Source organism: Populus nigra, chromosome 1 (genome assembly GCF_951802175.1).
Source record: "Populus nigra chromosome 1, ddPopNigr1.1, whole genome shotgun sequence".
NCBI classification, from domain to species: Eukaryota; Viridiplantae; Streptophyta; class Magnoliopsida; order Malpighiales; family Salicaceae; genus Populus; species Populus nigra.
The window spans coordinates 44,524,180-44,644,657 of record NC_084852.1 but is presented as its reverse complement, the minus strand read 5'-3'; the positions used below and the strand labels follow the sequence as shown (position 1 = coordinate 44,644,657).

General features: G+C 33.6%; 12 protein-coding genes across 22 annotated transcripts; 7 read left to right on the top strand and 5 right to left on the bottom strand.

Moving 5' to 3' along the window:
- The first annotated feature begins 22,802 nt into the window (after positions 1 to 22,802).
- LOC133701853 (ethylene-responsive transcription factor ERF113-like) lies at positions 22,803 to 25,980 on the top strand. The gene is made up of 2 exons (XM_062125994.1): positions 22,803 to 23,272; positions 25,171 to 25,980. Exons 1-2 carry the CDS (start codon positions 23,131 to 23,133, stop codon positions 25,734 to 25,736), a joined length of 708 nt encoding a protein of 235 aa, XP_061981978.1. The 5' UTR covers positions 22,803 to 23,130; the 3' UTR covers positions 25,737 to 25,980.
- Positions 25,981 to 42,608: 16,628 nt separating this feature from the next.
- Positions 42,609 to 47,251, bottom strand: LOC133695522 (E3 ubiquitin-protein ligase ORTHRUS 2-like). The gene is made up of 9 exons (XM_062117511.1): positions 46,736 to 47,251; positions 45,414 to 45,946; positions 44,965 to 45,090; positions 44,179 to 44,278; positions 44,019 to 44,080; positions 43,824 to 43,926; positions 43,586 to 43,733; positions 43,246 to 43,460; positions 42,609 to 43,094 (listed from the first exon to the last, which is right to left on the bottom strand). Exons 1-9 carry the CDS (start codon positions 47,174 to 47,176, stop codon positions 42,909 to 42,911), a joined length of 1,914 nt encoding a protein of 637 aa, XP_061973495.1. The 5' UTR covers positions 47,177 to 47,251; the 3' UTR covers positions 42,609 to 42,908.
- Positions 47,252 to 54,604: 7,353 nt separating this feature from the next.
- On the top strand, positions 54,605 to 59,238 carry LOC133680643 (glycine--tRNA ligase, mitochondrial 1-like). Its single transcript, XM_062103678.1, has 9 exons — positions 54,605 to 55,173; positions 55,437 to 55,819; positions 55,978 to 56,095; positions 56,342 to 56,536; positions 56,620 to 56,844; positions 57,179 to 57,238; positions 57,369 to 57,449; positions 57,532 to 57,937; positions 58,674 to 59,238. Exons 1-9 carry the CDS (start codon positions 54,802 to 54,804, stop codon positions 58,904 to 58,906), a joined length of 2,073 nt encoding a protein of 690 aa, XP_061959662.1. The 5' UTR covers positions 54,605 to 54,801; the 3' UTR covers positions 58,907 to 59,238.
- Positions 59,239 to 59,689: 451 nt separating this feature from the next.
- LOC133680652 (cytochrome b-c1 complex subunit Rieske-4, mitochondrial-like) lies at positions 59,690 to 62,003 on the top strand. The gene is made up of 2 exons (XM_062103689.1): positions 59,690 to 60,030; positions 61,066 to 62,003. The coding sequence occupies exons 1-2, from the start codon at positions 59,847 to 59,849 to the stop codon at positions 61,707 to 61,709; spliced, it is 828 nt and encodes a 275-aa protein (XP_061959673.1). The 5' UTR covers positions 59,690 to 59,846; the 3' UTR covers positions 61,710 to 62,003.
- A 552-nt stretch (positions 62,004 to 62,555) lies between these two features.
- On the bottom strand, positions 62,556 to 65,365 carry LOC133680661 (uncharacterized). The gene is made up of 6 exons (XM_062103699.1): positions 65,104 to 65,365; positions 64,374 to 64,632; positions 64,140 to 64,176; positions 63,677 to 63,782; positions 63,319 to 63,429; positions 62,556 to 62,876 (listed from the first exon to the last, which is right to left on the bottom strand). The coding sequence occupies exons 1-6, from the start codon at positions 65,239 to 65,241 to the stop codon at positions 62,760 to 62,762; spliced, it is 768 nt and encodes a 255-aa protein (XP_061959683.1). The 5' UTR covers positions 65,242 to 65,365; the 3' UTR covers positions 62,556 to 62,759.
- Positions 65,366 to 76,867: 11,502 nt separating this feature from the next.
- LOC133680636 (probable beta-1,4-xylosyltransferase IRX10) lies at positions 76,868 to 80,879 on the top strand. The gene is made up of 4 exons (XM_062103666.1): positions 76,868 to 77,159; positions 78,060 to 78,448; positions 79,485 to 79,726; positions 80,196 to 80,879. Exons 1-4 carry the CDS (start codon positions 77,066 to 77,068, stop codon positions 80,707 to 80,709), a joined length of 1,239 nt encoding a protein of 412 aa, XP_061959650.1. The 5' UTR covers positions 76,868 to 77,065; the 3' UTR covers positions 80,710 to 80,879.
- A 5,724-nt stretch (positions 80,880 to 86,603) lies between these two features.
- Positions 86,604 to 90,101, top strand: LOC133680792 (uncharacterized). Its single transcript, XM_062103785.1, has 7 exons — positions 86,604 to 86,912; positions 87,765 to 87,936; positions 88,150 to 88,199; positions 88,498 to 88,798; positions 89,027 to 89,215; positions 89,329 to 89,511; positions 89,680 to 90,101. The coding sequence occupies exons 1-7, from the start codon at positions 86,731 to 86,733 to the stop codon at positions 89,923 to 89,925; spliced, it is 1,323 nt and encodes a 440-aa protein (XP_061959769.1). The 5' UTR covers positions 86,604 to 86,730; the 3' UTR covers positions 89,926 to 90,101.
- A 1,557-nt stretch (positions 90,102 to 91,658) lies between these two features.
- LOC133680601 (peptidyl-prolyl cis-trans isomerase FKBP19, chloroplastic) lies at positions 91,659 to 94,677 on the top strand. Of its 3 annotated transcripts, none has more exons than XM_062103638.1 (10): positions 91,659 to 91,848; positions 91,928 to 91,970; positions 92,058 to 92,198; positions 92,828 to 92,913; positions 93,019 to 93,069; positions 93,529 to 93,609; positions 93,690 to 93,734; positions 94,070 to 94,125; positions 94,232 to 94,347; positions 94,427 to 94,677. In XM_062103638.1, exons 1-9 carry the CDS (start codon positions 91,786 to 91,788, stop codon positions 94,302 to 94,304), a joined length of 639 nt encoding a protein of 212 aa, XP_061959622.1. In that variant the 5' UTR covers positions 91,659 to 91,785; the 3' UTR covers positions 94,305 to 94,347; positions 94,427 to 94,677. The 3 variants fall into 3 exon arrangements, 2 of the variants coding, with proteins under 2 accessions (XP_061959622.1, XP_061959614.1); XR_009836350.1 differs by having other exon boundaries at positions 91,660 to 91,848; positions 94,264 to 94,347; XM_062103630.1 differs by having other exon boundaries at positions 91,661 to 91,848; positions 94,272 to 94,347.
- Positions 94,678 to 95,121: 444 nt separating this feature from the next.
- LOC133680593 (sterol 14-demethylase) lies at positions 95,122 to 97,797 on the bottom strand. Its single transcript, XM_062103618.1, has 3 exons — positions 97,553 to 97,797; positions 96,638 to 97,141; positions 95,122 to 96,301 (listed from the first exon to the last, which is right to left on the bottom strand). Exons 2-3 carry the CDS (start codon positions 97,103 to 97,105, stop codon positions 95,303 to 95,305), a joined length of 1,467 nt encoding a protein of 488 aa, XP_061959602.1. The 5' UTR covers positions 97,106 to 97,141; positions 97,553 to 97,797; the 3' UTR covers positions 95,122 to 95,302.
- A 3,896-nt stretch (positions 97,798 to 101,693) lies between these two features.
- LOC133694773 (mediator-associated protein 2) lies at positions 101,694 to 104,915 on the bottom strand. Its single transcript, XM_062116468.1, has 5 exons — positions 104,739 to 104,915; positions 104,369 to 104,512; positions 104,045 to 104,123; positions 103,842 to 103,925; positions 101,694 to 102,425 (listed from the first exon to the last, which is right to left on the bottom strand). Exons 2-5 carry the CDS (start codon positions 104,498 to 104,500, stop codon positions 102,025 to 102,027), a joined length of 696 nt encoding a protein of 231 aa, XP_061972452.1. The 5' UTR covers positions 104,501 to 104,512; positions 104,739 to 104,915; the 3' UTR covers positions 101,694 to 102,024.
- Positions 104,916 to 109,358: 4,443 nt separating this feature from the next.
- Positions 109,359 to 112,896, top strand: LOC133690312 (protein NRT1/ PTR FAMILY 6.1). 4 transcript variants are annotated; one of them, XM_062110586.1, is made up of 6 exons: positions 109,359 to 109,631; positions 109,891 to 109,950; positions 110,241 to 110,494; positions 110,823 to 111,040; positions 111,144 to 111,724; positions 111,961 to 112,896. In XM_062110586.1, the coding sequence occupies exons 3-6, from the start codon at positions 110,257 to 110,259 to the stop codon at positions 112,838 to 112,840; spliced, it is 1,917 nt and encodes a 638-aa protein (XP_061966570.1). In that variant the 5' UTR covers positions 109,359 to 109,631; positions 109,891 to 109,950; positions 110,241 to 110,256; the 3' UTR covers positions 112,841 to 112,896. The 4 variants fall into 4 exon arrangements, with proteins under 4 accessions (XP_061966570.1, XP_061966546.1, XP_061966562.1 ...); XM_062110562.1 differs by having other exon boundaries at positions 109,371 to 109,780; XM_062110578.1 differs by having other exon boundaries at positions 109,371 to 109,784.
- A 2,025-nt stretch (positions 112,897 to 114,921) lies between these two features.
- On the bottom strand, positions 114,922 to 118,047 carry LOC133691456 (E3 ubiquitin-protein ligase At3g02290-like). 6 transcript variants are annotated; one of them, XM_062112006.1, is made up of 5 exons: positions 117,803 to 118,047; positions 116,676 to 117,436; positions 115,579 to 116,061; positions 115,366 to 115,475; positions 114,922 to 115,252 (listed from the first exon to the last, which is right to left on the bottom strand). In XM_062112006.1, exons 3-5 carry the CDS (start codon positions 116,042 to 116,044, stop codon positions 115,226 to 115,228), a joined length of 603 nt encoding a protein of 200 aa, XP_061967990.1. In that variant the 5' UTR covers positions 116,045 to 116,061; positions 116,676 to 117,436; positions 117,803 to 118,047; the 3' UTR covers positions 114,922 to 115,225. The 6 variants fall into 6 exon arrangements, with proteins under 6 accessions (XP_061967990.1, XP_061967955.1, XP_061967975.1 ...); XM_062111971.1 differs by having other exon boundaries at positions 115,579 to 116,011; XM_062111991.1 differs by having other exon boundaries at positions 115,579 to 116,011; positions 116,676 to 117,306.
- Positions 118,048 to 120,478: the final 2,431 nt, after the last annotated feature.

Below are 120,478 nucleotides of genomic sequence, written 5' to 3'. Positions count from 1 at the left end.
CAAATATCTAAAGGACAGATAAAAATCATGTTGTATTTCTCATAAAAATGTAGAACATGTATCTACATATATTTTGGGAACCAATAACTGATTTATCAAAGCCTTAGAATTGGCTAAAATTTTATTTTTAAAAACACATCAAGTCCACGAAGCAGCTTACCTCAGGTAGGGTGCGTTAGGGGTGCTAATACCTTCCCTAGCCACAACCAGTCCCTTTCCTGTGAATCTTTGACAAGACCAGTACATCAGGTTTCCTAGTAGCCCTCAATAAATTACTAGGTGGCGACTCCGATGAACCAATCAAATTCAAGCAAACGCAATGACAAATGAAAAATCGCCAGCCGACGCCGCGCGGATTTTTTGACGTGCGACAGAATGGCGACTCCACTGGGGACGGTATTGTTTTCGACATTATTGGACTAAGCTTTGTGTATTTGATGTGTTTATGTTTTTGCATTTTTGTCTTGTTTTATTCATGCATTTTATAGAATTGTTTCATGCATCACATATTTTGATTTTTTTTAAAGCACACACATGCTCCAGGTTAGGAGGGGGACTAGCAGCTTACCTTACGACTTTTAGTCAAGGTTTAAGTTTGTGTAAACCCCAACTCTTCGTTGAGTGCTTAGACTGGTAATAGTTGGACACGTGCCATCTCATTGCCTACAAGCCCCCATATTGCCTTCAAGAGGGTGATAACTGGGACAACAAGAGACCCTTTTTAGAGACCAAGTAGTAAACCTACATTTTGTCTCACTTAAAAAGATTAGAACCTGCCTTTAGGATGTGTGCTCCGTATACATTGTTTTGCATCAGGGCAAACCCTTCTTGAAGCATCTTGAACTCAAGACTTTTGGGTGACCCAATGGCCGTCACTCAGAAAATTTTCATTGTAGAGTTTGGGCAAGAATCAAGATTCTTGTTTCATCATACAGGAGTTACGACCATATGTCACCCCTCGAAGGGCGAGTTCATCATATAGTTTACATGTTCATACATTTATCATGCATGTACCGGGAGGAAAAATAGGTTCCCCCATCCGAGCTTTGCTACACCTAATTGAACAAAGATGCTGGGAAATGAAGAAAGGGGCCAGAGAGAGGCACATAGTCAAAAGAAAGTTGAGAGCATCAAAGGTGAAGTAGCTAGGCTCAGATCTCCATGAACAAGTGTTGAGCATCAAATAGAAAGAGAATGTCTGCACGATCTTCTGTGGGAACACTGTTTGTCCACATCCGATGGAAGTTGCACCTCTTCTTTTCAGTCAGGAATAACCACAGCAATGCCTTCAGTCATCAACTAATGACAACTTTTATTCTTGGTCAGTTGCCCTGTTAATTGTTCATCACCTCCATATATGCTAAATGGTACCAAATAACTGCTAGCCTTCTGTGCATGGTGTGTTAGCCTTCTTTGACGTTACCCCAAGTATTAGCTCAATTCCAGTTCAGCGGCACAAGGTGTAAAAAAAAAAAAAACAAAAAAACAAAAAAAAAAACCATGATTCGACCCTGAACTTCTACATTGCAGAGCTCTCTCTGTAGAGATTCGTTTGTGGATCAGCCAGTGGGGAATGCAAGAGGGGGTGTAGTAGTTTCATATGCTTTGAAACTTTCTCTCACCAGTGGCACCAGCAAAACATTGTAGTAGGAAAAAGAGTTAGACCTGGTCTGAAAATGTTAGCAGTCATCAAACTTCAATGTGGCAAAGCTCTCTCTACAAAAATCCATTTATGGCTCTGCAAGTTGGGAATGCAAGAGGGGATTTATTAGTTGCATATGCTATAAAAATCTCTCATCAGTTTCAGCACAAAGACACTGTGGTAGGTTGAAGAGCCAAACCTGGTCTGAAAAAACATGAACAGACCTCAAACTTCTATGTTGCAGAGCTCTCTTTGTAGAGATTTGTTTGGAAGATCTGCTATTGGGGCATGCAAGAGGGGATGCAATACTTTCACACGCCACAAAAATTTGTCTCATCATTTTTAGCACCGAAACACTGGAGTAGGCCAAAAAGTCAGACCTAGTCTGAAAACATGAGCAGTCATCGAACTTTGACATGGCAGAGCTCTCTCTATAAAAACTCGTTTGTGGCTCTGCAAGTGGGGAATGCAAGAGGGGATGTGGTAGCTTCAGAAAATGTGAAAATTTACGCCACGAGTTTCAGTACCGAAGCACTGTAGTAGGCAGAAAAGGCCAGACCTGAGCTAGAAAACAGGGGCAAACATCAAACTTCAACATAGCAGAGCTCTCTCGACAAGAATCTGTTTGTGGATCTACAAGTGGAAAATTCAAGAAGGAATGCAGTAGTTTCTGATCATCTATAATGTTCTCTCATCAGTGTTAGCTTGAAAATGCAAAAGTAGGGAAAAGAGATAGACCTCGGCTGAAAAATAGAAAGAAGATTGAAACTTCAACAGAGCAGAGCTCCCTCTACAGGTGTTTGTTTGCTGCACTGTCAGTGAGGGATCGAAGAGGAGACAAAGGAGTTTCAGATTCATCAGTTTCTCCTCCAATAAAAACAATGCATCATTTCACACATTGGCAGTGACAATGCTGCGAGTCTCCGGGTGCTGCCAAGATTACCTAGCTATTGGAAGGTTTCCAACAATCCACAAATGACCACAACAACATGGGAAGATTGACATGATGTTGTGAAGATTGTCGAAAGAATTGAACGAGCCATGAAGAAGTGAAAGATAAGAAGATAACTCTGAAGGCAGAAAACCTTATTCATGTGGTTTAGCCAGGTCTCACTGTAGCATCAACTGCTCAAGTACTTTTGTCAGGATTGACTTCCCTTTGCCATTTGAGTTTATTTACCAGCACCTGTCAGGTTCCAGACTTTTTGCTTGACTCCAACAAATCCCATGCAGCCATCATTTTCTAGGTGGTATAATCCAGACAAGAAATGGGATGTCATGGTGGGGTCCTCGGCCATTTCAGTTGAACAAACCCAAGAGTTTCAAGAATCGAGCTCAGTTTGTGAAAGATGATGTCATCGATCATTTTGTCGCCAGAACATCCTCAGAATGATGAGTGATCAGAAATGCTTGGCCAAGCACAAATATTGCTAGAAAAGCTGATCCAAGAATGGTGTTGAATTGTCAATCATTTTTGTCATGAATTTTGCCATCTTGCATTTTGTTTTGGGGTCACATCTCATCCTTGAACGAAACATGTCTTTCCTTTATCTTCCTGTTGTTTTGAAATCAAGAGATGCTTATTTCAAAGGGTATTTTGACAAAATATGCTTGATCAAACTCCAACATGCAAAGTTTAATCCTGAACATTAAAAGTGTTTTGATTGCAGAAATGACTCGATGCTTGAAAATTACATGAGGTGACCAAACAATTTTGAACTCATACCTCCTGAAACTGAACCACACTTGTAGCTAAATTTTAGCAGTATGCATAATGACATGTAGTGGATTCAATAGTTATGGACTCGTGAATCATGATTCTTACAAGTCCAAATCATTACACTAGACGAGGTCAAAATTTATCGGTTCTAACCGACCTTGCTTGAAATGAGAAAAGGCCATCTTTGTTATCCCTTCACTTTCTAAAAAGATTATATCCCTTGCAGTCCCATTTTGAGCCTGGTAAAATATTTTCTTTCAAAAAGAAACCTTGACTAGGATCACACCCCACACTGGGGGCAAATGAGAGATATTTTGAAGACAGTGATAGAATCAATGATAAAAGAAAGGCTTAGAATAAAAGCCCAATGATTGAGAAAGGGAGAACAAGAAAAGCCATAGATTGAGGGTCATCCAAGAAAACTTTGAGGAATGTTATGTAAAAGCAAAAAAAGAGTGGAATGAAAGGAGAATGCATATCAATTCTAAGAAGGGCAAAATAGGTTTCAATTGAAGAAAGACACAACAAATGCCAAAAGTCAACACAAAAAAATCAAGTTTCATGTCTTTTGGTGTGTCTAGGATAAAGCCTTTAGTGTCTTCAAAGGGATTAGATTGATTATTCATCAAAGAAAAGTTGGATTTACATTATGACCTATGTTAAGAGAATTCTGATATTTGAGATTAACAAGGTTATATGTCACTTTCTCCACAACGACAACAAGAAAAAGAGTTGATGAATAGTTTGATGTTGATCCTAGGTCTTTGAAACCCTCAAACACTTTTTGAGCTTGTGAAATCCCTTTCTTTCATAGCCATGTACCATAACCTGCATTACGTGCTTTTAAAAGCCCTTTTTGATCAAGTAAGCAATTTGAACCGATAAATGGCGATCTCAAAACTTGAAGAGTCTTTTCCGTAAGGGTCGTGACTTCATGAATCAAGCTACGGATTATTATGCATGCTGATAAAATTGGTGCTGAAAAAGAAAACAATCTTTCTTGATGAATCCTCAAGTTTTGACTTGAGCCTTTTGTTTTCCTTGAAATTCACAAAAATGTCACCTCATCACATACCATCAAAAGATATAACCAAAGTCAGAGTCTAAAATGGATACAAAGAACCATGAAAAAAAAAAACCATTTTAGTCTTACAACGGGTCAATTTCTGTTTTCAAAATACAAGACAATCAAAAGACTATATTGAATAGTGTGTGTTGGGTCTTTGACCAAAAAGCTTGATTTTCAAAAGATCTTTTCAAAAAAACTAACATGTCTCTGATTTCATTTCAACAACTAGACTTTGAATAGACATGATCTTTGAAAGTATGAGAGTTGATTCCAGAATAGAAAGATTGTCGAACAAGAAGAATATCGATCGAGTTTGTAAAATCCTTGACAAGAATGACATCAACATTTCTCGACATTCCTTGAAAAGTTGACCACCTGGGGGCAATACAGTGGATCCTGAGTAGGAAAACAAACAGTATTCAGATCAGCTGGGGGCAAAGAAAGATGATTAAATGATGAATCAGTGTACCGAAGACAATGGTGTTCAAAGAAAGATAGTCAATGAACGAGCATATTCATATCATATTGGGGGAAATGTTGTTTAAAGATAGTCCATGATCTAGTGAACCCCGTCAACAATCGGGAAAGCAAAGATACACATGAAGGACATCTTTATATCGTCATGTTTTGAAACATGGCTATCGATGTGGGCATGCAGTTGTATTTGAATGAATATTGAAAAGATGTGCACTCCACCAAGACTGCGGTGGAACAATGCTGCACTTAAAGGACAATCTCATATTGTCATCTTTTGAAACATGGTTATCGACAGATGGTATTGCATAGTTGCATTGGAATGAATGTCAGAAAGATGCACACCACCAAGACTGACTGTGGGACCATCTATTCTGAAGCTCAAATGCGCACTTTGTCGTATGAATATAGGTGATAACATGAACATCATTGATGATGTCTAGACATTTCTTCCCACTATCTGATTTGACAAGCTGAAAGGAATCCATGAGAAAGAACATTGAGCATACAACGATGAGTCTTTCACTGCAAGCTATGAGATGCATGTCTGGATGATCGAATGATTTCCATGAAGACTGATGATAACATATACTTGAAGAGTATTGTTTCAACTGGGGGCAAGTTCATGACTGATTAACAATCTTGATGGGTGTTGGTATGATGCATACAACCAATCAAAAGATAATTTTCAGAAAGATCCAGGAGAGAAAATCCTTCATAATGAATCAAGCAACACCGCACTTGGGGGCAGAGTCAAGCTTGATAAACAACAAGAGCAGTAATCGTTGTGGACAACCCAGGAGGGGCACTGCACTTACCGCTAAGTGGATGGCTAGTGCATGAATGAGCCAAGGCATCAAGAGAACAAAGAAAGCTTTGGAATGCAAACAAAGGCACCCTGTGATGATGGAACATCGAAGAGGGGGGACCTATATTTCAAATCAGGTAAGGATGCATGCATGTCAGCTAACGTTAAAACATTGTACATACTTTTTTATTTTGTTGCAGGAAAAATCCTCAATGTAGTTTAGCAAGATTGGGGACCAAAGAAAAAAAGAAAAAAAAAGGAAGGAGAATCATTGAGTTGATAATAACAGAGAATCATGGTTGTGACCTTGGAACCAGAAGAAGAGGAGATAAACCTTACTGTTAGGAAAATCTCGAAGAAATGAAAAGATCAACTATGCAATCAGGAAGCACTGAGTTTTCGAAGTCCTGCGATCATGAATTATCAAGAAGCACCAAGTTTTTCGACCCTTCTTCTATCATCCCTTTAGGACTTCGCCAGGTAAGTCCCTTTTTTCACACTTATCACATCACATCTTTCATTTGGGTAGGTCACCCGTAACAATGAGACTATTTTTTTTTTAAAAAAAAAACATCATTTTTCTGGGTAGGTCACCCATCACAATGAGACCACCATCTTCCATTTGGGTAGGTCACCCATTATAACGCGACCACTTCACATTTTTTCTATCTTCCACCTGGGTAGGTCACCCATTATAACGAGACCACTTCATATTTTTTCTATCTTCCATCTGGGTAGGTCACCCATTATAACGAGACCACTTCATATTTTTTCTATCTTCCATCTGGGTAGGTCACCCATTATAATGAGACCGCACTTCACATTCTTTCCACCTGGGTAGGTCACCCATTACAATGAGACCACTTCATATTTTTTCTATCTTCCATCTGGGTAGGTCACCCATTATAATGAGACCACACTTCACATTCTTAGCATTTGGGTAGGTCACCCATCATAATGAGACCGCTTTCCATATTCTTTCCACCTGAGTAGGTCACCCATTACAATGAGACCACTTTTTACACATTTTTTTAGTTCCACTTTAATGAGGTCGCCAGATGGGATCTCATGTAGCTTTGGTTAAAGGGAATCGCCAGATGGGATTTCAGGTTGGCCGAGCTACCACACATTTTTTAGTTCCAGTTGAATGAGGTTGCCAGATGGAATCTCATGTAGCTTTGGTTAAAGGGAATCGCCAGATGGGATTTCAGGTTGACCGAGCTACCACACATTTTTCTAAGTTCCAGTTGAATGAGGTCGCCAGATGGGGTCTCATGTAGCTTTGGTTAAAGGGAATCGCCAGATGGGATTTCAGGTTGACTGAGCTACCGCACATTTTTTTAGTTCCACTTTAATGAGGTCGCCAGATGGGATCTCGTGTTTTGCTATTTGAAGGTTGCCAGATGGGACCTTGTATTTCGTTTGAATAAAAGGAATCGCCAGATGGGATTCCAAGTTAAAGGAGATCGCCAGAAGGGATCTCGTGTTTCGCTGTTTGGAGGTCGCCAGATGGGACCTCGTTTTTTCATGTTGGTTATAAAAGGAATCGCCAGATGGGATTCCAAGTTGATTAAAAGAGATCGCCAGAAGGGATCTCGTGTTTCACTGTTTGGAGGTCGCCAGATGGGACCTCGTTTTTTCATGTTGGTTATAAAAGGAATCGCCAGATGGGATTCCAAGTTGATTAAAAGAGATCGCCAGAAGGGATCTCGTGTTTCGCTATTCGGAGGTCGCCAGATGGGACCCCGTATTACATGTTGAATAAAAGGAATCGCCAGATGGGATTCCAAGTTGATTGAAAGAGATCGCCAGAAGGGATCTCGTGTTTCACTATTCGAAGGTCGCCAGATGGGACCCCGTATTACATGTTGAATAAAAGGAATCGCCAGATGGGATTCCAAGTTGATTAAAAGAGATCGCCAGAAAGGATCTCGTGTTTCGCTATTCGGAGGTCGCCAGATGGGACCCTATATTACATGTTGAATAAAAGGAATCGCCAGATGGGATTCCAAGTTGATTGAAGGAGATCGCCGGAAGGGATCTTGTGTTTCGCTATTTGGAGGTCGCCAGATGGGACCTCGTAAAAAGAAGAAAAGGAAAGGAGAAGGAAAAGAGAAAGAAAAAGAAAAAGAAAAAAAAAGAAGTAAGGTCTTTAGATGAGTGGATATTGAGCAAGTTAGGAAGACAAAAAGACAAGTTTTTCTTTACAAAGCTTACTATGCAAAACATTGAGGAGTTTTGCTTCATAAGCATTGTAAAGAGGGGGCATCTGTTGCTACCCAATTTTTGACCCATGTTTTAATAAATTTTCAGAAAAAATCCAAAAATAGTGAAAAGCATTGAAAATCCAAAAAAATACGTTTTTAATACATTTGCATCGTTTTTATTATTTTTAGCATCATCTCAAAAGAATTTAAATTTTCCAAGATATTTGGAACGCGTTCAACTTTTCACGCGTCATTTTTTAAAATCATTGATTTTCCGCATTGAGTCGATGTTGATATTTGCTCGCTTTCAAAAATACAAAAAAATAAGAAAAATCAAAATTTAAAAAAAAAAGAGGAAAAGAGAAGGAAAGGAAAGTTGAGGGACTAGTTTGAAAACCTAGCAAAACTTTTCCTATAAATACTAAGCTACACTGATTTGTTTTAAGGGGGGGCAATTTTGACAACATCAAAACAAATACAAAAAAAACCTAAACCTAAACACCTTTTTTATTTCAAGGAGAGCAGCCGCCCCCCTCCCCTAGATTTTCTTCTCTGCTCCCTCAACTGCAGAGCCTGCCCCCAGCTCTGATTTTTTTTCTTCTCTCTCGGCTGGTTCCACCAGCTGCTCCCTCCTCCCGTTCGTTGGTCCTCCTCCTCCCAGCCGAAAACAAACAAAACAGCCCTTTTATTTTTTTCTCTTCTCCCACAGCAGCCTCTCTCCGTCACCCTCTATTCTGCAGACAAGAGGGACATCGGCCAGCCCCCCATCTTTTGATTTTTCTCTTCTCCCTCAACTGCACAGCAGGGCCCTCCCTTTGAATTTTTTTTTCTTCTCCTGCAACTGGACAGCCAGCCCCCTCCCGCTGACCACATTTTTCTTCTTCTCCCCTGCACCTGAAGGAGAGGAGTGATTTTCCATTTTCTCCTTCTTAGCCGGCTCCCTCTTTTCCTTTGCTTTCCCCCTTCCATAGATCCTCCCTCTCAGCTGCTCCCTCTGCTCATCGCAGCTCCTGAACCTGCCTCCATCAACCCATCTCCTTCCCACAGCAGCTGACCACCACAGACCGAGCCAGGTCTCCTTTCCGTTTTCTTCCTCAAGCCGAACTCAGCGGCAGCCCCGCCGTCTTCTCTCAGTCCCACGGCGACAACAGCAACACCTCTGCGCCCCCGTCAGCTCCAGTGTTGCCAAAGCCATCGACAATAGCCTCCAGCGGTAGCAACCATCAGACAGCCTCCACACCAGCAGCAGCGCCGTCCTGCTTCCCTCTCTCGGCCGATCCAGCCGTTCCTCAGCTCCTCCATCAGATCAGCCATCGGCAGGAGCAGTCACTAGAAGGAGTGGAGCCGATTGCAGATCCAAATATGAAGAGAACTGACCAGAGGAAACAGATCTAAAAAACAAAACCAAATAAAATCGGTTTGTGTTGCGTTTTGTGTTTTTGCAGGTAACGGTGACTCCACCGCCGGCGTGGGGAAGACGGAGGGAAAGAGGACATTGCAGACCCCCTCTTTGTTTGAGCTTCCAGCGGCGGCGCGTGAATCCACGCGCCGCCAGTGGCGGTGGCGCGTGGGAAGACGCGCCGCCACTGTCCCGGCGGTTTCAGAAGGCTTCCTGACACTGTTCTGGGATGTTTTGGGTTATTCTGTAATTTTTAAAGTGTTTGATGTAATTTTTGTTTAGTTATTTTTTTGAATTTGTATAATTTGTATTGTGGATGAAAAGAAAAGAAAAGAAAGAAAGAGAAAATAATAATAGAAAAAAAAGATGTGTGTGTATTTGTGTTTTTTTTATGTATGTTATTGAATCAAAGAAAAAATGAATTTAATATTTTAATTTACATGCACAAATATCTAAAGGACAGATAAAAATCATGTTGTATTTCTCATAAAAATGTAGAACATGTATCTACATATATTTTGGGAACCAATAACTGATTTATCAAAGCCTTAGAATTGGCTAAAATTTTATTTTTAAAAACACATCAAGTCCACGAAGCAGCTTACCTCAGGTAGGGTGCGTTAGGGGTGCTAATACCTTCCCTAGCCACAACCAGTCCCTTTCCTGTGAATCTTTGACAAGACCAGTACATCAGGTTTCCTAGTAGCCCTCAATAAATTACTAGGTGGCGACTCCGATGAACCAATCAAATTCAAGCAAACGCAATGACAAATGAAAAATCGCCAGCCGACGCCGCGCGGATTTTTTGACGTGCGACAAGGTGGACACTAGATCACTTGATGAGCCAGAAATTTATGAAGACTCTGAGTAAGCCTACATTAAGGAACTGATTTTCATTGCTCTTCAATCTCTTCATTGTGATGCCAGCAATATATATTGAAGCTTCTATTAGCTTCTTCTTTAAGGTGCTTTGTTTTTCATGCTTAGTGATGTAGGACAGCTAGTTTAAGGGTTTATGGAATGATTTAAGACAAAGTCTAAATAAATGAATGAACCATAAATTTGTGACAGAGTTGAAATTCCTAGCTATACTGCTTTGAATTTAAAATCGATCACGTGTGTGTTGAGTCGGCTAGGTTGGATAGATTTTTGTTTCGTTATTAACTATTTATGCATACAAGCTGTTCTTGAACGTCACTGAGAAGCTAGCTCAAATTTGCTTGATGTCTCTTGCTGCTGCTTCAAGCTTGGAATTCTGACGCGGGACTGTGGGCGATTTTCTTGGGATCTATCGGTTCTCTCCTTGCAGCAGTGTTAAGACCTCTTTCCAGGGGTCTTCATGAAAGTAAAATATAATACATTGCATCCATTACGTTCAAACATTTGATTTGGTTAAAATATCCTTAAAAGTTTAAGAATCATCATATATATTAAGAAGATTTTATTGATGAATATTAAATGTACTGCAACAACTTAAAAAATCAATGAAATCTAAAGTAGACAACACCCTTAACAAGAAGTTTAAGACTCCATCAACCCTGAAGTTGAGTTTGTTTTCTAGAAGTTACTGGTTCGAATCTTATAAATTTTAGGGCTATTAGAACCTTACATGGTCGTTAATTTCAGGGCCTATAAAATTAATTGAGATACATGCAAATTGACCCAAACATTCATATTAATAATAAAAAAAATTAAGACTACTTCATTAGAATTTAAAACAGTACAAAAAAACGTTATCTTAAGTAGTTGGCATTTAAACCAATACTAAAAGAAAATTGAGTCCGCGTCACTGGAATTCAAACCGGTACAAGAATTTTGATCCTTGTGGCAATAAAATTTAACCTAGTGCTAAGAAGTTTGATCTTGGATTAGAACTCAATTCATACTAAGAATTTTTTTTTTGTTTAATGTGGGTATCCGGGTCAGCTTATGCGCACCTCGACTAATTCTATGGGCCCTGAAATTAACTACCATCTAAGTCTCCAGTGGTCATTATATAAGTAAATACAGGGTTCGAACTTGAGACTATAAAAAAACAAACTTTGTAGTTTCAAACTCTTACCACTGAGCCACTATCTAAATATTTCATATCAAAAATCATGAAACGTATTTTTTAATAAGTTTGATCTTTCATAACCAAAATTCAAACTGGTTCGAAGATTTTGATGTTAGTGCCACTTACTTCAATTCAATGAAGTTTTATCCTGTGTCAAAATTCAACGTGTACTTGGAAGTTGAGTCTTGCATCAAAATTCAACCTACACTAAGAATTTTACTCTCTTTGAAGTTTGATCCTGTATAATTGGAATTCAACCAAATATCAGAAGTTAAGCCTTATATCACTGTCCAACAATAAGGACACCTCTAGCCAAGTCTCATGATGGTCAAGTAAGTCAAATTAAATTTTATGATAAAAAAAAAAATTACTTTCTTGAGTAGTCACTCTATAAAATAACCATGCTTTCAGAAAACACTTTGAGTGAGTTTCTTAAATTTCAAAACTTTATGGGGGGAGGCCATCTCTTGACATGACCACAGAGTGGATCATCTCTCAAAATGAATGAATTTTAAAATTACATGAGAAAGGTCAATGACCAAGGGGTGTGGATCTAAAGTCATGGATTCCAAGTTAATCCTTGCAATTACATTACATGAATCCCAAGTAATATAAATAGCTAAAATCAAAATAATATTTAAAAAAAATTACAGTTATTTTTTAAAATATTTTTTATTTAAAAATACATTAAAATAATATTTTTTTATTATTTTAAAAAATTATTTTTAATATTATTATATCAAAATGATATAAAAATATCAAAAAATTATTAATTTAGAAAAAAAAATAAAAAAAATAAAAATTTTTAAAAACATTTTAAAATGCAAAAAAAAAGGTGATATGCCACCTCTCACACTATGGGAAGAGATAAAAAAAACCAAAGCCTAAAAACTAGCCTCCTTTGGGGAGAACAAAAAAACCATCCCTCCCTCTCCTTTAAAACACCAAAACAAAGAACCACCATATTTTCCTCCATTGTTCATGGCAGACTACCACCGCGAGCTTCATCAGTCACCACCAGCTCCTCCACGCCGCTGCCTCCCTTCATTTTCAACCCAAACACCAGCCTTTCTCTCCTATGTCGACGACCATATTTCCTATGCGCCTCAACAACAGAAATCACCATCATAAAAAGTCCTCCACGCAAGCACCTACAAGTCAAATAACAACAGCTATTGAGAGAAAGAAAGAAGAGAGGAAGAAGAAAAGAGAAGGAAGCCAACATTGTGACAGACACTCCACCAGCAGCTTCGGCCAGCCACCCAACCTCCTCCACTGGTGACATCAGCATTTGTAACCTGTAAAGAGAAGAATCAAAGAGGAAGAAAAATTACAGTAGAGAGAGAAATGAAACAAAAATTTTAACTCAGCTGATCTCCTTTCTCTGGCAGTCGTGAGCCTCGCCATCGGTGTCAGCAGGAAGAGGAAGGACTGGTCTACCACATGAAGGTTCTCACGAGTGCTGCGGGTTAAAAACTGGTAAACCTTGAGGTAAAGCAATGGAGGAGAAAATAAATGGGGACGAAGGGAAGGGAACCGTATTCACGCACTCAGCATGAGCTTAGAGAAAAAAAAGACAGGAAGAGGAAGCCGAGAGAATTAGGGAGAGAATCTTTCATTTCTGTTATATTTTTCTATATCCTCTGTTCCAATCCTCAGGGAATTTAAAGGTAAAATCTATTCTTTCTCTATAGCCAGCGTGGCACTCTACACGTGGACATCGTAGCTTACTCAATTTTATTTAAACAAGACTGCACAAAACGCAGTCGTTGTTATTTAAATCCCGCTTCCCCCTTGCTAGTTTTCATCTTCTTCGTTTCCAGCTGTGACAACGAGCTCCCAGGTCTCGTCGGCGCTTGCAACGACGCGCTAGCAATGGTGATTCTCTTCCAGCACATGCAACATAAGCGCCACCACTGTTCATTCCTCTTCCAGCAGATTCCAGACGTCTATAGTTGTTCCCGAAGGTCAAACTCAAACCTTGAAAATGACTTTTGTGGTTTTATAATTTAAATGAATTTTGTGTGGATTTTTTTGGAAATTATTATGTATGATGATTTTTGTCTGTGTTGGTTGATTATATGAGGGGGTTTGACTTGTTGATTTTTGTTGGTTGATTATCTGTTGATTTGGGAAGTTTTTGATAAACCTTGGATTAATTTGTGTGTTAGGTGAAATATTACGTGTCATCATTTTTATTGAGTTTTAATGTTTGATTGAATTTGTTAAGGATTATTATGAGAATTTGATAAAAAGATTTGATTGTAAAATAATCTTAGATTATGTTGATTGGACTATGAGATTGTTGAATTATGGAATATTTGTGATGGAATTGTCACTGTAAATTTTTTTGAATGATTGATTATTTTTCTAAAAAAATATGAAATAAAAAAAGTATTACAAGAATAATAATGATGATTAATTAACTCTGTAGGCATTGTCTTTTGATGTTGATTAATGAACATCAAAAATAAATAAATAAATAAAAATAATCATTCTATTAATTGTCTCTATTAGTTGATTATTGATCCAAAATAGAATGGTCTATCTTTAGACCATGTTTTATTGATGTTGAATATCGGATAATAGAATCAATCAATATATAGTTCTTGAATTAATTGTTTCTATTAAATACTATTCCATCCAGAATGATATGGTCTAATACTAGAACTTGTTCTTCGGATGTTGATAAATGAAGAATATGATCAATTAATTCATGATTTAATTCATGATCTTTTGGATAATGATTGATTAATAAAACTTTGGTCATCACATAAATATTCATCTTCTTTTTCCGATTAATCCAATACGCCTATCATTTTAAATAACTTTGGATGGAATGGTCTAAAATTAGACCTTGTCTTTCAAATATTATATAGTCAGTTAACCATGATCATGAACATCTCAATCTCATATTAAATGATTATATTATTTGTTAAAAGACATGATGAAATGGTCTCATGAAAGACTCTGTTCTTTGAATGTTAATTAACAGATAATAGAGTTAATTAATATGGTTCATCAAATGACTTAGGATGGTAAGATTCAATATCAAGCTATGTCCTTCAAACGTTGTTTTGTAAATAAAGACAATACCCTGAATACCATACGTATTAGTTTAGGCAAACCATATTAAAATATATTAATTATTAAAAATAAATGACAATCCAACTTACCTTTGACATGATATATAGGGTGATGTTTATTTTTTCTATTACATAATCAACCTTTTACCTAATATCTGAAGATTAGTTAGGATTCTTAGTTAACAAAAAACTATATTACAACTTTTTTTTCTTTCTATTATACCTCCTTTACAAGTGAGCTTACCCTGATATCCACATGCGATAAACTATGTCGGAGGCAAGGATTACATGGCGTGTTTTTGAGTAATGAGTCATAAGCCATCAATGACTTTGACTGTTGATTCTGATTCAAAGACTGGTGTGGTTGCCAAGGATTGGACTAATGTTGCCAAGAAAGGCTTTGTTGATGTAAGTCAACTTGTTTGATTGATTCGTTATTTGCCTTAATTTTAATTTCTGAATTTAAAACTGTTTTTCTTTTATTTTTGTGCAATATTCATAATTTACATATACTATAAGTTAGTATTAGGTATGTTATTATGAAAAGAATAAAGTAGTGGAGTTCAAGACAAGTTTGGGTTTGGTTTTAGTTGATAGATCAGAGGAAATACTCCTATGATAGTTATTATGAAAGTTATTAGATGGAAGGTCATTCCACATTGTAAGATTAGATGATATATATGAATAATAAAATGTTTTTTTAGGCATATAAAGAGCCCAACTTATAGCTATGAAGTTGGAGCCCTAACCTAGTATAAGTAAGAAGTAATAAGCGATAATAGAAAAAATAAGGATTTTCTATAGAACTAAAATATGATGACTGTTTGATTTACATAACCAATCAAAGCATCAAGTGTTTTAAGGAATGTTAAAATGCAACTGAGGTGGAAAGATTTTCTAATTTGTCCAATTAAGATTATGTGTTCTATTCAAATAGAGGGTAAACTTTAATTGATAATGTTAGGTTATTGTCCAACTGACATTACAGGTTCAATTCAAATTTGTTGGAAAAAAATTACTTATGATTTTATGATTTGTTTTTAATATTCAAGTTTACATCATTAAAAATGTATTTTTGACAACTATTCCGGCCTCCTTTTTATCCATCACCAAGGATAGCCCCTTCTCCATTAATCAGCATCAATGTTGACCACTCATTTTGCCCCCAGTCTTTTTCCCCACTAGAAAAGGCCACAAACAATGGCGGCAACATCTAGTAATAGAAGAGAGAGAGATTTGAAAGAGAAAGGAAAATGCCAAAGCTTTCCTAGCCCCAATCTCTCTCATAAAGTGTTGGTTTACCTCTCGCTAACAAGAAAATGAAAAAAGGATTGAGAAGTTCCCAATCCACCAGTTGGCAACCCTTTCTAGTGATGGTGTCCCTTGGGTATAAGTGTCGCCACTATATTCCAGCATTATTTCGAGGCCCCAACAACTTCCACTCATCTAAAAGGTTGATTTTGAACTTTGAAAGTTTTCTTAATTTTTGATATGTTGTTGTGCTAATTGGTTTGATAATTGATTATATAATGTGGTTTGTAATTAGTGAAATAACACCGTGTTTGTAGGTTGTGATTGGTGAAATGATACTACATGTGTGGGTTGTTATTGGTGAAATAACATTGTATAAGTTATAATTCGTGAAATGATTGTGTGGATGACTAATTTTTTTTAAGTATGTGTTAGATAAATTGATAAAAAAAAAAAGTGCCATAAAAAATAATATTTTTTTTTTAATTTGCATTATGGATAAGTTCCTCTAACAAATTATTTTTGTATATTTTATTATTGTAATAAAAAAGAGCATGTCTTTCTTGTTTGTTTTTTTACAAAACAAGAAAAAAAGGCCAAAAATATTTTTTACATTTTAGCATTTGATATAAATACTTGTTTTAGCATATTCATAAAAAATACAAAATAAAAAAAATATTTTGCATGCGTTTAATAGGATTTGGGCCTGATTAAAAGGTATGTTATATTTGACATTCCAAAAATCTTAAAAGTTTAACCTTGGTTTTCTAAAAATCCAATAAAAAAAGGTTTTGTTATTTACTTTTAATGTTTGAAGTAAATGGAATTATAGAGAATCGTTACCTCGAATGACAAGAGAAGTAACATGTTTCCTAAATTAAAAAAAATTAATGCAATATTATTAAGATATCATATGTTACGTGAACTTTATCAAGTATATTTTCATGGACTTTCTTTAGATTTTAGGTTAGATTCTATTAATCCAACATAGGCTTATGGTTATATTTTTTTAACATAACTTGAGTTGTGACTTGAGATGACCAACTTAGAATTGTTAATTTACCAAGTAATTAGGAATGATAAAAACAAATCATAATAAACTAGGGTTTAACCCATCCTAGTAAAACTCACATGCACCCAATAGATACACCACCAGTAATTTGAATACAACAAACCTTAGTAATTTAGGACAAGACTAACAATGCAGTTTATCTCAAGTAATATATTTTAGGGGTGATATTATCTTCTTTTAGCATAACTAGCCTTTTTATTTTAGATCTTTGATGATCAATTATGGTTTTGTGGTGATCATAATACTAAGTGATAATTTTATTTTATAAAATTAGACCTTTTCCCATCAAATAATTAGGTAATCAATTTTTCCTTCCAAGGTCGCCTAGACTTCTAGTAGCGACATAGAAGACCCATAGTTGTTTTTTCTAATATTATCTATGAAATGATGTATATTTCTTGTCAAGCTCTAGAGATATTTAGTCAAAAGACATAATTTATTTGTGTCTAAAATTTTAATATTTACCTCACTTGTATTAAAAAAAGTCTTTAAAATAAAAATATTACTAAAAACTATAATATCAATGTAATTATGTTAAAATTTAGTGAAGCCTTCACTAAAATTATATTTATGTTTGTATTTGATGTACTGTTGTGTTATACCTACATGGTTTTTTTCAAATCTTGTTTCCACATGGTATTTTATACTTTTTTATTTGAATTTTTTAAAATTAATTTAATATTTTTATAAAAAAAATATTATTGATACACATGAGACCACGTGCTAAGATGTGTGTGTGACCTTTGAAAATGGCATGGAGCGTCCGGAAGGTCGCTTAGGCTTATGTCATCCAGTATGTAATTGCTGGTCGTAGTCAAATGGGAATATGGCTAAGGAAGTCAGCGACAACCCTGAGCAAATGGCCGGCTGAAGGTCAGTCCACCTACCTAATATCTATCATCATAATTATTTGACAAAATTGCATAGTGTGACATTTTGAATTCTCCCCCCTCCAATCCAATTCGGTTGTCTCATTCTGAAGATAAATTCAAATTGATGTATGCAATATCAATTTGAATTTCTACTTCGTATATGGTTAAACTCACATCTACAAGTATATCTCGGTGTAGTCTCTTTGCCTCTGATCAAACTAACCTTAAACGGCCTTACTTCAGGATAGAAGGAAGGCTGTGTGTCCATGTTAGGCTAATCATCAGGCCACTAACTAGCTAGTTGATGTGAGATTATCGAACCCTTAATTTTTTATGTCATAGTTAGTTAGATTTCAAGCGGGAAAAAGTCAAACTTACCTGATATTGTGTTTTTTAAGATATTTTTTATTTGAAAATATATTAAAAATTTTTTTAAAGATTTTTTTATTTTAATAATTAAATAATAATTTAATATTTTTTAAAATAACCATCCACACCTAGTCATCATAATTAACCAGCTTCAAGTTAGAATTTGTCTTTCTTCAAGATCTTGACAGAAAGCAAGTATTCAAACACTATAACGTTTCGTGCGGAAGAAATCAAGCAAATAGCAGTACAAGACAAACCACCGAATCCAAAAGGAAGCAACATTGCTCCAAACATGCTTATTAATACCCGGTGCAATGGATACAAGACTGAATATGTCAACAACTAAAGAATTGAGTTATAGTCGTAAAGATTCGTATTCGTCTTTATATATATATATATATATATATATATATATATATATATATATATATATAAAAGTGCTTTTAAAAAATATTTTGGAAGGCCTAGAATAAAGAGCTATTTGAAATTGTAACAGTGGTTGTAATTTAAAGTGCTTTTTGCTTAGAAATATATTAAAATAAATTTTTTTTTTATTTTTTAAAAATTATTTTTAATATCAGCACATCAAAATAATCTAAATATATATATAAAAAAATTTATTTTGAGCAAAAATAATCAAAAATTTTAAGAACGCGGTTGCACTATGTTCCCACACATGCTCTAAAAGTGTTTGGCATTGTATTATAGTTTTATTGTTACAGTTTAAAAAATATACTTTTTAAAAAAATATTTTTAGTTACAGATTTAGAAAAATAGGTTTAAAAAAATATATATTTGATTAAAACTATCATAAAATTAATTTTTATATGCAAAATAAATAAAAAATATTTTTTTATAAATGAAAAGCAGATTGTTTTATTTTCTATAAAATTAATGTTTGAAACACATTTATATATAGTACAAATTAAAAGTAACCATCTAGGTGGTAACCCAGTGATAAGAGCTTGAGACCAAGAGGTTTGATCCCTCTGTGGTCTCAGGTTCGAGCCGTGTGGTTGTTCATATGATGGCTACTAGAGGCTTTACATGGTCGTTAATTTCAGGATCCATGGGATTAGTCGATGTGTGCATAAGCTGGCCCGAATATCCATGTTAAACTAAAAAAAAATCAAAAGTTATTTGGTTAACTAAATCTTTTTATGTAATATGATTAAAAAAAAAAACAGAAGCTAACGATATCTAATTTTGAGAAAATATTACGTGGATCTTAATAGACAAAATCCATGCCATCTAGTGTAGCTTACACGTCAAATCTTTTCTTTTTTTTATTAATAGTTTTTAGGGCAATTCACGTGTATTTCAATTTATTTTATGGGTTTTAAAATTTATGGAATTTAGACTAGTAATTTCTAAAAAGAATAGATTTATAATTTAATCAGTTAAGCTATACTTTTTAGAATTCACCTCAAATCTTCTTTAATTTTATAGGTGGTGGACTGAACTAAACACCTAATAATATAAATTTTGAGGTTATTTTTAATATTATATTAGTTAATTTTTAAAGTGTTTTTTTAATATCTAAAAATAAAAAAATTAATTTTTTAAAAATCAATTTTATAACATAAAATCAAATGGGTTTTACGGAAAATATTCAAAAGAAACGTTATTGATCATGAATTAGTTTTTCAAATAAAATCAATAACAGAGAGGTGGACTAGTCAATCGATAACTTTTACTAATAAAAAAATTAATTTAGTTTTATAAAAAAATAAAACAAGATAGATATTTTATGATAGATAGATAGATAGCATTATTCATACAACAGTCTTTAATACCATTTTAAAGAGTTCATCTTAGGAATAAAGAAGTCAAATATTATGGATTCCTTAACACATAGTTTCTCGCCTGAATATCCTTACTTTATTGCCGAGCGGAATATACAATGGATTCGATAGGAGGCGTGTGCATACACAAGTCCTTTGTCTTTAGAGGAAATACCCTAACAAGGTCACATGAAATAGTTGATACAAATGAATGTGTTCATATATATATATATATATATATATAAACACACACACCCATGATCAGTGCACATCTGACTTATCTCGCATGTGCTGAGCAAGGGCAGATGCACGTAACATAGAGGCAAGCATACATGTACTCAAGAAATTCTGTCTCTGACTTTTTTTTTCCTTCTGATGAATCATGTGTTCGATCGTTTGATAAATAGAAAGGCGAGAGGTTATCGAATGAGTGTAAGACTAGAAACTTCGGAAGCTGAGTCTTAATGACATTTTATCAATGTGTAGTGTTGAATGGAGTTGCTTGCATGTTTCTGTCTTTACAGCTCGATCCCACATCCGACATGCATAATCAAGGGAAGAAAATGGCTACCTATATATAGAAGTCGATCCCTACATAAAGAAAGCAGAACCTAAGCTTCATGGTGAAGTGCACGTTTAGAGACTAGGTTTAAACCATGTTCCATGGAATTTATTTTTATTTTATGTTTAGAGATTATATCGATGGGTTAATGTTAAAAAATATTTTTTAAAATAAAAAAATATTATTTAAATAAAAAATATTTTCAAAATAATTAATATCACACTTTCAAACACCTAAAAACTTAGAAACTTCGATCAACCAATTAATATTAAATTGTTGGCTTTTCTCACAGGCTGCAGGCTATGGTCATGCAACTAGTTCTCACACAAATCTTTTGCATTTTCTAATTCAAATTCTTGCGCTCGCCGTTGAACACAAATGGTCTTCAAGTACATGGATGACATTCAAAGTGATGTAATTACTTAAAATAACATAGATAGGTAGATGGTCTAACTCGTAGCTTATTTGACTTTTAGAGGAGTGCTCAGGCATGAATCACTCTACTACTGCTTGAATTCTAATTAATGAGATTTATTAATTGATTCAGTTGCTTCAAGGAAATAATCTCATGGCTACAAAGTGAAACATGATTGATCACATTTAGCTCGCGTTTATGCAATTGCAACCTCCATCCTTTTGAGCTCTTCCGGCAGCAATTCCCTATATTCCGATGCCACGAAATAGGAAATGCTCTCAAAATATATTTTTCAGCTCTGGCATTGTGCAGAACAAGCTGTCTCCATATGCACAGCGTCATATCCCCTCAGAAATTGTTTGCATTCAACCACTAATTACTTCACATTTGGTGAAAACGCTCATCAAATTCAAATATATGGCCAAATTGCAAGGTATCCCTAATATTTCAAGTAATTGGGCATCCTGATGGATTGTAAAGATTCTTGAAATTTCTAAATTCAATTTCATTCAATAAAAAAAATTAAAAATCAAAAGCAAGTTGAAAAGAAAATGCTATAAAGATTATATGAAAACTTGGGTTAAGTTTTTTTAATGGATATGGGATCTATTACTATTCTTATTTAAACTTAATTAATACAAATAAATATAATTATAATAACTACGCCAACATGCAAACAAGATTATGATAACATAGTCAAATTGTTTCAATTGATAATTAATTATTCAAGTATAATTGAATAAACAAATTTGCTTCACCGTCTTTAAAAAAAAATCATCTCTCTCGATCATTCATAAACTTAATTCGTCTCTCTTGTCACCCGCTAACTCAAAAAACTGGAGCTCACCATGAACAATTCTATATATAAAAAAAAAAACATGTTCATGACACATGGTAAATTCGTGAAGTGTTCTTACTGACATGCAACCTTAATTTTTACAAACTTTCAACAAAAAATAAATTTGTTAAATTCTTATCTAGGTTTTTCAGAGCACAAGCATGTTTCTAGATTATATATGTTACATAGCATGATTATTAAACTCAAATCGAACAAAAAAAAATGAATTTTAGTTTTAGATTCAAGATTGTCGTGCCTTAAAACATACAATATATATTTAGTAATGGTGGAGTCGAAAGGCTGATCGCGTGGCAATGAAACATTCCATTCATTTGATGGTGGTCTTGACCCTAGAGGGGATCAGGACCTAGGAAGTGGGTTCTAATCAATATTTTATATAGAACATATATTAAAACTAAAAGAAAGAAATCTATGGGGTATCAGTCAAAAAGATTGATAATTGAAATAATTCTCTGTATGTTTTAGCCTAATTGATTGATTTAGCATGACTAATCCACACAAACATCTTTTAAATTAATAAACCACTTTGATTGATACCACTTTTCCCTATAATAGATTTTTATTTTATTTTTTTTATGACTTCAACCCTTTAATTAATTATTAAACTAATGAGTATTTTAGTTGACAATTGTAATCCATCTAAATTTATGTGGATCGCACATGCTTCCTAATAAAAAGTCAAAAATACATGAAAAATATGATCATATAGTCATTAAGTAACCAGCCTGGTAATGTTAGGATAAATATATCATTATTACAGCACGTACGTATAAATATCAACCTCTAACTCCGTGTGCTTTTGGGTCTTTTTTGGTGGTTTTTTAGGGAGGGAGAGAGACTTGCATGTCATAATCAATGGCTAAGATTAAATGGGTGAAATCTAATAGACCGATTTGTAATGTTATAAGATCGCAATTCGCAAAACACATTTTAGGGCCATTTCTGCAGTTATTCAAAGAAGAGGAGCAATCCCACTATTTTAGGATACTCGGGGGACGTTTAAATGATTGCAGTATTAATTAATTTCCACCAAAATACCACTCGTTTATTTATTTATTTATTTTGAGAAATACGGAAATACTAGTCGTTTTTTTGTAATAAAATAAAAGTCAACTTTTTTATATCGCGCAAGCAGATACAAGAAGATAAACACTGACCCATAAATACCACCTGTCAAAGTACCCTTACTTCTTCCGGTTCTTCCCCCCTCTCTCTCTGCCTGTGCACCCAAGCCCAACACTAACAGTCCTTTGATCTGATTCTTGATGTGTAGGGCTTATTCAGAAGCTGCAAATCTAGCAAAGCAACAGTCATTTCATGCCCTAGTGTCACCGTCCTAAAACCAAAAGATTTAGCATCAACTGTCTTTTTTCAAAGGTGGATCGCAGGTATGGAAAGAGGCCACTTCCACCGGAAGCATCAGAGGAGAAGGAAAAGGAACTTGATGACTTCCCTTCTTATTCTTCCACTTGGTCAGAGACAGACATGTCTTCTATGGTTTCAGCTCTCACTCAAGCCATGGGTACTACCGACAATAACGTCCCAACGGTGCAATCAACCCCATTTGCTCTCCATCAATCCGTCGTCAAAGGCGAACCTGACCAGTCTCAACCAGTGCAAGATCAAGGTGATGGATATTTCTTCCCTTCCTTAATTTGAATCTCTCTTTTCAAAATCCTTTACCTACGCCGGCCTTTAGCTCCACTCAAATAAAGTTTTTGGCATTATCCCAAATGATCTAGACAAATTTAATTTACACAAAAAAAAAAAAACGAAGACACTTGCTTCATATCTGGAAATGGAAAAAACAAGAGAAAAATAGTACTCCTAGAGCAATAAGTTCACTTGGCAAGGTTAATCGTTTTCTTGCTTAAGTTGTCAAAACTTTCTAATTTTGCTGCTTCTTCATCTTGTTTTAATAGATATTTATCTCGTCAAAGTTGTCGCACTGTATCGATACATGTCCTTTCTCTTTATTTTCATTGATAAATTTTATTTTTTTAAAAAAAAAAGGCCAGCCTAATAACCCCTTCATTTTTTTCTCTGCGGAGATGCACATGTTAGTGATGTGAAGGTGGTAACAAATCATTTACCATGTGCTCTAGTTGATTCGGTCAATCTCTTCCTATTGGCTATAACTAGCTTCACTGGTGTGAACTGATCATGATTCACGACATTCCTCGTATTAACTAGAAGGGAAAAGGGAAGGATATGGTCACTTCCGTGAATCACTAGCATTCCTTTTTGTTGGGACATTGACCTTGTGCCTTATCCTTTGATGATCTCTACTTACTTCTTCTCGTTGCTTCACCTTGCCTAATCTTGAAAGTGACAGCACGGTTTGTTGGTACATAAGCCAAATTTTTTTTGTCCTTGATCGATGAACACCGCAATCTATCAATTAATTTCGTGTTTGGGTTTCTTTTAAAGGGATTGAATCCTGATTTTTTGCTTGCATTTCAATGTTAAATGTCTTCTTAACGACTTTGCTCGCATAAAATTATAATTAATAGAATCAAATCAAAAGAAAACTTGAAAAGAAATTATGAATTGCTGGCCTTTATCCAACGCACGTTAAGCTTTCTTGGCATTATAGTACTGCATCTTACTTTACCTATCGAGTTGCATTTATATATAAACATATATAGAGTGCTAGCTCTAAGTTGAGACTTGCTTTTATTTGTCTAAATTACTTGATTACCAAACTATAGCAAGAGGAGTAAAGGAGGAGGAGTTTTGAGCTAGCTGTATTCTGAGACGTGCCAGTGCTACGTACTGTCTTCTATTGTCCCACTCTCTTGAGTTATTACAGGGGATGAGTATCTCTATACGCTCAGTTATAGTAAGGGGTGTGTGTATTTAATGGCCAGGGATATATATATATTTTTTCTTTTTAATAAAAAAAAGGGTTGTAATTCAATATTTCTTGAAAAGAAATGAAAAAATAATATCATTTAAGATGCAAATCGTTAACGATCTAGATATTAATATAAAAAATAAAACCCACTTTGTTTTGACATCTAATTTATTGTCAGTATGAAAAACTAATTTGACCTTCACCTGAAAATTAATTTTTTTAATTAAATTCAATGATTCTTCGATATGATATAATCTCTTAGCTTATTCAAATCTAATAAACATTTGCATGAGAAGTTCATAAAAATATGAAGTTTTATCTTTAGCTTTTACCTATTGGAAAGTGAATAATTATTATGTTATTTATGTGAATATAACCTAGCCATTATACCTGATAATATTAGAATATTACAGTGGAGAGGCTTGCATCGTATACGGTTGCACTCGAACACTATCCCATACACTCATAACCTTTCAATTATGTCATATGGTTGCTGATGATGAAAATTTTGAGACCATTGACTTGCACTCTAATCCCTAGCGTTCATTTAATTATTTTGAGAATCCTTTTGTACTCTCTTTTTTTTACATACATATTTATATGCATGATCATGCATCACTGTTAAAATTCAGTTCCTTACAATCGCTTACACTATTTTGTTTGTGCAGAAAATACAAGGAGAAGGCATTACAGAGGAGTGAGACAAAGACCTTGGGGTAAGTGGGCAGCCGAAATACGTGACCCTAAAAAGGCAGCTCGAGTCTGGCTTGGTACTTTTGATACTGCTGAGGATGCAGCTGTTGCGTATGACAAGGCAGCGCTTAAGTTCAAAGGCAGCAAGGCTAAGCTTAATTTTCCTGAAAGAGTTCACGAGTTCGGCTACTTCATGGGTTCTGGGACTTCAAGCAATGTCATGACTGAACAAAATCCTAGGCCAGTTGCTTCTCCTCCTCCTCCTCCTCCCCCTCCCCCCTCATCATTTGTTCCAGACACTTACCCAGACTTGCTTCAATATGCACAAATCCTTTCTAGCAATGATGCCAATTTCCCGTACTACACTTCAAGCCTCTTTAATCAACAACCTTTCCCCGGCCATTTTTCACAAAGCTTTCTATCACAGCAACAACTAAATCAACAACAAGAAGATCTAATGAGATTCTCGTCAAGGTTTGATGGCTCCCCTAGCTCAGATCAACAGGAACATGGGAAGGGCTCTAGTAATCCTAGCGAGTAATATTATCTTTTGATTTTTCAGTACTAAGAGGCCAACATGGCATTCCTTAGTTAAAGAAATATAAGGCATGTATCAAAGCATTACCATCAAATATCGAGAAGTTCAAAAATCAAGAACTTCCAAGTATTCTTGTGGTGTTTTGGAAGCCCGCCTTTCTTTTCTTTTCTTTTTATAATAATTGAGTGTATTATTTAAAAGGTAATCATTTAGAAAATATCCCTAAAAAGTTGTGATTATTTTTTTTTTTAATGAAGAAATATTGTCTGCGAGTTTTAAAAGCTCTTCTCTTTGAATTCCTTCCAAGTTCAATGCTCTGGGAGTAGGACGCCCTTATTTTAGTCACCCCCAGAATCATCTTTCACTTTGCAATTTGAATGCATGGTTTGTAAGCTATGAAAATATAACCATATTTAAGAAATTTTGATTATGTTATCGTGTTTTTTTTTCAAATACTATTTGCATGTGGTCTTCCACGGTCTTAATCGCTTTTGATTCTTGTACTTGTGCAATAATGTTGAATGTAGCTGTTTCACTTCGTTAATTATTGTTGAGGGTTGATTTTAAAATATATTTTATTTGAAATTATATTAAAATAATATATATTTTTTATTTTTTAAAATTTATTTTGTTATTAACACATCAAAATAAAATAAAAATATTTAAAAAATAATTTAAAATAAAACAAATATTAATTTTTTAAAATATTTTTAAAATATAAAACCAAACATCATCTTAACAAAGTTGGTATTGTGAAATTATGGAAGGTAACTCAATTGGCCAGGTTTTGAATTTGTTTTTTTTTTAATAATCACGAGTTTAGGTCTTTTACAGCTACCGAAGGTTTATATAATTATTAATTTTAAAGTTTGTAAAATTAATCAAATTTATAAACTGATTAGAAGATCTATTTATATATATATATATATATATATATATATATATATATATATATAAAGAGTTGTGTTGTGGGGTTTGTTAACTAAGCGCGTGCCTGTCTATTCATCTATTTATATCTTTCAAATTTGTTCGCCCACATTTTGCCATTTATTCAATGCAACGGTGTTTTTTACTTATTTATTTTCAAGTCTAAAGGCCAACTTTGTTGAAAACTCTTAAGAATTTGTCAAAAGCCATGCATTGCTCGTCAAACTTCTGAGCCAAACTGGTGGGGATCTTCTCGAGGACCCTAAAGATCTAGCCAGGACCTTAGCAACGTCAAAATCACCTTCTGTTGGGTAAACTCGTTGGATGCCATATTTCAAATTTGGTTGATCGAATGTATAATTGATCTTATGCGTATAGTCCAAAGTCGACGTCTACGCTTCCATCCAATACTTTGTCTTTTCATCAATAAGACTACACTTTATTATTATTATTTACATATATAATCACTATGTATATCTTGATTAATTTTATAAATCCTAAAATTATTTTAAAAAACTTAAACTTATAATTATTAAAAAAACAAATTTAAAATTTAACGATATAAGTTATCCCTGTTGATCATCAGAATAAATATTGCAAATAAACCAAAACTGTATCTTCACTCACAATTTAGAATTGAAGAATAGTTGGCTTTAAATAGCCTTACATCACAACTACTTCAGAAAAATAAACTAGATAATAATAACAGAAACCTACTGACTCGATCAACTCAATAGCTTTGATTCACAGCTGTGATTCCTAGTTAATAGGATTTATTAACAGAAAACAAATAAAGTAAATCCTAACAACTTTAACACTCTCCCTTAAACTGTATGCTCATAAGCAATCAGTTTATTTTATCAATGGAACACATGCCAAGTAATGCTCTCAACTTCATGAAAGATTCAGCTTTCAAAGGTTTAGTTAAAATGTCTGCAATTTGCTCAACACTTCTGCAATGAACTAGTTCCACTTTTCCTTCTTTGGTGAGATCACGTAGAAAGTGAAACCTCACATCAATGTGTTTGCTTCTTCCATGCAAGACTGGATTTTTTGACAATTTAATAGTTGAGCTATTGTCACAAAATAACATAATTGGACTTTGCTGTGTATACTTCACCTCTTCCAAAATTCTTCTTAGCCAGATACCTTGACAGGCACATGATGTAGCAGCTATAAACTCTGCTTCGGTTGTAGATAAAGTAACAACAGGTTGCTTCTTTGAGGACCATGAAATTGCAGCTCCACTTAAGAGAAATATATATCCAGATGTGCTTTTACGGTCATCCACATCCCTAGTATAATCACTGTCACTAAAACCAACTAACTCATGTTTTTCACTCTTCCTCTTCTTGTAGAACAAACCATAGTCAAGAGTGCCTTTTAAATAGCGAAGTATCTTTCTAACAGCTTGATAATATAGTTCAGTTGGAGCTTCCATAAATCTGCTAATGAGACTAACAGCATATGTTAAATCTGGTCGAGTGGCTGTCATATACATCAGGCTTCCAATCATTTGCTTGTAATAGATGTTGTCAATCTTTTCTCCTTCATCATCTCAAGTTAGCTTAGTTCCAGGAATTATAGGAACCTGCACCAGATTACAATCATCCATTCTGAACCTTTCCAAGACCTCACGAGCATATTTCTTTTGACAAATAAAGATGCCACCCGCAGATTGAGTCACTTCTATGCCAAGAAAATATTTCATCTTTCCCAAATCAGTCATCTCATATTCTTTCATCATAGACTGTTTAAATGTTCTAAACATGCCTTCATCATTGCCAGTAAATATTAAATCATCCACATATAAGCACACAATCAAAAGATTACCTTTTTCTCCAGTTTTGATGTAGAGTGTGTGCTCATAGGGACACTTGTGAAAGCCAACTTTGCTGAAGTAGGTGTCAATTCGATTATACCAAGCTCTTGGAGCTTGTTTCAATCCATAAAGAGCTTTTTTCAGCTTATAGACCATATGCTTGCTTCCCTTCTTTACATAGCCTGGTGGTTGATCCACAAATACTTGCTCTACAAGTTCTCCATGTAAAAACGCAGATTTGACATCTAGTTGAAAAACAGTCCACTCATTCATAGCAGCTAATGATATAATCATTCTTATTGTGTCATGCCTTGCTACTGGTGCAAACACTTCAGAATAATCAATTCCATACTTTTGAGTATATCCTTTAGCAACTAACCGAGCTTTGAACTTGTCAACTTCCCCTTTTTCATTCAACTTTGTTCTGTAAATCCATTTTACTCCCACTATTTTTTCTCTTTCAGGCAGCTCCACTAACTCCCATGTGTGATTTCTTTCAATAGCTTCAATTTATGCATCCATTGTCTTTCGCCGTTTTGAATCTTTAATTGCCTCATCAAATGCTATAGGATCACTTTCTGCAAATAAAACAAGATGAGCCACTGTGTCTTCATCAGAAAACTCTTCACCGTTTATATAATCATTCATCCAAACTGGTCTTCTCCTCAATCGTTGTATATTTTGCAGTGAAGTTTCAGATGCCTCAGGTAGTGAAGTTTATGCTGCCTTATTCACACAACCAGATTCATTTGATTCTTCCTCGTCACTGTATGCATCCTTTTCAACGTTAGTTGTTTCATTGTCCATGAGTTCAAGAGCCACTGAATTTCCCTTATCTTTGTTTTCCCAATCCCAGCTGTTGTTTTCATCAAACACCACATCTCTAGAAATGTAAATCCTTTTTGTTAAAGGACTGTAAAGACGGTAAGCCTTGGATTCGTCACTCACACCAAGCAGTACACATTTTTCTCCCTTAGCATCAAGTTTCATTCTCTTTGGATCTGGAATATGCACATATGCCATATATCTAAATATCCTGAAGTGATCAACTGTTGGTTTGTGACCTGACCAAGCTTCTTCTGGTGTCATATTCTTCACAGAAAATGTTGAACTTCGATTTAGAATATGCACACTCCAATTAACTGCCTCAGGCCAAAAAGTCTTTGGCATGTTTTTGCTTGCTAGCAGACTTCACACCATATTCATAATGGTTCTGTTTCTCTTTTCTGATGCACCATTTTGATGTGGTGTATATGCTGCAGTCAACTGTCTCTTGATTCCATTGCTTTCACACACATTTACAAACTCATTGGATGTATATTCTCCACCACGATCTGTTCGAAGGCATTGAATATCTTTTTTTGTCTCCTTCTCAACTCTGGCTTTGAATCTCTTAAATGCTTCAATAGCTTCAGATTTTTCTGCTAAAAAATACACCCATGTTTTTCTGCTAAAGTCATCAGTGAAAGTTATAAAGTACCTTTTGTTGTTGTTGGAAGTAGGATTCATAGGACCGCAAATGTCTGAGTGCACTAGTTGTAGAACCTGATTTGCTCTTCAAGTACTCTCTTTAGGAAATGATTCTCTATGTTGCTTTGCAATTACACATTCTTCACATACATAAGATGGAGCTTCGATTTGAGGAAGCCCTTTCACCATTTTCTTTAGCTGTAAAGTTTTGAGTCCACTAAAGTTTAAGTGTCCAAACCTGTAATGCCACAACCAAGAGGAATCTTGAATAGATGACTGGAAACAGGTTTGATCTCCAGAAGTTTCAGTTTTTAGTTGAAACATTCGATTTCTAAATATCTTAATATCAGCAACTAATCCTCCTTCTGGATCATGAATTTGACAGCTTCCTTTCTGGAACATAATTGAACAACTTGTTTCTTGTAGTTGTCCTAGGCTGATGAGATTGTTTTTAAGTTCTGGTATGTAAAACACATCACCTACATTCTGCATCTTCTTGTTCATCAGCATTTTAACACTTTCTTTTCCCATAACACTCATACTAGAATCATTTCCAAGCTTGACCTTTTCCCGAAAATTTTCATTTAAGTCATAGAAAAGACTTTTGTTTCCTGTCATGTGATTGCTGCATCCAAAATCAAGGTCACATTGCTCCATTTCCAGCTAGGTTGTTCTCTATGTAAGCCATCAACAACATCTCTTCTTCTTCTTTTATTTCAGCAAAGTTTGCTTTTTCTGCCCTTTTATAAGGACATTCCCATTGAAAGTGACCCATCTTATGACAATTGTAGCATTCAATAAATGCCTTGTCAAAGTTTCCTTCTCCAGTGCCACGACCACGTCCCTGTCCTCTTCCTCTGAAGCTTCCACGACCTCTGCCTCTTCCAAAGAAATTTCTAGCATGAGTCACATTAAGAGCTTGTTCTTCCTCAATGTGTTTAGACATGCGTTGTTCATGCACTAATAGTGAACTTTGCAGCTCATTTATTGACATAATATCAATGTCATTAGATTTTTCTATTAAACATACCACATAATCAAACTTAGAAGTCATAAAACGTAGGATTTTCTCTATGACTGTCACATCTTTTAGTTTCTCGCCATGCATTTTCATCCAATTTGCAATAGTCAGTGTCCTTGCAAAGTACTCATCAACAGATTCTCTAGTTTTCATGTTTAGCATTTCAAACTCTTTACGAAGAGCTTGCAACTGAGCACGTTTAACTCTATTGGTGCCTTGATACTTCTTCTTTAAGGAGTCTCATATGTCTTTAGCAGTGTCCTTCTTGAGAAGAGTCTCAAGAACAGTCCGATCTATTGCTTGAAATAAGAAATTCTTTGCCTTCAGATCTTTCAGCTTCAAATCTGATATTGCCTTTGACTGTGCCTAAGTCAGATCTGTGCCCTCTCTTGCTTCTGGAATTCCTTCCTCAATGAGTCCCTAATATTCCTTTGATCTTAGAAAGTTCTCCATCAGCATACTCCAATGATTATGATAACCATCAAGCCTTGGAATTGCTGGCTGAACAAATCCACTAGTGTTTCCCTCAAATGCCATTTCAAATGTTTACAGAAGACTGCCGCTTCAAATAATAATAAGACTAACCAGATTGTTAGAAATAAAACAACTTACAGCAATTGTTGATGTTGCACTCTCTCTGTGTTTAAAACTCTCACTCTCTCTCTGTGTTTAACTCTCCTTAAGAAACTGCAGTTTCTTGTCTCTCACGAATAAATCCTATAACCTGCTCTGATACCAATTGTTGATTATCAGAATAAATATTGCAAGTAAACTAAAATTGTATCTTCACTCACAATTTAGAATTGAAGAATAATTGGTTTTAAATAGCCTTACATCACAACTGTTTCAGAAAAATAAGCTAGATAATAATAACAGAAACCTACTGACTCGATCAACTCAATAACTGTGATTCATAGCTGTGATTCCTAGTTAATAGGATTTATTAACAGAAAACAAATAAAGTAAATCCTAACACTTTAACAATCCCTCCCTCCAAGTTTAATAATGCTACACTTGCTGATACAGACGATGCTCCAGGTGCCCCTGGTGATTATGCTCGATTTGAAATCCATCCAATATTCAAAGATACCGTCACTTCATTAATTAAAGATAAGGATAGAATATTATTCGATCCAACTACAAATCTAGCTAGTTTCGCCAATCAATCAACTATTGTAGATAGCCCGGCCAGGCTATGATAAAAAATATTGATGAACATTTCGTTGTTGGTGAAAAATGAAAACGAAATTCGAGATACAAAAGATAATATGATCATTATAGTGTACATAAAGATGATTTTAATTGCCCATATATACACACACTAATTAATTACTTATGAATAGCATTTAATTTTAATATTTCTTATGGAATATGTGGATATTGTGAACGTATTTTTTGTAACCATTAAAAAAACTAATTAAAAATTGGAAAATTGATGTTTACATTCATTAACTTATTCCCGTGTTTCATTTTTCCATTGTTAAGTTATATTATGATATAATTTATATTATTTTTTAATATATTATATTAAGTAATTTTTTAAACTAAAAATTTATATAGGCTTTTATTATCTTGTATGATTAGTTAGATGATCGAATAAAAGCGATGAAATTTGATATTGTGATCGTCTAGTCATCAAAACTTCTATAATATATCAAAAAATCATCTCAATCGAAAAGGTTAAACTATTAAGTAAGATTTCAAGATATAATATAAAATTATTATTGGAACCTCAGTACCTCACTTAATAGTTTAAATTTTTGGGTTGAGATAGTTCTTTGATATTTTTATCCAGAATATTATTTTTTAAATAAAAACTTACCATAATATTAAAAACAAGTTTTCTTAAAAAATAATCATGAATTGATAGTTTTCATGTGGATGTATTTAAAAATAAAAGAAACAATTATATAAAAAATAACAAAATATTTATTTCAATTGTCAATATATAATTATTAAAAATATATTTTTAATATTATAGTAAAAAACAATAATATTAATTGAAAATAATGGCCTATTAGGTTAATATTATTTAAAAAAATATACAATTAAAAAAATTAAGACTAACAGGTTTACATGCCTAATTCAAAAAAAAAACTAAGTGTCTTGGGCCTGGAAGCTCAAGGTTGTGCGTTTTTTTTTTCAAATGACGAATAACATGTCATTTATTTGTAACTTTTTCTAGTCGATAAAGGTGGCTTCAAAGACTGAAAAACTAGGTTTTATATTTTTGGACTCCCAGAAACCTACTTTTAAACCATTTTTTCACCTAATAGCATGAGAGAAAATTCCTGGACCTTTGAAACTCTATTTACAACAACAAAAACATATTGTTATCAGCCTAAAACCTCAAAATAAAATAAAATAAAATTAAGTCTCAATTTATTTATTTCTGACATTGTTTAAAGTGAAAATTATCTTCATTAAGTTCCTCTCTTAAAGTTAAATCATAGACACTAAAATAAAAGATATTGGTGACTAGAATCCAACCACATGATAGATTTTTCCTTCTTCAACTTTTTTTTGGTAATTTTTTATTATATTCTTTTAACATTTATAGACTTGAGTAAAATGAGTTTTAGAACCAAAACATAATAACGTAAAAGAATATGGATTAAATATGTAAAAAAAATAAAACTTAAGGGATCAAATAAAAATTTTTGCATCCTTTTTTGGTGGAAAAGGGCTTGTTTTTTTCCTATAAGCAAACTTTGGTCCTTCATCTCTCAATATATATTTTTTTTACAAAAAAAAATTAGAACTATATATTATAAAATTAATTGTTGATTTAATGTCCGAATATTTAATAAAATATCAAGAAAGATAGGAAAAACATGTCTTTAGCTTTTAAAACTAAGAAAGCATAACTCTAAGATATAAAATTGAGAAAAAAATAAAGTTTAGTGATAAAAATATAATTAACTACACAAAATTATGGGAACCAAAATATAAATAAATAAAATTGCAAAATACATAGTGAATAAACAATAATATATCTGTACTTAGTATGTGTACAGTGTTTCTGTGCAGTGAATTGTGGTTCTCTTTTGGTAGTTGTGTTTTTTTAATGTTAATGTTAATTGTCCTACTTTATCCACACACGAGAAAAATCTTTAAACTGTTACCCATGCACGGGCCTTGTCCACTTGCCAAAGAAAGAAGTGGGCCATACGCAGATCACCCAAAGCCCAAGAATTGCCTAGTCATCCTTTTACTTTTTGAGTTTCAACCACCAAACGACAATGGCTAAAGGAAACGACAAAAGTTAAGGAAACTTCTTTTCAGTTGTTTCTGTCTATTATTGTAATGAAAGGTGATCACCACGTCAGCCGCGTGAAATGTGACGTGGATATCGTCCCAAATCGCAAAGAATAAGCATGAATTAGGGTTCATAAAGATAATGACATTTGGGTTTTGGCGTGGCTGGACCCTGACCATGGTTTTAGATGTTGACATGGGACGCTTTCGGCTTCTCTGTGTCAAATCTTGCAGCTCTACGTACTCCGTGCCCTGTGCTAATATTACTCCTATTCATGGCTAGGTTTAACAGCTAAACTACTGCTTATGATCCTCTTCATGTACAATTATTGAAAACAAATGTGTTTTGTTGTCTAACAACTCTGAAATATAATCTTGTACGCACATGGAGGTTTGGCCTCCATCTCTCTTGATTCTTCCAGCCATTTTCGTGTTCGTAGACGAGTCAAGGAGATAGTCTTCCAGGATTCTTACGAGCTATGAGAACTCGTGGGTCCATCCTTGTTTGTGTACTCTTGGTGTCGGCGTGTGTATTTCTGACTTGAGGTTTCAAAAGTTTAAATCTCACACACACACACACAGTTGAATTAAATAATATTAGGAAAAATTGTGGTATATCGAAAGCAAAATTGATGGTACAAAAGCATTCAAAATCTCCAAATAATATATTAAAAAACCATCTCAATTCAATAATTTAAATTGTTAAAAGAAATTTCAGTATTTGATTTATATTATTCTTTAACACACCTCCTCAAGTGCAAACTCTTTGACCTTGAAACTTGCACAGACTCATACTACATTGTGTTTAATTTTTATCAAATAAATAGGGATAGTGAGATTCAAATTCGTGACCGAACCAATTCAACCCAACAGCTTAAGCTATTGGGTTGAGATGGTTTTTTAACATGGTATCAGAGCCTTAATGACCAAGTGGTCGCGAGTTTGAATCTCACCACCCCCGTTTATTTGATAAAAAGTAATATGGACATGTGCAAGTTTCAAGCCCAAAGAGCTTTCACTTGAAGGGGTGTGTTAGAAAATAATATAAATCATATATTGGGACCTCACTTAATAGCTTAAACTATTGGGTTGAGATGGTTCTTTGACATGGTATTAGAGCCTTGATGACCAAGTGATTATGAGTTCGAATCTCATCACCCCTATTTATTTGATAAAAACCAAGCACAGTGTAATATGATGGGCATGTGCAAGTTTCAAGCTCAAATGACTTTCATTTGAGGGGGTGTGTTAGAGAATAATATAAATCATATATTGGGACCTCACCTAATAGCTTAAGCTATTAGGTGAGGTCTCAATATATGATTTATATTATTCTCTAACACAAAAAAAAAGTGACCGTATCATATTGCATGGTTTAAGACTCGAGTAATACATGAGCATTAGATTTCAACATTAGATAACTAATGAAGCTCTCCTAAGCTTTCTCTCTGATCTCTCAAATTATATAAGTGAAAGGTATATATAGTCTAATGGTTTTGGCTACTTTATGACATCAACCATACGAATAATGGCTTCTCTTACCAACATCGTATGAAGTTTTGATCAATGAGATATATAGATTCAATAGGTTGATCAAGGAGTCACTACTAGAAGATTTTCAAATACATACGGTAAAAATACATCGGTATATTACAGTGACTTTTACCAATAAAATATTTCTTCTCTATTTCTTTCGGTATACACCGACTGAAATTTTTTCATTGGTGTATATCAAGAGAATCGCGGTTGGAAATAAAGTAATGGAAAAAAAATGAAGTGTCATTATCACGGACAACATTACCAAGAAAATATGTATGTCGATAATATTTAAGCTATAATTTGGCAAACAATGACCCTCTCACTCCCCCTCTCACATTTCTTCTCCTTCTTCATTTTTATTCTGAAAAAAATAGCACATAACACCCCATGTTTTGTCACAAATCAAGCTCTCATCATCATAAATTTGGCCACCCCAGCACTAAATATGTCAACTTCCTTGTTCTGATTTATTTTATTTTTTAAGATTTGCCACATCAAGTAAGCAAAACTAGCTATTTTTTCTCGTAACCCATTTTTAAAATGTTAATTTCTTTGGCATTTTGATGTAGTATATGTATTTTGTTTGTATGTTTACTTGTTTCATAGCTTTTTTTCATAGAAATTTGTTGTATGGATGTATGATTGATGCATGTTAGGGTTTGTTTGAAATTTTAAAAAATTATATTTGTTTGTCATTTGATGAAATTAAGTTTGATTTTGTGACTTGAGTGTTTTATAATGAAATAAATAATGACTCATTTATGGGTATGTTTTATATTTTATCAATTTTATTATTAAGTTGAAAATTTCAATAAGTTAAGAGGAATTTGAATATTTTAAGAAAATTGCTAATGAAAGTACTATTCAAATAGATTAAATAAGTTTGAGTTAGATCAATGATAGCTAATTAGTTGGGTATCGATAATTTGCTTAGTTCACATTACTAATTAATACATGTTCTCATCAATATTCTATATAAGTTTCATATAAGTAATGAATGATTGTTCTTGGATGTATCGAGTTTCACCTGAAGGGTTACACAAGATGAATTATTGTAATGAGGTTGAGAGTTTTATTAATTATACACAATCTAGTCTGAAAAATATTAGTGGGGACGATATTAGATGTCCATATAAGAGGTGTAAAAATAAAAAGTTTCTCGATCTAGATATTTTTACAATATATCTTCTATAAAAAGAGTTCATAGAGAAATAGTTGTATTGATTTGTACACGAAGAACCATATGTTCCTTACGAGACCATGGTAGAAAGGATAGTTGGGTCAACATCAAGTTCTAGAAGCATGCATAGAGCTGTAGATGATAATAGTAATTATTATAGGAGTATGGTTATAGATGCAATGAGAATGAATTAGGGTGATGCACGTGAATGTTCAATCATAGATGAAGAACCAAATGTAGACATAACCAGATTTTTTTATCTTTCAAAAGATTATAAGGAACCTTTATAAGATGGGTGCACAAATCACAGTAAATTATTGTCCATCGCATATGTGTTCACTATCAAGTCAGATCATAGGATGAGAAGGGCTAGTTATGATACAATCATCGAATGGGCGAGAAGTATTTTACCTAAAAGGGATAAGCTTAAAGATAACTTTTATGTTGTTAAATCTATTATGAAACTCATGGGCTTAGAATACCAGAAAATTAGCATGTGTCCAAACTTTTACATATTGTACTACACAGAAAATAAAGATTTGACTGTGGGCATACTCGGTATAAACCCTGAACTAGAAGGGGAAGGGAAGGAATCTTGTTGCGCATAGAAAACTAAGATACTTCTAATTCACTCCAAAACTATAAAATCTATTCATGTTTCTAAAAACTGTTGAGCACGTGACATGACATCATTCATATGATGCGGTGAATTGAGTCATGGTACACCCTTTTAATCATAGTTTTTAAACCCGACCCGGTCCAAGGCCCGGGTTCCAGGTTTTGACCGGGTCACCGGGTCACCCGGATCAATTTCTTTTTTTAAAATCAAAATGACATCGTTTTAGTAAAAAAAAAAGTCAACGGATTGCAACCGGGTTTTTGATCGGGTCTTGTTGGGTCAACCCGCTGCGCCGGGTCGAATCGAGTTTCAAAACTATGCTTCTAATGGTAAAGCCTGAAAAATTTTCTCTTATACTTTCATAAAATGATAGATTGAAAAAATTCATCATATATAACATCGTCCATTTTTACTATCTCAAAATTACAATGCACACTGACAAATTCATTTCGTTTGTTTCTTATGCAAAGTGCATCGTAAGATTCTGTTTTATTACATATATTTTTAAAAAAATTATTGATTTATATGAAAATATTTAACTAACAGTAACTTTTTTTTATAGACTATAGTTCTTGGACACGAACCAAAATCGATGGAGCTTTTTGTAGAAACTCACATGCAAGATAAGGATTATCGAAAATGGGTGCAACACCTAGAGGATAGTCGAGCTTAGAAGTTCGTGGTAAGTTGGATTTTAATTTTTTTTCCTTATGCTATTATTTTTTAAAATGTATTGACTGCTTTTTTTCAGAACACTTATAACACCTGATTGCTTGAGAGATACAAGCACAATCCTTCAACCCTCCAGGAACTCGATCTTAATTTGTGGTTGGAGGCTACGATGTCCGGTAGACCCGATAAAAATCGGGTTTATAATATCTCAAACACTACGGTTGAGGATATGCGAATGAGCTATAGTGTATCGACCGTTGATTTCTCACAATCGGGTTCGAGCTCCCAATCTTTGGTTATCCAAACAATTGTACAAAAGTAAGTTGAAGCTCAAACAACCTAGCTTCGTGCCAAGATGGCTCTACTTAGGTTTGAGACGACCAAACTTGGGTGATTGTACGAGGAGATGTTGTCAAACTTTGGTGGTTCGAAACAACCAAACTTAGGCTATTGTACGGGGAGATGTTGTCAAACTTTGGTGGTACATGTAGTTTACCTCGTCACCTACCTAGTCCCGGCGAAGATCCACCCTCGCCTCCTCTTTCTCCTCCAGCTTCTATCTTTTAGATAAGTTGTATTCAAATTGATATTTTTTTAAATTGGTAATAAAAAATAAGTTTTTATTTTAGTTATATTTCTTTTAACTTTAAAATGATTTGTTTTTTTATTTAAAAAAAATATTTAATACATTACTAATAAAATTACCGACGAACTAGTCCCTCTGGAGAGTTAGAAAAAAATCACAGGATGTTGCCATTAAAGTTAAAGATAGAATTACCAACGAATTAAGTTCCTCGAAAAGTTCTAGAGAATTCAAAAAGAATTACAAGGATTGTCACTAACAATATGTAAATCATTAACCGGTTAATTTCGTCGGCAAGATGAATTCAATCACGGATAAAGTTGCAAATGGTTTTTTTATCGATGATATGTCATACTCGCCAATGAAATTACCAAAGAAATAATGCTGGAATTGTTTTTGTTTTGCGTGTTTTTATCATCTGTAAAACTATTAATAATTATATTATCGACATGATAGAAATCACCAATAATAAATTTTTCAATAACGAGTTATTGTCCATGATTCTATCTATAAGTGTTTTTGTAACCGAATCAATGATAAATACCTAGATACTATTCCATCAATATTATATCGGTCGAGTACGAGTGTGGAATTTCTTCTGGAAAGAACAGAAATTAAGTCCCCATCATATGTGACGAAGTTGTTCTTGGCTTCTGAATGATTAGACTTGGAATCAGTTTCCAGCCTGTGCGCTTGCTAATCCTTTGATGATGGGTTTGGTCTTGTTCCACCATCGTTCCCCACTCGCCTTAATTGCATCTCCTTTTATTTTGTCTCTTTAAGTATCCGCCTTTACTGTTTTTTTATTATGCGTCCCTCCTTTTATTTTTTCTATACTTTTACCTCTTTTTTTTAAACTAAAGCTGTTTTTATTTCTTAAAAACTGATTTCTAAAAAATTATTTTTTAAACTTTTTTATATTTATTTATCATTAAAAAAATTGATCAACAAAAAACACTTTCCAATCAAAAAAAATTTGACTTGATTTTCATGAAAATGTTTTCCTTTTATTTTGGACGGAAAACATTTTCTGGAAGTTGTGAAAATTTAGAAATGTCATATTATTTTCTGATTATATCAAATTTAGTCCTCAAACTTTTGATGCTATATATATTTTGTTTTGATTATTTATTTTTCAATTTCATCCCTTAGAATTTAATTTTTATATTAACTTTTGTCCTTATTTTTATAATTGTTATTTGCTTTTTCCTTATATTTTTTAATTGAAATTTTTTATCATTCAAATTTGGTCCTCATTCTTATGATTGTTACTTATTTTATTTGAAATAATTTATGAAATGTTAATTATTATTATTTTAATTTTTTCATCTTTTAATTTTTTTATTTTTTAGATTTGATCTCTATTATTTTGATTATTATTTATTTTATTTGAGATAATTTATAAAATTATAATTTTTTTTCAATTTCATTCTCATTCAACTTTTTAATTTGTAAGATTTGTTTCTCGTTATTTTAATAAACTTGAAAAAAATAAAACATTAACAAGTTATTTTTCAGCTTATTTTCCATGACATAACCAAACACTGGAAAGTGTTTTTCAATTTATTTTTCATTCCATTATTTTCCAGCAAACAAACAGGGCTAAATGTTTTTTTTTTGTTAGAATCTAATAATCTGTTAAATGGATACGTGTCATCCATTGAGAGGCTACTTACTATTCGTGTAGGTGGACATCGGCTGCTTGAAGATGCAGTAAACTCTTAAACTAGATTAGCACATCTAAGGTGTTTTCGGTGAGGATCGATGAGTGGGCCGATCGATATCAAGGCCAATCCTCTTACTATATACGACGATGAACTGGTCCAGTATCAGCTTTGAACATTTTCCCAGACAATCTTCTTTCCTTTTTTTCCTCCCTGCATGTTTGGGCAAAAACCACCGTAGTCAAGATGGAAGTGCCATGTCCGTTCAAAATGTACACAAACAAACCCAAGAATTGCGTGAAGGAATCATCTTTTCTTCTTTCCTTTTTCTCCATGAACATCAATTGTTTTCTTGAGTTTCAAGAGAAGATTTACGATACCTATCCTTTGAGGTCAGCTCTGTAGTGGATTGTTTAGTCACTTAAGCACCAAGAGCCTAGGTGCTTAAGCAAAATAAGACACCATTACCTTGGAAAGTGATTTTTTAAAAAGAATTGTTTTAACCTTCTTATATTTAATTATATTGTAAGAAACTGGTAAATAAAATTCACTTTTTGATTAAAAAAATATAAATTTTAGATGGAAAAAGAAGTTTTTTCGGTTTAAAAGATTGAAAAATACCTCTCATGAAGGATCCGAAAACTAAAGCGATATATATACATATATATAAATACTTTAATTTAGTTAATATTGCTAGAAAATATTTTTGAATAAAAAACATGTTAATAATAATAAAAAATCATACATTTTAAATCATATACATTGTGTTGTAAAATTAAGATACCGTGAAAAAAAAATTACTTTCATTGTTCTCCGAACACTAAAAAATAATTATATGTATGTAATATTATATTTAAAATATTTATATTATATGTCCGTTACATTTTATAAAATAAATTGTGTATAAATATATGGTAATAATTTTTTTCATCATTGTACTTTTTATATCTCATTATTTTATTTTATTGTAAGTTGTCAAATAGTTACATTTAATATTCTATATATGTTAGATAAACTTGAAAAATAAAATAAAAATATTGGTAAATAATTTTTCACCTTATTTTTTATGACATTATCAAACTTTAAAAAATAATCTATTTTCTAAAAATAAAATACTTCTGACAAACAAATGAGGCCAATGTTTATTGTAAAATATATAATTATCTATATTAAGGAACTTATAAAAAAAATTGAGTATATAAAAATATGAAATTATTATACCAAATGGTCTAATATCATGTTATTGCATAATGATTTTACAAATTAAAATTTTGCGAAACTTATCTCGTGTTATCCATTAAGATCTACTAAATTATATAATTTTTAAATTTCTATATGATTTTTAAAGCAATATCGGTTTTAATAATTTGTTAGTTAGGTTTTATCTTATGACTCATTCGAGAAAACAAAAGGAATGTTAACGAATGGGTTTGTAATGAGTTATATTTTCCTCAATTCTCGTCTCCATTAAATATCATAAAAAAATATTTTTTCTAGAAAAAAACAATTATTATAAGAAAAAAAAAAGTATTCCATTTCATATCACACATTTAAACTATATCATTTTTTTTTAGTCTTAGCCGAAAATCTTAGATGTGATAATTTAGAATTTATTTTTGCTTTGCATTTGAGATGATATATGGATTTTCATACTCACGAAAGACATGCAATGTCTGTGCCAAGAAAACTAATGGCGTAAAAAACATTAGTAATTTGAATAAGCTCGAGCATATATTAACAAGGATAATACCACTGAAGTACAAGGATGAAATTCACAGTTATTGGCAAGCCCTTTGTGCCTCCTGAATTCCGAGTACTGACACCGCCTCCGTCAATTTCAAAACTAATCCTCCACTCCTAAAACTTGTAAAAGAAGTCTGATGTATTTGCCACAGTGCCCATCACCTTCAGCATTGCCCATCCTTACCAGCGTACATTCCAATAATGGCAGATGCGAGAACACAGTTACCTCACAAGCTCAATTACCCAGCAAGGGGCAATCATCTTTTGCAAACCCTAATTGTGGGGGCAAGGTAGGGGATGATGACATTATCGTAAACATGCATACAGGATGCAATGATAATTTTGGGAATGTAAGGGATAAGGCTGCGCCTTGCCACTTGACACAAAGGGGTGAGCACCACCATTCACTAAATAATATAAGCTCGGGGGGTCGTCATTGTCATTGAACCCCATACATATAAACAAAAGCTCTGTAACGATACAAAGATTTGTAACAACAGAAGACACAATTACACGCCCACGGCAGCTTTCATCTCTCTCTTGCTTCTGGTCTGAGTTCCAGGCTCCAGCATCCTTTATTGACTGGCTCCATCAATAGTAGTTAATACTTCTTGCTCCTTCCCTGGACAGTCTGGTAGTTCCATATTGTCATCACCATCGGTTTCTTTTCTATGCCTCTATAACTTTTGGGATTCATCCTTTGGCTCTTCGGCGATTGGGTCATTGACTGCATCAGAAACCAGGTCTGGTTGCTCAATAGCATTATCAATTTCTTCACTACAACCTTCTGAATTTTCATCTATCTTTTCCTCCTCCGCTTGCCGTTGTAGTGATTCTATTACACCCATCAACTCCCGGTTCACCTACCAAGAAAATTTACAAAGTTCTCAAAAGGAAACTTTGCATCTCCTGCTAATACTATTAGAAAACAATTTTGACAAATGATGCAAAACAAAGGATCCCACAGTTTTGGCTGTTCCATGTTAAAATGCATGTGATTGATGCATGTGTTACCTGTGGGTTCTGAAGAAAGTCAGCTATGTCAATGATACAAGATGGGCATTTCATAACATTCTTTTGCACTCTTAGTGTCCGTCTGCCCTGACCTCTCTGCCTAGTGAAACTTTGGCCAGCAAAGGCACCCTCTAGACATGCTTTGCAGAAATTATGCGCGCATGGAGTAGTAATTGGATACACCATCACCTTCCGACAGATTTGACAACTAAACTCTGCTTGATGAATAACCCAGAAGCAAGAGAATTTCCATTAATCCATTGGTATTGGTCACAAATCATGGTCAAAAGGCATTTCACAAATTAAAGGCTTCAAGTTGGATTTGATTAGGTAACCACACCTTTCAAAAGTTTTTCTCTCACCGATACATTCTGCCTTTGCCGCTTAATTGTCCTCATCACTTTGCTATCTTCTGGATCTCCACTATCAGCAACTCTTTTTTTACTGACTGGCGGAGGCTTTTTCCACATCCAGCAACTTTTTTCCTCCTGAAAAGCAAAAGTTTATATCTTGTGACATTTTAAAATGAATTAGCTCACTGCTAAAATGGCCCATTGAAGTAAAAGAGTTGAGCTCACATCATAGTCCCAGGATGGGGACCCCTTCCTTTCAGTTATATCAATTGCATTCTTTAGCTCCTTGATGACAGGAAGGGCCCTTGGACGGTCCCCTTGAACATCACTGCAATTTGATTTTCATCGTCAGAGAGAGGAGGGGGTGTGTGTGTGTGTGTGTGTGTGTGTGTGTGGAGGAGGAAAAGAGGCATAACATACCTGGTCCATGGGGCAGGCTCATTGTCACATCTGACAAATAGATACCTACAAACTTTAAAGCCCTACAATGAAAAAGGAGATAGTAAGTAAACACATTTATCAAGTACAAAAGCCAATAAGTTCCCTTAAATGCATTTGAAGATTGTAATTGGGAATTTACCTGTATTCCATTCTTACGCCAACACTTTTCGATTCTATAAACCCCATCATATCGTACACCTGCTTCTGGGGCATAAGATGATCGCTTCTCTTTGTGAGACCTGATAGCAAACAGGGAAAGTGCACATTGACATTCAAATAAAAAAATTAATTAAAAACATCCATTCTCAGATAACCTACACAATTCATGACTGAAAAAAGAAAATTTATCAAAGCATAAAGTAGGGCATCACGTAGCAAAGACCAATTCGTACACAGTCCTGGAAGGGCTGTGAGGGCTACATGTGGAGACCAAACAGACAATACTACCAAATATTACCTATAATAATGACATTTTAACAAAATGAAAGTTTCTCATGTCATGTGGTAGGGTGCGGTGCTCAATACCAATTAAGAAATATGCAACTCCACAACACAACCACTATTAATTCCTTGATTTATGATGATAAAAAAGGAAGTAAACAGCAGCACCAGCTGAACTCTAAGACACCTTTTAGCATTAGGAAAAAAATGCATTTGAAGATTAAAGGCTGCACCAAAAAAAAAACTGATTTCCTATATTCAACTGCAGAGTATCTCTCTTGAATTAGAACAATCGTTAATTACGTACAAGTGTATTGATCTCACATTGAAATGTGAACCTTTTTCCGCACCCATACAGGCTTTATATTTTTAGAAAGCCCTTGACACAACTTAAATAAACAATAGAAAATATAAGGCCACATCAAAGCTGCCAAGGCGCAATCCACACTAATAGATCATCGCATCACTTATTAGTGCAACTCACCTAACGACTCTTACAGGATAGCCCTTTAGGCAGCTTACTCGTAAGGCCTCATTCATCTTGTCAAACTTCTGATCAAAAGATTGATCCTTGTTTGTACGTTTATTGCCGCTCAGGTCCCTTCCTCCACTGCCAATCACAAATTAAAAGGTTAAAACGATCTATTTTGAAAATGAAAAAAAAAAATCAAGCAACCACTCAATTTGACATTATCCATACTATGCCCAACAATTTCAACTCATATCAGTGCTTTAGCATGCCAAATACAACAGACCACCACAATGCATTCCTTCATGTCACACTTTAAGTACATTAGTTGAGTACTATAGCTAGATCAACCCAAATCAAAAAACTTACAGTCTGACATTTTTGTTAAACAAAAATACTCATGACTAGTGAAAAGGACATGATAAAGAACACTAATGCAAAGATACACGCATAAGACAGCATACCTCCCAGTGTAAAGGAACCATTCACCATGATCCTCGTCGTCTAAATAACCTCCAGAGAGAGCCACTGATTGTGAACCATGAGTAGACTGACCAGCAATTCCTGCAACATGGGGGAGATGGGCACCCCATTGCCTACATGCCAGCCTATCCTCCCATATCTCTCCCACCAAAACACCCATATTTCTTTCTGGGTCGTTCTCAGCAGGAATTGGACCAAAGTGATCAGGAGGAACTGTGACAAAGATCTTCCCGCTACAAGCATTAGCCTTGCCAGCTCTCTTAGCACGCTCCGTTGTGTATGCTTTGTCCGGCCTGTTTTGGTTGTGGACAAAATGATATACCTTTGGAGCCCCCCCAGCATTGCTGGATCTTGACATCCTTGCCATACGTATGGCAATAACAAGTGTGGAATTGATGCGAGGTTGGCTTGCCATCTTGGGTGGGATTTGTACACGGCAATATGCACAAGTACGTTTGCCTTGTCCAATCCATCTCTGGAAGCACTTCAGGCAAAAGTTATGACCACATGGTGTCTGAAACAAGAGAAGAAATAAAAGAAACCATAAACATTTGTCAATCCAAGAAAATCAATTAGCAAAATCTTGCTTTATTCACAGTCTTGTATTAGTAGGCACGTTGAGTTATATGACGTTTACTCCAATACATGCTATATAGTTTCTCCATCAGTAAACTAACAATGGATGAAATAAGGGAAAGCGACATGAATAAAAAAACTGAATTAAATAATAACTGCAGAAATTCAATACAAGGATGAGGCATTAAGAATCTAGGCATGTTAAAAAGCATGTTAGATCATCTAAACCAATATACGAATTCAGATTTTCCCATAAAAACAACATAAACTCCATAGTTAGTCAAATGCCACTTCAAATCCACAGAAATAAGAGTCGGTGATTAATCTCTAGAGACTATTCACCGCAAGTGACCTTAATCCAAAGAAAGTCCAAAAATAAAGTCAAAGCTACAGATAGTGAGATGATCATAGCAATCTTTTTTCAGTATTTGGTCGCACCTGCAAACGACTCTTTTTTCACCCTTTAACCCCCCAAAAAAGGTATAGACTTTATTTCAATAACACAAACAGCAGCATCCAAGGACACCACCTTCAACTTTTCAAAAAAAGAAAAACCCTCGAAACCTTTACTACTAAAACAGGCCAGACAAAATACACAGTTCCGAGCAATTTTTTTCTAGATCAATTTTTTTAAAAAGAAAACTAAAATTAGTTCAAAAAAAGAACGCGTCTATAAAAATAAAATTCAAGTTGCGCAATATTAAGATTGTGAATAGATCCCGCATACCGTAACAGGTCTATCCAGCATTTGCATACAGAAAGAGCAAGTTAACTCCTTGTCAAGTATATCAAGCACATCGTTCTTCTCTTTCTTTTCATCTCCGTCCGATGGCGACGGACCTGCGGCGGCGCCACTCAAAAGCTTCTGCCGTTTCTTTGCCTTCTCTTGTTCGGTCAAGGACTTATCGTCCTCGATCTTCCGAATCGAGGCGATGAGTTCTCCGGCCTCCTCCGATCGTCCGGCGGCGACAGCGGAAGTGGAAGGCGGATTTATCATGGAGCAGTCAGGGCACTCCCATTGGAGAGTATCTGCTAACTCCTGAGGTGGAGAGACGAGACACGAGGCGTGCCAGGGGGTGGCACATGTTTTGCAATTGAGGGTTTCTTCATTTGGTGGCTTGTTTTTGCAGGCCATGCAAATGCCCTCTCCGTCGCATGGTAGTTCCATTTTGTTCAAAAGCAACGGCGTCGTAACTGTCTGGTATTGTTTTTCCCTGGATTTTAATACTGTTGACTTTCGAAAGGAAGTAGTTGGGTGGGTATTTATAGGTAAAAAGGTGGGGTCCAACTGGGGAGAGAGAGGTGGGGGGCTCTAGCTTTTGGATTTTGGATTTTCGTGGATTTGTTGGGTTGATTCTTGGGGATTGTGTTTTGAATTTTGGACTTTCCTTTTTTGCTTTTATTTTTCCCGCTCCTCAGGATACCCTTCCATATATAGCTAACACGGATAGCAAATACTGTAAGGAAATTTACAACCGAGATGTAACTTTTTTATAATGAATATGGTTTATTTATTTTTGTGTTTGAAAAGTATTTTAAAAAAAAATTAAAATTTTTTTTATTTTAAATTAATATTTTTAAATATATTTAGATTATTTTAATATATTGATATCAAAAATAATTTTTAAAAAATAAAAAAATATAATTTTAATGTATTTTTTAATAAAAAATATTTTGAAAAGCAACCGCAATCGCACTTCCAAACATAATTTTATGTACTATATGTTTATGTGTTTGAAGTGTATTTTGATGAATTTTAAAAATGTATTTAACTTAAAATAATTTATAGTGTTTTTAATGATTTTGTTGTGTTTATATTAAAATATTAAAAAATTATTTTAATTTATTTTTAATTAAAAAATAATTTTAAAAAATATCATGTATTAAAATACAAAGCGCGCGTGGAGAGTCTTGAAATATTGTTATTGACAAGTAAATCAGTTTAGTATATATATGTTAGTATTTTGTAAGGTGTTTTTTAAAAGTGTTTTTATTTGAAAAATATATTAAAAAAAATTTTAAAATTTTTTTATTTTTATATCAGTACATCAAAATTATCGAAAAATACTAAACAAAATAAATTTAAAATTTTTTCAAGTCAAATATATTTTTAACACATTCAAATATAGTTTTAAATGCAAAAAACAAACATCTTCTTGGGTTGCTTGAAAGTTTTTAAAATAACCGTTGTGATGATTGTAAAAATTTCAATTTCGTTATTTGTAGTTGGATTTTCCATTGCCTAAAAGTTTTCAAAATGACTGAAAATTAAAAATCCCTTATTTATGATCAGATATTTTTCCAAAATCACCATTGTGATGGTTGTGAAATCTTAAAAAAAAAAAAAAAAAAAAAAAAAAAAAAAACTGTTATTTACAGCTGCATATTTTTCGCAGTCTGAAAGCTTTTCAAAATGATTGTAACATATGATGTTTGTGAGATTTTTAAATTCCATTATTTATGACTGGGATTTTTTCGTTGCATCGCAATCTTCAAGATGATAACTGTGGCAAGCGTGAAAATTTTAAAATTCGTTATTTATGGTTAGATATTTTTTTCATTGCCTCGGAGTTTTTCAAGACAAATACTATTGACAACCACGCATGCTACGATTATAGTGTTAAAAGCAAGATTTTGAAAAAAAATGTTGTTGATAGTTGAATATTTACTCATCTTAAATGGACTACATTTTTAAATTTATTAATGTTTAATTATCGAGATGTTTACATCACTGTATGAATTAATGGTTCGCTAATTTCTTGCTTGTCAAGGAGTTTTAAAATAAAATTAGCATATTCATATGTTTCGCAACATGTCAATAAAAAAATATAATTTAATATCAAAACAATATAAAACTATAAAGAATATTTTTAATTGTCTTGAATCTAGAGACAATATCATACCCAATAGTCTTAGATTCAGTCGTTAAACTATACCCGGTAATTTTAGGTCTACTTTGATAGCCAAACCTAGTGAGCATTGGGATAGCTGTCGAGGTAAATTCAATAGTTTTGGATCTAGCTGCAAATCTAAACTCAATAGTATTGGATTTAGCAGTCAAGCTAGACCCATTTGAAGAAAACTTAGATCTAGTTGTCCAGACAGATCCAATGGTGTTGGGTCTAGTTGAGGGTATAGCAAAATTTTTCGATCCCACATAAATAATCCGTTTTATTTGACTGATGGAAACAAAAAAACAATAATTTTAACAAATTAATATATTTTTTTGAAATAATATTAATACTAAATAATAAAAGAAAAGAATTTGGTTTTGCTTTCCTTTCTTCTAGTAAATATCACTTCCTCGTTCGATTAGTTTTGAAATGAGATCAACTTCCCCCTCCTACTAGATTAAATAGTACAACCTTCTCTTAAAGTAAGAATAGGATTCCAGGCTGCTCTGTTGATAAAGAAATTCTATTATCATATAGAGAAAAAAGAACTATCTGGTCGGCTATTGGTAACAAACCTTTTGGGCGGTTAGGTTAAGCAAAACAGGTAACTGTCATTGGGGTTTATTTGTAAAAGTCCGCTCTAAAAGCCAGACCTAACAACTTTGACAAGAAAATTTAGATCCGGTTGCCCACCAAAAACACTGTATATATAGACTCATTGCACCATAAATCATATTGTAGACATAAAATGTTTGCATTATGGATCACACTATAGCACCATTAAAGGGCATTGTATTTTTTATGTTTTCTTTCAAGAGCTACTGGGTCTAGCTAAACTGCCAGACCCAACGCTATTAGGTCCGGCTGCCCAACCAAACCCAATAGCGTTGGGTCCAGCTACCAAGCATGATGCAACAGCTTTTGGAGTTAAAAACGGAAAAGACAGCATCCCATATTATTATAGTGTCATCCACGGTACAAACACTCTATATTTATAATGTAATCCATGTTGCAATAAGTCTATGTATATAGTACATGCATAATGTTTTCCTCATGTGTTTTAAAATATAGTATAATTATTTTCATGTAAATCATATTTAAATTGCCTATAAATCTTTAAATTAATCGTTGTGATGACTGTAAAATTTATTTTTTTATTAGTTATGGTTGGATATTTTTCCTTCACCTCGGAGTTTTTAAAATGACAATTGTAACGGTTGTAAATTTAAAAATCTATTATTTATATTGCGTAGAAGTTTTTAAAATGTTCATTGTGATGATTGTGAAATTTAAAAATATAATATTCATGATTGGTTTCTTTTTTGTTCTCACAATTTTCAAAATATGATTGTTGCGAGGATTATGAATGATTCAAGGTTAATTTATAATGCAAGAAAAGAAGGCAGCAGTGTTATCAACATGTTTTCTGGTATCATAATTTTTTCAAGTCCAGGACAAGAAAAATAAAATTTCCATTTAATAATATAAATTTAAAAAAATACACGAGATGACAGATCATAAAAAAAAATATTAATTAAAGAGTAGAATGAGAAGTTGATGTTCTTCGTAAAAAGTGAAGAAATAGACGTGTATGTAAATATTTGATAATGTGTTACGAGCAACTTTTTTATTTATTTAATCATGTAACAACTAAAATGGACAGCCAACCTGGTTTAGTTTGTTAACTCGTAAAATAAGATTAAAATTAAAAATTAAAAAAATAACTTAAAAAATAAATAAAATAAAATAAATAAATAAAAAATAACACAAGTTGTCAGTTAACTCGATTAATTTGGCTAACTTATGATAACCATGTAAAAAACAAAGGTATAAAAAACTAGAAAGCTTAAGATCCAATTACTTGATGTTAAATGATGATTTTTTTAAAAAATAAAACATTGAAATAAATCCCAAACAATCGGGATTGACTTAACGAACATGCAACTCGAGATAGCCTCATGAAAAAAAAAAAATTAGAAAGCTCAAGAACTAATGTTCAATGTTAAACGATGAAATTGATAAAAAAAACATTTTAAAAAATAAAGTTAAATTGGGCTAATGTTCAAAACTAGTAATTCGAGTTATGAGATCATGTAAAATGTAAAAATAAAATGAACAAATAAAAAAATTCTCAATCATCAAAAGTTTAAATAAAAAATAACATTTAGAATGACGAAAACTAAATTTGATATAAAAATTAATGAAAGAAAATAACGAGGAGCTAAACTAAAAAATAAATTAGAATAAGAAAATGAAACGAGAACCATAATTAGATAAAAAAACAAATGAAATAAAATATCAAGTGATGAAATTAAAGGAAATCAAGAGAATGATAAAAAAAACAACTAAAAGAATGAGAACCAACATTAGATTAAAATAAACAAATAAAATTAAATATTAAAAAAAATTTAAAAAAAACAATAAACAAACGAGCACCATATTCGACATAAAAACTAAATAAAACCAATAAAAATTATGAAACTAAAAAAAATTAATAATCTAAGAACCATTTAGAACAATTGAAGACCAATCAAGAGACAAAGGATCACGATTGAAAAAAAAAAATGGAAGGATATCCTGGAGTGGAGGAAAGAGGTGGAGAAAAAAGATCTCAATTCTAATAATAAAAATATGTTTGGAAATATGATTATGGTTGTTTTTTAAAATGTTTTTTATTTAAAAATATATTAAAATAAAATTTTTTTATTTTTTTAAAATTATTTTTGATATCAGCACATTAAAATGATTTGAAAATATAAAAAAATATTAACATAAAATAAAGAAAAAAATAAAAAGATTTTATTTTTTTTAAAATATTTTTAAAATATATAAATAAATAAGGAATAAGCTGCTTGAATTTCACTACACAGGGGCCCCATCAATTATGTCCTCGCTATGACCGACACAACAATTAGAATTTTTTGGCTATTGCAAACTCTCGCATGCACCACTTATTTATTTTTTTGTTATTTTTATATGTTAAAATCTTAATATGTCCCTAATACAAATAGATTATACAAAAAAAAATAACCATAATAAAAATATCAAAATACATTGACGCCTTTTTTAATATTCATGATTCTTTTTTTTTTTTGATTTACGTGGGGTGTCCGGGTCAGCTTACGCGCACCACGACTATTCTCCAAGGCCCGCTGGACATCCTGCAAGCCCAGGAGCAAGTAAGGCACCGCGGGGGTGACAGGCGTACACATAGAGGGTCAAACCCGGGACGGGAGCGGAACAAGTCACACAAATTGATCACAGCAGTTAAACCCTCATGTACTGGGTACACATGAGAGCTCGAACTAGGGCACTCAGACAGGGCAAAGCCTGCCAGGGCCACTGAGTTCGAAGGGTGAGGACTATTTTTTAAAATGAAATTACTCAAAAAGCCCCTCTTAATCTTTTTTTTTTTTTTTTTGCTTTTTAAAGGCATCTATATTAATCAACCATGCAAAAAACAAGTTGATAGATGATTGCAACCCCGATCAATTTTGCAATGACAAATAAATTCTCTATAAAAAAACCATTTTACCCTTTAATACAGGCCATTTGATTTTTGCAATGAAAAGTAAAGATATCATTGTACCGTAGCAATCTACGGTGGAACGAGTCTAGCCCTGTGGCAAAACACTTGTATACATACATATATATGTATGTATGTATATATGTATTTATTTATTTATTGAAGGCCTACGTAATGTTTAACATGTTAATATAGTAGGATAACTTATTTTGGCTTGTTTTGATATATTATATGATATAGAAAATTCGTGGTAATTGAAATATCTTTGATTTACATGGTAAACCGGTCAAATTAAAACTTCATGCTTGATTGAAATTCTTAAAAGTGCTGGCTTTGTTGGCCTAGATATACCTGGTTTTTAAATATTATTTTTTACTCGTCCTGGATCGACTAGAATTTTAAAATTAATAATTAAGCATCGTTTGATTATTTATCAAAAATGGTCACATCACTGTATAAGTTAATTGGTTACCTCATTTATAGTCTGCGTTGGCAATTTAAAATACCATTATTTATAGGAAAATATTATTTATAAGTAAATTATATTAAAAATCTATTTATTTTTGTATTTCAAAATTATTTTAATTAATTAAAAAAATATTTTTTAAAATAATTATTACAATGATATAAACACCCTCTTAAATTGCCTTAAAGTTCTCAGAATGGCCATTTTGACCATTGTGGAATTTAACAATCTATTATTTATGGTTCAATATTAATGGGTAAAAAAAAACATATCATTGTAATCAATCGCCCTAATATCAACCTCACTTCTGGTCGTACCATACAGACATGTAATCAATGGGTAGAAAAAAATATTAATGGGTAAAAAAAAATATCAACCTAACTTCTGGTCGTACCAAACAGACATGTAATCAACCACTCAAATATCCGGTCACCAAACCTAATATGTGACCATCAATCAAATCTGTCTAGAAAATATTTAAGAGTTTGTAAACTGTTATTTTTTAAAATATTTTTTATTTAAAAATATGTTAAAATAATATATTTTTAAAAAAATTAAAGGCTGACGCGTAACCAATGCAATCCACGTTGCGAGCGTCACCTTACCCTTTAAAGCAAGCCACCCATAGCCCTATCATGACCCCTATATCATTTCTCGATGCAAGTGTCATAGTTTGCCGTCATCAACTTAGGCATCTGCCTCTAGCTTCCACGTCACGAGAGTTATCTTTACGGGTTAAACTGATAAGGAAGATAGCTCTCGTAGTATTAGTTGAGTTATAAATTCAAATATTTATATTAAATTTTAAAAAAATTTACGGTAATAAAAATAATAATTGGCTGTGATTATTTTTTGAAATATTTTTTATTTAAAAATATATTAAAATAATATTTTTTATATTTTTTAAAAATTATTTTTAATATTAGCGAATTAAAATAATTAAAAAAAATTAATTAAAAAAAATTAAAAAAACATATAAACAAGTAAATTTTAAAGAAAACAGCATAGCATAAATAAAGCAAATGGCTTACTTAAGATAGCACCATGCATTGCTTTTCCTTTTCCTGCTCCACGCACACTTATTATATTCTTATTGCTCTTGCTAACTTAAACCTGAGATGATCTCTTGTACCATTCTGTAGCTTATTTTGCATAAAAGCTCATGCCCAGTGATCCAGACACCTCTCTAGCCCGAGATCGTGGCCGTGAAAAATTGGAAAGTTAAAAACTTTATGGTGTATGGCTGGGTAGTTTTATATTTTCCATGGAGTTTTTTTAAGATGGTTACTGTTAGCTGGCCTGGTTCTTTTTTTGCTAACATAAAAAAGGAATGTCTATGTCTTGGTGATGATAACTCGATTAAACTTAAGTTAATTTAATTTGCATGTAATCTATAATATAAATTAAGATAATTCTATAAAAAAATAAAAAAATTTATAAAATTTATAACATATGTTATGTTTTGAGAATTGATTAAATTTCCCATCCACTAAAAAACCTTTTCGGTTCGTTCGTCTGGCCTGGGCTTCGGAGAACACACACCTTTAAAGTCCAACCACGTGTAAAATTGCACCCAGTCCATTAACAAAATCGAAATAGGTTAGCATCAACCAGCATACCAAACACCCCGCTTTAGGAAACCACGGCTAACCAATAAAATATCCCTGTAAAGTGTAAACCCTAGTGAGAAAATTGTGTAAAAAAAAAAAAACCAGTGACAAAAAAAAAAAAAAGGCACTAAAACAAGAATCTCACTCTCGGTCTCTCGCTATCTCGTGTGCGCATTCTCATTTCTCTGGTTTCCTTTCCTCATCAACTTCCACTGGCCACCATTTACTCTCTCTCGCCGCCCACACCCCAAAATATCCCCATCCTCAAACCTAACCCACCACAAACCTCCAGCAGCCATGGCCGCCTCCGAGTATTCCCTCCGCCGCGCTCTCGTCGAGAAACAATCCTCAATCGAATCTCAAGGAAACGCTGTCCGTGCACTCAAAGCCTCTAATGCTGTAAAGGCTGATGTCGATGAGGCAATTGAAAAACTGAACGCCTTGAAATTAGAGAAGTCTTCGATTGAGAAACAACTTCAAGCTGCCGTTAGTGGTAATCCTGATAGTTCTGTTAATAAGGAAGCATTCCGTCAAGCTGTGGTTAATACACTTGAACGGAGGTTGTTTTTTATCCCTTCTTTTAAGATTTATCGTGGTGTTGCCGGGCTTTATGATTATGGGCCTCCTGGTTGCGCCGTCAAGTCCAATGTCCTTGCCTTTTGGCGCCAGGTAAAGATGATTGATCACTTTCTCACTGTTTTACTTTGATTGTTGAAAACTGAATCAATCAATGTTGAATTTAAATTATAGCAAAGAATTGCAATGCAATTAATTACGTTCAGAAGGTCAAATTTTTGAATTGATTTATACTTTACTTTTTCAAGCGAAGAAAAAACTACGCAACTGGATTGAAAGGTCTAAGGAATTAGAAGATTTGGCAGTCCTGTAGCATATTTGTGTACTAATTAGGAAATTTATTGATGTTTTGGCAGCATTTTGTTCTCGAGGAGAATATGTTGGAGGTTGACTGCCCATGTGTGACGCCCGAGGTTGTTCTCAAAGCATCTGGTCATGTGGATAAATTCACGGACCTTATGGTTAAGGATGAGAAAACTGGGACTTGCTATCGGGCGGACCACTTGCTTAAGGACTTCTGTAACGAGAAGATTCAGAAAGATCTTAGCATAAGTGCAGAGAAGGCTGCAGAATTGAAACATGTACTTGCTGTCCTGGATGATCTCTCTGCTGAAGAGCTAGGTGCGAAAATCAAGGAGTATGGTATTACAGCTCCAGACACAAAGAATCCACTTTCTGATCCTTATCCATTCAACCTGATGTTTCAAACATCAATTGGTCCTTCTGGTTTGAGCCCTGGGTGAGTGTTTTACAATAAATTTGATTTCTTATATGTAATTTCTATAACAATGATGTACTGAATCTGTGTTTTGAGTTTGCAGTATTTCAGTGTATATGCAACATTGTATTTCTCCACCTAGGTACTGAAACAATCTCCCATTTTTTTTTATGTTAAAGGTATATGCGCCCTGAAACAGCTCAGGGCATATTTGTTAACTTTAAGGACTTGTACTATTACAATGGGAACAAGCTACCCTTTGCTGCTGCTCAAATTGGCCAGGCTTTCAGAAATGAGGTTTTACTTCTTTTCTTAGTCTTAGAGAATGCACACACAAGTTATTTTTGCAGTGCTTTTTTTAAATCCCAATAGTTATCTGTTTTAAGCTATAATATTTCATAATATAGCCTTGTGTTTGTTGCATTTGTTTGTTCCACTGATATTGACGATGTTGAAAGTCGTCTTATGGTTTTGCATGCTTTCTTGGCTGTTATGATGTTTTTTCCCTCATAGATCTGACTATATGCTCTCTCTCACTTATAGATTTCTCCCCGCCAAGGTCTTTTAAGAGTTCGTGAATTCACATTAGCAGAGATTGAGCACTTTGTTGATCCTGAGGACAAATCTCACCCAAAATACTCTGAAGTTGCAGATCTTGAATTTTTGATGTTCCCAAGAGAACAACAAGTCTCTGGCCAATCTGCAAAGAAAATTCGCCTTTGTGAAGCTGTTTCTAAGGTTAATATGGTGGTAATTTTCAATTATCATTCTGTCTTCTGCATTACCCTCTTTGTCATGATGCTATCATGTGTTTCATCTAGGGAATTGTCAACAATGAAACTCTTGGCTATTTCATTGGGAGAGTGTATCTTTTTCTAACTTGTCTTGGTATAGACAAAGACCGATTGCGATTCCGGCAACATCTTGCAAATGAAATGGCCCACTATGCTGCAGACTGTTGGGATGCTGAGATTGAGTCTTCATATGGTTGGATTGAATGTGTTGGTATTGCAGATAGATCTGCATATGACTTGCGTGCTCACACGGTGAGAATCTCTTTTATATATGCATGTCTAAATTTGACAGCTGCAGTGCTTAACAGCAGGCACATAGGTGGATGTGAATTCTCTCATTCATGTCTTTATCTTATAATCCTGCTAGGGAAGAATTCTGAGGGTGAGCTCATTTTAGCCCTGATCATGTCACTAGTATGTGCTATTGTCATCTTTAACTCAGCATGCATCATATATGAAACTGTATCTGCTTATGCTATCAAGTGGCAGAACAAGTACAGCAAATAAGTGCTAAGAATTTATCTGCTTTAATTTTTTAAAACTAGAAATAGTAAATACATGGGAGTTTTTTTTGTTTCTTTGACAGGACAAAAGTGGAGTTCCTCTTGTGGCCCATGAAAAATTTTCAGAACCTAAGGAAGTGGAGGTAATCACACTCACTGTCATCATTCTATGTTCTTTTCCAAATTTTTGTTTTGCACTAAGTTTAAGTCCTTATATTTCTTCTGTTTATGGTGGACTCCTGCTATATCTAACCTTTAATGTTCTGGTTTCAGAAATTGGTTATAGCACCAGTGAAGAAAGAGCTGGGGCTTTCTTTCAAGGGCAGCCAAAAAAAAGTGGTTGAAGCTTTGGAGGTAAAGCTGAAATTTCTCAGTGGACATAAATATCATAAAACTATTTGTGCCTGTTCTAGGTATGATTTCCCCCCTTTTTTAGGCAATGAATGAAAAGGAAGCTTTGGACATGAAGTCCTCTCTGGAAACCAAAGGGGAGGTAGAATTTTATGTCTGCACTCTTGGGGAAAATGTGACAATTAAAAAGAGCATGGTATCAATTTCAAAGGAGAAGAAGAAGGAACACCAGAGAACTTTCACACCATCAGTAATTGAGCCATCTTTTGGCATTGGCCGTATAATCTACTGTCTCTATGAGCACTCTTTCTACATGAGGTCCAGTAAAGCCGGGGATGAGCAGCAGAATGTTTTCCGTTTCCCTCCTCTTGTGGCACCTATAAAGTGCACTGTTTTTCCGCTCGTCCAGAATCAGCAGTATGAGGATGTTGCCAAAATCATTTCTAAGTCGTTGACTGCTGCTGGAATCTCTCATAAGATTGACATTACAGGTGAGTGTAGATAAATCATCATGTTGTTCAGTTGTAGGCATTTTCGCTCGTTTACTAAGAAATATGTGTAGCTTGTAATCATTGACATGTGATTTAAGTTTAGGCATGTTTTGATGAATGTTTGTGTATATGCTTGGGTTCGTGCATTTTATCTGAAAAATTAAAAGAAGGTTTGAAGTGTGCCTGTTTTGAACTTTCTAAATAAGGAGGGAAAATTTATATAAAAAAGGAAAAAAGACCAGCAACATTTATTTATGATGCTCGTAAAAGGCAAATTTCTTGTCGTTGCCCAGAGTCACAAATAAATACTACATTATTAAATGAAGGCTTGCAAATATTTTTAGATTGGATAAATTTCCATGCCATGCAGAGGCTTGGAGCCTCAGTGATATGATATATCTTCTTGCTCTTTAATTGCAAATAACGGCTTGAGTTTATTTGTGGTTTGTCTTGTATTCTGAGGAGAATAATCTAGAACGGTTTGTAATGATACTAAAATTTCAGGGTGCTTATGTGCATCTTCTTATACCATTTATAGGCGTTTTAATCCCATCTTGTTCTCTGAAGTGTTTGAACCCTTGGTACACCCCCCCCCCCCCCCCCATGTTGTTCTTGGAGACGTTTTTCTCTACATAGAGCATCATTTCCGTTCTTAATTGCATTAAGGAGATTGCTTAAATTTCCGCACTGCATAACTTTGCTCTTTTTAATTGGTTGTGTGAATGCTGTTTCACAGGCACCTCAATTGGTAAACGATATGCAAGAACAGATGAACTGGGTGTCCCCTTTGCAATAACTGTTGATTCAACATCCTCAGTGACAATCAGAGAGAGAGATAGCAAGGATCAAATCCGTGTTAATGTGGAAGAAGCAGCATCAGTTGTGAAGTCGGTAACTGATGGACACACGACGTGGGCTGATGCGTGGGCAAATTTCCCCCACCACTCCTCTGGATCTGTAGAGGATTAGAGTTTGCGGGACAGTGGCCCTAATGTGCAAGGCATACGACAATGCCTTGGATTTTGGCTAGTTTCCCCCACCACTCCTCTCTTACACTACACAATACTGTAATGTCTTGCCCGTCAAATCTGACAATTATCTCTGACAAAACTGATGAATTACAGAAAAATCTACTTGTGATTTGTAAACTGAATCTCTTTATCTATTATAGACTTCTGTCTGTCATTCGGTTCTTAGGACCGATAAACTGAGCTGAGCCTGGCAGGTTCGTTCCTTTTGGTATTCAATTTCAGAGACTATACTCGTAATAAAAACAAAGCTCCATCGTCCAGATTCCCATAGCTTCAGCTGAACATGAATATCATGCATGGAAAATATAATTCACGAGTTTTGATTTTGGAATTGGTGGTAGATTTAGTGCGCGTTTCCATTGATCATGGGAGGCAGCGTTAGATTGAAGTTTGTCTTCGAAGATAGATGGAGTCAGGTTTTTTATTTTTATTTTTTTGTGGTCTGTTTGCTCCACCCTTACGAATGATATATCTAATGAAATAATCGAAATATATGATTTATTTTCCATGTTGGGCTTTAGGTAATTTTGGGCTGATATAAAATTGGATAAAGGGGAAGAGAACTAGTAAAAAAAAGAATTCCCGTGATTATTGGAGAAAAAAAAAAAGCATGCGTAAAGAGAGCCAAGCAACGACGACGTTTAAACGAAATAAGAAAAAAAATGTGAGGGTTGGTTGCGAACCCTTCTAGTTTAGGCCATAGACGACTCCTCACTGTAGCTGTTAATTAACATTTGCCAAAAAAAAATTGAAAGTAAAGGAAAAACAAAAAACAAATCCAACCGATCTCTCTCTCTCTCTGTTTCTAGCTGTAGAGAAAAGTACACGCTACCCTAAGGGTAAAAGCAAAGAGGAAGAGAAGAATATTTAGGAAGAAGATGTTGAGAGTAGCAGGGAGGAGGCTCTCATCTTTACCATGGAGGTCCTCGCAGTCGCAGACAACCTCCGCCTTCGTCTCTCGAAACACTGCTTTCGTTAGCGATGATGGTCGTGATTCTGCTGCCTCTTCCAGACCCATCCTCTCCCCTTATCAATTCTCCTTCCCTTCAGATCTAATCAGAGGTCACCTCTTTCTTTCCTCAGATTTAGGCCTCGCCTCTTCTTTTTTTTAATTCCACGCGCTTTATATATATATCTGGGTTTAGGAGATTTTTATATTGAAAGAATGAATATCGATTGCCGCAAACAACTTTGAAAGTTTTTTTTTTTCGTGTGTTACGATATGTGCTTGATTGTTTGATGTCCCATTTCTTCGCAAGCAGATTTAGGGTTTCGTGTTTGCTACAACTTGTGAATTGAATGAAAAATCTTTCATGGATTTGTCATGAGTTTTTATATTTTTGTTTTATTTTTTTTCGGATTTTTTCAGAATTTTATCAACAATTATTTGTTCAAATCTTCAGTATTTTGAAGTTTTGAGCTTTACTTTTGTTTTCAGTGCCAATCTTTTGTTACTGTTATATTAAATGAAGCATATTCTCAAAGTTCAAGCTGAATTGAATAGCTTAAGTTCTCGGTTGGAAGGAGGCGTGTGCTTCCACTTGCTATGTTTGCTCTTATTATCATTATTGTATCTGTAATTCTTAGTAGCCAGCAACTGCGGTTAATTACTACTGATACATTCTTCAGTTGCGATGAATGTTTTGGTAGCTTTAATGAAGTACAATCAGATATATATATATTTTATGGGAGCTATTATGTCAATGATCCGTGCTGTTCTTGTTATTCTCATAAGACAACAATGGAATGGTAGGCCAGGTATCTGTATCTCCGTGTTGTGTGTGTGTAAGCACTCACTGCTACTAATAATGGATAAGATCATAAAAGTTTCATCTAGAGGAGTAGGAATAGGGTATAGGGGTTTTTGGTAGCTGATTGTCCCTCAGTTAATGTACCATGTTTTTTTTTCTCTCCCCATATTCCCTTCCGAGTCATTTCTTCTCAACTAATAGTTTTTGTCAATGGAAAGATCCTGTCCTCTTTGCATCAATGGCAATGTCTTCACAAGCTTGATGTCCTTTGTGTATTGTTGTTTGATGTTGTTTGTCCAAAATTTGGCTGTGTAATGAATTTGCCAATGGCTGATAATTCTTACAGGGTTTTCTTCTGGAGCCCTTACTTCAGGACATGATATGGGTATCATCTCAGATCTCCCGCCTACTGTAGCAGCTGTGAAGAATCCCACCTCAAAGATTGTCTATGACGAGCACAATCATGAGCGTTATCCACCTGGTGACCCCAGCAAGCGTGCCTTTGCCTATTTTGTCTTGACTGGTGGCCGGTTTGTGTATGCCTCCTTAATCCGTCTTCTGATTCTCAAGTTTGTTCTGAGCATGTCTGCTAGCAAAGATGTCCTTGCCATGGCCTCCCTTGAGGTTGATCTCTCTAGCATCGAGCCTGGCTCAACTGTTACAGTGAAGTGGCGTGGAAAGCCAGTTTTCATCAGGAGACGAACTGAAGACGATATTAAGCTAGCTAACAGTGTTGATCTTGCATCCCTCCGTGACCCGCAGGAGGATGCTGCCAGGGTCAAGAATCCAGAATGGCTTGTGGTTGTTGGGGTCTGCACCCACTTGGGGTGCATTCCATTACCTAATGCTGGTGATTTTGGTGGCTGGTTTTGTCCTTGCCATGGTTCACACTATGACATCTCTGGCAGGATTCGCAAGGGTCCAGCACCCTATAATTTAGAGGTCCCCACTTACAGTTTCATGGAGGAGAACAAGCTACTTGTTGGATGAGAAATCCTGCAGGAACTCGTTTATGGAAGCTCTAGTTTCCCATGGGATGTTATAATAGATATTGTCCTCTACAGCTGCGAAACACTGATGGCATTTTTGCAAATTTGTTTTGTTCAACTGTTGGCATGTTCACATAATGCTCTATCAATTCGCATTGTGTATCTTCCGCTTTTAACTGGCGGGGCTATGTTTTTCTGAATAATACAACTGGATATTTTATTGGGTATTTTCAGTGTAGTTGTACTCAGAATTCATTCCACTAAATAATCAGAACTCGGGATGGTTGCTGTCTTACTAGCTGTCAAGATCCCTTCGGGCATGCAATGTTGATCTTTCATTTACATTTTAAAGTGCGATAAGATGACATTGGGAGACTTCTGGACTTGAATCATGCTAGCTGCAGATACTCAAATGCTAGCTGGATTTGAATTGTGCCTGCTGATCATGCATGAAGCATACTGGCCTTGGAGGAATAAACGCGCAGGGTTACAACTGTTCTCAAAACATATTGGCCCAGAGGGGGAATGTGGCTGCCAGAAAACTACATGAATTCGGATTCTATTTGGAAATTTGGATGCACAATTTAGTATCTTCATGGCGTACTGCGTGGAGAAAGAACTCGCAATGGATACTAATTAGCGGCTGCTTGTCAATGAACAAGATTTGAACTGGTGGCTCGTCTTAAATTCAAGAAAGTTTTATTATATCAAGAGGCTGATGGAGACTTGGTTATGAATGCTTTCTATTCAACATTTTGCTGTTAAATGGATTGAAAAATCATCTGCCAGAATTTTCCATTTATTGTGGGAGATTTATATTTTCTTTTCCTGCTATAAAGGCCATTCATGAGTTCACATAGCATCCAATTCAAGAAAAAAAAGAGAGTTCATATAACATAAAAATAACGCAGATAAAGGTATTGCTGTTGCTCTCGTGTCCAGTTCTCAAATTCACCAAAGAAATAGGTATTGTCGTCTACTTCTCAACGCCTACGAATTGTGGAGCAGATAACCTGAACTTGGTGTGTAATTTAACCAACAAATCAATTAGCTAGTCGTCTTGGATAGGAACTAATGACAGTTTGCCTCCATATACATCTGGGAGCTGGCTCTCATCAATGTCGCCAAGCAGAGTGGATCTCAGTTTTTTGTTCTCGACAAAGATTATCTGCAAAAAAATTCAGTCACAAGGGGTGGATTAAGGCAACGAAAAGACGGGCCAAAACTGCCAACCTGCATACGTGGCTTGTCTCCATGCAGTCTAAATCCAAAGTCTGTATACCATAATAATAATAATAATAATAATAATAATAAAATCTAAAGATTCTGGAATTTCGGGCAATTAGACGTTTTGGCAAAATAAATAAACAAAAACAGGAATCATCTTTTCGAGATGATGTCTGATAAAAAGGTTGTTGGTTTCCTTGAGTACATTTTCGTATACTAACGTTCTTGGCACCATCCAGATCTCTTCATACTCTTCGCTTTTAGATTTGCAGAAGGTTTCGAGAAAATATAAAGCTGGCGGAACTGTTTCCATAATGTTCAGCTGTTGCTGGTCCAATCAAAACGTTGGAAAATGCATATTAGCAAGGAAAGATGTTCCATACCTTCTTTTTGGTTTTGCTGTCAATAAACGGGTAGACAACCTTCCATGCAGTCATAAATATGTAGGGCACATGAACTATGAACAATTTACCTAACCTCTCTGGGAAGCAATCCTGTTAAATAAAACAAAAACAAAAACAAAAACAAAAACATTCAGGCTGCTGATATGAGCATCTTAGCCAGAGCAATTTTTTCGTACAACTATACCACTGCTGGTGTATCTTACGGTCACCTAAATGCTCATTTTAAGATGCACAAGAGCAAGCGAAGCGAGCTATAATCAGCATGGCTCTTTAGTTAAGTAAATGCAACAAATTAGAAATAGCTTTTATGGAAATATTGCATGGCGGGACATCAAACCTGCAATATTGATAATGCTGCTAGATATCCACGAATATCACTATTGGTGTATCCCCACCCTTCAAGATCTGCAATGGACACAAACTTTTCCTGTCCAGCTGGCATTCTGTAAAACCCAAGATGTTGCATAAGCTTGATTGGCTTGCTCAAGACCAACGCTGAATAACAAAATTGACCTGGTTCTATGAGATCAAGAAGGAATTCTTAGATTGGATTCCATTAGAAATTGTTATTTCTAAAGGTAGTGCTTGTACACATACCCAGCTATCTCGCTCAAATACATTGTTAGTTTTGTTTTATTAGGACGAGCCAGATAGAATGAGATTTGATATGATAACATATTGGCATCACTACTACACTGATACTGTAACTCAGATAAATAAGCAATGCCCTCTCCTCCAAAGATCATTTTCCAGGATAGCAAAAGTAGCGCAGAAGAGAATTTTGTGACTGATAGAATTACCTGGCACATATTCTCTCGAGAGTGTAGGCAACAAAACCTGCAAGGAGAAGAAATTTCCAATGTTAGTTGAACACGGGTCTACTTTGCCATGTCAGATCTTTTAAAAAAATAAAAACAAAATTGTTCTCTTATTGTCAATGAGAGAGAACAAGGCTATTTTGAAACTATCGGTTCTCATCTGCGTTACCACAGGATTCAAAAATAAAATATGCAGCTTCCAGGTTTACTACATACGCTTGAACTCCTCTAAACTTCCTTTGTAAGGCTTATGTCTGGCACCGAAAACCACAACTATGGGACGGTTCTGCTTATCAACCCCTTGCATAAACAACTTGTTTTGAGCAAGTTCATTTGGAATCTCTGATAGAGATATGAAGCCATTTGGGATAATCGATCGCCTCCAGCTTAGGTAATTTAGGAATAAGGTCGACGCCTTCTCAATGTCTAGTTCTCGAGCACGCAGAAATCTCCGGATCATCAAATCGTCCACTTCCTGAAAATCACAAGAAACACATAGAACCCAGAACGCAAGTGATGTGGATGACTGGACTCAAACACAAGTTCAATCAAGGAAAAAAAGTTGAGAATCAACCTAAAAAACAATTAGTTGAAACTTTGCTAAAGCTCACACCTTTCTTTTGTGCAATTTGATAATACTGCAACTCTAAGCCTCATACTGCATTTTGCAGCCGCTGCTCTGATGTTATGTGATTGACATCATATTTTCGAAACAATTTTTATTACTAAGCAATTCAGGTTCTAAGTTAACTATCAGTGTGCGCTGTTGTTCAACTAGTATAAAGAATTAAAGCACACTCAGCATGTAATTTAGAAAACATAAACAAAACAAATGGTACATGATCAAGTACAAGACAGCTATATTATCAATAATTAATCCTCATAAAAACAAAAACCCACTAAGCATATTGCTTCGGAAGAAGAAAAAGAGACAAAAAGAAGGAACCTTGACAGAGGGATCTTCTCTTTCAACAAAGGCTCTCATGAGACGCACTTTGCGTTGTTCAATCTCATTGATTTCAGTTCCTTTCTCTTCCTCTTCTGTTATTATCCCATTTGATTCCTCTATGTTACTGAATTCCATTCTCTAAATTTTGTGTAAAGTCTATGGACTTTATTGTTCATCCATAAATAGAGTGATTGATTTCTCTCTGCTCTTGGAAATTGACTTTAATTCAAGGAGGAGAATAAAATGATTTTAAAATGGTTCGTTTTAAGAGTAAGTTTGAGAGTGGATATTAGTCTTTTTTTTTAAATATTTTTTTATTTTAAAATATATTAAAATAATATATTTTTTATAATTATTTTTTATTTATAATATTAATATATATAAAAATAAAAAAATCAATATAATTTTTTTAAAATAAAAATAAAATATTTTAAAAAAAACTTCTCCAACCACAATTTTAATATAAAAATCTAATTAATATTGTGGCAGTGGTTATATTTATAGTAATTTTTGTTTATAAATATATCAAGATATTATTTTTTATTTTTTAAAATTTATTTTTAATTAAAAATAATTTGAAAATTAAAAATAATTCAATTTTTTTAAAAAAAAATATAAAAACTAACATACTCTCATACTGATTCAGGCACCGTTAACCAAGAGGAATCTTCCGTTAACAAACCGTCCTGTAAATAAAAGTTTTAGGTGAAAAACTTTCCCTGTAAATTGAAGTTAACCGGACAATTGCTGTCACGACTCATGACCTGTCGAGGGCACACTCTTGCTTCTTGAGCTGTTGAAAAGTGAGTTGACTATAAAAAGAAATTAAAAAAAAAAAAAAACCGACTCATCACTCTCAAAAAGCTTTATCTATCTGATAATAAAATTATTATATTTCACAAAGACATATATGGTTATGATATATAATATAGTCAAGTGTGTAATAAACCCGGTTATTAGTTAATTACATTATATCATATTTAAAAAGAAAATATAAAGTGATATGGATCCCTTATACAATTTACAATTTATGTCTATAATAAATGAAATAAAACGTTAATAAAATCTTGAAGAATTTCGAGCAATCTTTAATTTATAGGATATGAAAGAAGTATAAAACTTGGAGAGAGAGAGAAAAGAAATTAAGTCATACAAATATTCCATATATATTGACTGTGTTGTTGGTCTGTTTGCATCCATTTTATAAATAAAAAAGTAATCTATGATCCATAATTGGCTTAGACTTATATTTATCGTGGCAACCATCAATATTCAAAACATTTTTATTTTCTTTTGTAAATTTCTACAACACTAACTCCTCAAGGATTATGATGGAAAGCAAGATAAAAATACAGTAAATCGTATGTTAATGCTGTGAAAATTTAGAACTTTATAGTATAATGAATAGTTCTTAATTATTAGAAATTAAGTATAATCAATGATATTATAACAAAATAAATGATTTTAAAAATTCCATCTTGATCGAACTTTAAACAGGCTTTCACGAGCGAATTTACACAAGAAGGTATTTCCAGAGCTTGAAACCTAATCCTGTATCTTCCCAACAACTTCATTGATTTTTACTATTCCAGCCTGTTTTTACTATTCCAACCTAATCCAGAGCGAATTTAAATGCGGGTGGGTTTGATGGAAAAGTCCACCTTTCTCCTCCACAAGATTTCTGGTGCATACACATTTATTCATGACGAAGACAGGTTAGGAGCTGCATTCTATTCCGACCTCTGGATTTCCTTGAGAAAAGCATCAGTATTTTCCTTCCCTTTTCCTTGTGTATAAGTGATTTTTCGATTTCGAGTTGTTGGCTTTGATCTGCGAGTAAAAATGTACGTAATTAACTGTTCTTTTCGAAATAGCCATTAATTACAGACTCAGATTTCTATATTTCAAAGCATTGTTACATTGCTAGGGTTTGCCATCCTCTGTAAGATCCAGGAGTTTAGCATATTGGTTTCACTGTTATTCACTGTTATGTCGAGCCTCTTGTAAATTAGCAATTAGCAGAGTGGCATCGTCATTATCCTTAATTTAATTAGACTTCAGTTTTCTTCTAAATTATATATATATATATATATATATATATATATATATATATATAGTGCCATATTGGTGAAGTAAAACACAACCCTATCTTGTCCTTTTCTTTTCTTTTTTTGAATAAAAATAAAATATTGAGGTGCTAATTAATCACCTTGAAGCCTTGACGTACGAACTTCTTGGTTAGATGCCCTACTGTAAACCATAAAAGAACACGATGTTATATTTTATAGCTACGATTAAAAGATCGCCTTTTGGTCTTAATGATTAAAGTATATCAGAAACAGTTTTGCTCTGCCGACACAAAATTGTTCTTCGGCTGGTTAGATTTAAAATAGATCATCTGGATGGCGGGACTAGAGGAGGCAAGCAGGGCCGGGCCGGGCCTGCAAAACATTTTAAATTTTTATATTATTTAGTATTTAAATATGAAATAATATAATATTTTTATTTAAATAAATAAGCTTTTTAATAATATATTTTATTATATTAATTTGGCCTCCCCTATTCAATATTACCAACTCCGTCCCTGTCTGTATCATAACTAATGTATTTATGGTATATTAGTACTTTTCTTTCAAACTCTTCTAAGATTCAATCCTTGAATAATGAAAAAGGAAAGAAATTAAAACTTACTCCTCAATAGCACTATAAGCGTGTTTGACAGTATGGTTGCGGGTGCTTTTCAAATAACTTTTCGTGTCAAAATACATACCAATGATGTTTTTTCATTTTTTAAAAATCATTTTTGACATCAGCACATTAAAACGATCCAAAACATACAAACCATATTAAATTTTAGCAAAAAAAAATCAAATTTTTTAGAAACGCAGCCGCAACCGCGTTCCCAAACGAACAATATTCATTACTAGTTGGATAGATTTTCCTGTAATGTAAAAAAACGATGTTTAGACGTTGCTAAAAAATGAAAAAAAAATCACAACTCAATTCATAGACCCTATTAGCTAGATTCAATGAGATAGTTTTATTTAATTATATATAATAGAAAAAGCAATAATAATAAATAAACTAATTTTTAAAATAAAAAGTGATAGCGATGAACATGTGAAAAAGAATATCTGTTAAAAGAAAAAAAATTACAATGTTGAATTTCAAGATAACCCAATCTTAAAGGGATAAAATTAAAAAAAATATATAAAAATAAAAAATTTCAACCCGTGTTAACTTTTTAAACTTACAACTATAATCACTTAATCAAAAGTATTATATATGAAAAAATCATGAAATCTAATTCTTAACAAGTCAAATGTTGAGAGATAAAATTTAAAATAAAATCAATTATACGAAAGAATTCAAAATAAAAAATAAGAATTAAAAGAATGAAGATTAAATTTGAAATAAAAAAAAAATTAATAGGACAACCTAGAATTTTGAATAAAAGGGGGAAGTTGAAAAAAAAATCAAATTCATAAAGGATCTAAAAAATAAAAGGAAAATCAAAACAATAAGGACCAAATTAAAAAAAATAACAAATCACAATTATGAATTCAAGGATAAAATTGAAAACAAAAATCAACAAAGGGCCAAGAACAAAAATAAAAAATAAAAAAATAAGGATCAAAGTTGAAACATCAGTAAATGAAATGACAATTCTGAAATTTTAAATAGCCAATATGAGTTTCGAGGGGAGAAGAAAGATATGAGAAAAAAAAAAAAAAGAGGCAATTGTTAACACACTATTACATAAACAACACCACGTGGAATGAGACTGAGACGCCTTGATATTTCCAATGTCATCATAAAAACTATTGTTTGGATGACGAGAGGTGTTGCCCTATCATCTTTGATTTTTAAATTATTTCTCATATTTATTAAAATATTACATTTCATATCAGTCAACCTAATTATAACTTAAAAATGAGGATTAAAATAAAAAAAAAGATGTTAATTAAATAAATTTTGTTTTAAAATGTAATATAGTCATTTCATTGAGGTTTAAAAATATAAAAAGATAAAGTTGTTTGCGACTAACCTATTAATAATTGTTAGACCTTGTGAAAATATTGTATTACCCTTAGTATTCAGTTCATTTTTTTAAAAGAATAAATTGATAATTGGGGCAATTTTGTATTTTAAACCTTAATCACTATTTTTTTAATATAATGCGTGAAACACAATTTCAAGTACAAAATTATTTTGAACCGAGTCCATCCTACAGATCGTATCTTGTATATATAATTCACGTTCATTTTCCTTCATTATGTTTTAGAATTTCTTTATTTTTCCCCGGTCAGGCATGAAGGAAACTTTGCATACAAAACAGGCATGGATGAGACTCAACCGCGTACATTAACAAAAACCTAATTAATTATGGAATTTATAAAACTAATTGAGGTGTGCACCGAGGGATCACCGATTCAAGTTAACTTATAGTTTAATTAGTTATATTATATATTTATTTTTAAAAAATTACTAGTTTAAATTTTATAAATTTTAGAATTGTTAAAAATTTATATAACTAGTAATTTTAAAATCTATAAAATTAGTCGAGATAAATTAACTAAAAAAATACTTAAACAATGTGGAAAAGTACGAGACCTTGGTAAGCCTGGATTATAACAATAAAATGCTGTTTTTGTCCTCTAGAGAAAATCCAATGGACTTGCATCGGGGGCTATTATTGTTTTTTCACGCATTCTATTAGATATTATAAAATTAATTAGGTGAAATTATGTCTTTTGATTTTTTTTGTTTTGCACAATATAATTAGTTGGTTACTTTTAAAAGTAAAAAATTACTTAACTTGGGTCTTAAAACTTTTTTGAATTTTTAATTTTAATAGCATAGTAAAATAATTTTATTACTTTTAAAATCAAAATATCTTTACCCTATCTCTAGAGCTTATTCATATTTTTATTTTTATTTGTTTTTTTATGATTTTACTTGAGTATTTTAATAAATATATATATAAAAGTGATCCACGTATATGTTAAACACACCAACAAGTGGGATGTGCTGTTGTATTTAGATGGTAAAAAATAATCTTCTGTGATGTTTTTTGATGCGTCATGGGCTTACCTCCTTGGAGAGCACTTGCTCATAATTTACTTTGGTTTGGTGTTAGTTGACTTCTGTTTTTTTCCGTCTCCTCCTTTGTCTTCACGCCTCCTTTCAAAATTTCACGTTCATTTCCCTTTCTTATGTGTAGAATTTCTATATTTTTCCCCGTCCAGTAACGACGGCAACTTTCCGTCCATCGAAAACAGGCATGGAGGAGACCCAACCTCAGCTAGTAAAATGACCCTACACCATTTATTAAGCTATCTAACAGCCTGTCCAATTGGCGTAAATCCAAGTAGCTCGACCTCCTAACCTCACATAAACGAGAGGTCCAGTCTTTCTGGAAGCCTTTACCTTTCTATTTGAAAATTTAATTCTAGATATTTTTTAAAATATTTTTTATTTAAAAATATATTAAAATAATATATATTTTTTATTTTTAAAAATTATTTTTGAAATCAACTAATCAAATAAATTAAAAATATTAAAAAAATATTAATTTAAAAAAAAACAAAATTTTTTATTTAAAAAATGATACTTTTTAACCTGTTTTTTAATTCAAAAAGCATAAGCAGCTTTTTAGATTAAAGGGATTTATATACCGTTTGACATTGCGTTTGTAACTGTGTTTCATCAAAATTTGAATTTTTTTTTTTTACTAAAATTGAGTGCGGTTTATACCTTTTGGATTGTTTTGATGTGCTGATGTCAAAAATAATTTTTAAAAAATAAAAAAACATCATTGACATACATTTCAGCATGAAAAGCTATTTGAAAAGCACCCGCAATCACAATGCCAAACAAGAGAAAACCTACCCAAAAAAATCAACTGTACAAGGATTTAATTACTCAATAGCCAATACTACTCTTCTTTTCTTTCTTTCTACTTTTGTATGCAAATAAAACTTTTTAGGCGCTAATTAATCAATAAATAAACACGATATTATATTTTATAGTTATGATTAAAAAACTACCTTTTGCTTTTTAGTTTTAATGATAGAAATATATCAGAACCAGTTCTGGTCTGCCAGTACTATGTTGTTCTCTGGTTTATTAGACTTTAAATGGATTATCGATATTATAACTAATGTATTTACTGTGTTAATCCTTGGTTTATTAGATTTTAAATAGGTCATCGATATCATAACTAATGTACTTGCAGAATGTTAATGGATAGATAGCGTGTGCTTCGCCGCCGCAGGTAGGCCCAATTTAAAAACAGCATTGTTAGCATGGTTCAGGAAAGGAAAAATATTTATGTTAATTCTGATAGAAAAAGCAGCGACAATAAATGGAACAATTATTAAAAAATAATATGATGACATAACCATTAAAAAAATGTTTGCCAAAGAAAAAATAATAAAATTGAATTTCAAGATAACCTAATGACAAAAAAAAAAAACAAAATGATAAAATAAAACACCTCGAGTCAACTCAAGCTAGAATGTGAAGTTTGCAACCTTTATTATGAGACTGGGTCAAGCTCATAAAAAACAAACTAAAAAAAATAATAATGATCAATTTTTAATAATTCAAATATAAAGAGCTGAAATCAAATATGAAATCAGCTAACAAAAAGTCATTTTAAAAAATTAAACAATTATAAAATCGGATAAGATTATCAAACCTCGTGAATCATATTATGTAAATGGGACAACTTAATAGAAGGAAAATGATAAAAATGATGAGGCTTGATCTAAAACAGAATCTAATTTTTAAGGATAAAATCTAAAAATATATATATAATAACCTAGAAAAATACTCAAATTAACCGGCCAAACCCGTTACCAAAATCTTAAGATTAAGATAACCCGGTTAAAATGAAACCAAAGAAAACTGTGAAACCCATTTTTAAAAATAAATAATATCGAATGATGAAATAAAAAAATAAATAAAAAGAAAACCTTGAAAGAAGGCCTCACCTAACGTGGAAGGACATACCAACTATTTTTTGCCTTTTTTTAATTTTTTTTTATTCAAATACTAAATTCTGCCTAATCAAATCCATTTAAAAAAAAACAAGATGAAGAAGTGAAAGTGCTCTTGGATGCCAATTTCAAGTACAAATATATTTTGAATAAGAAAAGAAAAGAAAATTAAAGATGGATCATATTATCTGTAATTTCAATAAAATAGTACAATTTGATTTTGAACCGAGTTCGTCTCACGAATCGTATCTTGTAAAATGAATTATATTACATTGTTTAGAATTTCTTTATTTTCCCTGGTCCGGTCACGAAGGAAACTTTCCGTCCATCGGAAACAGGCATGGATGAGGCTCAACCTCAGTTATGTACTCCTAAAGGTAAAATGACCCTCCACCATTAAAGCTATCTCACAGCCTGCCCAGTCGGCGTTAATGCAATTAGTCCTTCCTACCAAATCGTGGTGGCTACCCGAAGTCCTAACCTCACATCAACGAGAGGTCCAGTTTTAGAGATATCGCTCTCAGAGTTTTAAACAGTTGCGTGGTATTCAGAGGAAACCTGCACAGAAAAATCAACCGTGCGAGGATTTGATTACTCAGTGGCCAATACCGAGTCACCATGAGAAATTCATCCAAAGTTAGAAGAAAAGGTGATAGCAATACGATGATTTTTTTTATAAATAATTATAAAAACTTTTTTTATAATTTGATTTGAATTTATTTTTTTATGTATTTCTATACATTATTCTTTGTATCTTAGATCAAACAAAAAATTCAATGAAAATGTGTTGTTGATGATATAAATTGTAGGATAAAAAATGTAATTTATAAAAGTACTAAGAAGAAAAAGTAAAATTCAAATCAAACTATAAAATAAATATATTAATATGTTTTAATGTTTCATATAAACAGTAAAATATCATAAAAACCCCAGTTCTTTTAAATATATAGTATAATGGTACATGTATTGCCACGTTAAAATTTAAAGAAACTACGTATTTTAAAAAACTAGAAGATTGATATTAGAAACTTTGAACCATAAAATTTGATGCAAAGCATTACAGAATTTTATAAAAAACAATAAACAGTTTATCCTATACTTTTTTCTTAAAAAGAAATTGTACATGAGGTAATATTTGTGGTTCGTAAGTTCAACCTGGGAGGGGTTTTTTTTTCTTTTTTTTTTCCCTTATGGACGGTTGGTAAGAAATCTTAAACTTTATGGTAAGACTTTTTGAATTCATATCACCTTTTATTTTTTTTTATTTTTTTTTATGGACGGTAGGTAAGAAATCTTAAACATTATGGTAGGACCTTTTGAATTCGCACCACCCATTCACACCTGGAGTTTGATATAATCCCGTTGTATCTATTCAAGACTAAACTCAAAGGCACACCTCTATGAATAAGGCTATGGGAATTTTTCATCCAAAAAAACAATTTCTGCCAAAGTATCTGAAACCTCTTATTATAGAAAAATCGCTTAGGAAAGAAAAATACTGTAGACCAAACATTGTGTTTCCTCTCATGTTTTATTGTGTAATTTTATTTTAATTTCTTGTCATCAAGCTTTTATTTTGGACATTTCATCATTTTGTGGTCAAATTAAAGGTAAAGTGTTTCAAATTTGTTAAGAAATTGTAAGATTAAAAGCGAGAGGATCAAAATAAAAAAATAAGAAAATAGGTGACAAATTCAAAGCGGTGTAAAAAATTTTCACTTTGATATTCTTGCTTTTCAAATGATAAGCTTTTGATCCCTCAACATTTCAAAAAATCATTGTTGATTCAAAATTTATTTTTATTATTTTTCAGTCTCTTATTAGAGAGAATATAAAGAGATGCCATAGTTTGGCAAAGGAAAGAGAAAATCTTGGTTGATATCAATTCTAACCATTAAAAATATGATTTTAGTGTCAATGAGTTTCACTTAACAAATAAAATTTCACCTAAATATTATTTGTCTTTTATCTTGCATGAAATGTTAGGTTTGGGCTTGGAAAGTATTTTGATTTTCATGATTTTAGGAGAATGCTTGGGTTATTTAAGGCCATAAATGAGTTTATAATGATATCTAGAGTGTTTTGGGTCAAAATATATTGAAAATTAAGTTGTTTTTTTAAAAAAATTAAAGCTTAATTTTTCAATGATCTTGTGCTTGCTGAAAACTAGACTAACACACATAGTATAATCTTTGTTATTTAAAAAAAAATATTAAAAGGAAGTCCATGCGCCACCTACACTTTAATATAAAAATATATTAAGAAGGGCCTATGACACCCAATTCACCTTCTAATATTGAAAAAAAAAGCCTTGACAAGTGGGTTAGGCTTCTTTTAACGGGTCTAGCACATGAACAAAACCTTTTCTATATGCTAGGCTAAAGGGTAAAATCGCGCGCCTAATCTGTTTAAATTTTTTTTATATGTGTGTGTATAGATATCTTGATATACTTATATTTTTTAATTTTTCTATTTAATTTATAGTTATTGTCACTATTTTTTTTACATTGATTATATTCTCAACTTATTTAATTTAATATATGAATAGAATTTTTAATTTGCCATTATTTGTTTTTATATATCAGTACTTGCATATTTAGACACCGTTTGACATTATGTTTGTAACTGCGTTTCATCAAATTTTGAAAAGTTTTTTTTTTGCTAAAATTGAGTGCGGTTTGTACTTTTTAGATCGTTTTGATGTGCTGATGTCAAAAATGATTTTAAAAAAATGAACAAACATCATTGACATATATTTCGGCACGAAAAGTTATTTGAAAAGCACCCGCAACCACACTACCAAACACACTCTTATTTTATTTGAAAAACCGCGTGTAATTGTTGTTAAAAATCTCCACATATCAACAAGTCTATATACATCAATTGATTATTTACATAAATCATGGAAAAACAACTACAATCACACAATAATATACAATATTTTACATGATTTGACATTAAAACCTTCTCCGTATATAAGAATTTTATAATGGAAAAATAACAGGAGATGGAAAAATCACACAAATGATTTCTCACAAATTTTCCAAACATACTCAAATCGCACTATGTGTTTCACTTAAAAACACATATGATCGAAAACCAACCAGTTGACGACATATTATTGGCCTAGACGAGCATGTCTTTCATAAAAATACATAAATTTTGAGGCGTTTGTTTTGCCATTGCTTTTGCGTTTGCAATCGCGTTTGCAATCAGCACAATTAAATATTGGTAACAAATTAAATTATGTTTTTTTATTGTAGGATATATTTAAAAATTAAGTTTGAAATGTATTTTTTACATGTTTTTTTAATTAAATTTCATAAAATTGTTTTTTTTTGCGTTTTAAAAGTATTTTTTTAAAAAAATTAATTATTTTTTATTTTTTTCTTTACTTAAAATTAATATTTTTTTGTATTTTCAAGTTATTTTTATGCGCTGATATTAAAAATAAATTTTAAAAAATAAAAAATATTTTTAATGCATTTTCAAGTAAAAAACACATTGAAAAGCAACCGCAACGACATTTTCAAACACAACTACCAAACATTTTATACATATTTTTTAATATATATAAATCTCAATTATAATTTTTACTAAATACATAACTAAATTCAATTAATCATATTTTTTAAAAAATTATTTTTTTTAAATCACGATCATAAAAATTATCTTAAAAAACATATGGCAAGGGCCGGCTAACGTGTGTGCTTCAGTTAAAAGAAGCCTAGACGTGTGCAGTAAGCAAGAGCTGTGCCCTAGGCTTGCTTTTGGAGACAACTCTCTGAATACTAACTGTTGTTTTTTATGGACTTATTTGCGGTTGATGATGCATGTATCGAATAAGGAACATTTCTCTCTTCCTCCTACTGGGCCTCTGTAGCCTCTATTGTAACTTTATGCTGTTGGGCTCATGTTAATGAAATGATTCCTTCAAAAAAAAAAAAAAAACAATTCTAAAAATCCTTCTTTGTAAATATAAAAGTGCTTTTCCTTCCTTCTTTCTTCAGTGATTGGATTATTCTCCGATTTTAAAACAATTTATTTTTTATTTTTTATGCTAATAGTATAATTGTAATGTTGTTTTTCATGCCCATTTAATTTTTTATTCTACAAACAAGGAATTAAAATTTAAACGTCAGGGCAGAAAAATCGTGACAAAAGATTTTGTAAAATATATATATATATATATAAAAGGAAAGATTTTTTGAAAAAGCACAAATTTTTATCTCTATTTTTCATATTTATTCTAAAATAACTTCTCTATAAAAAAATGTTAACAACACAACCGATTCAACATCCTTCCTCCGTCGATGGGCACACAAAGAAAACACAACCTGGCTTTGACTGAACACTCTACATTAAACAGTGTGAGTCTTCCGTTAAAATTTTACAAAGACAATGGCTTGTTAGAATTATTTTATAATTTAGTTTTGGTGAAGAAATTAAAAAAAAAATCAAAGGAAAAGAGAGAGAGAGTGGGGCGCTTCAAAACGGTGCCGCATATAGGGTATAACAAACCACCATCCATAGGCTTTAAGAAATTGGAGCCAAAGAGGCGAGAGGTTTTTTGTTAGTTAATAAAAGGGAGTGAGATAGACCTGTCATCAAACCGGCAAAGCAAACAAAGCTTTCGCTTAACCCACACATATAATAAAATTTGTACATGTTGTTGTTCGCTGCATTTCCATGTTAAAAATGCTGTCTTTCTCTGTTTCTTCAAGCAAATTCTTCTCTGCTTCTTTCCCTTTCAATCTCTACATGCAAAAACGACCCTCTTCTTTTTTTGTATGTAGTCCCATAACCCACGCTCTAAGTAAACTCCTCAACTACTCCTCAATATGACATACCAACTACAGACACTTAATAAATATTGCCTTTTACCTCTCCTTTTGGACTCACCCTGAAGCCCCATTTCGGTTTTTAGTCGAAATCTTGGGTTGGGGGCTGGAAATATGAGGACATGCTTGTGGGTTTTTGCCGTGGTTCTTGTTTTCGGTTTTGTTGATGGAAAAAAAATTGAAAGGTTGCGCACGGAGAGGATTTCAGGTGGCATTCTTTTATCTCCTTAATGTTTTACTTATTATTGGATTTTAAGCTGTAGCCTTTTTACAATGCTACTGTTTTAGTTTCATTTTACAACTAGAAGTTTTGCAAGAATACGATATAGAGAATGGGGGCTTTCTGTACTTGAGTTATAGATATGGCCCGGGTTCGAGATTTTTGGCATCTGTAGTAATGAATCAGAATGGCACATGAACTTGAAGAGTAAAAGTTTTAACACATTTTGGTTTTAGTCATGTGCAAATTAATTAATTCTTGGAGTTTTTGGGAATTTTTTTAATATTTAGTTCAGGGCTCTGGGATCTGGATTGTTTCTTATTTGATTTGGATTCGAAGGAAATGTTCATCTGATTCACCAGGACTCTTACTAAGCCTTTTTCATGGACCCGGGTATCTTTTATCTCATTTAATTGATAGAAAAAGAAAAAAAAATTCATGTTAGAATTTACTTCTCATCCTGGAGAACCTTGATGGAAGGGGAAGTCTGCTTGCTAATCTTTCTATTATTTTTTTAGATACTTGCTTTTTTCGTATGAACTATTCTTTATGTACCGTTTAAAATTCGTCGTGTTTGGATGCAAGGGTGTTTATGTGTACTTATGATGATGCGTTTTTATGCTTTATGAACCACAACAACTCTATTATGAACATAGTGCCTGCCAGTGAATGTTTTCTTCTTTGCTTCTGATATTGCAAAGTTGTGGTCACTTTTACAAGAGGCTGATATCCATCCTTCTATGAACTTTTTTTTTTGTTTCTAAGAAAATGGAGTCTTGTTGAATTGTGAGGAAATCTAATTTGTCTAAACTCGCTTGAGCTGTTTGCTTTATTGACTCTGAGGCATGGTATTGATAACAAAATGTGTTTTGGGTTTCAATAACGCAGGAAGCGCTGGGGATGTGTTGGATGATGATCCAGTGGGAAGGTTGAAGGTCTATGTTTATGAGCTTCCGAGTAAATACAACAAGAAACTGCTGCAGAAGGACCCCAGATGTCTCACCCATATGTTTGCTGCTGAAATCTTCATGCATAGATTTCTCTTATCCAGCCCAGTTCGAACCCTTAATCCAGATGAAGCAGATTGGTTTTATTCCCCTATATACCCCACTTGTGATCTCACACCCATGGGCTTGCCGTTGCCCTTCAAATCTCCTAGGATGATGAGAAGTGCGATACAGCTAATCTCCTCCAATTGGCCTTACTGGAATCGTACGGAAGGGGCTGATCACTTTTTTGTTGTGCCCCATGACTTTGGAGCCTGCTTCCACTATCAGGTAGGACTGCTAATGCTGTTGGATCATACTTTCTTAGTAACCATGTCTTGCCCCATTTTGAAAGAAAAAAAATATCTTGATGTCATCAATCTGCACTGTACATGCTTAAGTTCAACTTGTGTTTCATTTTTAGTGTGACTTGCCAGTTTCATTAGGTGCTGATCCTGTAGTCTGTCTGCATTGAGATGTTGCCATTGGTCGCGTAACTAGGTAATGGAGATTTTTATAAGTCTGGCTTTGGTTTCACGGTGATTAGATTTTGACAAGCATGTGAGCTTGAAGGACCCTGGCACAACACGGTTAATGTTAATTTAAACTCAAGAATGTGCATCTAGAGACCCTTTAAAATTTCTGAATTCATTATTGGACCTAGAGAGGGGAAGGGAAAAAAAAAAGAAAATTTATCTTTAAGACAAGTAAACATTCATGTTCTACATATACTGGGTGACTTGTAGTTTCTAATATTTCTATCACAAATATGACCATATTATTAGACATGGTCCTTGCCTTTCCAGGTAGCCCCCCTTGCTTCTCTCAGCTGTTACAAAAAATGGTCTAGCTTGCAGTTTTTTTCAATGCTCTTGCTGCTACACTTTTTTATTTTTTATGGTCTTCTGGGGTGGTGGTGGGAGGAACCTGATTCTCCCTCATGGCCACACAGGTTGGCGAACAATCCACCCAAAGTACCAATCTCCTCAAAGGGGGTAATGGTAACGCTACAACTTTTGAGAGCCAATATAATGTGATCCTACACCCATGGAATTATGATATATGAAGCTTGATGACAGGATCAATTTTGACTGAACATATGAGCAGAATTAAGATTTTATTACTTGGTTAAATCGTTTCTGCTTCCATACATGATAGATATGTCAAAAAGGTTTAATGGAGCTTGTAACTTCTTCTGACTCCCCTCTGGAACCATTTAAAATCAAGATCTCCTCAAGTGTCATGAACCTTTTGATCCTCTTATTTGCGTTAATTGAGCAAACAATTTGTACTATATGTGACTCATTTGTTATCTCAAATAACGTAGGAAGAGAAAGCCATTGAGCGGGGCATTCTTCCGCTACTCCAGCGTTCTACTTTGGTTCAAACTTTTGGGCAACGAAATCATGTGTGCTTGAATGAGGGGTCAATTACAATTCCTCCTTTTGCTCCTCCTCAAAAGATGCAGGCCCACCAGATTCCCCCTGACATTCCACGGTCCATTTTTGTCTATTTCCGTGGATTGTTTTATGATGTAAATAATGATCCAGAAGGTGGTTATTATGCAAGGTATGCTTCTGCTGATCTTCCAAAAAGAGTGAATTGCAATATGTCTAGCCTAATATAGTTTGTTTTTTTTTTTTTTTAGTTTAGACCAAAAGGCTATTCTCATGGAAGATATAAAACCAAACATCCAATCTTACATGTAATGAAGTAGAGATTTAATGAACTTAGGTTATTAAGTAGCCATCAAACCCCCCAGGACCCAAGTAGCATCCATGTTTGCTCATCAGAGAAGGCTATTAGGTTAATGACGCCATGTCTTCAGCCTTCACATCCTCCTGTGAATTTATACGTTTGGTGAATTTCAGATTCACGATCCAGGTCCTCTTTTCTTCTGATAAATATGTGCTTCGAGACTTTATAGTCTGTAGCTAAGAATTTATGGTAGCGAATCTGCTGGTTCAGACATCTTGTATGGCTTCTGTGAGGCTGTTGGGCTTATATTAGTTACTTAACCTTTTTGCTTGACTGGCAGAGGAGCAAGGGCTGCAGTTTGGGAGAATTTCAAGAACAATCCACTCTTCGACATCTCCACTGACCATCCAACAACATATTATGAAGACATGCAGCGAGCTATATTTTGCTTGTGCCCACTCGGTTGGGCCCCGTGGAGTCCTAGATTAGTTGAAGCAGTGGTATTTGGATGCATTCCTGTCATCATTGCAGATGATATTGTTTTGCCATTTGCCGATGCTATCCCATGGGAGGAAATTGGGGTGTTTGTAGCAGAGGAAGATGTCCCTAACCTGGACACAATCCTAACATCTATACCACCAGAAGTGATTTTAAGGAAACAAAGGCTTCTTGCAAATCCTTCTATGAAACGTGCAATGTTATTCCCACAACCTGCACAACCAGGTGATGCTTTCCACCAAATACTAAATGGTCTGGCTCGTAAGTTGCCGCACGACAGGAGTGTTTACTTGAAATCTGGTCAAAATATTTTGAATTGGACAGCAGGGCCAGTTGGGGACCTGAAACCTTGGTAAGAGAAGTGTCATTTCCTCAACAGACATGGCTGTGGTGTATCTACTGTTTCATCTAATCGCAAGGACTGTAAACTTCTCTTTGAAGTTTTGATTTTTGTATAGATTCTTTAATTTCACATGTACATCTGGGACATAGTTCGATGCTTTAAATAACTTCGCATTTTTCTTGATATCGACAATTGCTGTGATTTTTTATGGGACAGATTGCATTTCCCATCATCCTTGCTGCATAATTTCAATCTCTATTTTCCTTGCTTATAGATTATATCCGCCATTTCGTTAACCATCGGCCAAACCCTGGATTACAGTTTCTTGCAGTCCAAACTATTAAGAAAAAAGGCAATTTTTAGCCTGGTCCAAGGACATAACTAAACTTATTTCTCAAACAAGAGGACATAACTGTACATATTGATAATATTTCCCTTGAATTACAAAGTAACACAACTTCACTCCATCCATCATATTTACAAAGATGTGAGATTTTTAAAATCAAAGAGGAGGAATGTTGAAATTAATTAATTTCAACACTCTTATTTTTCGAAATATCTCTTGAGATTTGAGAATATATTGGCCATGCATGCTTGTAAAAGTTCTCCTCGTTGGATGACATTTGGATTCTCAAAATCTTGTTTTCACCCATCATCTCCTGACACTTGCACTTTATCTTGTAAAGTTCATGTATACTTGTATCAACTATCATCTACCATTAATTTAAGCTAGTTAGCGACATCTCATCGCCATTTCTTTGATTTTTTTTTCTTTCAAAAGTAGTACCTGCTTGAAGATGATTACTTTTAGCTATTTTTTCTCTTCCTATAGATGCTGTCAAATTTCTTTGATTAAAAGTCATTATTATCAAGATTTGACTTTTAAGTGACCCTTCAGTTTTATCTTAATTTTAATGATAATCCATGATACTTAATAAAATAACTACATTATACACACACACACACACACACACACACACACACTTGGAAGAACTAGAAGATACTTTGAATTTAAACTTCAAAATTAATCCAACACTTCACCTGCCAAGAATTCAATTCACTTCAATCTTTATATGTTCACAATCATATTCAATTCAGTCTTGACATAGTGATGATCAAGATTGTTAACCTTAGTGTTCCATTTAGTCTTAATATGAGGACCAAGATGATTAACCTACTCACACTCGTCAATCCACTCATCATTATATGTGTTAATTGGTTGGGTCAAATTATTGAGTTCAGCTATGAAGTTAGCTTGGCATATGGAGCACGTCATTTCACCAATTGTCTAAGTTCTTATTAAGACAGCCCATAAGACTTACTTCATGTTGGTATAATGGATAATGAAATATGGTGTTAAGCTTCGGCGTTGACTTCTTTGCAGGAAGATTCAATATTGACGACAACTTTCTTTCCCCCACGATGAATGAAAACAAACCTTCTTTCGGATTTGCGTGGTTGCTTCTGTGTTTTGAAGCAACCACAGCCAAATAATGATGATCAAGATCGTTGATCCCAAAGTTCCATTCATTCTTGATACAAGGACCAGATGATTAATCAGTTTGCACTCGTCAATCAACTCGTTATATATACGTTAATTTGTTGGGTCAAATTGTTGAATTTAGCTATGAAGTTACCTTGACATATAGAGCATGCGATTTCACTAATTGCCTAATTTTTGTTGAAGTAACACCGAAACACTTGCTTCATGTTGGCAAAATGGGCAATGAAAGAAGATGTCAAGCCTTGGAATTGGTTTCTTTGCATGTCGACTCTTTTTTCCTAATAATCAATAAAGACATACTTATTTCTCCATATAGTGAATAAAGAAAGACCTTCCTTTTGGACTATAATATATGAAAATCATGCAAGGATGAAAACAAGATCAGTAGAGTGAGTAGTTTCTAGTTCAAATTCAATTTGAGAACTTATATACAAAAAAATGTTTAGAAAAAGGATCAGATAAATGAGTTATCAAGTCTATTAATGAATTACTAGGTTAACCCGAGTTAATGGTTTTTATTAAAACGATATTACCTCGTTCATTTTTTTTTAGTGTTGACCTGGTTATCTTTGGACCAGGTTTGACTGGGTCAATCGAGCCACTAAAAACTTGTCCGAATTAATTAAATTTTACTTATTATCTAGTTCAATTCAAAATTCAACTTGAATCAAGCTCTAAATCTTAAATTTATTAAGTAAAATTACTAAATAAGATTAAATTTAACAATTATGATTCAACATGTATATTTTAATAGGTTTTTATTATGCGTCACTTATACAATGTGCAATAACATTGGCACATTATTTTGCTTGTATTGGTTAATTGATTGGAGGATTTTTTTTCCCTTTTGACTTTCTTTTTTGGCCCCCTTTCTCTCTCTTTTTTCCCCTCTTCCTGCATATGGAAGACGATAATTTTTGAACAAGTAGTTTACTACGTCTCATGTTTGCTGGGCCTTGATTTACAAAATAACATGGCCTCACTCCATCCTATTATATATATATATATATAAAAAAACTAAGAGGCGTCAGTGTCTTATTGTGGATCAAGATTCATCATGCCGTGTGTTGCTACAATGTAATGATATATTTAACCTCCACAATAAAAGCCAATGAAGTGAAAATTACAGGGTAAAACGGTATTTTAACAAGGTCCATTCAAGGGTTAAATTAGTATTCTCACCTTTTAAAACAGTAAAATAACTTAATTACTCTTTTTGAAAAATATAACCTTACATCCAGGGGCTTTTTAATTTTTGAAACAGTTAAATAACTAAATTATTCTTGAAATCAAAATTTACTAAAACAATTTTCGAGGATTTTTTTGTATTTTTATTGTGGATTTTATGTTATAATAAAAAAAATTGAGGAGTGACTTGGTAATTTAATAAAAACAAATATTGTTAAAAAAAATAAATACACGTAAAATTCACGCGTTAACATGTGGGTGGTGCTTACGCACTTTAAGAGATATTTATGACATCATTTGATTTAAGAGATATTTATGACATCATTTGATGGACAAATGTTAGCTTCATGGGTGTCGTTATAATCTCCTTATGACCCCTTAATGATCGAGTGATGCTTGTCCTTCTCGGTTATCATGCCAAAGCTTGTAATTTTTCAAAGCAACAATTTAATTTGTTTTTTTTTTAGATTTGGTCCATGTTTTTTTTTATTATTGTTTATTTTATTTGAAATAATTTATAAAATTAAAATTCATTTTCAATTTCATCCTGTAATTTTTTTCATCTACCATATTCAATCCTCTTTTTTTATTGTTGTTTTTTTATTTTTTTATTTTTTAATTTCATCATTTATTTTTTATTTCATTTAATTTTTACACCAGATTTAGTTTAGAATATGATTGCTATTGTTTTTTTATTTTTTCAAATTCATCTCTTATTATTATTTCATTTAATTTTTATACCAGATTTAATTCTTACTCTTTAGTGACTCTTAAATATTCACTTATTATTCTAATAGCTAGTGTATTTCTTGTAACTAGCTTTCTTGAAGCTCGCTCTCCATGTATTTTACAAAGATGATAAGTTGTTTTATGTTTTTGCAAATAAATACCTTTATTTATAGAGTAAATCTTTTCCATGTATAAACGCGAATACTTTATCATAATATTTGGTTAATTAGTGATTAAACGAAAGCAGACAAGATAAATTTTTATCCTTCGCTGTCCCTTAAAAATGAAGCTGATTTCGGGTACCTGGTCTACCTATTTTGCCCTCAACAACCCACAAAGCTTGTCTTTCGCGGATCTTGAAGTGGAAAGGGCACCTTCATAATAAATATAAAAATAACTGCTTCTCTTGTGAAATGGAGCTCCCATGTGATGTGACTTTCAATCTAGCACAATGAACAGAGAATTGATTAGCCGATTAATGAACTTTCAGAGGATAATACATCTCGGAGAATTTTATTTTATTTTATTTTTCTTGGCATTTGCTACTGTGAGATTATCTTAAATTTGTTTTTGTATTTTAAAAAATTTAATTTTTTTATTTTAAATTAATAGCTTTTTAGTATTTTCGGGTCATTTTCACGTATTAATGATAAAAATATTTTTTTAAAAATAAAAAAATATTATTTTAATTTATTTTTAAATAAAAAATACTTTAAAATTTAATCAAAATAACCCTTCCAAACGCCAGCCGGGTGAGAGTTGACGGGGCTCCTTTGAGCTATAACAATGGCCAGGTTAAAAGGGCTCTGCGAACCTGAAGAGGACAGGCCAATTTGCAGCGGTTCAAGTCAAAGATAAGATTGCGGCTTTCAAGATCTTCCACGGCTCTCATTTCCCTGAATAATCTCCGATTATAACCACAGCAAAAACAAAGCAAAGAGGAATTGGACTGCTTAAATCGTGAAAATGATAATAATAATAATAATAATCATTCTAGGGACTAGTTTGGAAGGTTTTTGTCTGCATGAAGTTTCCAAATCCAGGGACTAGTTTGTAACAAAAAAAAGTGCCAATTAACCCCTTGGCTGAATTGGTTGACGTGTCCCAAACTTTTCAGCTGCTCTCAAATTTGTTTGTTTTTAATACTCTTTGTTGATAACCGAAGCTGATTAATGAAGAGAATGTTTGATATTATTTTATATATATATATATATATAGAAAATATATTGAAATAGTATTCATTTAAAAAAAATTATTTTTGATATTAATAAATCAAAACAATATAAATACAATAAATAAAATAAATTTTTAAAAAATAAATTCTTACAAAAACATTTTCCAAGCCACAAAAAAATCAAAGCGAGAGGGGCTTTCCACGATTCAGATTCCGAATTCTTCTTTTTAATCTCAACTGTACGGCCAACGATTAAAGAATTGATCTGAGTTAAGTTGGATTAAATAATTTCAACTCGGTCTATACCCACAAACAAGAAAAAAAGTAGTTGAATTCGAATTGTTGTATAATTTAAAATACAGAAGCCTAACCGCAGCTGTCACCTAACAAGCAAAGCCTTTGAATTTGAATTGTCCTTTGATATCCGTGAGATCATTATCTTAAAAAGCCACTTGTAATAATCTTATATTAATTTTAGAATTTATAAGATTAATACGTACAAGCACATCAACATTAATAATAATAATAATAATACAAATAAAAAACCGTCCAAGCAAGCAATTCTAATTATCCGAGCTGAATTTGATTTCTGCACAATAATCACTCGGCAATCCCTCGAACTCCCATATTACCAAAAAATTCGAGCAAAACATTTTTGGCGTAAGAAAAATAAATTAATCTGCAAAGAGATAATATCTCAAATTCAATAGTCAGCACCAAATTTGTTATAAAAAGAAAAGTCAGACTCCGACATTCAAACACAAATTGTAGACTCTCACCTAAAATATGGCAGCAAAATTAGGAATAAGGACGTGGTCACCTTTAAAATATCTGGAGACGCCTAATTGGTAATAATAGCATTCAACTAATATAGTGTTTGCTATTTCAGTTTTATTGTATTTAAAAAATAATTAAAATATTTTTATGTATGTTTTAATTGTTTAGATATATTTATCAAACAACCTTTTTATTCTAATAATTTAAATTATTAAATGAGATTTAAAATATAATTTATATTATTTTTATTTGAAATTTATACAAATTCATACTATCATGTATATAATTTTTTTTATTAAATTAAATAGAAATTATGAGATTCGAACTCGTGATCATATGATCATCAAGTTTCTGATATCATTTTAAATAACTAATTCAACCTAAAAATTTAAACTGTAAAATGAGATTTTAAAATATAATTTATACTTCAATAATATTAATATTAAAAATAAATTTTAATTTAATATATTTTCAAATAAAAAAAATAACATTCACTATTTTCAAACAGCGCTAAAAGCCCCCACCTGTCCCGTTAAATGAGAGGAAAAAAACAAAAAACACTCTGATCAAATTTTGCAATAGCTTCTACTAAAAATTTCACCAAACCGAACACCTTCTCTGCCTCCCTCCCCTCTGTCGCTCGGTTTGTGATCTGAATCACTATGGCTACAATTTCAAAGCTATCAAATCCAAGCCCTGCTGCCTCTCTACCAGCTCCTTCTTCTTCTTCTTCTTTGCCTAGAGTTTTCCTTGGTTTCAATACCAAAACTTCTTTCTCCAAAGTTGCATCATCTTCTTCTAGGTTGTCTTTGACAAACACCCAACCTTGGAGGACCTCCTTTGTGTAAGTATTATTACTTCATTTTTTTGATCTCTCTCTCTTTTCTTTTTATCTGTGTTTATTTGGCGGTGATCATCTTAGCTCTTGCTTGGTGTCGCCTTCTGATCTTTTTATACGTCGATGATCAAGCGTCTTCTTTTTCTATGAATATGTGATACAGTTATTACGCTTTAGACCTTGCTTTAATGTATATTCTCTAGCCTTCTAGGGGCTTGAGGTACCTGTTTATGACAATTATTTAGTATCATTATTGAGGCAATTAGTTTAGGGAGCATGTCTTCTTCATTTTCTATGCCGTAGAAAGTATATCTTAAGAAGTATTAACATGTACAAAGGGATGCTAGTTATTGCTTAATCTTTGCAGCCGCAGGCCTTATAATAAATACATTGTCGATATGTTCTTATATCATGAACTTTTGCTCCAGTTCTTATTCAATCCTTTTGAAATGATTTGCCATCAAGTAAATTGGTCCATCTAATTACAGGCATTTGTTTCGGATTTTTTTTGTGTGAATGAACATGTGTTAATCCTGTTAAACACACAAAAAAATTACAACATGTTTTGATGGTGTTAAAACTGCTGACTAACTGATCTCGACCAGCGCTTTTAATGGATTTTGGAGTTTGTAGCTTTGAGCTAGCATAGAAGATATCAGATTCTGTGATAGTGGATAACAAGGAAGAGTTAATTCCAGATATAGAATTTCTTGGTTTTCGAGCTGTAGCTGAATGAATTAAAAGCAATGATCTATTATCTTTAATTCATGGTTGTTGCTGGTTATTTAATCCTTTCCTCTTTCCCTTTGATAATTGTGGACTTTGTTCAGTTGTTGTTTAACAAGATCTCTATCACAGTGTCAGGTGCTCTCAATCCAGTGGAAATGGTAGTCCGATAAAGAGAACTACCCTTCATGATCTCTATGAACGGGAGGGGCAGAGTCCATGGTATGACAACCTCTGCAGGCCTGTGACGGATCTGATTCCTCTGATCGAGAGTGGAGTCAGAGGTGTAACGAGTAACCCAGCGGTAATAACTATTATCTTTAAAAAAAATAAATTCAAGACTTGTCCAACATGCATAAAAAGATGACTTTCCTTGAATTAAGTTGAAGAAAGTTAAGTGGATGAAATTGAAAAGAAAGGTGGAATTGATAAGGGTGTATCTTCAACACTTCTTTAGTGGCTTTTCTTCATTATCCTCGGTCCTGTATAATGGGCTGTTTAAAACATATGATTGCAGATTTTCCAGAAGGCAATATCATCTTCAAATGCTTACAATGACCAATTCAGGTAAATCCAATCAATTACAATTAACTAGTTTTATCATGTTATTTATTTATTTATTATTATTCAGAATTGATTACTCTATTCTTCTCTGTTACATGATGTATATGAAATTCACTTGTTATGTCAAGAGGGGAAAAACAAAAAGAAGTTCACATATCTCTTCTAAGTCTGCCGAATATTACATACTCTTGGGGTTTGAAAGTTGGGTGTTAATTTCCAAGTCAGAATTTTAAGATTGTCAAGCTGATCACTATAGTGTTCATATATTTCTACTCTGATTTTAGAATGTTGGTACCTTCAGAGAACTTGTGCAAGCGGGAAAAGACATTGAAACTGCTTACTGGGAACTTGTGGTGAAGGACATACAAGACGCATGCAAACTTTTTGAGCCAATATATGATCAAACAGATGGTGGTGATGGCTATGTTTCTGTTGAAGTGTCTCCCAGACTAGCTGATGATACTCAAGGGACTGTTGAGGCTGCAAAGTGGCTTCATAAAGTGGTTGATCGCCCCAACGTGTACATTAAAATTCCAGCTACTGCTCCTTGCATCCCCTCAATCAAGGAAGTTATTTCTCTTGGCATCAGTGTCAATGTGACTGTATGTTCTTTCTGTTCTTTCTTGCTTAGGCATTATTGTTGGCTAATGATTTTGTCACTGTAAATGATGTGCACATAAGTAGTCTTTTTCCATGATCATGATGACCTAATGTATGAAGTCATGGTCAAACCAAGTTTGGGAAAAGCAATCTTGAATGATCATGTAGTTTTAAGAAGTGACTCTTTTATTAAATCAGATTCAGACTGTTCTCCTTTTTTGCCTGTGCAGCTGATATTCTCGCTCACTAGATATGAAGCGGTCATTGATGCCTACTTGGATGGCCTTGAGGCATCTGGACTAAGTGACCTCTCCAGAGTTACAAGTGTTGCTTCCTTCTTTGTCAGTAGGGTGGACACTCTCATTGACAAAATGCTAGAAAAGATCGGAACCCCAGAAGCCCTTGATCTACGAGGAAAGGTAACTAGCTCCGAACTCTTGTTCTTGTATACCATTAATTCTCATTATATTCTAAAGAATCCGTAACCCAGTTGTCAACTTTCATTAATGTGACTGGATGTGTACTGTTTTAGGCTGCTGTGGCTCAAGCAGGCCTAGCATACAAGCTCTACCAAAAGAAATTCTCTGGTCCAAGATGGGAGGCTTTGGTGAAGAAAGGTGCTAAGAAGCAGAGGTTGCTGTGGGCATCAACCAGTGTCAAGAACCCTGCCTACCCAGACACTTTATATGTTGCTCCCCTCATTGGACCTGACACAGTAAGCCATCTTATATCTCAGAACCCTGTCTCCTGTATTTTATGTGCATTGCTGTGTAGATATTTCTGGAAGGAAATGATATCATGGTCAAGAGGGAGTATTCACGTTTTAAACTGTAATTTGTTGTTTAATGTTTCCCCCTGTGTGGTTTGGTTTTTCTTATGATAGGTCTCAACCATGCCTGACCAAGCTCTCCAAGCATTTGTTGATCATGGAAGTGTTGCAAGGACAATCGACTCAAATGTTTCTGAAGCTGAAGGAATTTACAATGCACTTGAGAAGTTGGGAATTGATTGGGGCTACGTGGGAGACCAACTTGAAGTTGAAGGAGTGGATTCTTTCAAGAAGAGCTTCGATAGCCTGCTTGATACCCTGCAAGAGAAGGCAAATTCTCTGAAATTGGTTAGCCCGTAAGCCTTTTATTATTTGCTTATAGTATGAATTCAATGTAATAAAAGAGGGCATCGATCTTGCCGTAGAAAAGAAAACCCATCGGTGAGTGCTGTGTAAGAAGTTAACTGCGTATAATAAGGAATCGTAAAAATCCACTCTGAAATATATTCTAAAGATAGATTTATTTTATGTTTTTATCTTCGTTTCTCCGATCAAACATGTTTTTATCTATTTAGAATAACTTTTTAGGACAAAATAATAAGAGTTCATCAACATTTGGTTAATTCTAACTATTTTCTTTGTATTAAGAGGTTGAATGCTTAAACTATTATATGCCTGATAGGACAGAGTTTCAATTTTGTTACTGTTTTAGAACTGTCTGGTGCCGCAGCATCTAATATCAAATTGCAATGTATATAATTTTCAACCGGTTTAAAACCACAACTCAGCTGCCATTTCCCTTCTTTTATATTTGCGCCAAGCTTCCATTGTTCATGGCATAATCTGGCCTGGAATGCCTACCTAAGGAGAGCGAAGAGACCTCTTGGGTTGAACAGAAGGCCGCAGTCTCCGACCTACATTTGAAGATTAACATTTTAGGAGGTGAAATGGGAGAAAGGGATGGAAAGAAGGACCGTTTTCTGCAGTGCGGGGAGATCTTTAATTAAAAACTAGTCGTGTTATCATCCATGAACACGATAATTTTAAACTTCAACAAATCTTTTTTCTTTCAAGGAAATATAGAGAACCTGCCCACGCTAAGAGGAACTAAAAAAAAAAAACGAAGCACAGAATTTTGTGCCATGGATTTCTCAACAGAAGAAAAACAGTAATGTCATCTTTTACACACGGTATAAGTGAAGATCTCTTTGCCTTGCATGTTTTACTTTACATTAATTGTTCGAAGACTCTTTTTAAGAAGAAAAAAATTGAAGAATTTTGCTCCATGCTCGAGAAATTATTGCATGCATCTCATCCGCATTCACTATCACGCTCTTCCTTTTTGTCTTGTACATGGAATTGAAGACGAGAGGGAAACACCGAGTGTGAGGGGGAGAACAGCAAATTAGTGCAATGCACAGTTATAATTCTGAATTTTGACTTCGACATAGTTGTGAGCTGGATAAACCGTAAGTTAATAGGTTAACTAAAATTTTAATTTAAAAAAAAATTATAACATTTTTCTAATTAAAGTGGTTCGTTTTATTTGAATTCAAATCTTAAGTTTAGCATCTAAGAAAATTATTAAATAAATAATATATTCTTCAAACCATTCGAGAAAAGTAGTTTTAATTAAAGTATAAATTAATCCCAGAAAATGAAAAGGAAAATCAATCCTAACACTTTTGAAAAAAATAAAATAAAAGAGGAATTGTTGTACCTTATATTTTTTTAGAATATCTTATTTAAAAAACATTAAACTAATACTTTTTATAATTTTAATATGTTAATGTAAAATATAAATAAAAAATTATTTTAACTATCAATCACATGTAAAAGCTAAAAATATGGATTTAGCCGTGGTGGGCCGAACAAAATGCAACAACATAAAAAAAAGAATTATGATTTTCATAGATTAATTAGCGATAACTATTAGTTATTTTTTTAGATGTACTTAAATAAAGAAAACATATAAAACTTATTATCCATCGAAAATAATAAAACTATAGGCACCTAGAATGTATATCTTTGTATATTTATTCAAAGTGAATAATATAAAATAATTAACAAGATACTAATAGCCGGTCGACATAAAACTCGCAACACGGTGGTCTCTTCTTCTTCTTTTATACTCGTAGAAAAAACTGAGGCTGTTATCTTCCCGCGACTCATATCACTCTCTCTATCTGTCTCCCTCTCTGACTGGAAACTTGTACATTAATGGCCTCCATTTCAACTCTTGGAATTCCATTCCAGTCCCCTGGAAGAGCTTCAACATCCACAGTACGTCTTCATCCCTCTATTTGTCTGTCTTTTTAATTTCACTTCAATTTTAAAAGTGACGATAAAATTGTTGTTTCAGAGATGTTGCAGACCGATTGCAACTCTAACTTCTCATCATCCAGGTTAATTCTCCTCTCTAATTTAATTTCGATGGAAATCTTGAAAAACCCTCTCCTCACTCTTATCTTTTGATGCAATTTGACTCGTAGATGTTTGTATTAAAAAATGTGCCGGGGTCATCGAGAGAAGACAAGTTATAATGTTATCTGTTGGGTTACTGGCCGGAGCAGCTCTGCAGCATTCTTCTTCAAATAAAGATGCTGCAGCTATGGCAGCCGAATTCACTGACAGTAATCTCATCTCACGATGTCCCTTCCTTTCTTGCATTTATGGGTTTTATTTATGTGTGTTTCTGCTATATTATGGACAAAATTGATCCTTGCTTCGTGCTGATGTTTGTCTAGAAACTTCCGGGGAGTTGTTTGTTAACTGCATCAATAAAGGCTAGTCTCAATGAGTTTGGTTTGTCATCACTGTATTCTGGACAGTTGAGCGTTGCTATTATCAATAAACTGTTCAATGAACTATCCTTTTCTTCGCTATGTTTTAGACTACTGCCTTCCCACTTCCTCCTATAGGAGAGAATCAACTTTTCACATTCTAATCTTTACAACAATTCGCACATCCAAGTTTACACCATACATTTGTGAGGGAGCAAGAATCGCATATATAATGTATTGCTTGTTTCATTACTTGAACCCTTGTTGGTGTAGATAGCTAATAATAAGAGATTGCTATCCAATTTGTTCTCAAGACTTGAACCTGCAATGCTATGGTTGCAATCCCAGTTTTAAAACCATGTAGTGCTACTGTGGATGGCAGAGTAATGTGAAATTGTTCCGGTAAAAAAAAAAAAAACAGAGAGACATATAACAACTGTAATAGAATTACTCTTGACCATGTTTTTCTGGGCATGCAGTGCCAGCTCTCAGGGGGAAGGATTATGGCAAAACAAAAATGCGGTATCCGGACTACACAGAAACAGAATCAGGTCTTCAGTATAAGGTCATTTATTGGACAGTAAATGTTTCTAATTTTATCTTTTATATTTATGAATGCACATGGTTAGTTTAGTTATGCATTCAAATTCTAAAATGAAAAGGTGTGCAGGACTTGCGAGCAGGAAATGGTCCCTTGCCTAAGATGGGAGAGACAGTTGTAGTAAGTTTCTTTGGCGGTGTGCAAGAATTTAAAGCTTGGCATAGTTTTCTTGGCTGGCCTAATTTGAATCCAAGTAATTGGGGCAATAGACTTTTGGATTTTAGATGATTTAGTTTCTTCATAATCTGAATGAAGCACAGGAAATTTATATATTATAATTTATGTAGCTGAAGTTTGGAGTACATGGAGAATTTTCAAAAACAGCAAACAAAGAGGCTCCTATTCTCTGTTAGGAAAGCCTGAGAGATACTTGTAAATGCTCAAGTGATAGTCAAAATAACTAAACTACAATAAATTTAGTTGTTCACAATAATCATGCTTCAAACAGCTATGATGCTCACCAGTTTTAACTATAAGATGAATTACGAGTATCATATGCTGCGAGTTAACAACAAATTTGGTTTTCTTCTTTCTGATCAGTGTAGTTCAAGTAGTTTATGAATCATGAATTCGTTTTAGGTCGATTGGGATGGTTACACCATAGGATACTATGGTCGCATATTTGAAGCTCGAAACAAGACAAAAGGTGGCTCCTTTGAGGTATGAGATGCTTTCTCCTCATTCTGGAGTTCAAGGACTCGATTAGCTTTATCAATGTTCTGTGACCTCTTGATCTGCAGGGAGATGACAAGGACTTCTTCAAATTCAGACTAGGATCCAGAGAGGTAGCATATCCTTTCTCGTTTGTATAAAAAAAATTGATTTTGTAGATCAGACTTAATGGAATTGAGAATGAACATCTTTTCTTCATAACCAATCATTTTCAAATTTAACTTTCCTCCAAGTAGTTATCTCGGTTCGCTTACACACCTGTCTCTAATCCACTTGTTTTCAGAGTATCTGTCAATAGTTTGTCCTTTACATTCATAGGACTGGAATATTTAATTGGGTTGGGTAGTGCATCTGCATAGATGTTTCAAATGGAAAGTTAGGGACTATGTCATCAAATATCAATTCTGATGCCTCGCTGATGAGATTGATTGGGTTCTTGAGCATTCAGGTTATACCTGCTTTTGAAGAAGCTGTTTCAGGAATGGCTCCTGGTGGCATTAGAAGGTGCTGCGTCTGCTTTTCTCAAGGATATAGCCTTTGTTATGTTTGAAGTTCTCTATTACATAAATTTGCCATGAATAAAATATATTAACGTTTCAATCTTTGGAAGTGTGTTTGCAAATTTCACAGTATGCTTCACAGCGATGCAGGATCATTGTGCCCCCAGAATTAGGATATCCTGAGAATGACTACAACAAGAGTGGGCCAAGACCAACAACATTTTCGGTAATGCTCAAGTGAAATTGCTGTCGCTTGTTTGCAGTTTATATATGATTCTAAAATGAAAAATGATTGTATTCGGCAGGGTCAACGAGCCTTGGATTTTGTGTTGAGGAACCAAGGGCTGATAGACAAAACTTTGCTGTTCGATATTGAACTCCTTAAAGTGATCCCAGGCTAACTCCGAGCTGATTCCCCTGTCAGGGTGTACGTATTCCACTATTGCCGTCAAACATTCGGGTTAGATTTTGTTCTTTTGGGTATTGAAATAGAGGTCAATATATATATTACTGTATATCCACATCAAAATCTGAAAGGAAGTTTTGAATTTGACCACCTTGTTCCTCGAGAAGGTTCTTTTTCTATCTGGTTTTTATTTGTGCACCATCATTGCCAAGGTATTTTTGGCGAAAGATAGAATTGCATTGCTAGCTGTGAACATGGATGAGTCTTCATTGTTTGATTTCTGCTGCTTCAATTGGAAATTCCAGGACATAAATAATTGCATAATCACCCTGTATCACAGTCCTCCCATTCTGGTGATTTACACATGTCAAGACTACAAGACTGAATTATTGAATGCTTTACTACTCGACTGTTGGAACATTTGATTTGTCAAATGCTGACACGTTCTTAATGTTGTAATTGAGACTTGAGAGCGTAATTTCCGCTCGCTTTGTGTTGTGGAAGACGATACGGTAGGGCCTTCTGCCAAACTGGCTAAGCAAAGACTAATTATTGGTGTCATTGCGGCAGTGCAAAAACCAAAGACTATCCACATCCAGAGTGATCGCTGACCTATTTCATTGCTTATGAAAAACTCAACCTGGATTACTAGCATAACACAGGTCTAAAACCCAAGTTCGGGCAGTTATAAATCAAACAAAACCTTGCAACAACCACCGGGAACAAATAAAACAAAGCACAGATAGCGAAAAGTCAATCTACAGAAATTGCTCCCCTAATTTACTGAAAGCTCACGCCGCTTGTAACGCACCATTACCTTGTCTTTCACACCAACGACCATTGCATTCCAGTCTATCTCAGGGAAAGGAGATATGAGCTCCAGTTCAAAATTCCTCAGCAAATGACTCCATATTGCTTTTATCTGCAAGTAAGCAAATGGTTCACCGAGACACCCGTGCCTGCCACCTCCAAAAGAAATATATGAAAATGCCCCTGCTGCTTTGTCTTCTTCTCTCCCACAAGCAAATCTGTCGGGATCATAGCTATCTGGGTCCTTGAAGACATGAGGAAGCCGGTTAGCAAATGCAGGAGATGTTGCGACAATGTGGCCCTTTGGGATGTCATATTCTTTCCCATCTCGTGTTGTCACACTGAAGTCACTGTGTGAGCTCCGTAGAAGCATAATTAGTGGAGGATGGAGTCTAAGGGCTTCCTTGATGCACCGATACAGGACATCCATCTCGGATAAAATATCATGATCAACCTTGTTCCCGTGCTTTTTCATCAGGTTCTTCTGCTCCTCCAGTACAGCAGATAGGTATTCATTGTGTCGCAGAAGATAGGCTCCAGTCCATGTAGAGGTGATGGAACTGGTGTGCTGCCCAGCAAAGAGAGCAGCAATGAGCAAGCCTGTGATCTCAGACTCGGTTGTTGGGCGACCATCTTTATACTTTGAATCAATGAAGCACTGCAACATGTCATTCTCTGATTTGCTGGCAAGCTTACGAGAATTTATGATACTTGCAAAGATTTCTGCAAGCTTCTTGCGGGCCCGGTCACGGCGGCGATGAGCCGGGATGGGCAAGTATGGGAATAAAACACTAACTGGGAGCATTCCATTGTCAAGGTCATGGAATAGAGCAGACACATCATCAAAAAGCTTATCACGCACTTCTCGTCCAAGTAGACATCTACTGGCTGTCAAAATGATCAGATGCTCAAGCTCATACTTTAAGTCTACCACCCCACTGTCTCCCCATTTTGAGAAGTAATCCTGCCAGTTTCAAAATGATGATAAAATGATTAGAACCACGAATTCCCACATCATGAGCGCAGCTTGATTGTTCTAGAAACATACATGGGTAAAAATCTAATGTAACATTATGCAAACTGTACTGAACAAGACGAGTATTCAATGATGATTCTCTAGAATGATGGATGGAAGCATGGTCATCAGACTTGAATTTAAAACCCACAGCAACTTTCCGTGTTTAAATAGCCAGCATCAAAGAAATGGGTTGTCAATGAAACTCGGACACACAAGAACTGATAGCGTTGAAAGTAAATAGTAAAAAACAGAAACAGCTGACAGATCAATAAACTTGCTCACCTCTGCTTCTACCACCATCTGGTCCACATATCCCTTGAGTTTGTTCACTCTTAAAGCCTCTGTGAAGAACCGAAACTGCTCTTGCCTAATGGAGTACTCCACATCAAACACGACACCAGGACCAAAAGTAGGCACATTGAACTGATACACCTCCTGCTGGCTCAAGTCGACTTCCGAAGCCTTGAAGAAATGCGCAGACACCTCAGGGCCAATCAAGAAAGTGATCTTCCTATTAACTAAATTCACAGTAAACACACTGCCAAGTTTTGGGTACTCTTCGCGAAGCATCACAATAGGACCTTTAAGGAACCGAATGAGCCCTCCAATCAAAGGCCATCCCTTCATAACAGGAGGCAAGCGCTTTTGAGATCTGGGCATTATAAGTGCAGAGATGAGCTTGGCCACTAGTAGAGTGGCTATAATGAGTAGACCCACATTCAAGAACTTGTTATCCGTATCTCCAGTCATTATAAAGCCAATAGATTTATAATTTGATTTGATTAACTGAAAATCCAAACAAGAAACAGAAATATCAGATAAATAGTACCCACGTCACATGAAACAGCTTAAACCCAACATGAGTTTCTAACAGTTAAGATGAAAGCAGATCTAAAGGTTCCATCTTTAGTTAACATTGAGATCAAATAACTATGAATAAAAAAGCTTAACAAATTTTAAAAATCTGAGAGCCCCAAACTGGAAATATCCAATCAGAAACAACCCAGAATCCAGTTCATGAAAAAGCAAAATTTTCTTTCCTTAAAGGAGCAACAAGAAACTAGTAGCACGTGCATGCAGACGGTGAAAAAAAACCAAGAAAATGCGGTAACAAACTCAGACAGTACACGTTTAACATCTATCAGAAAGTAATGCATTCATGATAGAGTTGAAATCAGAGTGAAGAAGTAGAAGTACCTGAATTCAGATTGAAAAGGGGAGGACAAAGGATCGTGGGGGTTTTAGGATCAGACAGAAGACATAATCACATAAATGAGAGGCAAAGTGAGGTTTCTTTTCACGTTCTCTTCAAGAGTAGAAATAGCAGAAGAGGAGGGAGGGTGGTGTTCTTCTGAAAGGCGTGTGTAGGGTGTGGGTTTAGGATTTTACGAGAGTGTTAATCATGATGGGTTAACTTAAATAAAGGAAAGGAGGTTGAGTTCACACGGATACTGTGGTTAGTTGTTCACTAGCCTTGTTCATAACATCAATATAAATAATTTAAAAGATAAAATTAAAAATTAAAAAAACTTTAATTAAAAAAAATCAAGAAAAACAATAAAAATATAAAGAAGAGGTTCCAAATTAAAATTATTTTTATTGTTGAAAAAACAAAAACTACAAAGAATAAAATTAAAAACCATAAAAACTTAACAAAAAGATAAATGATAAAAATTAAAAATTAAAAGTAGAAGCATCGAATCAAAAGCATTATTTTGTATAAAGTAAGGGTTAAATTGAAAAACAACAAAACTTTAACAAAAAAAAAAGAAAACAATAAAGAAATCAAAACTAAAGGACAATATCTGAAATACAAATAACAATGGGGACCATAGTGTATTTATCGGGTTAAGAGGGAAAATTAAAGAGAGAAAAAAAAAACAAAGAAAGACTCTCAAATGATAAACCAGTAACATTTGGACACCATGTGCCACTTCAAATGGAAGAGAAGACGACAAAGAATAACATGAGACGGTAAAAACTTATTTTTTAGCACATGGAGCCGCTGCACGCGCTATCCAAAATGCTCTGACAGCTCCAAAGCATTGGCGCGTCCACTGCACGTGCCCCCAACTTTTTCAAATTAAAAATATTGTTTTAATGGTCAATTACGTAGTTACCCTTGGCCAAACTAACAAATAAAAAAATCGTTGCTAAAAGACCATAATACCCCTAACTCCAATGAATTAAATTTCTTGGATCTAGGAGTACATGGGTAATTCTACTATAGAACAAAAAAAAAGGGTTACCAGTGATAAACCAGTAACATCTGGACACCACACACTACTCTAAATGGAAGAGGAGACAATGAGGAATAACAAGAGAAGACGAAAGCTCATTTTCTAGCACCTGGAATTGTCACACGCGTCTCCCAAAGTGCGAGGGTAACTCCAACGTGTTGACACATACATTATACATGCTAATAGTTTTTTCAAACTAAAAATATTATTTTAATGATTGATTATATAACTACCCTTTACTGAACTAATAATTAACAAAAAAAAATTGTGATTGAAAGACCATAACACCTGTGACCCCAAGGAATTAAATTTTTTAGATTCAAGAGTATATGTGTAATTCTATTGTATATAAGACATACCCTACCCAAAATCCTTTATTTTTTCACACCCAGGGGTATTTTAATTATAATATTGTTTATAAATATATTGAATCAATTAAAATGCCCTTCAAACAGATCCATATTACCGAAGGCACTATATAAAAAAAATAAAAATAAAAATAAAAATAAAAATAGCATTGGTTTAAAAACAAGTAAATTTTTATGCGAAGAAAAAAAAAAGTCACCTTGAAAAATATAACGGGAGCTACAGTAGAACACCCATCTATTAGTATATTTGTTATTTGGCTCGGATCTGGAAGCAAAACAAAACAGTGGTGTTTTTTATTTATTGGAGGAATTTGGGAAAATTCTCTATTGACATGTGCCAGGTTGGAGACAGACAACGCTAGCGCTTGCCTCTTCTGTGCCTATGTACCACTCTTCTCCACTGGCACTGGGAATAGATTCTGGGAGGTTTTTTTTTTATAATTTATTTTTTAAAATATTTTTCAAACTATTTATTATTTGAAAAAAAAAATGTTTTTTATGTGTTTTTTATAGTCTTGATATGATAATATTAAAAATAAAAAAATCTAAAAAATATTATTTTAATATATTTTCTATTTAAAAATTATTTTTTAAAAACACTCTGTATTACATTACTAAACACACACTTAATAGAAAAAATCACGATGTCCAAATAAGTAAGGGTGTTCTAAATAAATATTCTTAAAAAAAAATGAAATACATTTGAGGTGCAAGGTAGCTTAATAAGGATGTCTTAAAATGTTGAAAAAGAAATTTGCAATTAAATCAATGTTAAACATTTAGCAAAATTTAATTTAATTTTTTTTATTAATATAATAAAAACTTTAAGAATCAAAATTAACACTACAAAAAATTCCTAGCCTCTTATTCTTTTTTTTTCAATTTTATTGGAGACATGTTTTTAACATTTTTAGTCCCTAGAGTTTTTAATTTTCATTTTTAATCCTTATTTTTTGTTATTTTTTATATTTTGATCTATAACTTTATTTTTCTTGCATTTTAATCCTTGGGATAGAGAGAAGAGATAGAAAATCGATGGAAAACGACCCAGTGAGAGAGAAACTAATCATTTGTCCATGACCCAATAACTAAAATTATTGTTCTTAGTGTCAAAAGGTTTGATTTCACGAGAGAAGTCGCACTGGGATGTTTTAAGCCCTCCATCTTGTCAAGAAAAGCATACCAAGGTTGAGAAAAAAAGACGACTTAATTTTGCAATTTTAGAGCACTTTTAAAGTGTTTTGGCTAAGAGCAATTTATCAAGATTCTAAAGGTAAATTTAAGATTAAAATAGATTTAAAATGAGTTTTTGAATTGAAAAACCCATTGCTTTATTTCCAATCACCTCATTTGGTGGTCAAGATCTGGAGATATAGTATGCCCAGGTTATCCCAGTATCATAACTTGGGTCACGGGTTAGGTGGTCTATCTTAGGATGATTCAGGTAAGTGTTTTTGTTATTTTTTTAAATTGATTTTTTTTTCTCAATTTTGTTTTTCAATACTTGATTAGTTAAGGATTGAGTTTCAAATATTTATTTTTTATTTTGTTTTCTATAAAGTTATATATTTCTCATGACTTGAACCACGTGTTTGAAGATATAACACGGGCTAACTCGAGTTGCATTTTCTTTTTTTTTTTTAGAATTGAGTTTTATTATTTTTATTTTATTTTTTGAAAAAATACATTTAACATCCAAAAATTTGGTCTGAATTGCAATTGTTCGCCACAGTTTAAAAATTTATATTTTATATCATGCAGTTTATAAATGCGCTAATACTTAACATCCTTCTTAAAAAAAAATCAACAATAGTTGTCAATTTATTTATAGGAATGCCATTATTTTCAATTAATAACTAAAAAACCCTTGAAGCTTAAAAATAACAAAAATACCACCAAGCTAAATAATATCTTATTAATTACAAAAATGCTATCTATTTTTTTTTCAATTTTATTCTTAAACATTAGATTGATCTAATATGTCACAATCTAAGTATTTATATATAAAAAATATTCAGTATTTAAAAAGAACAAAGTCTAATATACATCGGATTTTTTTCATGATTAAATAGAACACATTAACAATGTCTTTATATATTTTATCTTAAAAAAATAATTAATATGACTTGCTATGCACAAGTAAAAGATCTAGTTTGTACTAGAATAAAAAAGAATAATAAAAATATATTTGGTTGAAAAAATCAAAATAAAAACATAATTAATTTGTTTGTAAAACAATTATTGAATGATCTAATCCCATGAAAGCGAAGATATGAGAAGACATATCTCTACTGATTTCATCTCTTTTATTTCAAATCAGTAATTAAACACCATCTAAAACACCACCACCTCCATCTATCCCTTCTATTTTTTTTCCCGTCTATGGAAAGTATGCACTTCTCCACCAACTTCGAATTTCATGGCAGCGCACTAATAGCCAACGACGGATAAAATATTCGACACCCAACTTAAAAATATATCCAATTTGGTCCATTTCTTGTTTTAGAAAAATATTGCCCTCTCGAGTCTTCATTCCCGGATCCATCATCACCGCTAAGAGCTAACAGCAACAGGCCAGTTAACATATCCTGTGTTCTCTCAAGGAGTGGAACACCATTCACAGACTAATGAATTATTGGCCCAGCACCAAAATAAGAAAGAGAATGAAAGTATCGGTCATGTGAATAGAATACAATGGTGGTGTTTGTGTGCTAGATGCAGATCGCGCAGTTTAAAAAACAGAAAAAAGTATTAATGCATTAAATTATGGTGTCAAGGTTTCCACCAACAAAGCTCTTCTTTTCGGGGGGTGCGGAGCATAAAGGAGAAGAGACTGGAGAGGACCACAAACAAACATGTAAATCTTGGACAAGAAAATGAAACTGCCACCTATGGACTCACTGGGAATTAGAACTTCTTAGTTGCTTCACCAACCAAAGCTTCGAGGCCAAGAGCCAATAAAATCAAAAGCGTACAGTTTCTAAATTACAATCATAATGTTCAGAGGTAAAAGATGCGAACAAAAAAGTACTATGGGGGAAGTACAGCAAGGAGAGGAATCTCACTCATTTGATATCTCCTCCGATTTCCCTTGGTGTGAAAGCCCTGAGGACCCTGAGTAGGCATGACCACTATGACCTCTTCCTGAGTCTAGAGTAGACCGATCTGTAGATCCACTGCGATTATGCATTCGCCTTTGTTTAGAATTTGATTGCTCCCCAGCTTCAGACAATGAACTCTTATGTCTGCTACTATGTGTAGACGCAGCATGTCCCCTTGACAATTGTGAGTTTCGCAGCTTGGAACTTGGGGTTGTAGTTCCAGAATGGAGGGAAGAATTCATCAATGAAGATCCAGCAGAAATCTGATATGAACGTTTTGATTTCTTTTCTGCTTCTTGTTTCTCAAGTTCTTTAGGGTCAGGGTAATGCACAAGCGAAACTTGCCTTGAAATTTTACCAACTATCAGTGCAGATAACCATGTCAGGTAATGCTTAAATAAGATTTTAACACAACAGAATTGGATTCACAGAATTAAATCAACAGTGCACAAAGCTATCACAACAACAACAATGGATGTATATTTTTGGACTATTTTAATAATCAGGGACGAATAATCAATTGCACAGCGTTGATTAAGGACAGTCTATGACAAACAAATGACATCCATGTTAAATTAAGACACCTAAAACACTAGAAATCCAGTGATACACTTGCATGCAACTGATTTGATGAGCAATGGTTCCATGCTCATAGAAGTACCACCTTAATCCAATTAAATCTAGTGAGGAGGACAAGCATGATTCTTCCCCTTGATTGTGCAGCATTATTCTCACAACCATCAAAATATGCTAATGAAATGCAACCCCAGAGCTCTCCTCTTCCCCACCCCTCCAAACTTACAGGAACCTGACTCGACCCCAACAAAACCCAACAGCTTCAAAAACCAATTCTCATAAAGTTCTTCCCCAAGAACAAAAGAGTAAGAGATTCAGCCGTTTTTTATAAAGTATCTATTTACCAACACCTTTTTAACAGTTAAAACATACTCCAAGGCAGCTCCCAAGTAAAAAAAAAACACTACAGAGGGTATTTTGGAATTTTAACCTTTAAGTTCCTCTCTGTGAGAAGTTGCTACCTTGCTATTCACCTCAATGCTTGACCAGAACAATCCTTCCACAAACTCCATAGAAGAATCACATTAAAATGACCATTTTTATTTCATCCCAGAATCACTCTCCATATGCCTAGATAAAGAGTTAACCTCCTTGAATCTGATAAAAAATGAATTCATAGGTTAACTAAAGAGTTCATCAAACTACTAGTTCAATTGCTATCTAATTCATATTCCACCATGAGACAAGATACTGAACATGAGTAGAAATGACCTCCCCTTTTCTTTCTTGTCTATATTTTCCCTTGTTTAAAGTGCTGACTTCATTTGATGCAAATAGCTCTCAACAATTCAACACCGTTATGGAAAAAATCCACATGGAGAATTTATTTGTGATATAGAAACATCTACGACAACCTTCACCACTTCAACTCTTAGTTAACTAAAGACCCTGGTGTCAACATCCAGCTCTATACCTCTTCCTATAGCCATTTTCCCATGTCTCTTGATTCCAGCAGGCACAGGTGCGCAGCCAATATCCGTACTCTCACTCAATGGTCAACAACAGAGAGATTTCCACAAGCATATAAAAAAACAAGTGGTTATATGCAAGTCTATGAAATTGATTGGAACAATCAACAACATAAAATACTAAACAATTGAAAAGAACAGAAAACAGTATCATGTTGGGGATAATGTAATTTCATAAAATACAATTCATTTATAATTCAGGAAGAAAAAGAAAGTAGAAAAGCCAAATTTACCAATCTTCGTTTCCAATTCAGAAGAAAGGAAAACCGTTGCATCTAGCCCTTGAGCAGAGCAGCTGACCAGATCAAATGCTTTCCCTGCCGCAACAAGTAATAATAACCCTTGTTATCTCCAAATTATGCACACAGCAAGATTAGCACACATACAGTAGCTGTATGCTATTTTCAATGACAAAAACTGCATTAGTTGTTGATACCTGGAGATGCCTCGAAACTTCCCAAACATCCATCCTGATCAAGACTGAGCGATAGTTCTTTCCCACTAAAATCAGGAAGCTGAAATACACATACAATTAAGAATGTTAGCAATTAAATCTTATTCTCAATGAATCACGAAACAATGATAGCAATGTTGACAATGACCTTCAAATAACTGGCACCTTATTAAATAATACTGATAAATTTGTTTTCCCATAACAACAATGAACGCAAAACTCAGTAATAAAATAATAATTTACTTAATGAAACTATGAGTCATTTATTTATTAAGATAATAAAAAGAGCATGTAATGCTTACTTACTTCATTAATAGGCCATTGAATGAGCCAGAGCTCAGTCGAATCTGACAAACTAATATCAGCCAATGGTTCCCTCGAATCTTCTTCAAATCCTGGTTCAGGCTTGTAACCCTCCACCTCCTCAACATCATCCATTGCCCAATACCTCTGCGAAAACAAAACAAAAAAATAACATCACTCTTCATTCAAACATTTCATCAAACACCTTCCAAAATTTTTTTATCCCTTTCCTTTTCCTTTATAGGTGTTACAATTACCAATTTTGTTAATTAAAAAAAAACAAAGGAGCTTGCTGCTTGTGCAGAGGGAAACTTTAGAGATTGAATAGAAGTTACGTTAAAGATAACGAGAAGAGAGAGGGAGAGAGAGGTACCTTTACGGATAGTAATAAGAGTAACGGCGAACAAGGAACTTTTTCTTCTTCTTCAGTCGTGGTGCTTGTTGCTTGCAGTTGCAGGGGGGTTTAAGCGAAACCTAAAAACCTCACGGCTTTCCTCTCTGTTTTGTCTGGTAGCAAAAAATTTTTTTGCAGAAGGAAGGTAGTGTGTTAAGAGGCCCGAAGCCTAGTGGGAGAAATTAGAAACAAATGTCCAAAAGATACTAGGCTCGACTAAGGCTCTTATGGGCTCAAAATACTGGAAGAAACCCAGCCCAGTTGTAGACACGTCCCACTTTTTATTTCAGGTGTAATCATTTTATCCATTAAGAAATATCCATCCTGAATAATATTCTTCTTTTCTTTCTTTTTATAATTAAATGATATTATTTCCAGTGAATAATTAATTACTTAAGTACTAATATAATTGAGAAGAGATATCTTTATTCTGTAGCTTAAATTTTATTGGATGAAATATAAAAATACTCTGCAAAAGAGTGATAGATTTCATTGATTTAGTGGTTGAAACTTTTTATAATTTTTATTTTTTTAAGAATGTATAAAATTATTATCATAATACTTAACCATTTTTCCATTATAGAGATGACAATGAGTATTTATAAATTAGATTTCTTGATACTTATATCATATTAGGAATTTAAATATTCATAAACTATCAAATTTTAATTATCCAATATATATATATATAATAAATATTATTCATGTATGTGTTTTATATTAATATTAAGGTATGTATATATCATATTATATTGGAAAAAATATAAATATTCTACAAATATATTTATATAATATAAATATATATTTCAATTTAAATTCATATAAGTTTCAAGTAAGTTTAACAATATACCTATTATTTATCAAGTTTAAAAAAATACTTATTTATTTAGGTAGGATCATTAAATTGTTATCCCTGTTCCATCGATGCCACGTACTACAGGCTCACCTGTGAGATTCATCCATCAGAGGGGGGGAGCTGTAAGGACACGGGAGGGACTACAACAACTCCCCCCAAAGTTTCACATCAGTCCTTATATTTTCATGAATTTTTTCAGTTGTGTCCTTACAGATAAATAAATTGTCCGCTCCAAAATAGCTGTGAGTTTAGAGATTGAGAGAGTAAACAAGAATTTTATATTCATGATCTTCTTAATTTTTATTTTTCGATTATGTCATTTTGTTTTTAATAATTGTAGTTTGGTTTTCTAAAATTGATGCTTAATATACCATAAAATAATATTTAAAATTATAAACACATAAGGCAACATGGGACATAAGAGATGTTAAATAAATGATGGAAATGCAACATGAGATAAAGACGTAAACCACCAAAAGTTGTTATACAAAATGTTTTTTTTAATTACTTGATTTTTTGCATTTTCTATCCGATCTTTTCACATTAAATTAATTTGAGTTTGAATTTAATGTTTTATTTCAATTAAATTTATATAAGATTTTCATTGTATTAAGAATAAGTTTTAACATTAAATTAATGCTCAAATAAATCAAATAAAATTTAGTTTTTTTTTATTCAAACCAATTAAAACCGCAAGGATCCAGTTTTAAATAAAAGCAAACATCCAACTCTTTTTTTTTATAAAAAATAATATTTTTATCTTGGTTTTCCTACTTAATTTTTGGCTTGAATCAACATGCTCTTTATCATCTATAAACATTTATAATTCATGATTTATTTTATTGAACACATGAACTTTGTAATTATACTTTTGTAAAATGATAAAAAAAAGAAGAGAGAGTTAATAACACTCCCAACCTTTTTTAAATGTTGAGAAAAAATATATTTTATCCCGCAAGGGAAACAAACTATTTTCCCATCCAAAAGTTGGTTTTACAAAATGGCTGCCAAACCCACTTTTCATCCCTAATCTTTTCAATCTAATTCTACTCTAACCCCTACTCTTCTCTTTGATGTGAAACCATGCCCATGCCTTTTCTGGTTTCTATCTGGATCTCCAACCTGAAAAATACGCATAATAAATCTAACTCCACCTTACAAGGTCACGTGACGATCACATGCACATCATTTTCTTATAATCACGTACACAATACAATGATACATGGCCGTAACCACAAAAAAAAAAAAAAAAAATTATTTAAATGATGGCCCAGTAGTAAGATCTTAGGATCAAGAGATTTGCTTTCTTTATGATCTCCGGTTCGAGTCCTGTGATTACTCATATGATGGCTACTGGAGACTTACATGGTCGTTAACTTTAGAACCCGTGGGATTAGTTGAAATGCGCGCAAACTGACCCGGATATCCACGTTAAACTAAAAATAAAAGAATAAGGGAGAAACTCATAATTCATTCTTCTTCTTCTTCGTATAATCCCAATTAACGCATGCCTAATCAACCCTGTACCCATCCATCGCCTACCCAATTCCTTCAAAAGGGCCTCCACTCTCTCCACAAATTTTTAGACTTGATCACTGAAGCCTATTATAACCAATTAAAGACGTACCTTTGCTTCATCAAATAAACAACATTGACAGCATTAATAAAAAGGTACTCGCTCGTGTTAAAAGCAATCCCAAGCAGATATCAATTAATGCTAACCGATAAGGATGAGTTTGGGAATGCCGAATTGTTGAACAATTTTGATTTTATTTTGATTTTAAATTAATATTTTTTATTTTAAAAATATTTTAATAAGTTGATATTAAAAATAAAAATAAAAATAATTTTTTTTAATATATTTTTGAGATAAAAACAAACTTAGCTTAACTTTCTAGTTCAAATCAACATCATTAATTAATATCGATAGTACTATATACAGGGGCGGAAGCAAGGTGGGGCAAGCAGGGGCCCGGGCCCCCCTTGTAATATATATATATATATATATATATATATATATATATATATATATATATATATTGGGTAATTAGGTAATTAAATAATAAGAAAGTGTTATATTTTTTTTATTTTAAAGAGGTGGGCCTCTTAAATTAAGTGTGATTTTATTTTTGATTTTCTTTAAATTTACTCTTGACCTACATGGAAAAGAAAAAAATATAAATGCATTACTTTGTAAAATAAAAAACAGAGCCACTAATTTACCCTAATATAAATCTTGCCACCGATCAAAAACACAAATAAAAACATAAATCGCGAGTAAAATTTTTCTGCAAAAACATTGAAGCAGAGCTACTAATTAATTTATCTTTCATCAAACAAAACAAGGTAACTTAAATTTAAAATATATTTTTGTTTTGTTTTGAGATGTTTGTTAATAATTTGATGAGGTTTTTTTTATATAATTCTACCATTTTTTTTTCTCAGATCTGCTGGTTCTATCAAAATTTTTTTGAATTCTTGTTGTAGTGATTTTTTTCTAATTAATTAGATATATTTTATTGGTTTGTTTTGATTATGCTTGGAATTTTTTTATGTTTTGTTTTTAGCAAAGCCACAAAAATTATCAATTTTTTCTTATGATATATGTTTTGATTTTAGGTTGAACCATAAACAAAATAAGAAGAATTGATTCTTTTTTTGAAAAAAAATATATATTGAGAACTCAGTACAGCCTACTGAACGAGTTTTTTCAGCGATAAAGATTGTTAAAACAAGACTTCGCAATCGGATGAAGGATGATTTTTTTGCAAATTATTTGATTGTCTATATAGAAAAAAAAAATTGCTGAAAGATTCACAATTGATATGATAATCGATGATTTCTATTCTATAAAAGAACGACGAGCACAATTAAAATAAATATGCAAGAATCATTCTTTATTATTTTTTGCTTTATTTCAAAGTTTATCAAACATAAATAATGTTTTGTTTTAGCTAATGTTTCTTATATATTTTGTATGTTTATATTTGATAGGTATAAAGATCAACAACATTAAAGTGATGGATATATTATAAAGATGGAATTAACTTCATTGCTTTGACTCAATTTGGTATTGCTCCAAACCTTTTACCTTATATAAAGGTCATTATATGTTTGTAGTAAGTTATTTGAATAAAACTAAATTATGTAGGTTTTGTTTCATAACTCATGTATAATAAATTAAAACAATATTATATCTTATTATAATAATTTTGGCCCCCCTAACAAATAATCCTACCTCCGCCCCTGACTATATAGTATATACCAGTTGGTGGTCAATTTTTTAGTGGACCTTTATTATTAGACAATAATTCTCTTTTTTCAGGCTGCTGTCAATTTATAATTACTATTTTATCTCGTCACAACGCCACCGTTTTATTTGTTAGAATCTAAATTTAGTTGTGATGCTCCTCGCCTTTCAACAATCTATAACATCACCGCTGCAAAAAAAGAAAAACAAGAAGTCGTCGTTTCAGCTCGGGTAAAAAAAAACAGTAGTTATATTATTAATAAAAAACAAAATCTTTATATTATATTTATAATAGAAATTAGATTTATGATACTAATTAAATATGAAGATATATATATAAAAAAATAATCTTAATTTCTTGTATTGCTAAAAATGAAGTACTTGTATTTTAAAAAGAGTGTATTATTAATGTTTTTTTATTTGAAAAATTGTAAATGAATATTGTGAAGAGCTATAACGCAACCCCAACCCTAACTCTTATCGATAGCGTCATTATGACCTCAAAAAAACAAAAAAAGATTGCAAAGCATCAGCTTTCATTGAAGTTTGTAACATCCAAGAAAATCGATGTCCACCCGTTTTTCCCGCAGGATTATCTCCCTGCGATGCATAGTTGGACTAACTGGACCACCATTCATTCCATCAGCACTGCCGACTACCGAGAGCGAGAGGGAGCGGAAAGGTTATCAGTAAAATTACTTATAAGCCGAACAACAATAATGATGATAGGGCGGGCAGGCAGGCAGCAATCAATAATGTTGGGATTGTACGTGCAACTATATACGTCAAAGCATTAATGCAACGTCTCTTTACTCGCTACAGATTACTCTTGCTTCTTTCTTTCTTTCCTAACTTTCACTGGAGGATCATTTATTGCCATTTGTTTTAATCTCTTCCAATGGGGCTTCATCGTGGGTTGGTTGGCCCTCCTTCATTGTTCTTGCCTCTTGGTTTCATTTTATTACTGGCTAGCCAGGCAGCTGCTAACTGTCCCATAATCACGAACCCTTTTCACTTGGATGCAGGATCATTGAAGTTGCGTGTGAAACATAATTCACCCACTTAAGCTCCGGTACTGCAGCTAGGTATCTAAGCTAAGCTCTTCTTATATAGACTGCCTCGATATGTTTTTCAGCTGCTAGTTTAGTTACGTTATTCTCAGGAAGTCATTTTCTGGACTAGCCTTAGAGGTGATGGTGTTAAATTTCCATAGATACAAAGTTCATTAAATCTTCTATTTGTTCTGCATCAGAATGTTAGAGAGTAGAAGCTTAATTGCTATTATATGTATATGAGGACTTACTAGTATGTGTGATGATAGTAGAATGTAGACACAAATTGATGCGTATTATTGTTGGCTTAATTAATCTTACAGGGAATTAGCCAGAGACATGGGTTCCGGTGAAATAAAGTCACCAGAAGGTCTACCAGAGACACCAGCAACATATGATGGAGTTTCAAACCCAATTCATAGCAAGAAGCTTGGAATTTACTTCCTCGAGTCCGACAATAGGAGGATGGCTTTTGGCCGTGGATATACTGGAGGAACTACTCCTGTTAACATCCATGGGAAGCCTATTCCTGACCTCTCAAAGACAGGTGGCTGGATTGCTGCCTTATTCATTTTTGGTAAGCAACTTCTTCATATGAGTTTACATTCCATTTCTCAGAAAACTGTCACATGAAGGTTAATAATTAAGTCGTGTTTTCTGGTGTAATAACTGGGAGATTAAATTAAGGTTACACTACAATTATGATAGACAGGTGAATTGGACTAGATCAGAAAAACAAAAATACTAAGAGTGTTTCTGTAGTCATAGAATATGATATATGCTATATATTCTTTCGCGGAATTAGTTTACAACTTGTGTTCAAGAAGTGCAAGATCATGTGTATGTTTGTGTTCAGTCAAATCATATTCCGGTCCCTTTCTGAGCTTGGATCTTTTTTTGTCCAGGGAATGAAATGGCAGAGAGGATGGCTTACTTTGGCCTCTCTGTTAACATGGTGGCCTTCATGTTCTATATTATGCACCGACCCTTTACCAGTTCATCCAATGCAGTGAACAATTTCTTAGGAATTTCTCAAGTTTCCTCTGTCCTTGGCGGATTTCTTGCAGATGCGTATCTCGGTCGATATTGGACAATTGCAATTTTCACAACAATCTATCTTGCGGTAAGATGTGTTCATGAACACGTAGTCGTCAATCAGTTCCTCAAGTTAAATCCTTGGAGGTTTACTGATGATGCGTTTTCCATTCAATCTTTGTTTCCTGGAGGGCTTGACAGGTATAACCTTGTGTGCAACAATGAATATTTTCATGCCGGACCAGGGTCAATGCGATCAGCTATCCTTGCTTTTGGGTAACTGCGAGCCAGCGAAATCATGGCAGATGCTCTATCTTAACACAGTTCTTTATGTGACTGGATTTGGAGCTGCAGGTATAAGGCCGTGTGTTTCTTCATTCGGAGCCGATCAGTTTGATGAAAGAGGTGAAAATTACAAGTCTCATCTGGATAGGTTTTTCAACTTCTTTTATCTTTCTGTAACTATTGGAGCAATAGTGGCCTTCACTTTAGTAGTCTACATTCAAATGAAACATGGATGGGGATCTGCCTTTGGTTCACTGGCCATAGCTATGGGCATGTCGAACATGTTATTCTTTATCGGTACTCCTTTGTATAGGCATAGATTGCCAGGAGGCAGTCCACTAACAAGAGTGGCCCAAGTTCTGGTCGCGGCCTTTCAGAAGAGAAAAGCCTCGTTTTCCAGCAGCGAGTTAATAGGCCTTTATGAGGTTCCTGGCAAACGTTCTGCTATAAAGGGTAGTGGAAAGATAGCACATACAGATGACTTCAGGTATAATTGCTAATCTCTTACATTTTTAATATTTCATGGATTAATACAGTTTTAGGCTGTGTGAATTTTGGTTCTCAACCTCTGGCTGTTTGTTCAATGGTTTTGGAGGATTTCTCTTACAAGTTACAAGGAAATCTGTTTTGTTCATTCTTTAAAAAAACAAAAAACAAAACAAAAAAGGGAAGGGAAATTATATTTTTCACCATATAATTTCCAAAACTTCTGGGCTTCAACAGATGTCTGGACAAGGCAGCATTGCAATTGAAGGAAGATGGTGTAGATCCAAGTCCTTGGAGGCTTTGTACGGTGACTCAAGTGGAGGAAGTCAAGATACTTATAAAGCTTGTTCCAATACCAGCTTGCACAATAATGCTCAATCTAATCTTAACAGAGTATCTGACTCTATCAGTACAGCAGGCATATACTTTGAATACACATTTGGGTCATCTCAAACTTCCAGTAACAAGCATGCCCGTGTTTCCTTGCCTCAGTATATTCCTGATATTGTCTCTCTATTACTCGGTATTTGTTCCAATATTCCGGCGCATTACCGGCCATCCTCGTGGTGCTTCTCAACTTCAAAGAGTAGGAATCGGTCTGGCATTTTCAATTCTATCTGTTGCCTGGGCAGCCATTTTTGAGAGGTATCGGAGAAAGTACGCTATAGAACATGGCTATGAGTTTAGTTTCTTGACTCCCATGCCTAACCTGAGTGCCTACTGGTTGTTGATCCAGTATTGCCTGATTGGAATAGCTGAAGTCTTTTGCATTGTGGGCTTGCTTGAATTTCTGTATGAGGAAGCTCCTGATGCAATGAAGAGTATAGGATCTGCCTATGCTGCACTAGCAGGTGGAATTGGCTGCTTTGCAGCAAGTATATTGAACAGCATTGTGAAATCAGTGACAGGGAACCCAGACAAGAGGCAGCAATCATGGTTGTCCCAGAATATAAATACTGGTAGATTTGAATATTTCTATTGGCTGCTTACAGTTCTGAGTGCGATAAATTTCTGTGCCTTTCTATATTCAGCCCGTAGGTACAAGTACAGGGCAGAGCAGAAATTTGGGATTCAGGAAGTTGTAACCAACAAACAAAACACCCCAGCCAGGGGCTAGTAAGCCGTATATGAATTCGAAATCTAAGATGGACAAGTACCACATTCACAATTAAATTTCTCTCTTCCAGTGCAAGATTTCCCCTTCATGATGTTTCCCTTCTAAAACATAACTTGGAACAAGATAAAACATGAATCACAGCTGCATTTTCCTGCGTTTAATCGAATTGCTGGCAACATTTGAATTCTGCGCCCTTGTCATTATCTCAACCTAGTCAGGGTGCATTGAAGATCCTGATATTGCATGTGCGCTGTGTGAATGATCATGGTTTTCAAGAATTGGTATATTCCCTAATGATCAAGTTAGGATCCTGTGCCAATGAGTGCCAGGGTCCAATATGTTTGATTGGAAGCTTGAGCCAGCCCCTCTTTATGGCTGGTTGCCCGGATGGAACTGTCCGGTGTCCCCATGCATGTCTATATCTGCTGAGCTTCTTGTCTGTTGTTCACCCATATATATCTGCTGCCTCTAGAGGACAGAGCCATGGAGTCACTCACATGGGGCTAGCTAAATATTAAATGCCATCAAACTAATTGAATCTCGGAGCCCTTCTGATAAAATTAATCTGCATAACCATGACATGGGTCATGGCATGGCCTCAGGATTCGATAAACCATTCAGAGTTGTCCAGAATCCTCCGTAGACTTTAGGTGAACAAAGTTTGTGTTTTCTTCTAAACTAATTGAATTAAAGAAGCTAAAAAAAAGGACCATTAGATAGGCACAGAAAAATTTTTGGCCATAGAACACACATAGGTGGTGATGAGCTATGATTTTATTGTCCAGTGCCTTTGCAAGCCTCGTCAGTACGTGGTAAAAACAGGGGGGGTGGACAGGGCACTTCAATACTTCACCAAATAATAGGAAAAAACAGGGGGGAAAGGCGCCAAAATCTCGATGCCCGTCGAGAAGTCTTTCTGAATATGCTAGCACTTCAATACCTCTAGCATGAAAGTGTTGATTTATCAATCATAATATTGCATTATTATAAAATTTATAAATTAAAGAAAATGTTGATTTTTAGTAAAGTGTTTAAGATTCTTTAATTCATAAACGATAAAATCTTAAAAGTATATTCAAATCTTGACATGTATAATCTTAAAATACATCCAAAATACATCATAACCGTATCTCTCAAGTATCCTAACCGTATCCCTCACCATCTTATTATATTCCTAAGTATTCAAAAGAAATTATTTTTTAATATATAAGAAATTATCGCTACCTAGACGTTAGTCGTTACTGTATAAGCCCAAAACGGACACAGTAGCAGTAGCTTTTATGAAATTTGCTTGCTCGCTTGGGATCCACATAAATCTATCTCATTCTTAATGCGTGTTTATTGTGATGCATTCTTATTTTTTAAAAATATTTTTCATTTACAAATTTATTAAAATATTTTTTTATATTTTTAACATATTAATACATCAAAATTATTAAAAAATATCAATTTAATAATATTAAATATATTTTTGAAACTAAATACAAATACAATGTCAAAGGTGTGTTTACTAGATCAATACAGGTGATTTTTCAAAAATATTTTTTAATTAAAAATATATTAAAAAATACTTTTTTCATATTTTTATTTTATTTTTAGCATTAACTCATCAAAACCATTAAAATACACTTCAAAAAAATAAATAAATTAATACATTTTCAGATGAAAAAATTTTCAAAAGCAAGTTGAAAAACATCACCAAATGCAACGTTGGATCACTGGCATGAGTAGTTTTTAAGTGGTCCAATCTTGCTAGTGAAATCAAATATCTAAAACAACAAATTACTTTCATGGGACTTTAAGTGGTCCAAATATCCTGTTCGAGAAGGCACTTACCGTAGCAGAACCTCAATATTTCACAAGTAGCTTCTTAATCCACTTATAAATCAGCCAACACATACAGATGAACAACAATATAATTACACAAAATGGCAAGCTAGAAAGTGCAGGCGAAGTGCTTCGATTCTTTTATGCTGGAACTGATTACGTTATTCTAGATGCCACACAACGTTGTTTTATTATACGGGCTCAACCAAAGGTGTATCATAGTCAAGCATCATCCTATAGTTTGAAGCATGGGGTAATAATATCAGCAGTACTTAGGCTGTGCCTTGTATGAATCAGCATAATGTTTATGAATCAGTTTATACAAGCTATACACTGATCAGTAGAATATACACCAAAAGCAACGAGCATTTGACAATCAAGTACAGTAGAAAATTACAAGGTAGTGTAAGTAGAGAATGAAAAATTGTTTTATGCAAAAACCTTTTTTTTTTCTTTTGAGAAATCTATGCAAGCCTCTTTTAAATAAAGCTCAGGGAGCCTTTATTTACACTCCAGCCAGCTCTTCCTCCATTGACGGTGAATCTGATGCACACCAACTTAAGGGCTTTCACAAAACTCCATTTCCTAGTATCCCAAATGGAAGTGGTTCACAGGAAGGTTCAGGACTCAGAATTTTTTTTTCTTTTTTTTTTTCAGTATGAAATTGACTATGTAATCTAAGGAGAAATTCAGCATACCTTGCCACATATTGGACAGCTTTCACTTCTTTCCAACCATTCATAAATGCAGCCAAGGTGAAAATGGTGAGAGCATCGAGTTGTGATTTTAGGATTTTCTGGGGTGTACTCTGCAACATGATCGTTCAAAAACACCTTACTGGAGGGAATAAGAAAAACACATAACTTAAAAGCCACAATCTGATGCAGCACAATCTAAACACATTAAATTACCATCAAGACAGGTAGGGCAGGCATCTTCATCTTCAGAAGATGGTTGCACATAAGTTAGCCCGTATGGAACTTTTGTTGCCAAAGATTTGTCTGACAACTCTGAATAGCCAAGTTTATTGTCATCTTCAGAATCAATCCCGTTTCTTCTTCTTCCAGAGCCCAATGATTCCACGGCAGAACTGCTCATATTTCTTCTCAGTGGTTGCGATTCTTCTTGGAAGTGAGTCATTGACTTCCTAGAGACTAAACCATAACGCTGCAAATGAGCATACCTCTGATCAGTATCATAAGGGAGTGGCCTGGATGACGAGAGTTGAGTGTCATTTGCAGAACCATCTGGCAATCCTGTGCCAACTCCAGTTGATGCCAAAGAAGTACCTTCTTGGGTTGGCGAGACAGTCCTACCTTCAAGTCTGTGAAACACTGTACCATACTGCAAGTGCATGGCAGAAGGTAATAAGTGCATCACCTAACTGGAATGAACTAAAACAACAAAAAATATGAGGATGTGTCACAACAGCACCAAAGAACATGCTTTGGAAAGGGAAATCTATTATGACAATCACCTTAGAAATTAGGATCTTTCCATGATCAAGAATATAAGTGATAGTGTAATTTAGTTAATCGGGTTTTTTCAAGCCAGTTTTAAGAAACTAAACCTCAAATCACAAAACATACATAGGAGATAAGTTTCATTAGAAAGCATAAACATGAGAACAACTTTAATCACAAATCGGTTCAAATATTTGATAGAGCGCACCATGACATTGGAATTGCACCCAAGGGAAAGGTACTGTTTAATCATTTATTACTCTGGGGCACCTAAAGGGTTTACTATGACTATTTGCATATACTCCAAATCCTCTGGGTGAAATGTTTATTTCATGCTTTTTTAAAATCTGAGCTCTATGCAATCACAAGAATAATCTTATGCAAACCCCTAAAAGACCTAACCCCCTAGATTTAGCCCAAATGCCTTGGTTGCATGATCTTATGCAAACAATCTCCACAACAAAGAGCCTAGAGTTTAGCAAACATCTGTGAAATGAAAAAATCAACAGTAAAGTGTGTTGAGTTGCCTGTATTTCAATGCTTACCCCACTGCGTAACTGGTGGAAAAAGAATCTTAGGCAAACGCAGTGCCTGTATATTGAATTGCCCGAGTAAGCATGTTCTTCATGTTCGTCACTGCATGGACAGCAGCAGAAGGCACCCATCTTTGTGCTTAAAAAATAAAACCCAAAAAATTGGCTGTTGACAACTAGGAAGCAACAAGCTAGGAATCAAGGATGCTATATCTTCAGCGAACCTGTACAAAACAAACAAACTTGAAGCACTCCATAAGAACAGGTATCACTATCAGCATAATTGGAATGATGAGAAGAAAAGGCGGTGAATGACATAAATCATCAGCCAAAGAGAGAGAATCTAAAGTTCTTAGTAGAGAAACCCTCTTGGGCATTAGGTCCTTCTCAGAAGACCTTTTGGAGTTTTCAAGGCCGAAAATGCTTTATCTACAAACTTTGAAAGGAATAGATACATTGAAATGCCACCACGCTTCTACAAACCAGAATGGCAAATAACACTAGTCAGCAGTGAAGTTAATTCTCAAGAATCTCAAGGGCAGTCGGTTCACATAGTTAGGCGTTTGGAAATGGCAAACAAGTGCAGATGGAGATATGCCTGATAACACCATTTCCAGAAAGTGACAACGGGCATGAAATTCCTCTGAAACCAGGAGCAGTGTCATGGTCATCTAAACTAAAAAAACGAATGCTCTCTTTGTCTATCATTGAAGCTTTGAAAGGGGGGGATTTGATGAAACTCTTGTTTCGTGAGTTGCTATGGACTATAATTCCTTCACAATGGAATAATAAATCAATATATTAGCTACCATAGATTTCTATTTATTTTTGAATATAAATAGCAATGTACCAGCAGTATAATACAATTTTTTTTTTTAAAAAAAAAAACACTTAATCTCACCGTAAAACAACAGCCAGTCTAAACTTAACAAGCAACAGAAAGACACTAATTCCTTTATAATCACTCACCCTACAAATTATAGAAGAAGAAGAAGAATAAATTAAGAATCTGGCAGTATAGAATATTGATGATCGCAGGTTGTGTTGTGAGAACTGAAAGCGTCCTAGGGTTTGGTTAACGCGTGAATGGAAAAGGAAAAGGAAAGGAATGGAGAGAGCGGAAGTTTCCTTCTACTTACCTTCAGTACAAGTGAAGAGAAAGATCTGCAGTAGCAACCCCAAAAGGAAAAGAAAATCTATAAAGTACGCCACAGCCCCAACGACCTCTGCAGTCCACAAGGAGAAAAAGGAGAGGAAAATATGTCTTGTTTCTTTCTTATGATGATCTTGTGTTTTGGGAGCTAATGGCAGGGACAGGGAGGGGAGATTAATTAAGAAAAAAAACTACCGCACAGTGTAAAAGATAACGCTGCATTGACAATTACTCTAAGCAAATATCGTACTAGAATATATCGAATTTAATAAAAAAAAAAAAAAATATTCCCGCCTGCATTTTTCCTATTTTAATTATATTTTTTAATTTTAAAATAAATAAAAAGATATCATTAGATTTTTTTTATTTTTTTTCTATTATTTTATTTTATTTAATAATTAACAAGATATCATTATTTACTTTTAAAAATTGCAGTGAACCAAATTAAAGGGAAAACAAATGGATAGATACTGTTTAAACAGGATTAACAGAGGCTAAATGTCGGTGAGATTAGATTAGTTGAATGAGTAGCTCAATATTTGTTTTCAATATATTAAAAAAAAACTCGCCCTCCATTATAGCGTGGAATTGGGTGCGTTTCCAGGGTCCGGCATGAGAGAGACTGCTCAGCTTGATAATAGTTGAAGAAGTCGAGGAGCCCTCCGTAGCCCAGTGTGACACAGCCGTACAGAGTTTGTTGGAGAAGAAGTAATGCCACTTCACAGATGTCTTCAAAGCATTCATGACCATCCGGAAGACAAGGATAGTTGAGACTTGAGAGTCAAAAGAAGGTAGCTGGATCGATTGTTTTTCTATACTCGTTTCGGTGCTGTCGGTTTCGGACGGCAATGAAGAGAGCAGTTTTGATTGTTTTTTTCTTAAACAAAAACTGTATTTGAAATAATTTTTTTAAAAAAATTATTTTTAACCTAATAAATAATTTAAAAATAATATTAATTTAAAATGAAATAAATAAAAATTTTTAAAATTTTTTTAAATCTATATTTTTCAGTCACATGGCCATCAAATTAAGGTCTGGGTTTCAGACCTTAAACATCAAATCAAAATATAAAACTTTAAAATAACAGAGGACAAACATACACAAATTAATAATTCAAGGATGAAATTAATGTTTTATGCTTCTTTTGAATAGTGAAAATGAAAAGGGCTTTATTTTTTATATTATTTTTAATCCTTATTTTTTTAATTTAATTTTAACTGTAACATAAATTTTTAATCGTAATATTGATCTTGAATTTGAAACCACAATATGCTCCGTATATACTCGGTATACGATAGAACATGTGAAGAGAAAAATAAATCACGGCAAATAAAACGATGCTAATACAACTTGAAAGGATAAAATAGACTATAGTTTTAGAGAGTATCTTGGACTCGATCAGCTTTCACCATGATTGAGTTTCAAGCTTCCATATATTAGATCCATGGCTGTCCAATTCCTTGACCTTTTGGTCATTCTAGAGTATTTTCTCTCTCTCTTTTTTTTATCAGTAGTTGAATAATGAATCATTTGATAATAATTTTATATTAAACTTTTCAAAATTTGTCAAAACTGGTTAACTACAGATTCAATGCATACATGTCAAAGTTTGGTGGGTGATTAATTAGGTGTAAAAATCATATAGTTATCATACCCGGTTCGGGGTTGACCAGGTCAAGAAGCCGAGTTCCGGGTTACACTAGTTGACCCGAGTCGACTCAACCCAAATCAACCTGAAAAAAATTAAAAAAAATTAATTTTTAATATTTTATATGAAAAAATTAAAAAACAATCTATATGAACATAGGCTATACATTTTATAAATAATAAAATTTAAAAAATTATTTCAACAGTTTTTTATCTCACATTAAAAAGATATTATGTTAGTATGTTATCATTTTAAATTGAAGTATTTAAACCAAAAATATTTTTTATCATATATTGAAAAAACATAACTTTTTTCTTGTGAACACGAAATATATATATTAAAGGGCTTCAAATCCCACATTGAAAAAATAAAATTTTCTTATAGTATTTACACAGTGAACTTTGAAAAATATTAATAACCAACTAAAAAATATATAAAAAAAAAATCTCTGATTATGAGGAAAAACACATTTGAAAATAAAAAAAAAAATCTTAACCAGATTTTGTTGAGTCATGAGCCAACTCGATGGGTCAATCAGGTTTTATCAAATTTTTACTTATTCTAATATTTTACTTTATCTAGGTTAGTCTAGCTACCTGATCAATCCAGATTTAATAACTATAATAAAAATAATAACACCTGTAAGAAGTGTTTTTTACTGCTCATATGCGGTTACTTTTGACAGATTTTAATAAAGAAGGATGTATTATAGTTCAACACATCGTTAATTATTATTATTTTATATATATATATATATATATATATATATATATATATATATATATATATAAATTCAAAAGCCATGTTTAATCCAGGGTAGTCAAGCTTTTGACGATGGCAATGTTAGATCCCAATTAACCTGATCTTGGCTTTTGAGTGTGCTGCTATGTTTTTCAATTTTTACCCTTGTTGACCAGTCCCTATATATACAAGTCAAAGAATGATAAAATTGATAGAAATATATAAAAAATTGACATAAAAAATTAAAAATATATATATTTTTAATTCTCACT

What these genes read in the sequence shown, in the direction of transcription:
- LOC133680792 (XM_062103785.1), top strand. Translation starts at nt 86,731, where the DNA reads ATGGCTACAATTTCAAAGCTATCAAATCCAAGCCCTGCTGCCTCTCTA. An exon ending in GTGTAACGAGTAACCCAGCG is followed by an intron (nt 87,937 to 88,149) that starts GTAATAACTATT and finishes ATATGATTGCAG; the next exon opens with ATTTTCCAGAAGGCAATATC. An exon ending in CCCTTGATCTACGAGGAAAG is followed by an intron (nt 89,216 to 89,328) that starts GTAACTAGCTCC and finishes GTACTGTTTTAG; the next exon opens with GCTGCTGTGGCTCAAGCAGG.
- LOC133695522 (XM_062117511.1), bottom strand. Translation starts at nt 47,176, where the DNA reads ATGGAACTACCATGCGACGGAGAGGGCATTTGCATGGCCTGCAAAAAC. An exon ending in TATCCTGTAAGAGTCGTTAG is followed by an intron (nt 44,279 to 44,964) that starts GTGAGTTGCACT and finishes GTTTGCTATCAG; the next exon opens with GTCTCACAAAGAGAAGCGAT. An exon ending in GAGAGAAAAACTTTTGAAAG is followed by an intron (nt 43,461 to 43,585) that starts GTGTGGTTACCT and finishes TTCATCAAGCAG; the next exon opens with AGTTTAGTTGTCAAATCTGT.
- LOC133680661 (XM_062103699.1), bottom strand. Translation starts at nt 65,241, where the DNA reads ATGGAATTCAGTAACATAGAGGAATCAAATGGGATAATAACAGAAGAG. An exon ending in GAGAAGATCCCTCTGTCAAG is followed by an intron (nt 64,633 to 65,103) that starts GTTCCTTCTTTT and finishes TGTGATTTTCAG; the next exon opens with GAAGTGGACGATTTGATGAT. An exon ending in CTCGAGAGAATATGTGCCAG is followed by an intron (nt 63,783 to 64,139) that starts GTAATTCTATCA and finishes TGGGTTTTACAG; the next exon opens with AATGCCAGCTGGACAGGAAA.
- LOC133680643 (XM_062103678.1), top strand. Translation starts at nt 54,802, where the DNA reads ATGGCCGCCTCCGAGTATTCCCTCCGCCGCGCTCTCGTCGAGAAACAA. An exon ending in GCCAGGCTTTCAGAAATGAG is followed by an intron (nt 56,096 to 56,341) that starts GTTTTACTTCTT and finishes TCTCACTTATAG; the next exon opens with ATTTCTCCCCGCCAAGGTCT. An exon ending in TCATAAGATTGACATTACAG is followed by an intron (nt 57,938 to 58,673) that starts GTGAGTGTAGAT and finishes GCTGTTTCACAG; the next exon opens with GCACCTCAATTGGTAAACGA.
- LOC133701853 (XM_062125994.1), top strand. Translation starts at nt 23,131, where the DNA reads ATGTCTTCTATGGTTTCAGCTCTCACTCAAGCCATGGGTACTACCGAC. An exon ending in TCAACCAGTGCAAGATCAAG is followed by an intron (nt 23,273 to 25,170) that starts GTGATGGATATT and finishes TTGTTTGTGCAG; the next exon opens with AAAATACAAGGAGAAGGCAT.
- LOC133691456 (XM_062111971.1), bottom strand. Translation starts at nt 116,795, where the DNA reads ATGGGTGCCTTCTGCTGCTGTCCATGCAGTGACGAACATGAAGAACAT. An exon ending in CTGCCCTACCTGTCTTGATG is followed by an intron (nt 115,476 to 115,578) that starts GTAATTTAATGT and finishes ATCATGTTGCAG; the next exon opens with AGTACACCCCAGAAAATCCT. An exon ending in GCTGTCCAATATGTGGCAAG is followed by an intron (nt 115,253 to 115,365) that starts GTATGCTGAATT and finishes TTGGGATACTAG; the next exon opens with GAAATGGAGTTTTGTGAAAG.
- LOC133694773 (XM_062116468.1), bottom strand. Translation starts at nt 104,500, where the DNA reads ATGGATGATGTTGAGGAGGTGGAGGGTTACAAGCCTGAACCAGGATTT. An exon ending in TTCAATGGCCTATTAATGAA is followed by an intron (nt 104,124 to 104,368) that starts GTAAGTAAGCAT and finishes TGTGTATTTCAG; the next exon opens with CTTCCTGATTTTAGTGGGAA. An exon ending in TGAATTGGAAACGAAGATTG is followed by an intron (nt 102,426 to 103,841) that starts GTAAATTTGGCT and finishes CTGCACTGATAG; the next exon opens with TTGGTAAAATTTCAAGGCAA.
- LOC133680593 (XM_062103618.1), bottom strand. Translation starts at nt 97,105, where the DNA reads ATGACTGGAGATACGGATAACAAGTTCTTGAATGTGGGTCTACTCATT. An exon ending in AGATGGTGGTAGAAGCAGAG is followed by an intron (nt 96,302 to 96,637) that starts GTGAGCAAGTTT and finishes TGAAACTGGCAG; the next exon opens with GATTACTTCTCAAAATGGGG.
- LOC133690312 (XM_062110586.1), top strand. Translation starts at nt 110,257, where the DNA reads ATGGGTTCCGGTGAAATAAAGTCACCAGAAGGTCTACCAGAGACACCA. An exon ending in TGCTGCCTTATTCATTTTTG is followed by an intron (nt 110,495 to 110,822) that starts GTAAGCAACTTC and finishes TTTTTTGTCCAG; the next exon opens with GGAATGAAATGGCAGAGAGG. An exon ending in TCACAACAATCTATCTTGCG is followed by an intron (nt 111,041 to 111,143) that starts GTAAGATGTGTT and finishes TGTTTCCTGGAG; the next exon opens with GGCTTGACAGGTATAACCTT.
- LOC133680652 (XM_062103689.1), top strand. Translation starts at nt 59,847, where the DNA reads ATGTTGAGAGTAGCAGGGAGGAGGCTCTCATCTTTACCATGGAGGTCC. An exon ending in CCCTTCAGATCTAATCAGAG is followed by an intron (nt 60,031 to 61,065) that starts GTCACCTCTTTC and finishes TAATTCTTACAG; the next exon opens with GGTTTTCTTCTGGAGCCCTT.
- LOC133680601 (XM_062103630.1), top strand. Translation starts at nt 91,786, where the DNA reads ATGGCCTCCATTTCAACTCTTGGAATTCCATTCCAGTCCCCTGGAAGA. An exon ending in GAAGAGCTTCAACATCCACA is followed by an intron (nt 91,849 to 91,927) that starts GTACGTCTTCAT and finishes TTGTTGTTTCAG; the next exon opens with AGATGTTGCAGACCGATTGC. An exon ending in AGATGGGAGAGACAGTTGTA is followed by an intron (nt 93,070 to 93,528) that starts GTAAGTTTCTTT and finishes AATTCGTTTTAG; the next exon opens with GTCGATTGGGATGGTTACAC.
- LOC133680636 (XM_062103666.1), top strand. Translation starts at nt 77,066, where the DNA reads ATGAGGACATGCTTGTGGGTTTTTGCCGTGGTTCTTGTTTTCGGTTTT. An exon ending in GCGCACGGAGAGGATTTCAG is followed by an intron (nt 77,160 to 78,059) that starts GTGGCATTCTTT and finishes TCAATAACGCAG; the next exon opens with GAAGCGCTGGGGATGTGTTG. An exon ending in GAGCCTGCTTCCACTATCAG is followed by an intron (nt 78,449 to 79,484) that starts GTAGGACTGCTA and finishes CAAATAACGTAG; the next exon opens with GAAGAGAAAGCCATTGAGCG.